Here is a 144,179-nt window from a genome sequence, read left to right on the forward strand (position 1 = left end):
AGAACAACCTCCATATCCTATTCCAAATTTGAGGATTCCAGCTATATCCTTTCACCGAATACCCAATATAGTAACACTTCGCACTTTTCGAATAATGGGTACTATACCCATTTCCAAAACCACATCCATATCTCAATTTCAGATACCAGCAGAGACCCCAATATCAAAATTTGAGGATTACAGCCCTATTCCTTTACCCAATACAAGATTTAATACTTCTTATTACTTTTCGTTAAATTAAAGTGTATATTTTCAAAAACAAATCAATATCTAAATCCTAATTACCAACAGAGACGTCACATTTCAAGATGTCGGTTCCATTCCGTCAGTACTCAACTTATAATCATTTAGTACGTTTCGTACAATTATAATCCATATTTCCAAAAACACCTCCATATCTCAATTCCGGATACTAACGGAAATCGAAACATTAAATTTAAATATTCTAGGGCTTCACCCAATATCATATTTAGTACCATTTAGGACTTTTCGAACACTTATAGAACACATTTGCGAAACCACTTACATATGTCTAGGCTACACATGAACAGCAACCCTTATACTAAATTTCGCAATTAAGACACAATTTTTTCACTCAATACCAAATAGTACCAAATACAGTACTTTTTAGTACTTTTCATGTGCATGTAGTAAGCCACCTACCACCGACAGGGAACTCAATACAGAATTTCCACATTTCAGCTCCATCCGTTCCCCTTAAACCAAACTGTTCCACATTTAGTACCATGCAGTACTTTTCGTACAATGATGGTACACATTTCCGGAAACACCTCCATATGCCCAGGTTATACATGAACAGAATAGCAACCCTAATATCAAATTTAAGATTTCATGCACTATTTGTTCACTCAATACCTAATAGTTCCAAATAGAGTACTATTTAGTACTTTTCGTGCACTTGTGGAACACATTATCACAAAACTACCTCCATCGGGGAGGCTACATCCTAAGCAAACTGTTTCAAATTTGGTACTTTTCGTACAATGGTACATCATTCCGAAACCACCTCCATATGTCCTGGCTACACATAAACAGCGAACCTAATATCAAGTTCAGATTTTAAGATTTAATTTGTTTACCCAATACCAAATTGTACCAAATATAGTCCAAACCACCTCTTTATCACAAACCTGCCACCATCGATGACCCAAACATAAATTTTCCAAATTCCAGCTTCATCCGTTTACCCTTTTCCAAAATTTTGCAAATATAGTACATTAAGTACTTTTCGTACAATAATGGTACATATTTTCGCACCCAACTTCACATATCAATCTAACTTTCGTACCTTGATCCTCATACCAAATTTCGTTCACGTAATACCAAATGGTAAAATTTAGTACATTTTTGAAACTTTTCGAAACCTTTAAGTTCGAATTTCCAAAAATCCTTTGGTACATCTATTCCGCACTCCCTCATTATTGACAGTCCCCTTGAAATGTTCTAGCTCTAGCCGTTTTGTTTGGGTGTTGATTCTCCGTCTATCAGTCATTTATTTCAGTTCTCTTTTATAATCCTCCAACAGCCGGACACCTCCTTACAACAAACAAAAGAAAATCGGTCGACTGTCGCTGTCTACTGTTTTGAAGTTTCATTGTATTCCCTTTAGATTTGTAACTTTAAAAAGGAGGGGACCAATGATGCCCATATTTTATTCCAACCTAGGACTGTTAAAAATATATAGATGTGCCACAGTAGAAATGAAGTACCCAATTCGCTAAATCCTTTTATTTTTTTTATTATTTTACCATTGGAGTGAGGAGTGAGTTGATAATTCCTCCCATTCAAAATTGGTCTATGTTTCAAAAAACTGCTAGAATATACGCAGTTTGGACCAAATGGGATGTTCCCTTCGAGACTAAGAAAAATTTTATAGTCCCTCTGTAGGGTAATTTGGCTGGGGCTATACAAAATATTATCATCGAGCTTTTTTATACCCTCCACCATAGTATGGAGGGTATATTGAGTTTGTCATTTCGTTTGTAGCACCTCGACACCCCATAAGTATATATATTCCTGATCAGCATAAAATTCTATGTCGACTTAACGATGTCCGTCCGTCTGTCCGTCTGTGGAAAACACTCTAGCTTCCGAAAGAACTGAAGTAGATTAATAAAATTTTACTCAAATGTATGTTATGTCTGCAGGACTTTTGGTATTGAAAATGGGCCATGTGGGTCCACGTTTCGTTATAGCCCCCCTACCTCCCTATATTCGATATTTTGATGATTTTAGCGACACTATTTACCGGAATTTTTTTAAAATTAATATTTGAAGTTCGTAGTGAATACTACAGCCTAAGATAGAAAATTGTCTGTGCAGGTCCACGTCTTCGTATAGCCCCAGTATAACGGTACCCCCCGATATTCGGTATTTTGATAATTTTAGTGACATTATTTACCGTAATTGTTTTAAAATTGGTATTTAAAGTTCATAATAGATACTACAGCATAAGACGTGGTGGGTCCACGTTTTGGTATAGCCCCCATATAAAGGTACCTCTCGATATTCGATATTTTGATGATTTTAGCGACACTATTCACCGGAATTGTTTCAAAATTGGTACTTAAAGTTCGTAGTGGATACTACAGCCTAAGAGAGAACATGGGACATGTAGGCCCACGTCTTTGTATAGCCCCCATATAACGGTACCCCCGATATTCGGTATTTGGATGATTTAAGCGACATTGTTTAGCGGAATTATTCCAAACTTTGTATTTGAAGTTTGTAATGGATACTACAGCCTTGGCAGAAAATTGTCTGAGCAGGTCCACGTTTTATAACCCCCATGGTACTTCCCTATATTCAGTAATTTGATGATTTTAGCTACATTATAAACAGATTTTTTTCAAGTTTCGCATTTCAACATTATACTTGCTTATGACAAAAGTTGCCTATGCAGGTCCACGTCGTCGTATAGACCGTAATATAACGGGTACAGTCGGTATTTTTAAGATTTAAACAGAATTTTTAACGGATTTTACTTTTTTGAAAATTGCAAAATTTGTACCAAGTGGTATTTGTACCAAGTGGTATTCAAAGTTCTGCCCGGCCGAACTTACAGCTTTTTTACTTGTTATTTTATTTTTTTTTAGTTATTTTCAATTAACACAGTAACCTAGCCCATAGGGACATGAAAATTAAAATTTTAAAATTAAAAAAAAAAAATTAAAAATTAATATATTAACATTAAAACAAAGAAGAAAATTAAAATTTGACAGAATATTGAAATTAATTGGACTCCAGATAACAAAAACTCTCCTTCTAAAAATTTTCATTATAGCCTCTTTTAATGTTCTTGTTTAAAGAACATTTTCTGACTCTAATCCAAATTCTAATAAGTAGCGGCAACAATCATACGCCCAGGTGTTTCAATTAATATTTGAAAAAAATATATATTCCCCTTTCTATCACACCAAAACCCCTGTCCCATATTGCCTTCATATATAACTGGTGTGTAGGTGTTGGTGGCATTGGTGAAATTATATCACGACATAATGATGCACTTCCTCTAAGATTATTAAGCTACTCAGTTTCTCATTCCGACAGATTGGACCGCTATCAAGTTATTTTTCCCGCCTCACGCCTTACGATATTAGTATGCAATACGCCCTCAACAATGCCATGTAAAGCTGAGAAGCATTATTTGAACATCTATCTTTCGTTGTTTACTTTTTCTTGGAAACAAAGAGAAAAAAAAAAGGGGCTCTCTTCCAACGAAGTTATGTTTATTAATGTCAGTTAACGAAAGAATATTATATCATAGCACACGCAGTATACTTATCAGCAAGTTTTTGCATTAAGTTTTAGGAATTTTACGATTCTGTATTTCTGCAGTGACATCAATGTTTTCTATTTAGATATGGAAATAATTTGTTTTTAACTTTTTTAAAGGGAATTTATTTGCACACGATATTTACATTTCGAATTCCCCAATGATTACGAACCCTCTGTTTATTTAGAAGTAGTATTACTTCCCAGCATCTGACATAGTTGTAACCAAAGTTGTGTTTCCTTTTATTGTGTTGATGCTCTTGTTTGTTTTTTTTTTTTTCGTGTTATTTCAAAATTATTTGTAAAACTTTACGAATGACGTTATTTAGAGAGCGTCTAGTTGTCTGTGTAGCCAAACCCGTTAATCTGTCTGTTACAGTTGTTTTCAACATTCGCAATTGTTACAATAACAACATAGTTGTTGATGTGGTTGTGGTAAATTTGTGCAACATTGTTTAATATATATTTTTTCAAAGCCAATTCTACAACAAATAAATTGATTTCTGTTGATTTCTGTTTGGAGTTTTGGGAATGTGCGTAGATAGAGGTTCCCACGACAATTGATGTTCCTATGCTGAAGTAGGCGTGTTACAATCAGGATGGCGTGGTATTATTTTCATACCCTCCACCATACTTTGGAGGATATATTAGCTTTCTCATTCCGTTTGTAACACCTCGAAATATACATTTTAGACCCCACAAAGTATATATATTCTTGATCAGCATAAAATAATATATCGAATTAGCACTCTCCGTCTGTGGAAATCACTCTAGCTTCCGAACGAAATGAAGTAGGTTAATAAAATTTTATTCAAATATGTATTTTGTCTGCAGGACTTTTGGTATTGAAAATGGGCCATATAGGTCCGCGTCTTCGTAAATACCCCATATAACGGTACCTCCCGATATACGGTATATTGATGATTTTGACGACATTATTTACCGGAATTGTTTCAAAATTGGTATTTAAAATTCGTAACGGATACTAAGGCTTAAGACAGAAAATGGGCCATGTAGGTCCACGTCTTCGTATAGCCCACATATAACGGTATTTTAGCGACATTATTTACCGGAACTATTTCAAATTTGGTATTTCAAGTTCGTAATGGATACTACAGTCTAAGACAGAAAATTGTCTGTGCAGGTCCACGTCTTCGTATAGCCCCCATATAACGGTACCTCCAGTTATTCGGTATTTTAATGATTTTAGTGACATTATTAACCTGAATTGTTTCAAATTTTGTATTTGAAGTTCGTAATGGATACTACAGCCCAAGACAGAAAATTGTCTATGCAGGTTCACGTCTCCGTATAGCCAACATATAACGGTACCTCCATATATTCGGTACTATGATGATTTTAGCTACATTATTCACCGGTTTTTTCTAAGTTTCGCTTTTGAATGTTGTGATGGTTTATGACAAAATTTCCCAATGCAGGTCCATGTCGTCGTATAGACCCTAATATAAAAGGTACATTCGGTATTTTTAAGATTTTAACAGAATTTCTAACGGATTTTATTTATTTTGAGAATGGCCGAATTCGTTCCAAATGATCGAGGGTATTCGGCTGGGCCGAACTTACAGTTTTTTTTTACTTGTTCAATATAAAATTAAAATGTGTAAAATACTCCAATCAGAAGTGGAAGACGAAAAACCCTGTATACTCTTTAATGTATAATGGGAAATATTTCTGTTAAGTATCATGTGTTTACTACTAAAACGTGGAACGATTTCCAATTTTTTGTGAAGTGTTGCCTCTCTAGAGAACACAAACTAATGCCGTTAGAAAATGTTTTCAGCACTTTCAAAATATCTGAAGTTCGGCGGTGCAGTGGGGCAATACCAAAATGTGGACCGATTTCGATTTTTTTTTTTGCCCACGAGGTACATGACTATTTTTATACCCTACATCACATAGTGGCAAGGATATTATGTCTTTCTGCATTTGTTTGAGATATGGAGAAGGAAGTGATATAGGTTCATAGTTACGTTTGAGTATCTTCATGTAATTACTTTCTGATTCGATTTATGCATGTCAGTCCGTCTGTCCCTCTGTCCATGTATTTTTGTGAACAAAAGGCAGGTCGCATTTATTATCCGACTGAGATGAAATTTTCGAAACAATTTTTTTGTCGCAAGGGCGAACCCTATTGAATTTGATGAGAATCGGTTCAATTTTAAATATAGCTCCCATACACATCTTCTACCGATTTCGGGGCGAAATCGAATACGGATCTTCGAGCAAGATAGACATACGGACAAACACACCTACATCGACCCTAAAGGTCGTGAAATGGATTTGATCCGTAAATTTTGGATGCCGCTGTAGCTTTTGAAATGTATCTGGAGATCTTTACTCCAAAATCTATTAATTATACCCTCAGCCATATAACTAGAGAGGGTATATCTCATTTGATACGACTAGAGCATGCCTAATCCAATTAATGGGTTAAGGCCCTAGGTCTCCTTGGACAAAATCCGTTTCAGGATATTTAAAGTCGATCTAGCGAAGTCCGTCTGTCTCTTTGGCTGGCTGGTGCGCACGATAATATTATTATCAAACTTAAATCAAGTTTAGAGATGAGCAATATCTGCACACTCTTTTGGTACCTTCCCAGAAAAGGTCGACATTTTCAAAAAAAAAAAAACAAAAAAAAGAAAAAAGAAAGAACACCCTCCACCATTTGGAACGAATTTGGCAATTTTCAAAAAAATAAAATCCGTTAAAAATTCTCTTACAATTTTAAAAATATCGAATGTAGCCGTCATATTATGGTCCACACGACGACGTGGACCTGCAATTTTTGTCATAAGCCATTAAAATATTCAAATGCGAAACTTGAAAAAAGTCGGTGAATAATGTAGCTAAAATCAATACTTATTGATGATTTTTTTATATTATATGGGGGCTCTACCAAAATATGGAGCTGCACAGACAATTTTCTGCCTTAGGCTGCAGTATCCATTACGAACTTCAAATACCAAATTTCAATCAATTCCAATGAAAAATGTCGCTAAAATCACGAAAATACCGATTATCGGGAGGTACCGAGGCTGTAGTAGTCTGTTACGAACTTCAAGTACCAAATTTGAAACAGTTCTGGTGAAAAATGTCGCTAAAATCACAAAAATACCGAATATCGGAAGGTATCGTTATATGGGGGCTATACGAAAAAGTGGACCTACATAGACCTACATTTACAAACTTAACCTTCCTACTGAAAAAATAAACATGTGTGCAAAATTTTAGCCTTCTTTCTCAATTCATTCGAAGATAGCGTAATTACAACAGACGGACAGACAGTAAGACGGACATCGCTAAATCGACTTAGAATTTTACGCTGATCAAGAATATATATACTTCGTTGGGTCTGACATGAGTATTTTGAAGAGTTACAAACGGAATGACAAAGCTAATATACCCTCCATAGTATGGTGGAGGGTATAAAAATTAATATAGAAATGTGGTATTTTTTGTTGTTGCAAAATAGTCAGGCTTAATCCCATTATTGTTGTTTTCATAATGGGCAAGGCACGTTCGACGTTTTGAATTTCGCTGAGATGTGGCAATATCGAAAATATCATAAAACGGAAATTGTTTCCTCGGGTTTCGCACCATGCAAACATTCGATCTACATACTATTAAGATGGAGTAGGTACGTCTACTCTTTCTGGTACCTCGCTCATAAGAGTGTATAGTTACATACTAATATGCTGAAGGTATATATCTGTCGGCAAACCGATTTATACTATCTAACATATTATCTTTCTATTTTTTTGTATGTGACACTTGTGTAACCTACTTCGTTTTTATAGGTAATCACACTCGTGCAACCCGATAAAAGGAAACCGGATATGTATACCAGTCATATAAACAAGGAGTAACAAGTAAGTTGTTTTTCAAATGTAATTTCTTTAAAGTTTTGCCATACATGGAATCTGGGAGGAGGGAGAATTTTTTTTGTTGTAAATATATTAGGTTGTATATTGCCGATACTATTCTAATGTTGGAGTCATTCATTAATTCGTTTGAAGTATCAAAGCTACATTATAAAATAGTAATAGGTCACCTGAGTCCAAGTTTTTTCCTTTTTTGTGAAAAAAATATAAATACATATAAGTCCTGTAAAATAATGAGACTTGAGTCCATTATTTAACTACTCTTTTAAAAAATTGTCATCTTCATGGGTTCCTAAATTTTATAGTCCATATAATCACCCTACTGAAATATTCACCTACCTTTAAATTCCTTTAATAACAAACACCCATTTTACTGACATCTCAACCTAATGTCACTTTTAGGTCGCACTGATACCCATATCATACCACCAATACTTCTTTTTTCTGATATTTGTTCAACTGCAAAGGCAAATAAAATTTTATGACTTTGACCGTTTTCTAAGTTACCTTTCACTCGGACTGGTGTGTTCGACGAAAAACAGATTCAAGTGTCCCTTAGTTCTAACATTTTAAAAGTGAATTTCTTTTTACGTTCATTTGGCTAATGGTTGGAAAAAGGTTTTCTTTTTCACTTGATGACTGGTGGAGGAGCAGGTGGGTAAAGGAAAGGGGTCACCCGGGCATGATATTGATATGACCCCATAGTCCGTTAAATGACAACTGCATTGCGTACATAGCCGAGTTGGAAGGTACAGAAATGAATAAGAAATTTGCATTATTTTTTATTAAAGGATATCATAAATTGTCATTTTTTGAGGTGTATTTGAGGTGTTTAAAGATAAAAGTTGTGTTAGGACCTTGAACAAAGAAAAATATGCTTTGATCCATTTGATTTTGAGGTTTAGAATATATTGAGATATAATAAAATAATTGTCTTATATTAGATATACTGTAAATAGCTGTAATATTTTGAACAAGACAAATCGCTCAGAAAAACTATATGGATATCTAACTAAAATAAATCAAACGGTATCAAGATGCGAAACACGGGTGAAAGTGTGATAAAAACTCCAAAAATTTCGCCATAGGGGAATTTTAATCAAAACTTTGAAAATTGTTTATAGAGAACTTTATTTTTTAATAGTGTAAAGACATTAGGTCAGGCCGAGTATGGAATACCCTACAGCACTATATTTTTACAGTAAAGTTTCTTTAGATCTTAAACCATTTGGACTGGAATGAACGATTCCCTTAAAATTATCGGATACATTATTGGACTCCTTAAAACATTAGGGCTTCTTAAAGCATGCAAAATTTTGTGAGAACAGGACCTTTTTACAACCTGTAGCGTGATTCCAAATGAAGTTTAATTTTAACCTATCATTGTTCAAATTTTGTGGAATATACCCGAGAAGAAGTTAAAGTGGATTTTACCATTTTTTCAACGATTTTTATATTCTGCCTCCAAATGAGGCTTCCTTCAAGAGTTGCCTTAAATACATTTCTTCTATGTAAATGGTGAGATATCCCATGATCTGACCTGATTTTTATACCCTCAGCCATATGGCTGTCTGTCTGGCTGGTGCGCCCGATTACACTCGAAGGGAGTATCCGATTTAGTCCAAACTTGGTTCATCGTAATATTATTGTCAAACTTAAATTTAGTTCGGAGACGGACAATATCGGTCCACTCCATCTGGTATCTCCCACACAAAATGTCAAAATTTTTATAGAAAATTATTGTTTGCACAGAAAGAGAAAGGATAATTCGATTTTGCTCCAACTTTGCAAATACTAATCTTTTCATCAGTGCTAGGTCTTGTGGGAAAATGGACAATATCGGTCCATTCCTTCTGGTACCTTTACCCCACAAAGGGAAAAACTTTAAATATTTACAACTCTCTTAAAATGTGATGTAAGAGTCCGATTGTCTCTTCCTAATATTTATATAAACCCAAAGTCTGGTGTTAAGATGGAATATATCGGTCTGCTTTTTCTGGTACCTCCCTCACAAATGATCGAAATTTTCAAAAATATATATTTTTTGCACAGATAGAAAAACGATAATCTGATTTTGCTCCAAGTTTGCAACTCCCCACAAAGGCTCAAAATTTAGAATATCCATGAAGCTCATAAAAAGCGAAATTGACATCCGATTCTATTCAAAACCTGGCACATCCCAAAATTTCCATAAACTTAACAAAGTCCAAACCTAGCACATCGCAAGATTTATATCATATCTATTTAGATCCGATACGAAATGACCAATAGTGGCCCATTATTTCGGAGCCTACTGCATACGGGGTTAAACATTTGAATAATCATAACAGAAGTCAAAATATTTTTAAGTAATCGAACATTAGCTGAGGGTACACATCTGTCGGCAAAACCGACAGTTACTTTTTTACTTATTTTAACCCGTAAGACAATTGCAGTTATAAGTCTGAATGTCTTGGTATACTAGAGAGGTATTATATCGATGTTGTCTATTTTCGACATAAGTGCGGTTCATGGACGATAACTCGCAAAGGGTACAACCGAAAACTCAAATAATGGTTATCGAAAAACTTTTTTCGGGATCTACGACTAACTTTCCGAGTATATTTAAATTAAAGTTTTTAATGAACGTTTTGCAGATCTTCTTGACTGAAAGTCCCTCAAAAAACTCATAATTTTTCATGAAAAAATGTCAAGGTTTTTGATTTTTAAGACCATTTTATGATTTTCTGGTTTCAATGACATCTTAGCAAGAAAAAGAATATTCATCTTGGTTTCTAAAAACTGTTAAAGATTCCTGAAAAAATTGGAATAGTGAATTTTATAAATTAAAAATTTGACTTCCTGGTAAATAAATAAATGTATGGCAAAAGGCCGGGTATACGTATAAACAGGGTGAGATGAAAAAAACAGCAACAAAGTCAAACGCCATAAGTTTTGCATTTTTTTAAATTTTATTGAATGACAGCAAACATGTCGGAAATAGCATTAAAATTTAGAATAAGTTTTGATTTGTGCGAATTGGTCACCTTTGGCGCGAATTATGTCCTTCAAACGGCCAATGAAACCGTCACACACTGCCCGAATGTTGCTCTGCGGTATTTCGGCCCATTCCCGGCGAAGCGCTTGCTTGAGGTGATCGACACTTTGGCATTTTTTAGCGCCAAAATTGCTATCCAAAATAATCCAGACACAATAGTCCAACGGATTGGTGTCCGAAGATTTTGTTGACCATTGTGCGCTGGAAATGAAGCGAGGACTTCACCACTTGGGTGGCGCGCGCTGATTGCGATGGTGACATAATGTTTACTTGCCCAAGGCTTTAATACACAATCCATAATATTCGGCATTTATTCTAATGCCATGGTTGATTAATACGAGCGGAGAGCGACCATCGGTTGTTATGGCGGCCCACACCATCACCATGGCCAGCGCTTGAGTTCTGGTAAAAAAAACGAAGGTGCACATTGTCAGCAAACCTTGATTTTCAAAATACTCCAGACACAATAGTCCAACGGATTGGTATCCGGAGATTTTGGTGGCCATTGTTCGTTGGAAATGAAGCGATGAACCTCATTTTGTAACCATTCTTGTGTGGTGCGTGCTGAGTGCGATGGTGCTGAGTCCTGTTGGAATGTCCAAGGTCTGCGGCGAAAATGTTTGCATGCCCAAGGCTTTAATACACCCTCCAGAATATTTTTGCGATAATATTCGGCATTTATTCCGATGCCACGATTAAAACGACCAGAGAGCGACCATCGGCCGGCGCTTCAGATCTGGTGGCCAACCGAAGGTGCACATATTCAGCTGACTTCTTTGGCAAGTAAACACGATCATTTTGTTTTTTTACAAACTGCTGGACAACGAATGTTTCCTCATCGGAGAAAACCAAAATGGGCAGTTAACCACTTTCGGTCAAGCGAAGCAACTCTCTCTTAACTCTTTTGAGTCTATTTTCTTTCTGTTGCGGTGTAAGTTTTTGCACTTTTTGGAATATCAATGGCTTTACCCCGCCTGAACTCATTTTTCAATATTTGCCGAATGGAATATTGCGATATGTTCAGCTCACGAGCCATTTTTCGGCCACTGCGTCGCGGGTTTCGATCAAATCGCTCCCTTACTTTTCGAACCATTTCTGTTGATGTTTTATTCTGTCCACTTCCAGTATCACGGTAACTAGCGATGGTACAAAAGATTTATTCACATTGAAATACTGGATTGCTCTAAAGATAGCCACTTGTGGTTTTCCGGCCAAATATAAAGAAATCACACTATCACGCTTGAATTCCATAACGAATAACTATTTTTCTGGAAAATTCTCACCAAAATGCTTTTACATGCTTGTAAACAGTGTAGTGAGCTGTCACTGGAATAATTTAAACAGCTGTCTAACGAGTGGCTTAGAAATGAAAGCAGTCGGAAGTTGGTTGCAGTTTTTTTCATTTCAACCTGTATGTAATATGTTCCGCCACCGGATCTAGAACCCACTATGACTTACAAATGTCAATTTTTAGAAAAATCTGTGGAAAAATATTGCGAAAATCCTCAAATATCGAATCGAAAATTTGGATGTTCTGTTATATGGGAGCTATATCAAAACGTGGACCGATACATCTCATTTTCAAAACCAATTGTCCTTAATACAATTAAAATTTTTCTGCCAAATTTTGAAGCTGTACGTCAAATAATGTGGGCTGTATCAATGGACAGACGGACATCGTTAAATCAACATAGAATTTTTAGCTGATTATGAATATATATTTTTATGTGGTCTGCTACAAATACTTAGAGATGTCACGAACTTAATATACCCTCCTTTTCAAGGTGGAGAGTATAATTAAATATCTCAAGAAATTTTCATATTCTTAGGATAGCTTTTTATTCAATTCCCTAGATAAAACTGAATATTACATACTACCCTTACCGACCACCCCCAACAATCTTCATATCATTTCTTATGTAAATTCCTAATTCCAAAAAGATTAAAACATTTATTAAATTAAACATTGAAATATTTTTGATATATCGTTATGCCAAAGAAATATAAATATAACATTTAATTTAATTCTGAAATCGAACACCCCTCACATTCGTGGGTCTATCATAAATTTAATGTTTAGCTATGCCACACTCAATTTGCCTCAATCAACACTTATCATGAAATGGCTACAAGCTCATATCAATTAAAATTCGCCAACCAACATGCTCACACACACACAATCAAATGCACACACACACACGCACTCGTTTTTCATTACCCTTAACGCCATAATTCCTTTTCGCAATGCCGCCAAGTGAAATATGAATCATTGCGTTTCTGTTGCCAAAAGGCCAAAAAGGTATCGATAAACCTAAGCGTTTCATTTAACAGTCATTTCCGTTAGATCGACATTCAGTTAACGGCAGATTGTGGAACATTCCTAGGCGCCAATACCCAGGAAGGGAAGAAGAAGTAGTCTTGTTAAGTCGTTATTAGGTTACAACTCTCAGGAAACCATAACGATGAACCCGAACAGGATATACCCAGGCTGATTCGCACATACATACATACATTCACACTCATACTACACACACACACACTCACACCCATAGAAACATTCACTTAAATATCTCACCAAGTTACAGCTGTTCAATGCGAAAGCTGATGATGGCCAGCCAACTTGATGACGATTTCTGTTTCGAAAATTTCCATCATGGCAATAAACTGAAGAAGAATTATTAAAAGTATATATTTGGATGAGTGAATGGGTGTTAAACAATCTGAAAACATGAATCATCTTCTTTCGCCGTACAAAGTTGCCCAAGTCGTTAAAGGATAATTCTATAGAAGCCCGTCAATACCATTATCTGTTCACCACTTCCGTAACTGCTTTAGGCCGTTTTGTCAGTGGAAGTGGTGACGTTTTTTTATTCGTTTCTTGTTGTTGTTGCTGTTGTTGTCGTTATTGGTGTAGGGAAATGTCTTGCCAGAGTATCGCAGATGCCAGAGTCAGTGCAAATATGCTTTAAGGCTTAAATGTTATTATATTACTTTTTTTTGTGTGTGTGTGTGCGTGTGTGTGTGCGTCTGTGTTTGTTTCCTTGAGTTTGTATGTCTCCTTTTCGAGTTCAACTGACAATGTATTGGTGGTTGTGTGTGTGTGCGTCGGTGTGTTTTGTGTGAACTTTTTCAGTTTAGGTAATTGTCTTTGCCTTTTATATCCGCCTTTTGTTGAGATTATTATTGTTCTTATTATTAAATTTAACATCGCCGGAGATACAGTGGTTCCCACGGAGATGCTGAAGATGTTAGAAAATTTTAATGGTGAAAGTTCCCGAGGATGTTTTGTGTTGAATTTTAAGACTCATTGTATGGCTTTTTACAACACAACAACCACCAAATTTTTGTTTTTTGTTTTTTGGAAGATTCTGCCACGACCAAAACCATTGGGTCTCTTTGGACCAAATCCGTTTTAGGAAATTTGGAGCCGATCTAGAGGTGTGCCTCTGGCTGTCTGTCTGGCTGGTTCGCACAATAACTCGCGAATGGAGTATCAAATTGGATCCAAATTGGAACACCGTAATATTATTGTGAAACTTAGATCGAGTTCGGAGATGGGCAACATCGGACCCCAAAAAAGGTCAACATTTTCAAATGAAAAATCTTGCTTCTTAAAAAAAGAAAAGATCATCTGATTTAGCTCCAACCAAGCAAATCCTAGTACATTTCTAAGGGCTAGGTCAGCTCCATTCCATTGGAAAATGTGTCTAAAATCATCAAAATACCGAATAACGGTGCTACCATTATATGGGGGATATACGATATTGTGGACCTTTACCTCTTTAGGAGGTAAAGTACTCACAATGAACTCCTTGTGTGGAATTTCAGATAATTCCATTGAAAAGTTAGGCTAAAATCTTCAAACCCCCGAATATCGGGGGTATCGTTATGTGGGGGATATACGTTATCGTGGACCTATGTAGAGAATTCTCTGTCGGGGAGTAAAGTGCTCACAAAGATCCCCTTGTGTGGAATTCCAAAACAATTCCATTGAAAAATGTGGCTAAAATCATCAAAATACCGAATATTGGGGGTTTCGTTATATGGGAGTTATACTATATCGTGGACCGATATAACCCATCTTCGAACTTGACCTGCCTGCAGACAAAAGAGAGATTTGTGCAAAAATTTACCTTCCTATCTTAGTTCGTTTTGACTGTAGCGTGATTACAACAGACGGACTGACGGACAGTGCTAAATCGTCTTAGTATTTTACGCTGATCAGGAATATATATACTATGTTGGGTCTAAAATGATTATTTCGATGAGTTACGTAATGACGAACTTAATATACCCTGGTGGAGGGTATAAAAATGGACAATATCGTCCCACTCCATCAAGTACGTCCCCACAAGGGTCAAAATTTGGAAAAATTATAAGAGTGTGGAAGAGTATGACTGTAGAGAAAGTCCTAAAGTCGGGCGGGCCGACTACACCACTTTGCTAATTTTGTAGAGCTCCACATAACAATTAAAAGTTCTTATGGGAAAATTCAATCATACGCGCTATGATTATAATTATAATTTAAAGTTATGCCGAAGTATTTGTATCTTTTAAATTCGGACTTGTATTGCCCATTTGAAATCAGACAAAGATATATTTGGGAGCTATATCCAAATCTGAACCGATCTCGATAAAATTTGGCAAAGATATTTCTGAGCTGTATATATATGGAAGCTATAGCTATATCTGAACCGATCGGCTGTCGGTAACAAATACAACAAATCGGATGAATAATTTATATGGGAGCTATATCTATATTTGAACCGATCTTCACCAAATTTGACATACTACCTTCTAGACTAAATTCGGTCGTATGTGTCAAATTCCATCATATTTGGGCAAATATTAGACGTTTGGTGCACAATAAAAGGTAAAACGGACGAAGTTATATATGGGAGCTATATCCAAATCTGAACCGATTTCGATAAAACTTAGCAAATGTATTTCTGAGCTGCATTTCATATATTTGCCCACATATTTTTGTTACAGAGTGCATTTTACGGCTGAGAAGGACAAAAATAACAAATCGGATGAACAATATATATGGGAGCTTTATCTGAACCGATTTCGATCAAATTTGGCATACTTATTTTTTTGCCTAATTTGTAAATTCCATACTATTCGGGCTGATATTACACGTTTGGTGTACAACAAAAGGCAAATCGGACGAACATATATATGGGAGCTATATTTAAATTTTTACCGATTATCTCCAATTTTAATAGAGTTCGTCCTTGGCCCAAACGAATGATTTGTGCAAAATTTCATCTCAATCGGGCAATAAATGCGACCTGCATTTTGTTCACAAAAATACATGGACAGACAGACGGACAGACGGACTGACATGCATAAATCGACTCAGAATGTGATTCTATGCAGATCATCAAAAGGAACTATGGGTCTATCTCGTTTTCTTTTACCTGTTACAAACAAATGCACAAAGACATAATACCATGAGGGCCTAAGAACCCTTTGTTAAAAGTGTCATAGTCTGGGAATTAAAACAGCCTCGCCGCCAAAATAAATTTAGTTAAAGCCAAATCGATTAAAAACTATGGCCAAGACATTCAAAATAATGTAAATTTTTAGGGGTATCTTTATATGTACCATAACATAGGACATCTGGGCTCGGGGCAGCCCACCTTCCAGCGGTATAGTCATCTATAGCGATAGTTCTAAAATGGAGAGTGGAACGAGTACGTGGGGTCTTTGGCGAAAGTTTGAGTTTCAGAAACTCCATCAAGCTAAGCAATGATGGCAGTTTATTCCACGCAGACGTCTTTGCTATCGATACAGTCATAGCTCTACTGGAAAACAGTGAATTAAACGAACTTGTGTCTACATGTCGATAGTCAAGCAGCCTCGAAAACATTAAATTCATGTACCATTAAATCTATGGCAGTTTTGAATTGCAGCTGGCAATCTACCTTGTGATCGAAACCCTTGTGACACCTCTTTGAGAGGTACATAAACATTACCCCAGAAGATTTCAACAAAACTTGCTAAATGGAAGGAGTTGTAATGTCTCCAGGATAATTTGGCCGGTGTTCTCTAGAAATTTCATTCATATCAGAAAGCAGACCTAAAACTTGCGTTTGGATTAATCACATCTCAATATAATATAAGGGCCATGACTTCTAAATGGGGTGACGACGACACTGAATACGAACAGGAAACTGAAACGGTGTTCGATATAGGCTCAGGTTTGTCAGATATGGCGATTTTTCATTGCGTTTGGCAACATAATTTTTGATTTTGAGATATGGCGATTTTTTAGCGGATTATAGAATAGTTGCGATTTCATTGACGAAATTTAGACAATTACGCATTTCTTCTATTTTGACAGTAAATACTTGGATCAATTTGTAGTTGATATAGACAAAACTTAAAATGTTGAAGACGTTTTGGATGAACTTAACACTGCCCTTGACAAATCCAAAAAGATTATCACAAAATTGTGAACTCAAGCATTTAATAAAATAATAATATATAAAATTATTAGTTTTGTACATATTTTTACTACCTTTCCTCTGACACAGGATTTGGCGATGGCAGTAGGAAAAAATCTGACAACCCTGTGCTTATGGGTAAGCAAATTCTGTACAACTCTCTTTCTCAATAAGCCAGCAGGTCTCCGAGTGGAGTGGTTGTTATAGGGCAACTGCGCATCCTTTAACCTAATCCAACCTACCGATCGCTCTACAATAATGTTGGAAATAATTAAAAACAAGTAAAAAATCAGCTAAGTTCGGCCGGGCCGAACTTTTAATACCCTCCACCATTTGGTACAAATTTGACAATTTCCAAAAAAAAAAAAAAAAAAATAAATAAAATAAAATAAAATCCGTTAAAAATTCTGTTAAAATCTTAAAAATACCGAATGCCTATATGACGACGTGGACCTGCATAGGCAACTTTTGTCATAAGTTATTACAATATTTAAATGCGAAACTTGAAGAAAAATCTGTTTATAATGTAGCTACAATCATCAAAACACCGAATATAGGGGGTACCGTTATATGGGGGCTATACGAAGACGTGGACATGCACAGACAATTTTCTGACATCGGCTGAAGTATCTATTACGAACTTCACATGCGAAATTTGAAACAATCCCGGTAAATAATGTCGCTAAAATCATCAAAATACCGAATATCGGGGGGTACGGTATATGGGGGCTATACGAAGACGTGCACCTACATGGCCCATTTTCCGTTTTATGCTGCAGCATCTATTACGAACTTCAAATGCCAACTCTGAAACGATTCCGGTAAATAATGTCGCTAAAATTATCAAAATACCGAATATCGGGGGGTGCGGTATATAGGGAATATACGAAGACGTGGACCTACATGGCCCATTTTCTGTTTTATGCTGCAGCATCTATTACGAACTTCAAATACCAAATTTGGAACGATTCCGTTAAATAATGTCGATAAAATCATCAAAAATACCGAATGTCGGGGGGTACCGTTATATAGGGGCTATACGAAGACGTGGACCTACACAGATTATTTTCTGTCTTGGGCTGTAGTATCCATTACGAACTTCACATGCCAAATTTGAAACAATTCCGAATAATGTCGCTAAAATCATCAAAATACCGAATATCGGGAGATACAGTTATATAGGGGCTATATGATAACTTGGGCCTACATGGCCCATTTACGAACTTAACCTGCCTACTGGCAAAATATACATGTGTGCAAAATTTTAGCCTTCTATCTCAATTTGTTCGAAAGATAGCGTGATTAAAACAGACAGACAGACGGAAATGGCTAAATCGTCTTAGAATTTTACGCTGATCAAGAATATATATACTTTGTTGGGTCTGACATGAGTATTTCGAGGAGTTACAAACGGAATGACAAAATTAATATACCCTCCATAGTATGGTGGAGGGTATAAAAAAAATCTCAAGTCTTGATAATATTTTCTTTGAACCACTGTTAACATCATACTTTGCATAGCCATCATCACATCTTCCTTCATCACTTCTGTACATTCCATTGTCTTTGTTCGTTAAACCACCTCCAACGTTAAAAGAATAATGTGTCGTTTTCTTTTTTGTTCGCAACAGCCTACCTACCTCCCAAACAGCTTGAAAAACGTTTTGGCGGGCGTTGAAAAAGGCGTTTTAATGAATGCTTTATTCTCGACGGCCTACCAGATTTGCTACAAACTTTTTAGAGATTTTTGCTCCTCGTTTTTTTTTTTTTTTTTTTTTTGTTAGCTTTTGTATTGGTAGTTGTTATTTAATAAACATTAAAATATTGTCAAATTGTCTTTGTGTGTGTAAGTGTGCAAGAATGAGGATGTCTCTAAAGAATATCTTAAAGTGTTTGCTTTTTACTGTTTATCGTTTTTTTCCTTTGTTGAGGAAGAGATAATTGTGTCATAAATTAATGACTGGGAAAATTGTCAGATTTTTCTTTCGTTTTTTTTACCAAGGGGGGGAATTTTGAAGATAATGAATGAAGAGGAGGAATAGAGTTAAGAGATATAGTGAAAGAGTTGAAGGATGGTGATGTGAAAATTGAATAGAATTTATGTCGAAATTTCAATAGAAATCTCTATCCAAATCCAGTAAAACTTGGAATCTGTACGAACCGATTAACCCATTTCATCATAATGTAAAAAGGACTGTTTTTACATTAACGGAAGTATTTTTTATCAACAAATAACTAAGCAACAAATCGTACATTTCTCATTGCCAAATAATAAGTTATGTCGGCACAGATTGTGGGCGTCCGACTATAAAACCCAAAGCTCTATCGCTTAATCCAATAACAAATTTAGTTACACTTTTAATACGGATATCCAAAACTATCTACATCTCTCCATCCTATTCAGCGATTCAAAATTAGTAAAATTTTGCACTCCTCGAACGCATTTCAAAAACCAACTCCTGTTCTCAACCATAGACACTAAAGGTGAAATCCACAAAAAATTTCCGAATTTCAGCCCTATTCCTTTACCCAGTACCAAATTTAGTGACATTTAGCTCTTTTCGTACAGTTAAAGTACGCATTTTCAAAACAATCTCCATATCACAATTTCAAATACCAACAGTGACTTTAATATCAAATTTCAGGATTTCAGCTCTTTAATTTCATCCATTAGCAAATTTAGTATTAAATGGTTTAATAAAACTCCACACGTCCACTCCATCAAGTACCTTCCCCACAAAGGGTCAAAATTTGGAATAATTGTAACTCATGTAAATTGGGAAATGAGAGTCCGATTGTCTTCGATGTTCACACAATTCTTTTTAAATTTCATACATCAAAATATTTCTACCAACTCAAGACCTGATACGAAGATGGTAAATATCGACCACCCTGGTACCTCTCCCACAAAGGGATCAACATTTTGAATAAATAAACTCAAACTTAGCACATCTCAATATTTCTATCAATACAAGACCAGGGGTGGGTAGACGGAATATGTCGGACCACTCCTTCTGATACCTCCCACACAAAGGGTCAAAAAATTGGAATATTTATAACTCTTGTAAAATGCGAAATAAGAGTTCGAATAACTTCATATTTCGTACATTTCAATATTTCTTCCAACACAAAATCTCGTATGAAGAGTGGATAGAACGAAGCACTAATTATAGTACCTTCTCCAAAGCCACCTCCATGTCTCACTCCTTCAGAGACCTCAATATTAAATTTCGTGATTTCATCACTACATACCATTTAGTACGATTTTAGCACGCACATCCTAAACCAGTCCCTTCTATCAACTACAGACATCCACATCAAATTTCGGGATTCCACATCTATTTCTTCACCCAATACTGAATTTAATAACAGTTTGTACTTTTCGTACAAATATAGTACACATTTCCGAGACCACCTAGATATCTCAATCCCAGATGTCAACAAAAACCTCAATACCAAATTTATGGATTTCTGTCCTATCTTTTCACCCAAAATTAGTACCATTTAGTACTTTCCGTACAAATATAGGACATTTTTTAAAGCCACCGCCAATTCTCAAACACGGATATTATCAATAACCCAAATATCAAATTTCCGTATTTTATCGTTATCCCTTCACCTAATACCAAATATACTACCATTCAGTACTTTTCGTACAATTATAGCACACATTTTCGAAACCGCCTCCATATGTCAATGCTTCTAATGAACCCAATACCAAATTGTATCAAATATTGTACCATTTAGTACCTTTCGTACAATTATAATACGCATATCCAAGAGGGACCCCAATACAACATTTTAACACTTCAGCTTCATACGTTCGCCCTACACCAAACAGTTTCAAATTTAGTACTATTTACAAAAGTTTGGACACTTACTACAAACTTACTTTCCAACGTTGATTCGCATACCAAATTTTAATTTTTTTACATATTTACCAAATAGTACCAATTTAGATCTTTCCGTAAACTTAAAGTTCAAATTTCCAAAAATCCTGCACTCCATCAGTGACTCCATTCCAAAATTTTCTAACTCATTCCGTTTGCCCAATAGACAGTATTGAATTTTTAGCACTTTTCGTACCCTTTTAGAACGAATATCAAAAAACCCAGCATTATTACACGCCCACGCACTGGTGCAAAATTACAATTCGGGGTCATTCGACAGTTCCCTGGCCTCAGATAGAGTTCGTGCTACACGTTGGCTCTATTCTGTTATGTTGTTAAATAAGTATCAGTTCGGGACCATCCAACAGCTCTCTAGGCTCATGTAGAGCCTAAGACTCTTAATTTCAGGATCCAGGAGTAGTGCCCTTTGGGCGCCAATTCTGTTATGTTCCTTGGTGTTCAGAACCACACTCGCCCTCACTTTTTATCCCCTCCATCATAGTATAGAGGGTATATTACTCAAATGTGTATTTTGTCTGCAGGACTTTTGGTATTGAAAATGGGTCCTGTAGGTCCACGTTTTGGTATAGCTCCCATATAATCGTACCTCCTTTTTTTCGGTAATTTGGTGATTTTAGGTACATTATGTACCAATTTTTATACCCTACACCGCTAGGTGGTCAGGGTATTATGTCTTTGTGCATTTGTTTGTAACAGGCAAAAGGAAACGAGATAGACCCATAGTTCCTTTTAATGATCTGCATAGAATCACATTCTGAGTCGATTTATGCATGTCCGTCCGTCCGTCTGTTCATGTATTTTTGTAAACAAAGTACAGTTCGCATTTATTACCCTATCCAGATGAAGTTTTGCACAAATCATTTGTTTGGCCCATGGACGAACCCTATTGAAATTGGAGATAATCGGTCAGAATTTAGATATAGCTCCCATATATATATTCGTCCGATTTTCCTATTATTGTGCACCAAACGTGTAATATCGGTTCAAATGGTATGGAATTTTGCACTTACGACCGAATTGAGTCTAAAAGATAGTATGCCAAATTTGGTGAAGATCGGTTCAGATATAGCTATAGCTCCCATATATGCTTTTCATCCGATTTGTTATTTTTGTCCTCCGCAGCCGTTATATGCACTCCGTAACAACGATATTCAGGGAAATATATCAAATACAGCTCAGAAATATCTTTGCCAAATTTTACCGAGATCGGTTCAGATTTGGATATAGCTCCCATATATATCATTATCTGATTTCAAATTAATTTTGCACCAAATGGCATACTTAGTCCTTTGAACTTTAAATTATAATTATAATCATAGCTTGTATGATTGAATTCTCGCATAAAAACTTTTAATTTTTATGTGGAGCTCTACTAAATTAGCAAAGTGGTGTAGGGTATTATAAAGTCGGCCCGCCCGACTTTGGGACTTTCTTTACTGGTTTCGAGTTAACGATGTCCGTCCCTTCGTTGAAATCAATATAGAGGTTATAACATTTAAGATATATTATTGAAAATTGGTTCAAACGTTTTCAGTACTCTGAAGAGGTTGGGCTTCATCAGTCAATGTTTAGAAACCTTTTAACGATAACTCCTGTTTTTCAGTATTTTGATGATTTTAACCAGCTTTTTGCATGGAATTGCTTCAAACTTGATAGTTAGGGGCCGTAGTGGGTTCTACTTCCTGTAATGGTCCACTTTTTTATAGCTACCATGACGATATTAACCATATTTCACGATATTATTTTTAATTTTATATCTGAAACTCACAACAGATAACAACCTTTGTAGATAAAAAGGCTTAAGTTTTGGTATAGCGCCCATATAATGGTACCGCCCAATTTATGGTATTTAGAATAACTTAACTGTCTTTCGGTCTTGTAACTCATCTAAATATTCATCCCCAACCCCCAAAAAAAAAACACATATTTTTGATCATCATACACAATTTTTTTACATTTCTGTAATGTTTTCATATAAGTACCAGTTCGGCGTCATCCGACAGCTCTCTGTTCTCAGATAGAGCATTTGACTCTTATTTTCAGTGTCAAAGGTTCGTGTCCCATGTTGGGCGCCATTTCTGTTGTGTTGTTAAAGAAGTATCAGCTCGGCACCATCAAATAGCTCTCTAGCCTCATGTAGAACATCACACTCTTAATCACAGGATCCAGGAGTAGTGCCCCACGTTGGACGCCATTTTTTTTGGGTTCACATATGAATGTCAGTTCGAGGTCATCGAACAGCCTTTTCCTTTTGTCTAAAAATGCCGATTCCTTGGTGTTCAGAACCCCACTCGCCCTCCATTTTATACACTTCACCATAGTATAGGGGGTTTATTAAGTTTGTCATTCCTTTCAACTCGAAATATACCATATACAATATATCGATTCAACAATGACTGTTCATCTGTCTGCCTGTCCGTCTGTGGAAATCACTCTAGCTTTCAAACGAATAGAAGTAGGTTGAAACAATGTTACTCAAATGTAGGTCCACATTTTGGTATAGCCCGTTTTGCTACAGCCGTAATGGTACCTCCCTTTTTCCGGTATTTTGGTAATTTAAGTGACATTGTTTTGTTTCAAATTTGGTATTTAAAGTTCGAAATGGGTACTACAACCTATGACAGAAAATTGTCTGTGCAGGTCCACGTCTTCATATAGCCCTCATATAACGGTACCTCCCTTTTTCGGTATTTTGGTGATGTAAGCGACATTATTCACAAGAATTGTTTAAAATTTCGTATTTGAAATTCCCTATGGGTACTTTAGTTAATAGGTACTTCAGTCTCCGTATAGACCCCACAACTCTCTATAATTGGTAACTCTCTATATTAGGTATTATTAAGATTTAAACAAAATATTTTAACGGATTCTATTTTTTTCTTTTTAAAATTTGAACCTCCTGCTTTTGAACTAGTTTTCTGATCAACAAGGAAGCTGCTTGTTTTAGAAATATTTATAGTGTATTTCCTGATAGGCAATGTGTTCTTTTTATACCCTACACCACAGGGTGGTCAGGGTATTATATATTTGTGCATTTATTTGTAACAGGCAAAAGTATGCCAAATTTGGTTCAGATATAGCTATAGCTCCCATATATATTGTTCATCCGATTTGCTATTTTTGTCCTCCGCAGCCGTAATATGCACCCTGTAACAACAATATTTGGGGAAATATATCAAATACAGCTCAGAAATACATTTATCTAATATTTGCCCAAATTGAATGAAATTTACGACCGAATTGAGTCTAGAAACTAGTATGTCAAATTTGGTGAAGATCGGTTCAGATATAGATATAGCTCCCATATATACTGTTCATCCTATTTGTCATATTTGTTACCCACAGCCGTAATATGCACTCCGTAACAACGATATTCAGGGAAATATATCAAATACAGCTCAGAAATATCTTTGCCAAATTTTATCGAGATTGGTTCCGATTTGCATATAGCTCCCATAAAAATTTTTATCCGATTTCAAATTATATGTGCACCAAATGGGCAATACAAGTCCGAATTTAAAAGATACAAATGCTTCGGCATATTTAGTCCTTTGAACTTTAAATTATAATTATAATCATGGCGTGTATGATTGAATTCCCCCATAAAAACGTTTAATTTTTATGCGCAGCTCTACTAAATTAGCAAAGTGGTGTAGGGTATCATAAAGTCGGCCCGCCCGACTTTAAGACTTTCTTTACTGGGTTTTATTCAAGTTGCACATTTGAGTACTGTAATGATTTATGACAAAAGTTGCCTATGCAGGTCCATGTCGTCGTATGGACCCCAATAAAACGGCTATATTCGGTATTTTTAAGATTTTAACAGAATTTTTAACGGATTCTATTTTTTTGAAAATTGTCAAAATGGTTTTAAATGGTGGAGGGTATTAAAAGTTCGGCAAGGCCGAACTTACCACTTTCTTACTTGTTTCTGAATAATAAGGAAGATGTTTGTTCCAGAAATGTTGGCAATTCTGAGGATTCAAACGTATAAAACGAATTCGTGTTCATAGTAATCAGGAAATATCCGTGAATATAACTGTCCACAGGTTAAAGTAAGTATTGAATTCTCTACAACCCAGACTGGATGGGGCTTAAGAAACTTTGAAGCAAATTCGGAAAAAAAATCTGAATTCCAAACTTAATGATATACTTTCTATGATACCTACACGATTCTTTCAAATTGCTTAAATTTCTTAAATAAAATATGTACATTTTAAAAACGTTTGCATTTATATTTTATAATTATTCTTCACTCCACAATAAAGGATATCCTCTCAGCTTCTTCGATTTGAAGACGAAAACGACCCTTTAACGGCAAAACAAAAGAATGACAAAATGAAATTTGACAGCCCCTCAAGGTAACTCGTGTTTCCTTAAACAATCACCTCTCCGCACCAATTATAGACAAGTACTTCAATACAAAAAACAATATTCACAAAAATGAAGCGCCCGTTTTGGAGGAAAGTGAATGAGTTGAAAGCAATTTGATGTGGCAAAATGTCACTGACGACACAAGGTATGTAATTCCTTGGTAAAGAGTGGAAGAAGAGGCAAACAACACAATAATGGTATGTCCTTGCATTGATGATGTGACAGTTTGTAGTCATCTTGGGATGAACAACATCACCATGAACAGGAGTGGAACAATAAATAAAAGAACACCGTTAGTGCTATACCACCAAAAAACAAGCATCGTGTTGAGAGTGTAAAATTATTGTCACGATTTTTTAATGTTCAAGTGATGTTTCGTTTTTTTTCCGGTACGCTGAAGTGTCTGCTTTGGGGCCCAACCTTTACAGTTTCTTCGATTTCTTTACAAGTACTCGTGTGCAACAGCAAACCATGTAATCCATGAAATTTTACCACCCTTTTCATGGTTAAATTTTCTTCCTTTAACTTCAACGCCAAAAAATCATTGCTCGGCTTGTTTTATTTTAAGAAACTCACTTGTCTATTTTCCTGTCTTAGCTGTCATCCTGTGGATGGAGGATGCCATCAATGCTGCCATGGGACTTCAATTTGATGACGTCAAGGTAAAACATAGAACAACTGAATATTCACGTTGATCAACAAGGATATAAATGTGTCAGTCTATTTTTTAAAATCAACAAAAATTGTGGCATATGACACTCGAGGAACACACTTCACCAGGGACGCACATCGAAAACATTCGGAAAAGCTCAAAAAGCCAATTTTCGATTATTTAAATATATTTTGACTTGTGTTATGATTATTCAAATTGTTGACCATCTATGGAGTAGGTTCCGACGGAATGGACCAATGTTATCTATTTCGTATAGGTCCTAAATAAATATGATATAAATATTGCACTTTATATGAGATATGTGATAATTTGTAAAAAGTTTTAAAATGTGCGTGAGGTACCAGAAAGAGTCGACCGAAGTATTCCATTTTCATACTTCATCTAATATAGAAAAAACAAGTAAGCAGAGGCTATAGTCGTTCGGGGCCGACCATGTGATACCCTACAACACTACAATATGTTCGAAGCCTCCTTATATCCACATCCATTTTGAAAGATTTCGTTTTTGAAATAATGTCAAAGAGCCCCGCCCAGAGGTTGCCCTTAGTTTTTTGATCCGGAGAATTTGGACAATATTTACGCACTCTGTAGTGATGAGAAATTCCGTGTCGATTAGTTTTCAATTGTGGCCCATACAGCGACTAAAAAATTAGAAAAAAATAAATTTTTTAGTCCATTTGCACCTCTAAATGTACATCTTAAGAACAATAGGCTTTAATTCTGACCCTAACCTTACACCCATGCAAAATTCCGTGAGGATCGGACGATAATTGCGATATACATATAATACCCCCAAAACGTAGTGTAGGAGGGTATACAAATTTAGAAAATTTACAATTCAAAATTGTAAGTCAAATTGAAAAAATCGCATGCGATAAAAAATATGACAAAAATTGAAAAAAATGGAACAAAAAATATTCACTTTTTTATTGGTATATTTTCCCGCGATTTTCTTAGATTTTCTGCTTTTCTGGCCAGAGATCATTCAGAATTGAGGGGAATTGTGAAAATCGGCTCAGCGGTTTTTGATTTATAAGCAGAATAAATAAGATCAATTCTTTTACATATATATTGCACCCATTTTGCTATATATCCGATTTCTTGGCTATTAGCATCACTGTAATGGTCAGAAGTGATCTATTAATGAATTTGTGATATGGCTGGGGTTGAAAATATTCGCGGTTTAGTGGAAATTGTCCTGTTATCGTACATAAAACTTAGGGTCTATTTTACCCGCTAATTATTGTCCTATGGGCGCCTAATTTGGTAGGTTTCTGCCCACTCGTAAACTCTAACTCCATGTAAATTTTCGATTGGTTCATAATTGTGGCCTATAGAGCAACTGTAAAATCAGGAAATTTTTCTGTTTTTGGTCTATTTCAACGTGCGATCACTTCCATTTTTAATTTCGTGAGGATCGGTTCATAATTGCGACCTGTAGCTTGATTATAAATTAACATGGAGAGACGGACAGACGGACATACATAGCTAGATCGACTCAGCTAGGCGAGCTAGGAAGATCCATATATACTTTCCTATGTGGGAAACCATTATTTCGAGGTGTTACATAATTTTTAGCCCAATCAAACTTATAATACCCCCAACACATAGTGTTGTAGGGTATAAATATTGGCATGGGAAAATCGAACATTTATATCCGATTTTTTCGAAATCATAAATTTCATATTCATCTCAGGTTTCTGGTTGAGAGAAATATTGCGATACGAAGATTCACTGAGTTGTTTCGCAAGTTATGATAGATAAAAGTATTGAAAATTGTGACCCTTTGTGGGTGAGATATAGGTAGGGGTTCGCAGATATATATCATCTTCACAACAGACTTTTTGTTAGCAAAAATATTTGCATGTGTGAAATTTGAAGAGAGTTGGATGCTTAATTCGCTTTCTGTGACAGGTTTGATTTTCAAAATCTTGAACCCAATGTGGGGGAGATACCAGAAGCAGTGGACCGATATATTCCATCTTCACAGCAGATCTTGTGATAGTGTGAAGTATGGAGAGAACCGGATGCTTATTTCAAATTTCATAATCGTTGTGCTTATTCAAAACTTTGACCCTTTGTGGGGGAGGTACCAGTAGGAATGGTCCGATCACTACCATCTTCATAACAGGTCTGGCGTTGATAGAAATATTCAGATGTGACAAGCCTGAATGGAATTAGATGTTAATTTCGCGTTTTATGAGTTTCATGGTTATTCGAAATGTTTACCCTTTGTGCGGGAGGTACCAGTAGGAATGGTCCGATCACTACCATTTTCACAGCAGATTTTGTGTTAGTAGAAATAATGGCATGTGTGAAATATGAAGGAAACCGGATGCTTAGTTAGGATTTTATAATCGTTTTGATTATTCAAAACTTTGACCTTTTAACACCTTTAACACAGATCTTGTGTTTATGGAAATATTGAGATGTGCCAACTCTGTTATTTAGCGTTTTATGAGCTTCATGGATATTCAACATTGTTACCCTTTGTGGGGGAGGTACCAGAAGGAGTGGATCGATATATTCCATCTTCATACCAGACTTTATGTTAATAAAAGTATTGTGGTGTGTGTAATGTGAAGAGAACTTGATGTTTATTTCGTATTTTATAACGTTTTGGTTATTGAAAACCTCGACCCTTTATGGGGGGAAGTACCAGAAGGAATAGTTCGATCTCTACCGTATTTATAACTGATCTTGTGTTGATAGAAATACTGAGATGTACAAAGTACACGCAGAAAAATACACGCTCGAAATATGTTTGGATCCAAGTATGTATATATTTGGGGCTGCTTGCAAACAAATATATATTTAAGCAAACATATTATGCTTGGGTCGAAGTATATATGTGTTTTCAACATTTTGTAACATATTTAATTTTTAATTGTTTGGGTTCAAACATTTTTTTTATGTTAGAACATATATTTTAACGGGTGAGAGGGAAAATTTTTGTGATACAGAGCGTAACTCTCACACATTTTATAACAAAGTCCTGTTTGTATAGTGCATCAGAAGACGCAAGTGGGTGAAAACTTTGTTTTTGCTGCAAGGCTAAACACTTGTCTTTTGTTATTTGTTGATGCTGTTGCGTTGAGAATGTTGAAAATGTTTATAAGTGCGGTTGTAAGAATTAGAAGATTTTCTAAAAGAATTTTAGTTTTCTTTAATTCTTTGGTTCCTCTTCTATTGAGCTTACGATCTCGTCACTTGGGTAAAAAAGTTTTTTGTCATAGAAGTTATTTTTAAAATAACTTCTGGGGAGAATATCCCAGACAAAAGACAAGGAAACTAATGAGGATTGAAGGCTCTTTCCGAAATCTAGGTATTCCCTGCCTTACCCCCGATAAACATTATCATCGTTCTCCACTAATAAACAAGCGTTATTTTTCATAAAAAACAACAATAAAGGGATTAAGCCTGAATCATATATTTACTTGCTTTCAAGCTTATTTTTACTAACATTTAAGCATATACATGCTGGGATCAATCATATATGTGTTTGTATTGTAGTATCCAAAAATAAAAATATATACTAGTATCCACGCATAACATTACCTGCATGCAAGCATATACATAAACTTGCATCTAAGCATATATTTACTTGTAGTACCAAAACATATTATATGTTTGAGACTGTAGCAAACATATATATGTTTGCTGCAAAATATGTTTGGAGACATGTGTTATAGAGGCAATTTTTTTCCTCCGTGTATGAATGAAATCGGATGTGTATTTCGCGTTTTATGCGCATCATGACTATTCAAAATTTTGACTCATTGTGGGGAGGAGTAGACCAATATATTCCATCTTCCCACCCGACCCTGGGTTAAAAATATTACGATTTAACAAGTTTGGGCCAAATCGGATACTCCCTTCGAGAGTTATCCTGCGCACCAGTCAGCAAACAGACGGACGGGTATCGCTAGAACGACTCCAAATATACTGGAACGAATTAGGACCCAAGAGATCTAGGGTCTAAAACCGTTATTTAGATGAGGCACTTTTAGCCATATGGCTGAGGGTATAAATAACTTTAAAATATAAACCAGTAAAGAAAGTTAAAAGTTTTTATGGGAGAATTCAATCATACACCCTATTATTATAATTATAATTTAAATATGCCGAAGCATTTGTATCTTTTAAATTCGGACTTGTATTGCCCATTTGGAGCAAAATTAATTTGAAATCAGATAAAGATATATATAGGAGCTATATCCAAATCTGAACCGATCTCGATAAAAGATGGCAAAGATATTTCTGACCTGAATTTGATATATTTCCCTGAATATCGTTGTTACGGAGTGCATATTACGGCTGTGGGTAACAAATACAACAAATCGGATGAACAATATATTTGGGAGCTATAGCTATATCTAAACCGATCTTCACCAAATTTGACATACTACCTTCTAGGCTCAAATCGGTCTTATGTGCCAAAATCCATCCCATTTGGGCAAATATTAGACGTTTGGTGCACAATAAAAAGTAAATCGGACGAAGTTATATATGGGAGCTATATCCAAAATCTGAACCGATCTCGATAAAATTTAGCAAAGGTATTTTTGAGCTGCATTCGATATATTTCCCCAGATATTGTTGTTACGGAGTGCATATTACGGCTGCGGAGGACAAAAATAAAAAACCGGATGAACAATATATATGGGAGCTATAGCTATATCTGGACCTATTTCGATCAAATTTGGCATACTTATTTTCAGGCCTAATTTGGTCGTATTCGGGCTGATATTACACGTTTGCTGCGCAATAAAAGACAAATCGGACGAAGATATATATGTGAGCTATATCTAAATTTTGACCGATTATCTGCAATAGGGTTCGTCCTTGGGCCAAAAAAATGTTGTTTGGAAAATTTCATCTCAATCGGATAAAAAATGCGACCTGCATTTTGTTCACAAGAATACATGAACAGACGGATGGACGGACAGATAGACGGACTGACATACATAAATCAACTCAAAAGGTGATTCTATGCAGACCATCAAAATGAACTATGGGTCTATCTCGTTTCCTTTTGCCTGTTACAAACAAATGCACAAAGTCATAATACCCTGACCACCTTGTGGTGTAGGGTATAAAAATAAACATTTTGTATGTATGTTCTCTACCCAGTTATTCACATAGTCAATCAGAAAATGTTAATTAATGTTTTTTTGTTCCAAATCAGAAAGCCATTTTACATTATGCATCTATATATTATATGAAATCTATGCGCTAGAGTGCTATTCAAAAAATTTCATATTCGAGTCAAAATAATTGACAGGAATTATATATTCTTCTCCCTTGCTTATTTAGGGTACTTCACAATTCTTCAACAACATCTGATATCTTAATCCCATGCATTATTGTTTTCCAAGCAAGCAAAACGTTTATACATTCGTTTGTATATCTTTCAGCAACATCCGTTATACTTCCGTTTTTCGTTAAGAGTTAAAATTGTATTAACAGTGATATTTTATATTTTTACTGTTGTTTCTTGTCGGCTGCTGGTGACTGACTGTATGTCGTCTGTTTGTCTGCCAACCCAACTCATACTTTTGAATGGCTTTTTCTTGCTTTCCTCTGCTACTCTTCTTTCATTTGTCATTTTCTTTTTTGTCGCAATGATGAAACAACGCTGACACAATATTTCGAGGATTAAAGTCCAACTGGAGAGGGAACGTCAAAAATAAAAATAATTGCATAATATTTAAAAATAAACGGAAAAGTGAGACTTCGTGGATTTTAAAATTTTTATTGAATTATTTGTGTGATAAATTTTTGTGTGTTATTTTATAATTATATTTTTTGGCAAACCTTTTTTATTACTATTATTTTGTTTCTGAAAAGGCTATGTCCGTCTGTTTTTCTGCCCGTCTGCGTGGGAGTATGTTTTTCCAGGAAGTAGGAAACATCCTTGCAGATAATATAACATATTGGTCCAGGATTTGGTATAGACCCCATTTATCTTGGTAACTCCAAAAATTCAAGATTTTGATGATTTCTGTCCCCCGAATTGTTTTAAATTTAGTATTTTGAGTCAATGGTCACTACTTCCTATGACAGAAAGATTCTTGTACAAGTCCACACATTCGTATTTGAAGGCTTTAAGAACAGTACTTCCCAACATTTGGTATTTGAATGATATTATCCATATTTTTCAACAGACTTATCTTAAACTTGATATTTGGAGTTCGTAACATGCACTCAATTCTCTGGCTGATAGTTGACTGTAGAAGTCCTTCGTTTAGAGTAGCCCCCATATACCTGAACAGTAAAGTATTCGGTATTTTGACGATTTGTGTAAACACTTTTCACCGGAATTGTTTCAAATTTGTTATTTGGAGTTTGTAATGAATACTACCGCCCATACATGTTCGTATAATTCATATATAACTGTACTTTCCAATATTCGGTATTTTGACGATTTTGGGTACATTTTTTGGCATATCCTTCTCTTAATGATAATTGGTCTTTTGACTGTAACACCTGATGTTTGAATTTTTTAAAATTATAGCTGTATTTAAAAAAGTTTTTTTTTTGCATTTTGCAAGTTTATCCCAAATCATAAAATTTGTTAAAAGTTCGGCCTTAGCTACATTTTCAGATATGGGAGGTATATGGAGGGTATATTTTGTTCGCCATTCCCTTTGTAACTCATCGAAATAATAAATTAAGAACAAATTATTTGTATTTTTGATCATGTCTTCGTATACCCCCCTTTTTAGCGATATTATTCAGCGGAATGGTTTCACATTTCGTATTTGATGTTCATAATAGATACTATAACCCAACACAGAAAATTGTAAATACACGTCCACGACTTCGTGTAGACCACATATAATTTTACCTCGGTTCGGTATTTTTATGACATTATTTACGGGAATGGTTTGAAATTTCGTATTTGAAGTTCGAAATCGGTACTGTAGCGTATGACAAAAAAAAAACAGTAAAAAAGTCTTAAAGTCGGGCGGGGCCGACTTTATGATACCCTACACCACTTTGCTAATTAGGTAGAGCTCCACATAACAATTAAAAGTTTTTATGGGAGAATTCAATCATACACGCTATGATTATAATTATAATTTAAAGTTCAAAGGACTAAATATGGCGAAGCATTTGTATCTTTAAATTCGGAATTGTATTGCCCATTTGGTGCACAATTAATTTGAAATCGGATAAAGATATATATGGGAGCTACATCCAAATCTGAACCGATCTCGATAAAATTTCTGAGCTGTATTTGATATATTTTCCTGAATATCGTTGTTACGGAGAGCATATTATGGCAGTGGGTAACAAATACAACAAATAGGATGAAAAGTATATATGGGAGCTATATCTATATCTGAACCGATCTTCACAAAATTTGACATACTAGCTTCTAGACTCTCGGTCATAAGTGCCAAATTCCATCCCATTTGGACAAACATTAGACGTTTGGTGCACAATAAAAGTAAATCGGACGAAGTTAAATATGGGAGCTATATCCAAATCTGAACCGATCCCGATAAAATTTAGCAAATGTATTTCTGAGCAGTATTTGGTATATTTCCCCAAATATTGTTGTTGCATAGTGCATATTACGGCTGCGGTGGACAAAAATAACAAAACGGATGAACAATATATATGGGAGCTATAGCTATATCTGAACCGATTTCGATCAAATTTGGCATACATATTTTCAGGTCTAATTTGGGTGTATGTTTAAGGGGTCATCGATATCCATTCTTTCCGTCTGATATTTCTCTTCATAATTTATATTCTCAGAATACATTAAGTTTAATACCCACCACCATTGGGCAAGGAAAATATTTTTATATAAAAGTATCCGAATTTAAACTCATTTCACTATAAACTACAAATACCACTAAGACCGTTTGGATAATACTGTTAAACTTTTCAAAAAAACAAAAAGTATGTGAGGCCGTTATATGGGTGCCAAACCAAAACGGGAACCTCTATAGACAATTATATTCTTCAAGGATTTTAATATACCAAATATTCTTAAATACCAAATTTGAAATAATTTAGTGGGTAAATGCTACTAGGATTGTCAGGACACCGTCTATCTTTCGGCTATCGTTATATATGCGCTGTAGGAAAACGTGGACCTAAACATTCAATGTTCGGCCACCGGAGCTAGAATCCATTACGAACTACAAATACCTCTTTTTAGACAAATCCGTTGAAAAATGTGGCGAAATCATCAAAACACTGAATATCGGGAGGTACCGTTATATGGGAGCTATACAAAATCGTGGACCTGTACATACAATATTTCACCACCGGAGCCAACTATCCTAGGCACAATACAAATTCTACTGCCAAATTTTGAAGCTCTACGCCAAATAATGAGGGCTGTATCGTAATTTCAACAGACAGACAGGCGCACAGACGGACATCGCTAAATCGACTCAGAACTTTACACTGATCAAGAATATATATACTTTATGGACTCTACGACGAATATTTAGGGATGTTGCAAGCGGAATGACAAAGTTAATATACCCTCATTTTCGAGGTGGAGGGTATAAAAATGTAATTTATTGAAGATTTTATATTCTTCATTTTTGGATGAAATCCATTTCAGAACAAAACCTGTTGACAAAAAGCTTAGTCCTTCTTTTGAAGGGAAATCGATGCCATTTAAGTTTCTGTATCTTAGCCTTCAAATAGGACTTATATCTGGCTTTGCTAAATTTGAAGGTGACTATTTACTCCAAGTAAGTTCCATATCATAAAAGTTTGTAATGAGTGTTCGTTCATAAGTTGCGCTGTACTGCTAATGGGCTTGGGTTCCTTTTAGAAGGCAGCAAATATAAAAGTACCCAGACTATTTTTATAATTATCCCATCCGTTTGAATCTTCCCTTCTTTCAATCCTATATTAATTTAATTCATCAAATATTTTCATTACAATTCGACAGGATAGATTTCCATATCAATTTCTCTCTTTCTCAATTAAGGATTTCCCCGAAATCCAATGTAAATATTTTGATTGTTTTTCAGATTGTCTTTCTTGTTGTTGTTGTTGTTGTTCGTAACTTCTAATTAGTCATTATCAGTTTCAGTGTCAAAACTTGTATTTTAATTAACAGAAATTGTTGTCATTGTTTACCAAAGTTTTTCATCCACAAGGGCTGAGATGCAGACTACGACCTAATTTTGATTAGCACTCGTCGTCGAACAAAAACCAAAAAAAAGGAAAAAAATAAATAAATAAATGAGCAAAAGACAGTAGACAATTAATTACCTACCCCCGCTTCAAGGGTGAATGCGACAACAATGCTGGCTTGCTATTGGAAAATAACCACAAAATAACTGCCGGCCATTTGCTGAGCCTGGCAAAAGGATAGCAATAACAACAAGGTTAAGGATTAAAGTGAAACTGAAAAATATCAACACTTAGATGACAATTTAAAACAAATTTTGCCTAATTTCACATTCTTTGCTGTTTTGGCAGCAACAAATGTCTAATATTTTATCACTTCACTGTCTCGCTCCCACTCTGTTCTCTGGGCGTACGGCGAGGTCACCCGGGAGACCAAGATGGCCAAGATAAACACAAATAATGATGACAATGCGAACTGTTTAAATCCCACAGTAAATGAACCCTTCTTCTTTTTCGTCCTTCTATGGCCAGAACTTTTGAGAAGAGACTTATCTATCTTAAATCATGGACAAAGTAACATTAATGGGTTTCCATATCAGGCAATTTTACGAAGCGACCAAAAGAAGATTGAAAGCCGACAGACGCTGTAATAACAACAATAACAATAAGAACAACAACAAGGAGAGTAATCATAAAGGAAACCAAGCCAACCCACAAAATCCCTTTCACCCAGCCAATAACCAACCAAGCAACCAACTGTCAATGGGCAAAGTGACGCTTGTGGCAATGGCAACGACAGCATGCTGGCTGAGGATGTGGCGGCAATAGCCGAATGAGTTCAAGCCAAAGGAAGCACTTGTTGTATGGTTTGAATTAAATTAGTTAATTATTGTTTTATTTACTTACTTCAGCGACCCAACAACGAACGACAGGGGACGGAAGAAAAAAACACAACAGCGAAAATGAAGAAAAAAAAATGAGAGAAAAAATGAAAATATCAACAGCAATACCACCAACGCCATTTCACACCCTCCCCTTCCCCTCATCATCGCAAGTGCCCTGGAAGAATATTCCGTTGGCTGCTGACATCCTTGCCGTAGCAATAACATTAACTGACATTGGCCATAGAGCTATGTCACGAATTCAGTTCAAAACCAACTGCACAAAAACCAACATCCGTTTCCGTTTTCTTATAGCTCAAGGGTTGTTGTTGCTGCTGTTGCTGTTGTCGTGAGAGTTAACGCCACAGCCACCGCCACTGAGCCTCTCCAACACCACCACCACCACCCGTGAAATTCTGCAAGAATTGTAAGTCGAGCAAAAAATTAGTACGCCAAAGCTGGAAACACTCTCGCTGGGCATCAAAAAGATGCTGCTGGGTGGTAAGGTGGGGGGTTGCTGCACGGAAGCTGTAAAACAATTTCTGTTTAAATTTTCTATGGGCCAAAACAAGCGTTTTGTTTGCTTAAGCGAAGCTGCATTACTTTTTTCCCTGGATTTTATATTTTCTTTGGTTTTATATTCGTTATCCGCGATAATGTCATATTTGTATATTTACTTTTAGGCCATTGCCGGGGACAGTGGTTGTAGTTGGGCAGATGGCAAGGGATATAGGAATATTTACTAACAGTCATTCTAGGGAAGGGTGGGGTGGTTCGGTCAACTTCGCCAATGGAGGAGAATTTGCTGGAGTGTGAGTGAGTGAGCTATAGCAAGATTCAAATTCGTTAAATTCGAATTTGTACTATAAGTGTACCAAAAGTTCTAAAAAGTACTAAATTTTGTACCATTGTGTGTTATGTGAACGGATTGAGCTAAAATCTTGACATTTAGAATAGGAATTTATTTGGGGAAGTTGGCTTGATATAAGGAGGTAGTTCTGAAAATGTGCGTTAAGTGTATTAAAGGGTACTTAGTGGTACTTAATTTAGGTACAATTTGGGTTTTCGGATAAACGAATGTTGCTAGAATTTTGAAATGTTGACATTGGAATCATTGTTAGTGTGCAGTGAAAATATTTGAACGCGGTTTTGAAAACATGTACTAAAAATGTACTAAATGGTACTTAACTTGGAGTATGAATAGGGAATATAGTTGAAAATTTTGGTATTAGGGTCACCTTTTGTGAGGTATGGCTCAAATTTTGAGGTGGTTTTGGAAATATGTGTTGAAAAGCACTAAATTGTTCTACATTTTGCACTGGGGGAATAAATAGTGTTTGAAATCTGAAATTTGTGAAGAGGGGGTTCTTTAGCTTTAATAGGCCAAACTTTGAATACCCTATACACCATTTGGAACGAATTTGGTAATTTTCAAAAAAATAAAATCCGTTAAAAATTCAATGAAGATCTTAAAAAACCGAATATAGCCGTTATACGATGGTCTATACGACGACGTAGATTTGCAAAAATCGGTGAATAATGTAGTTAAAATCATCAAAATACCAAATATAAGGAAATACCATTATATGGGGGTATACCAAAACCTGCACATACAATTTTTTGTCATAGGTTGTATTATCCATTACGTACTTTAAGTACCAAACTTGAAACAATTCCGGTGAATAATGTCGCAAATATAATCAAAATACCGATCATCGGGAGGTACCGTTATATGGGAGCTATACGTCATAGCCCCCATAGGTTGTAGTATCAATACTACCAAATTTTAAACGATTCCGGTGAATAATGTCGCTAAAATCATCAAAATGCCGAATATCGGGAGTTATCGTTATATGAGAGGTTATATAGAAAAGGAAGCGAGATAGACCCATTGTTACTTTTGAGGATCTTCATAGAATCACTTTCTGAGTCGATTTATGCATGTCAGTCCATCTGTCCGTCTGTCCATGTATTTTTGTGAACAAAATGACGGACGCATTTATTATCCGATTGCGATAAAATTTTCCAAGCAATATTTGTTTGGCCCAAGGTAGAACCCCATTCAATTCGGTGAGAATCGGTTCAAATTTAGATATAGCGTTTTTGGTTAATTGTAAACCAAATGGCTAATGGCAAATGACCTGAATTTTGGCACATCCGATCGAATTCGGTTTAGAAGCAACTACATCAAATTTGGAGAAATCGGTTCAGATATAGCTATAGATCCCTTATATATGCTTCATCCGGATTTGAGGTTTTACGATCCTCACATATGTGATATGCACTTCGAACAATTATTTATGGTACCAGATATCAGATACAGCCCAGAAATGCCTTTGTCAAATTTTATCGATAACGTGTCAGATTTGGACATAGCTTTTCTATATATCCTTAATCCGATTTCAGGTTGATTGCATACCAAATGGCTTATATCAGCCCAAATGACTTGAATTTTGGCAAATCCAACAAAATGGCCAATATAATTTTAAATGACCTGAATTTTGGCACACCTGGCCGAATTCAGTCCAGAAGCAAGTACGTCAAATTTGGAGAAAAACTGTTCAGATGTAGCTACAGCCCCCATATATATGTTTTATCCGATTTGGGGTTTTAAGTCCCTCACATGCGTAATTTGCATTCGACAACAATGATATTTGGTACCAGACATCAGATACAACTCAGAAATATGTGTTAAAAATTTTGTCGAAATCGGTTCAGATTTGAATATATATCTTTGTCCGATATCAGGTTTTTTGTGCACTTAATGGCTAATATCAGCCAAAATATACTGAATTTTGACATTTACGACTGAATTCATAGTATAAACCAGTACTTCACATTTGGTGAAAATCGGTTCAGATATATGTTTTATGCGATTTGGGGTTTTAAGTCCCTCACATTCGTAATATGCACTCCACAACAACGATCTTTGGTACCACATATCAAATACGACTCTGAAATAAGTGTATTAAATTTTATCGAAATCGGTTCAAATTGGAATATAGCTCCCATATATATCTTTATCCAATGTCAGGTTTTTGTGTACCAAATTACTAATATCAGCCCAAATGGACTGAATTATGGGACATCCGATGGAATTCAGCCTAGAAGCAAGTGCTTCAAAGTTTTGTACAAATCGGTTCAGATATAGCTATAACTCCCCAATAAATATGTTTTATCTGATTTGGAGGAGTGGATATTATGCATGTGAGGGACTCACATCACATGCATTATATCCACTCCACGGCAATGATATTTGACACCGGGCATCAGATACTGCTCAAAAATACTGCTCGAGAATACCTGTGCCAAATTTGGTCGAGATCGATTCAGATTTTGATATAGCTTCCATATACATCTTCAGCCGATTTTAAGGTTATTGCTCATCATATGTGTAATATCAGCCCAAATTGAATAGATTTTTATACCCTATACTATGGAGGTATATTAACTTTGTCATTCCGTTTGTAACTCCTCGAAATACTCATGTCAGACCCAACAAAGTATATATATTCTTCATCAGCGTAAAATTCTTAGTCGATTTAGCGATGTCCGTCTGTCTGTCCGTCTGTCTGTTGTAATCACGCTATCTTTCGAAGGAATTGAGATACAAGGCTAAAATTTTGCACACAGGTTTATTTTTACAGTAGGCAGGTTCTTAAATGGGCCATGTAGGTCCACGTTTTCATATAGCCCCCATATAACGGCACCTCCCGATATTCGGTATTTTGATGATTTTAGCGACATTATTCACCGGAATTGTTTCAAATTTGGTATTTGAAGTTCGAAATGGATACTACAGCCTAAGACAGAAAATTGCCTGTGCAGGTCCACGTCTTCGTATAGCCCCATATAACGGTACCTCCCTATATTCGGTATTTTGGTGATTTTAGCGTCTTTATTCACCAAATTTTTTTCAAATTACGCATTTAGAGTTCGTAATGGAAACTCCAGCCTGTGACAGAAAATTGTCTATGCAGGTCCAGGACTTCGTATAGGCCTCATATACCAGTACCTCCCTATATTCGGTATTTTGACAAGTTTAGGTACAATACTGACCGAAATTGTTTGAAATGTCGTATTTGAAGTTCGTAATGGATGCTACAGAATATGACAAAAAATTGTCTACGCAGGTTCAGGTCTTCGCACAGCTCCGATATAACGGTACCTCCCTATGTTCTATATTTTGATGATTTTAGCTACATTATTCACCGTTTATTTCAAGTTCCGAATTTGAATTTGGTAATGACTTATGAAAAATAATGCCTGTGTGGGTCCACGTCGTATAGGCACCAATATAACGGCAATATTCGGTATTTTTAAAATTTTACCAAAGTTTTTTCAGGATTTTATTTCCAAATTCGTTCCAAATGGTGGAGGGTATTCAAAGTTCGGCCCGGCCGAACTAACTGCTTTTTAACTTGTTTCATATTCATATTTTCAATATAATCTTTATCGAAGTCATATCGTGCAGAGCTATTTTATTTGGTTCATACTAGCTCTGATCTACTTCACATAAATTACCAATTTAAGATTTTTTGATACGGGAGCTCTACTAAATACGCATGGTGGTGTAGGGTGTCATATAGTTGGCTTCATCTGACTTTTGAACGTTGCTTACTGATCTAATTTTGAGCCATGAAAACAAAGATTGTTCTAAGTAATGCGTTCAGAGATATGAGCCCTAGAAAAATTTCCTATTTCCACACAACCCATATCCGCCCCCCCCTCAAAAAAAATTGTTTTTTATATTTTTCACTTTTTTGTTTGTAATTAATATTTTCAGAGAAGTTGTAGCCCGAGACAACAGCTACAACTCTTCTTTTGAATACTTGTCAAAGTTTCCAACAGTTTACGAAATATATGCCAAACAAAATTTGTACGTTTTACAAAAAAATATGTAGTCTAAAAAAACTTCAAGTCAAAATGGGCCGGATCGATTTTCATCCCAGAAATGTGGACTTGGTTTTTTTTGCTCAGTACAACCACAGAAATAATAAAGGTTTTCAAATCGCTTTATCCTAATATCAATGTTAAATATGTTTTGAGAAGGTTAATTTTTGTACAATATCTACCCCGATATATCATATTATATGAATTGGATTGAAATCCTTACATTTCCCTCAACAAATTGAAATCCGGAGTTAGATTGGAAATTGGTTACAAACTTCCATCTGCCGATATTGAACTCCAACCCCAAATTGTTGATCCAAAAAATCCCTTTCGAACCACTGTTCCTTGAAAAAAGGAAACTTTTAAATAAATCCCAAACACTTATGAACAGCAACCTATTTGCCTGAGCTAACACCACAACAACAGAAAAGGGGTTGAGCAACGGGTTGTGGTGTGTGTGTGTGAGTGTGTTTTAATGCCCATAGATGTGTGTGTTTGTCTGGGTCCGGGGTATAGATGAATGAATGTTTATTTGGCCATTTGTTGTCGTGTTGTTCCTATGGCGTTTTGTTTAATCAAGTGACAATTGACACAAGTGCCCTAAGGTCTGTATTTCTCTAGCTCTCGCTCGCTCTCTCCCTAGACGGATAAATGTATCGTTTGGTTTGTTTGGTGGTGTTTGCCACGGCATATTTATCAGAAGGCACAAACACACACACACACACACACACACGCAAGCGGCCAAATAACTGAAGATAAAAGCATTTGGAAAAGGAATGACTTTAAAGTCGATTGTTTGTGTGGTTGCAAATAGCTAAAGTTCAAACATACATTCATGGAGATTTTGGGAGGTTTTGGGAGTACAGCTTATCGTATTTTAATGAACACCATTAAGTGGAGGAATATCAGTAAGGGTAAATGAGAGTTTAAACTACATTCGAAATGGACCTTAAAAAAGTATTAATTCCGATGGGCCAAACTTTTGATACCCTCCAATATGGGGAAATGGAAACATGGAAAAAATATCAGAATACACCCCTTCCAATTTTTTTTAAAACCTTTATAGACTGGCCGCGGTCCTAAATGCTAATACGATATTAAAATAACATGGTTTTTAAACCTTCTAAGACCGGAATACCTTATTGTACCGGATTATGACAGCCCGTAACGGGTTATGATAGAACATAGACCACTACCGAACATTTTGTGTCAAATACCCATTTGAAGTTAAATTAGTAAATTGAAAGTAATACAAATTTGAAAAAAGGTATTTGAAGTACCTAAAATCCGGCGTAACCTAATATCGGGAGGTAGGTTTTATAACAAAAGGAGATCCGATATATGTAATTTTTAATCTTATAAAAATTATCAGCCATAATATAGTTATGTGCCAAATATCTTCTTCCAAGTGTCTATCTATAGAAGACCTATAGGAAATTACTCTTTCCACAGAAGCGCTTTTGACGATGCTCTTGCCGCATAATGTCCAGTGAATAAGTAGAAGTTCCAGTAGACGTGTAGAATTTCATGTAAAAGGATTTATATTCATAGATGAGTTGTAATAACTCTTCTGTCCACAAAAGACTGTAAGGGTCTGTGAAAGCCCTCCTATGACTGAAAGACATGTTAAAGGTTACGTTTGTATAGAATAGTTTTAAACGCTTTTCAACCCATAAAAGTCACGTAAAAGCTCTTCTATCAATAGAAGGCTAATAAAAGATCCGTTATCCATAGTTGACAAAGCTCTTGTTTCCATGGAAGAATTGTAAAAACTCTTTTATACCTTGAATACTTATGCTATTCATTGAAAAAAAATATACATAGAAGCATTTTTGGGTACAGTAGATATGCGAAATATCTCCTATTCTTTAAAGACTTTTTAAATGGCTTGTACATATAGAAAAGTTTGTGAAAGCTTTACTATCCATAGAAGGCATGTAAGAGTTCTTCTATCAATAGAAGAATAATAAAAGATTCTTCACCTACAGTTGACTTATAAAATCTTTTTTTATACCCTCCACCATGCATAGTATGGAGGGTATATTAAGTTCGTCATTCCGTTTGTAACTCATCGAAATAATCATTTTAGACGCAACAAAGTATATACATTCTTGATCAGCGTAAAATTCTAAGACGATTTAGCCCTGTCCGTCCGTCCGTCTGTTGTAATCGCTCTACAGTCTAAACGAATTAAGATTGGAAGCAAAATTTTTGCACAGATCTTTTATCTGCAGGTTGGTCAAGTTCGAAGATGAGCTATATCGGTCCACGATATCGTATAGCCCCCATATAACGGTACCCCCGGATATTCGGTATTTTGATCATTTTACCCACATTTTTCAACGGATTTGTCTGAAAATTCACACAAGGAGTTCCTTGTGAGTACTTTACCCCCCAGAAATAGATTTGTCTACAATATCCACAATATCGTATATCCCCCCATATATCGTCACCTTCCGATATTAGGTATTTTAAAGATTTTAACAGAATTTTCAATGGATTTTATTTTTTTGAAAATTTTCTAATTCGTTCTAAATGGTGGAGGGTATTTAAAGTTCGGCCCGGCCGAACTTACTCTTGTTACTTGTTTTTCTTCAGAAGTCTTGCAAAAGCCCTACTAACCATAGAAGTCTTTTCATTAAGAAATATATTAAAGTACTTTTATGCATAGTAGGTTTGCAAAAGCTCTCCTATTCTTGGAAGACTTATTAAAAGTCCGTTTTATGAAGAAAAGTTTGTGGAAGTTTTTCTATCCATAGAAGAAATGTAAAAGATCTTCCATCAATAGGAGACTAATAAAAGATTCTATATCCAAAGTTGGCTTATTAACGCTCAGGTTTCCATGGAAGACTTGTAACACCTTTTCTTACCAAAGAAGATGTGTAAATGGTATTATTCCTTAGAAAGCATGTAAAAGATTTTATATTAATAGAAACGCTGTAAAAGGCCTACTAATCAAAGACGATTTGCAAAAGCTTTCCTTTTCCAAAAGTCAGGTAAAAGGTCTTCTATCCACAGAAGACTTGTAAAAGGTCTTCTACCCTTGAAAATAGAAGGCTTGTAAAGCTCTTCCATCTTTTGAAGACTTGTAAAAGATCTTCTAAAGAAGTCTTATAAAAACTCTTCTAACCATAGAAGACAATTAAAATGCATTAATTCCTTGTAAAAGCTTATACATAGACAGAAACACTCTTAAAGGTCTTATAATCATAGAGGACTTGCAATAGCTTCCTTGTCCCTACAAGGCATGTCCTATCCATAAAAGACTTGTAAAGTATTTCTTTAGAAAAGTTCTAAAAGCTTTTATATCCATATATGCACTGTAAAAGATATGCATGGACTTGCAAAAGCTCTTCTATACCTATAAAAGACGTGTAAAAACACTATTCTACGAGAAGACTTGTGAAAGATTTTCTGTCCATGGAAAACTTGCAAAAGCTTTTCTGCTACAGAAGACATTTTAAAAGATATGTAAAATGTCGTCTACCCATAAGAGGCTTGAACATTTTCTTCAATCCCTAGAAAAAATGGAAAAAGATTTTTTTTTAATAGAAGACAAGTAAAATGTCTCCTTCCCCTAGAACCTCTAAAAAGTCTTTTTATAATTGAAGATCTGTAAAGGTGTTATTTCAGTCAAAGAACTGAAAATATTCTCCCATTGATAGAAGACCTAAAAACGCTCCAGATAAGATTTGTAAAAGATCTTCCAATTTTTTAAAGGCTATAAAATGTCCACTACCTATTAAAAGCTTGTAAGTATGTATCTATAGACGTTATGTAATGTTTTTCTAATTACGAGATCAACTCGATCTAAATGGTCTACCCGATAAATAATTTATGAAGAGTTTCTCCCTATAGAAGGGCTAACAACTTCTTCTCACTGTTAAAGAGTTTTTATGGTCTCCATAAAAGGTCTCTTAGAGACTCACTCTATGTAGAAGACTCTTAGAACTTCTTCCTATATAATACCTGTAAGAAGTTTTGTTCCCTCAGAGAACGGGTTTTAAGAGGCCTTTGAAGAGGCCTTCTTCCCATAGAAAAACGTTAAGAGACCTTCTACCTATAACATTCCTTTTTGAGGTCTTCTCCCTATAAATACATTTAAATAGTATTCATTCTGTACAGGACCTCTAAATTTCTATATCGTTAAAACTGTTTGGTATAGACCCCAATTCTACTGCCCCACTTCAGATCAGGTTTTTACCACATTTTTAAATGAAATAAGCTACAGTTTGGTTTTTGGGCTCTCAGCAATGCCCGAATTTAGATATTTTAGAGACTCTTCCCGGTTTTATTAATTTGTAGGTTACCTATTTTAAGCCACTTCTATTTAGAATTTGATATTTCAACTTGTCAAAGGTCATTAGAAATTGTACTATAGTTTTCTAATAATCTATTGTTTTCATTTCCACATTTTGGAAGGTATGCATTCAGTCCTATTACAATTAAGCTATGGCACATTATTTAGGACCACTTACATCTTTCCTACATTTCTTGTACCAATTTTCGGTCCTCATAAATTTTTTGTTTTGGTGATGACAATAATAAAATTAAATAAAAATTAAACTAACCTCTTCATTTTCAAACTCTACATTTATTAGAGTTTAATAATTGTCATTATTTAAATCCATTCTAAGTGGGAGGTCCCAAAGTCCATTAGAAAATGTAAACACTTTTCTATTTACATACAATTTACTTATTATCTATGAATACTTAAATTACTTGTCACTCTGCTAATTTTCAACCTGCCAACGTAGTCCGTCTCTTCCGTCTGGAAGTCAACCTAAAAATACATTCCGTTTTGTCAACTTCATTTAGACCTGATGAGTTGATTAACATTTTGGCCTTTCGCTGGGGGTTTCTCTGCTCGAAGTGAGAACAACTCTGTTAACAACTTCAACCCCAAAACATGGGGGGCCAAGGGGGGAAATAAATGTCTCGCGAAGTAGTAGTCACTTGTTGTGGTGCAGAGCTGCTGCTGCTGCCACAGCTAACCACAAAGCGCTTGACGGCCAACTTTTTGGCAATGTTTTCACATGGTCGCCATATATAATTAATCAAAGACAAAAAGGTGTCACCGAACATTAATATTAACTGGAAAAGAATTCTGGGGAGGGGTGGTGTGGGGAATGCGACCAAGAGAAAAATTGTGCTCACGTTTTCTTTGCCAAACATTTGATACTTTTGGACGGCCAAGACTACTAGCTGGATGTTTGGCTGACTGACTGGCTAGGTGTTGAAGACATCCTACCAGCTAACCGGTTTTAAATGCATACATGTGGCAAAGGAATTTTTCATTGCAAACAGGGGTAAAGGGAAAAGTCTACAGAAAAAAAGTAAAAAGCCCATAACATAAAATAGAAAAGTTTTACAAATTAACATTCTGTGGGGTGACAAATGTCAGCAGCCAACATTAATGCCATTTCTGTTTGGGTTCCGACTGTGGTGGGTGGCCCAACAGTTTTTGACCTTTTACTCCGACTCGCATTATTACACAAGACAATAGAGTCGGAATGTTTATCGTGGAGTGTTTAAATTTGACCGCATGATATAACCAAGCAAACACGGAATTGACCTTTGACGTGTGAGATGTAATGAACACTAAATCGTTTGAATTTAAAATGATGTAAAGTAACTAAGTAGAGGGTGGGGGTCCCCTAAATAGATATTAAGAAATCTCTTTAATATGACTTCTAAAGGTATAATTATTTAAGCTGGCTTTCTATGGAACGATTTTAAAAATCTTTCTGCAAAGATAAGAATAATCATCTTATTTAGAGAGGAGGTATGATAAACATTTTCTGAAGATATATAAATATTCTACAGGTCTTTTATGGAGGGAATAATTGTCATTTTATTCACTTAGAAAGACATTCTTAGAATCTTTTTTTTTAAAAAGTTGTATACGATGTAGAAATTTATAAGTCCTGTACAGAGGGAAGACTATTAGGGATTTTTATAGGGAGAAAACCCAAAAAGGTATATATGATAGGTGGAAGGTCTCATAAAGTTTTTCTATGGAAGGAAGATGGCTTTAACTCTTCTAAAAGGAGAAAACTTCTTATATAGGAGGAAGACCTATAAGACGTCTTATACATAAAGTAGGCATCTAAGATACTTTTTATATAGAGAAGAACCTTCACAGATCATCCATCAAGAAGACCTTTCTGTAATGAGGAGTACGCTGTTTCTTAGAGACTTCTAAGAGGACTTATACAGGGGAAGAAGGCACTTTTCAGGCCTTCTATAGGAAGAAGCCCCTTCATAGATCGTTTATCATTTAGACCATTTAGATCAATTAAATATTCTTTGGAAAAACACTATATCGCTTCTATAAATATATAACTACTTACAGGCCTTCAATAGATAGATTGCATTTCATAGACCTTCACAAATTAAAGACCTTGACTAATTGTTGGTCTTAATACCAACATTGAAGAAAAATTTCCGGTGAATAATGTCACTTAAATCACCAAAATACCGAAAAAGGTACCTCCCATTATATGACCCATTTTCAATACCAAAAGTCAACCTACTTCATTTCGTTCGGAAGCTAGAGTGGTTTCCACAGACGGACGGACATCGCTAAATCGACATAGAATTTTATGCTGATCAAAAACATATATACCTTGTGGGGTCTAAAATGTATATTTCGAGGTGTTACAAACGGAATGACAAACTTAATATACCCTCCATACTATGGTGCAGGGTATAAAAAGAAGTACCCAAAAGGCGTGATACTCACACATACACCGACTTCTTTTTTTAGAAGCGAACCTTTATAAACCTTTGTATTAGGCCAGGATCCATGTTTTCGAACTTTGTAGGAATTATATTCGAAAATGTGGTGAAATTCTGGAAAATACCAGGATTCATACGGAAAGTTCTGTTTTTTTTTTTTTTTTTAATATGAATCGATGTCGATTTTTCTCAATGAAAGTGTCAAAAATCAAATTATCGAAAAGTGTTTCAAACATTAAGTTTACCTGAATTCAGGCAGTACTGTTACATGAGGGCTATACAAAAATGAGTTAAATAATTACCATTTACACTGAAAACCAAGGTCAACATCGTTAAAATATTTAAATCGGACGAAACCAAAACGTGGAAGAAATTATTGCTAATTCAATAGCTCCCATATATATGTTTCACCCGATTTGGGGTTTTAAGTCACTCACATGTTTAGTATGCACTCCACAACAATTATATTTGGTAACGGATATCAGATACAGTTTAGAAAAACCTCTGCCAATTTTCGAGATCGGTTCACATTGCTTCCATATGTATCTCTATCCGATTTTTACACCCTACACCACTAGGTGGTCAGGGTATTATGTCTTTGTGCATTTGTTTGTAACAGGCAAAAGGAGACGAGATAGACCCATAGTTCCTTTTGATGATCTGCATAGAATCATATTCTGAGTCGATTTATGCATGTCCGTCCGTCTGTACAGTACAGTTCGCATTTATTGCCCTATCCAGATGAAATTTTGCACAAATCATTTTTTTGGTCCAAGGACGAACCCTATTGGAGATAATCGCTCAATATTTAGATATAGCTCCCATATATATCTTCGTCCGATTTGCCTTTTATTGTGCACCAAACGTGTAATATCAGCCCGAATAGTATGGAATTTTGCACGTACGATCAGATTGGACCTGAAAATAAGTATGCCAAATTCGATCGAAATCGGTTCAGATATAGCTATAGCTCCCATATATATTGTCCATCCGATTTGTTACTTTTGTCCTCCGCAGCCGTAAAATGCACTCTGTAACAACAATACTTGGGGAAATATATCAACTACAGCTCAGAAATACATTTGCTAAATTTTATAGAGATCGGTTCAGATTTGGATATAGCTCCCATATATATCTTAAGCTGATTTAAAATTAATTTTGCACCATATGGGCAATATTTAAATTTAAAAGATACAAAAGCTTCGGCATATTTAGTCCTTTGAGCTTTAAATTATAATTATAATCATAGGGTGTATGATTGAATTCTCCCATAAAAACTTTTAATTGTTATGTGGAGCTCAACTAAATTAGCAAAGTGTGTAGGGTATCATAAAATCGGCCCCGCCCGACTTAAGGACTTTCTTTAATGTTTTTTTAATATAATCTTTGCCATATCATGCACTATACGCAATGTTATTTGGTTCATAGTTGATCTATCTCACATAAATTCCCAAAATGAACGTTTTTGTTACGGGAGTTCAACTAAATAGGCATAGTGGTGTGACCCTAAAACTTTAATTACTGGCTTTAACAAATGTTTAAGTCTCATTTCCCAGTCGATTTTATTGCTGGGGTAAGAAATATTCTCAGAAAAAAAGGATAATGAAGCCACTCGTGACGGATGCCCCCAATTATGATTATTTTGAAAGTTATAGCCACATTTTTATAACTGAAAGAAAGCGCCGAATTCGGTGCGATATAAATAATTCGGTCTGGTCTATTACTTCCTTTTTTTATGATTATGTAGAATCATTGAATGATATGCATGTTGCATAACACATTAATATATAGTTATTTTTCTTTATTGCAGATATTGCTGGTGATGTAATGCTTAACAAATCAACAATTCCAGGTGAGATTGATAAAAAAAACATTCGCGTATTCTATTTAAGTTACCAATAATTTAAAAATTATTAAGTATATTTAATAAATCCATATGCTTAACGTCGTTTAAATTTAACGCATTCACAACATGCACATGTCACACTTTCAACATGCAACAGCAACATAATTTACCTATTTCCTCAACAAATGTCTATTGCCAACTGTTAAATCAAATGAGGTGTAGTTTCAAACATGTATAACTTAAAACCTTTGGCAGTGCAAAATAATGGGATTAGTTTAAAATTACACCAGACTAGACTCTTTACTAAACGTGAGGTGAATTCGCCCATTAAAGAGTATTGAAGTTAAGGAGAAATGTTGACGATAGTTTTATGGAATGAGTTACACTGCAACTTATAGTTTACTACATAACAACAACCAACGAGTCAAGCAAAGCTTTAAAATCTGAGCCTTGCAACAGAGATTGTGTTGGACATATGGCTTTTGTCTATGAAGTAATAACAAAATCCCAGATGAAAGTGGTTTGTCCGGAATAGGTAAAAGTTCTATAAACTTCATGGCACATGGACGTTTGTTATGCGTATGAATGAATCTTCAAGCGACGTAGACGTAATATTTAGTAGTAAAATGTTAGCAAAAATGGCGAAAGTTTGAAATAAACCAAATTTGTAAAATGTGAATTCTGTTCATAATTATACAAAGTGGGATAAATTTATTAATAGACCTAATCCCAGCATTTGAAGTATGGGAAATCAGTCCCAAATTTCCCTGATTTTATCAAATTACACTTTCATTAAGTACGACATTGCAATATCCAGACTTGAAAATTCTGACCAAAAAAAAAAAAATCTGAAACTCCGATTACTGTAACATTTTTATTAAATCTTCGTCAAGATTTAAATATTGAAAAAATAAAAGTCTTTTTCGCCTTCATGTGCGAGAAAAGGTAAGATTTTTGAAAATCAATGAATTTTGTATTATGGGTACGAGGTCCCTAATTTGGTCCATTGTCGGGTCTTAATATATTTATCAACTTTGAATTATACCCTTAGCCATATAGCTAGAGAGGGTGTATGTCATTTGATACGGCCAAAACGTGCCTCATCGAAAAAACGTTTTTAGACCCTAGGTCTCTTTGGAAAAAATCCGTTTCAGGACATTTGGAGTCGATCTAGTTATGTCCGTCCGTCGGTCTATTAATCTGGCTGGTGCGCACGATAACTCTCGAAGGGAGTATCTAATTTGATCCAAACTTGGTACATCGTAATATTATTATCAAACTTAGATCGAGTTCGGAGATGGGCAATATCGGCCCACTCCTTCTGGTACCTCGCCCACAAAATGTCAAAATTTTCAAAAAATAGTTTACTGCACAGAAGGAGAAAGGATAATCGGTTTTTTCTCCATCTCGCAAATCCTAATATTTGCGTTAGTATCTGTCCACTCCATCAAGGACCTCTCCCACAAAGGGTCAACATGTTTAAAAATTCCTAAAAATGTGATGTATAAGTCCGATGTCTTCAAATTACACACATCACCATATTTTTATTAACCCAAGGTCTGGTGTGAAGATGGAATATATCGCTCCCTCTGGTACCTCCCCCACAAAAGGTCAACATTTTGAATATCCATGAAGCTCATAAAAAGCGATATTAACATCCTATTCAATTCAAACTTGGCACATCTGAATATTTCTAGCAACACAAGATATGTTTTAAAGATGGTAGAGATCGGTCCATTCCTTCTGGTACCTTCCACACAAAGGGTAAAAGTTTTGAATAACCAAACCGATTTAAAAATCCGAAATAAGCATACGGCACTCATCATATTTCACACATACAAACATTTTTGCTAACACAAGATCTGTTGTGAAGATGATATTTATCTGCGAACCCCTTCTGGAGCCTCACCAACAAAAGGGTGACAATTTTCAATACTTTTAACTGTCATAACATGAGGAACAAGTCAGCGATTCGGTACCACTTAATATGTCTAAATATTTTTCTCAATCAGAAACCTGAGATGAATATAGAATTTATGATTTCGTATAAAATTGGATATAAATGTTCGATTTTCTTGTAATTTTGCCAATATCAATATTTTTATCTGTGTTAAATGATGTGTGACAATGGAATACTTCGGCCGACTGTATCTGATACCTCACGAACATTTTAACTTTTTCTATGAAGTGACGGAAATTTTAATACCATATATATTAAGGTCCGATACGAAATTGACTCATTCCTTTGAAACGTACTCTATAGAGGGTCAACAGTTTAAATAATCATAACAGATGGTAAAATATATTTAAATAATCGAATATTGTCAGAGGGTATACATCTGTTTAAAAAAAAAAAAATGAAACTTAACTGCCAATTATTCTCAGATATTATTCGAGATCTGGAATTACAAAAGTTATTTTGTTAAAAATTCGACCACATCCCTCTTTTTGAAATATATCATAAAAAAAGCTAAGTTCGACTGGCCCAAACTTTTAATATACTCTACCGTTTGGAAGGTACCAAACACCAAATTCCGCATTTAAATAATTCTGATAAAAATATGTATATAAAGTCTGAAAAATACCCAATAAATTAAGATGTGGATGTACCAATTTTCTGTCATAGGAGGTAGTACCCATTAATACTCCAAATATAAAATTAGAAATGGTTCAGTAATTATTGGGGCCTATACAGCCCATTTTCAATACCTGAAGACATCTGAGTAAAATCTTATCAACCTACTTCATTTCGTTCGGAATCTGGAGTGATTTCCACAGACAGACTGAGAGGGATGGCTACTGTGTACGTAAACTTTGTAAGAAACGACTATTGTGGAATCTGTCCACGTTTTGGTTTAGCTTAATGGCTGATTTCAGACATTTTGAATCGTTCACCCCTATATCAATTTGTCTTTGCCTTAAAGGAAATAAATTTGAACGCACCCATTTAACAGCATATATATTTTAAACGTGGGTGTTTTTTACCAACCTGACAAGCATATAATTTTACTATTCTTATTTTACGTTAAAAAATCTTTCTAAAACATTAGCTACGCGTAGTCAGTGTCTTGTACTACCCACTGCCAATATATAAACCTCATCAAGCCAAAACTTGTGCTGTTAATTGCATTACTCTCCACAGACGATGAAAATAATTCTCCGCATTTAATTTGTTCAAAATAGCTGTGTGTCTCTTTTTTTAAAAGGAAAGAACATCCTTCCTTCCGCATTAGGCATTATTTCCTGTATCACCGACCATAAACACAATCTCAGTGTTAACCAACAGAATCGACATTTGGAGTAATTGTCAACAGACAATTTCCAGCAATATTCTGCTGCTTCAAATACAACACGACTCTTAAATTTTCACATTTTGTTGGCAAGAAATTGGAGTTTGTTGAGATAATTGTTTAACAGTGGGCAAAGTAAATACATTTGAAGATATGTCTAAAAAGAGTTTCTAGATAAATTTTGAGCTCCGCCTCTCTTTACTGCAAATGCAATTGCAGCTCTCTGCAATTATAACAGAAGTTGTGCAGTCACCACACTGTTGCGGAGTTTGAGGTACTGACGTCTGTGTGATTACTCTTTTTTGCAGTGCATCTCTTTGATTTTGTCCAAGCACTTCAACTTGAAGAAATTCACCAGAGTTTAGAGTTGTAATGTAAAATACTCTTAAAATTGCACTGTTTTTACATTCAATGATATATACCCTCTGTAGCCATATTGTTGAGGGCATAAAAATATACCTGTTTTTCCGTTAAACTGATATAGTTTCCATATGATTGTTCCATCCGATTTCAAATTTAAAACACAACCAACATAGATTAAGTTGGTATGATCTACTTCACATATATTCTCAGTATAGGGTGAGATTAAAATACTGCAATCAATTGCAGACATTTCCAAGCCACTCGTCCGACAGCTGTTAAAATTATTTCAGTGACAGCTCTTTATATTGTTGCATTTTGGTGAGAATTTTCCAGAAAAAAATTATTCGTGATGGAATGCAAGCGTGATAGTGTGATTTCTTTATATTTGGCAGGAAAACCACAAGTGGCTATCGTTAGAGCACTCCAGTATTTAAATGTGAATAAATCTTTTGTATCTCGTACCATCGCTCGTTGCCATGATACTGGTAGCGTAGCCCCAAGTCAAGAAAGTGGAAAAGTAAAGAAGCGACTTGATCGAAACCCGCGTCGTAGTGGCCGAAAAATGGCTAGTGAGCTGAACATATCGCAATATTCCATTCGGAAAATATTGAAAAATGAGCTCGGAGTAAAGCCATTGAAATTCCAAAAAGTTCAAGAGCTTACACCGCAACAGAAAGAAAATAGACTCAAAAGAGCTAAAGAGTTGCTTCGCTTAACTGAATGTGGTGAACTGCCGAATTTGATTTTCTCCGATGAGAAAACATTCGTTGTCCAATAGTTTATAAACAAACAAAATTATAGTGTTTACTTGCCAAAGAGGTCAGCTGAAAATGTGCACATCGGTTGGCCACCAGAACTCAAGCGCCGGCCATGGTGATGGTGTGGGCCACCATAACAGCCGATGTTTGGCATCAGAATAAACGCCGAATATTATCGCCAAAAAATTCTGGAGGGCGTATTAAAGCCTTGGGCACGCAAACATTTTGACCGCAGACCTTGTATATTCCAATAGGCCTCAGCACGCGCCACCCAAGAATGGTTACAAAATGAGGTTTCTCGCTGCATTTCAAGTGCACAATGGCCACCAAAATTTCCGGATACCAATCCTTGTTAGCACCAACATTTAAAAGAAGACTCGCAATCCCTCCACCTTGTCTAGGGAAACTTTCTAGCGCTCGTCTACAGATATACTATTTTCAACACCTCTACATGGAAACTCCTTAGTCCGTAGTTCGTCGGTGTTAAAAATTCCTGGCCCTCTAATCCGCCGTGTATGGGGCTATCGGCTCTTCAACAATTCTCTGGATAGAGAGGAACTCCCTGCACCTAAAGCTCCTTTATATAAAGAGATCCGCATCCACTTCATCCATATATTACTTCTCTGACTTTCCCTAAAACCCTTGCTTCTCTATAAATACTTCGTAGCCTTCCTGCACATTTTCAAGGGTTCACTGGCTTCACAGCAGCAAAAACACTGTGATTATTCAGATCTTCCATTAAGACTACTTGTCCTCTCCCGCTAGTCTATATAGAGAGTATTATCGGTCCCTTCGGCTCGTCTGTACAGAGACACTCTCATCGGCATGTAGATATGGAGACTCTGACACTCCATTTCGTCTATAATTACTTGCTAATACGGCCCAAATGTGCCTCATTGAAATGACGGTTTTAGATCCCAGCTCTTTTGGACAAAATATATTCCAGAGAATTTGAAGACGATTTGGCCATGTCCAGCGGAAACATTAAATATCGTAATATATAGATAAGTCTTAGGTTGGGACAAGTCTTAGGAAGCTTCCGAAGGATTGTGCCAAAATTATCCATATTGTATCTGTCCTAATGTTGATATAAATTTTGCAGTGTTTCAGATTTGGACTATATCGACTACTTCCTTCTATGTTAAAGTATATAGTGGACCAAGATATTCCATTGAATATAATACTGATACAAATATTGACGGGTACAAAATTGATTTTTTTACAATTTTCGGGTTCTCACCCGATCTTGTGTTAGTAGAAAAATTGGAAAGTGTTAAGTTTAGCAAGAATCAGATGCTTATTTCGCATTTTATGAGAGATATAATTATTCAATATTTTAACCCGTTGTGGGAGAGGTACCAGAAGTAGAGTTCCGAAATATTTCATCTTCATACCAGATCTTGTGTTGGTAAAAATATAGAGGCGCCCGAAACTCGAAGAATATCGGACTATTTTTTCACATTCTATGAGAGTTATAATTATTCAAAATTTTAACCTCTGTATGGGAAGTACTAGATTAATTGCCTCTTACCTAGCAAATACGAATATTGGAATTAGCAAAGTTTGAACAAAAATTGATGATTATTTCTTGTTTTATGGGCTAATTATTTTCTACGAAACTTTGGACTTTTGTGGGAGAGGTACCAAAAGAGTGGACCAATATTGTCCATCTCCGAATTCGATCTGAGTTTGATTATAATATAACGGTGTGCGTAATTTGGACCAAATAAGATAAGAGTTATTGTGAGCACCAGCTAGACAGATCGACTCCAAATATCCTGAAACGGATTTGGTCCAAAGAGACCTAGGGTCTTAAACTCTTTGGGCCCACACTTCCTAGTAACACTTCTTCAAAAATTTTAAATTATTGATCATATCTAGCATAAAATTCGAAAATATTCCATGGTTCTTTTCAAAATTCCCACATTGTAGCTTTTGTACCAAAACTAAGGATATGTTAGTCCAATCTTTATGATATGTCCCCCAGAAAAGGTATACATAAATTTATGATTAAATATTGGGGTATATATATCGGAATGCCGACTGAAATTTCCTTACTTCTTTCTATGAGTTTCGTCTGGAAACTATTATGACTTTTGAATTTTTTTAATAACCCCAACTCTGACTATCTCTGTAACATGCTCTATCCTTCTAATACCACACATTTTGAAACACAACATAATCCCACTAAAGGATTCACTTCCTTTTATGCATTTGGTCTCTTTCTCTCTTGTCTACAGGAAAACCCCCCAAAGAGTTCTAATGCAAGAGAGTGCACCAAAGGATTCCAAAAGAGTGCATTAAAGAGAAATGTTTGTTTTTTTTTGGGGGAAATGCAAGAGAGAAGAGTTTGCATCAAATCGATTTACAAGGATTAAAAGTTTAAGTACTGCTAAAGAGAATTAACATTCCAGGAGATGTTGAGGACATTCCTTATGTGAAATTAATATTTCCTTTCAATTTTCATTGCCTTAGGGCTGTTTCACCGTTGGCTGTTCACATCTCCTTTCCTTGAGTCGGTTTTGTTGAAGTAGTTAACTCACATATCAGATTTTGTTATTTGCTCCACCATAATCGCAAATAGCTTGCAGTTTGCAGGCTGCAATGTTGCTGATGCCACCACAACAACAGTAAGTGTATGGCTATGGGAGCGTGTGGGCATGTGTGTGTGAGTGTGACTCCTGCTATCGCTGCTTTGCAACATTAGCAGCAATTGTTGTTACTATCATGCGATTGCATTCATTGTTGTGCTGTGGCTAGTGTTGTTATTTCTACTGCTATTATTTGGCTCTTGTTCTTCTTCTTCGTTTTCGGGCTTCTGCTGCTGTTGATGTTGTTGTTGTTGTTGGTGTTCTTGTTGTTGCTTTTGTTATCATCATCGTCATTCCTGTATTCTCTGTGTGCAGCAGTAGTAGTAGTTCTATTCTGTTCTGTAGACTTCGTCGTTGTCGTCGTCAGTTCGTTTGGTATGTGTTTTTGTTTTCCCTTTGTTGTTGTTGTTGTTGCTGGCGATGATGTTGTTGCATTTTCCTTTTTCGAATTGTATGTACGATTGAACGGTGTCTCTGTGTGTGTTTTGTTTTTTGGCCAACGACTGTGTGATGGTTACAAACATTAGTCTAAAAGCGACAATCTATATGAACGGTCGCGCTTTTACGCTAATTTTTGTGAAAAAATAGTAAAATCCAAGCCAAGCCAGCAAGCATCCAACCGAACCAACCAATCTAGCTAGATAGCCTTTCAGCAAAATCAAAACACAACCGATTTTCCCGCTACCTTTTTTCATCGAGAAAAAAAGGGAAATTTCATTTAACCAAAGAAGCTAATGAAAGAAAAACGCATCTAATTAAAATCTGCTTAAAATTACGTTAAACCAAAACGAAAGCATAGTTTTCGTTTAACCGGACGAAGAAGAAGAACCGTGGAAGAATAACGCTTTTGAGAATTACTTACGCCAAGTTAAATGCTTTAGCAGCTTTACGCTTCGTACAACCAGCAAGGATAGCTAGAAAAGTAACCGCTAATTCAGTTAAAAGTTTGAATTTTTTGTTTCGAAAAAATATATCTCACGGTACCGCCAAAGTTAGCCTCCAAAGAGAACCCCAAAAAAAGTGTTGAAATATGTTAAGCAATTTTTGCCCTCAACCTAGGAAATAACTAAAACAAATTTAAATTGAATTTTCTGCAACGGTTCGTTCAGATTCAACGCGTCTTTGCCTTAGCCGTCGCTCGCCCTCGCCTACCCTCCCTTACGCTCGATTAGCATAGCTAAGTTGGCAACTTAAAAACCATTCATCTTTAAAATCCCCAAAGTCATTGTGTGTAAAGTTTACGTTTTTTTCCTCTTCTAGTCGTTGTCGTCTTCGGCATCTTAAAAATCAAGCAGACAGCAAGAAACCACAGTGAAAAAGAGAAAAACCCGTCAAGAAAGACTCAGCACAAGAAAGAAAATAAAAAAACAGCAACGTTTCTAACCAAAACTTTTAACAGTAATTTCCTCATTAAAATTTGTTTATGCCACTCGCAACGGTTTTTTTTTAGGATATTCGCCCGCCATTGTCTCTTTCCCCCTCCTTCCAAAAGTGAGCAATAATAAATTAATGCACTAAACACAAAGAAGCAGAAAATTAAACAGATAATTTCCAAAAATAAAATAAAATAAAGTTCTAAAATTGTTGCCATAAAAACCCAACCAAGATTTACTAATAAAATTTAAAATTGTGTGAAAAAGTTTTGTGAAAATATTTCATAATAAGTCCTTTGAAAGCAGTAGTATCTCCTCTCTCTTAAATGATAACATCGTTTTTTGTCTAAGTGTGAGTATATTGTGCGCGTTAGTGTGATCGTTAATTTTTTAGTAGTGATAATTCAAGTGCAACAAATCTCAAATTAACAACAACTCAAAGTGAGCTGAATTGTTTGCAGCAAATTTTAGAAAAGGTTAGTGATGTAGTTAATAATTTTGAAATAGTTGTAGTTTAAGTTAGTTTAAGACATGTGGTAATTATATCAACACAATTAAAATTATTACAACAAGGGTTTTGTCCAAACTGTGCTTTTGTAGATTTATTCTAGAAAGTATTGTCCTCTATATTTGGGTTTTTATACCCTACTAAGTTTTACATAATTCTGAAAGATCAGCATGGAGATCCAATAAATGTACAAATGTCATCTGAAACTTACATTTTGAAAATGTTTATTAAATTTCTATGTGTCTATGGACTATGTGATTTATAACAAAATCAGTAAAACATATATTTTGTGGCTATAGGCGTCAATATAAATCGGTTGACAAATCAGTGATACATGTATATATAGAAGCTATATCTACTCTTAACCGATATTTTCCAAACTTTATATTTTGTTTTTATACCCTACATCACATAGTGGTAAGGGTATTATGTCTTTGTACATTTGTTTACTTTTGAGGATCTCCATAGAATCACTTTCTTTCTTGTGAACAAAATGCAGGTCGCATTTATTATCCGATTGAGATGAAATCTTCGTCCGATTTGCCTTTTATTGTGCACCAAACGTGTAATATCCGGCCGAATAGTATGGAATTTTGCACATACAACCAAATTAGACCTGAAAATAAGAATGCCATATTTGATGAAGATCGGTTCAGATATAGCTAGAGCTCCCATATATATTGTTCATCCGATTTGTTGTATTTGTTACCCACAGCCATAATATGCACTCCACAAAATGGTGTAGTGTATCATAAAGTCGGCCCCGTCCGACTTAAGGACTTTCTTTACGGGTTTTAATTGAAATATTCAGGGTTTTATGTCCAAACAAATTGTAGCCTATTCTGTTGAAAAATGTAACTAGGAACTTGAAAATACCATTAGTTAGCGGATACCGTTTAATGGAAGCAATCCCAAATTCTGGATCAGCATTGAATAATATTTTTCGAGGATGTGTTTTACCTATTAAGATGTCAAAATACTAAATTACCTCAATTTGAGGCTTATGTTACAAAGAAAACCGGCTCTGCAAAATTCGAATTTTAATTAAAACAAGTAAAAAAGAAGCTAAGTTTGGCCGGGCCGAACTTTAATACCCTCCACCATTTCGAAGGAAATTGAAATTTTAAAAAAAATCCGAAAACTACCATTTAAATTAAAACCATTTTATGGGGAAAATACGAAGACGTGGACATGTATACGAATTTTTTTTTGTCATAGGCTGTAGTGCCCATTTTGAACTTCAAATACGAAATTTGCTACAATTACGGTGAATAATGTCGCAAAAACCATGAAAATATGGCGTATCAGGAGGTGCCGAAGACGTGGACCTGCACAGACAATTTTATGTCTTAGGTTGTAGTACCAATTAGGATCTCCCTTTAGGAAATTTGAAACAATTCCGGTGAATAATGCTGCTGAAATCATCAAAATACCGAATATCGGAAGGTATCGTTATATAAGGGCTAAACGAAGACGTGGACCTACATACAAAAATTATTGTCATACGCTATAGTACCATTAGGAATTTCCAGAATGAAATTTGAAACGATTCCGGGGAATGATGTTGCTGAAATCCTCAAAATACCGGCTATCGGGAGGTACCGTTATATGGGGGCTATACTGCATATAATTTGTCATAGGCTGTACTACTCATAACGAACTTCAACTACCGTCAAAATACCGAATATCGGAAGGTACCGTTATATGGGGGCTATAGGAAGACTTGGACTTGTATAAAAACATTTTTGGCATAGGCTGTAGTACTCATTAGGATCTTCCAGTACGAAATTTGAAACGATTCCGGTGAATAATGCTGCTGAAATCATCAAAATACCGATTATCGAGAGGTACCGTTATAATGGGGATATGCGGGGACTTGGACCTGCATACAAAAATTTCTGTCATAGGCTGAAGTATCCATTACGAACTTCAAATACGAAATTTTAAATAATTCCGGTAAATAATGTCGCTAAAATCGTGAAAATACCGAACTTAGGGAGGTACCGTTATATGTACGAAAACGTGGACCGACATGGCCCATTTACGAACTTAATCTGCCTACTGGTAAGCTATCCATGTATGCAAAATTTTAGCTTTCTATCTCATTTCGTTCGAAAGATAGCGTGATTACAACAGACAAACGGACATCGCTAGATCGTCTTAGAATTTTACGCTGATCCAGGTATATATTTTGTAGGGTTTATTATGAATATTTCGAGGATTACAAACGGAATGACAAAGCTAATACCCTCCATAGAATGGTGAAGGGTATAAAAATTAAGAGCTTATCTTAAAAAGACAAAGAATTTCTTGTTAGTGGTAACTGTACCATTTCGGTTAAAGAAATGAAGCACAAAACACATAGAAACAACCGATTTAGATAGAGGATAAATGTCCTCCATTAAAAATGCTTCCTCTTTTATATTGAAGATGTAGTTTTCTTTCTATAAATTTTTCACGTTGATATTTATAGAACTCAAGCTACTGGTTTTCTCCTTTGAGTTTGGCATAACTCAATAAAATAGCCAGATTTTAGGTCTTTTGAAGTTTTGGACTCGGTTTTCCACGGAATTGACTAAGATTTGATTAAGATTTCCACCGATCATAAGAATTTTTAAGGGTAAGCCCTTTAATGACAAATTTGCATTTCGACTTCTGGATAGATACTTAACATTGTATCACAATGTTTTCCATACGGCTCAATATTACCATATATTAATTATATTTCTCTATAAAGAAATATTCGAGTATCGTAAAAGCCTTTGGGAACATTTAGTCCTTGCATATCAACAATTTTCCATATAAATGTACAGATTTTAAAAGCATTTAGCATTTATTGATATAATGCCATAGTTTAACGGTTAGGAAAACTTCAAAGTTATCAGTTGTATTTTGAAAAGTTACAAAAAATAAAAAACAATTTTCGAATTAAAATCTATTACTGCTATCGGAGTTATACAGTTGTTTAGTATTTATTAATTTGTTTTTCATATAAATTCGTATTTTTTTTTTTAAATTATGCGATTAAAATAAAAAACACTTCACATTATTTGTCCTCATGTGAAATGTGATCTTATGTATGCACACATATGGTTAGATATCCATAATAGTCTCATATTTCAATATTATTTCAATAGTTATTTGTTGAACAACAACTTAGAAAAGAAACTGAATCTAAAAATTTGCATAAGAGACAGCCATTATGTCGCAATGGGTCAATAAATCAATCAATCAATGGATACACCTCGCATATGTGTGTGCGAATGTGTGCAACAATAGCGCACGATGCAGAATGTCTAAATAGATCATCAGTTGGTTTTTTTTGTTTCGTCCTTGTTTGTTTGCTTTGAAACAACAATAGCAACAGCAGAAGCAGCAGCAGCAACAATTCAATTCATTTTGTGCATAATAAAAGTTAATCATTATCATAAATAATGCATAAAACAATTTAGTTTCCAACACACACACACACTCAGCCACATGAAAAAATAAACTATATACAGTAGCAACAAATGATGAAGCCTATTAGCATTGTATGTGTGAACTGAAATGAATAGACAAACGGATGATGACGTTGATACACAGGCAAATATATTTACATAAATAACATTGTATTTATTTGAAACAAAAGAGGTAATAGGTTAGTAGACAGATATGGGGGAAAATTCGGTGGCTTATTGGTGTTTTCTATTTAAAAATGCTTTAGAAAATAGTAGTTATAATATTTAAATAAAAAATAAACACAATTGATGACGACCTTAATTAAAATGAATCGTCTAATTTTATGAAATTATAACAGGCAGTATATTTATTATCAAGTGAAGCAGTTTTCAATCCTACGCGAAAATTTTCGAAATAATTGTTTTAGAACCTATTATATGTATACAGATATGGTTTATAAGCGTAAAATAAGTAATCGATATAGCAATGGGAATTTTTTGTCTCCTATAATCGAGCTACCTTCAAGGCGAAATAATTTTACAAAAGTAAATTTTGTCTGTATCCAGGCCAAGCCCCAAGAAGGGAAATTGCGGTCTGCCGAACCACATTCACAAATCTTTATGTAAGGGATTGGATATAACATTCATATACCGTCCAAATCTTCCTATTTTTTTCAAAATCACTTTTCCACCGAATTGACTGTCATTTCAGTTTTGGTATTTTAAATTAAGTCATTTTATGATAACTGGGCAACCCTGCAATTCGGTTATTATTAATAATTTACCAAAATTTTCCAACCGATATAATTATATTATACTATCTGCAATCTTTAGCCAATAAAATTCCTCAATTTATTTCATATTTGTCGTTGTCAATATGTTGGCCTCATCCTATTTTTTGTATTTTGCAGTTTTTATATTCTCCACCATTCTATGGAGGGTATATTAGCTCTGTCATTCCGTTTGTAACTCTTCGAAATATTCAGAATACAAAGTATATTCTGGATCAGCGTAAAATTCTAAGACGATCTAGCGATGCCCAACTGTCTGTCTGCCCGACTTTCCGACTGTATTTCTGTCTGTTGTAATCACGCTATCTTTCGAACGAATTGAGGTAGAAGGCTATAATTTTATATATGCATAGTTTATCAGTAGGCAGGTTAAGTTCGTAAATGGGCCATGTAAGTCCACGTTTTCATATAACCCCCATATAACGATACCTCCTGATATTTGGTATTTTGATGATTTTAGCAATATAATTCAACGGAATTGTTCAAATTTAGTAGTTCAAGTTCGAAATGGGTACTACAGCCTTAGACAGAAATTTGTCTGTGCAGGTCCACGTCTTCGTATAGCCCCCATATAACGGTACTTCCCTATAGTCGATATTTCGATGATTTTAGCGTCAGTATTCACCGGAATTGTTTCAAATTACATATTTAGAGTTCGTTATGGGAACTACAGTCTGTGACAGACAATTGTCTATGCAGGTCCAGGTCATCATATAGGCCCCATATATCAGTACCTCCCAATATTCGGTATTTTGACGATTTTTGGTACAATACTCATCGAAATTGTTTGAGTTGTCGTATTTGAAGTTCGCAATTGATGCTACAGCCTATGACAGAAAATTGTATATGCTGGTCCAGGTCTTCGAACAGCTCCGATATAACGGTACCTCCCTATATACGATATTTTGATGATTTTACCTACATTATTCACCGTTTATTTTAAGTTTCGAATTTGAATATGGTAATGGCTTATGACGTCGTATAGACTCCAATGTAACGGCTATATTCGGTATTTTTAAATTTTTAACAGAATTTTTTAAGGATTTTATTTTTTAAAAATTTCCAAATTCGTTCCAAATGATGGAGGGTATTCAAAGTTCGACCCGGCCGAACTCACTGCTTTTTCTCTCGTTATTAATTGCTCTTTAGATTTTTTGTGGATACTTTAACACATATTTATGCCCTACGACACTATATGTTGGGGGTATTATAAGTTTGGTTGGGCAAAAAAGTTTGCAACACATATATCTTGCTATCTCGCCTAGCTGAATCCGACCTATCCGTGTTCATATTAATTTTTAATTACGCTACAGTCCGCAATTATCGCAACATCTACACAAAATTTGGCATTGAGTTGGTGTTAGGGTCAGAATATAAGCATATTGTTTTTGGAGATGATCGTAAATGTTTAGAGGGTGAAATGGGCAAACAACTGAAAAATGTACTGATGCCCTACAGGTAACAATTAAAAACCAATTGGCGCTAAATTTCGCATGTGGTTAGAGTTTAGCACAGGGCAGGAATCTAGTATTTTGGATGTATATCGGATAATAAAATAGCGGATAAAATGGACCAAATCTTTTGTATGCAATTTTTTGGAATACCTATAAATACGACAGAGGGCGTAAATATAGGCCAAGTGCCGAAAGCCTAACGCCAAAGGCAATATTTTTTCAGGACCGTATGACATTTTTTAAAAACGACATTATTTGGACCTTATTATATCGTCGGCCCCGCACGACTACAACTTTTGCTTACTTTTTATACCCTTAGCCATATGGGTAGATATACCTTATCGTTTGATTTATAACCTATCATTTAATACGGTCAAGACGTGCCTGGTCGAAATGACGGTTTCAGACCCTTGGTCTCTTTAGACCAAAACCGTTTCACACCATTTAGAGTCGATCTAGCGATGTCCGTCCGTCCGTCTGTCTTAATGGCTGGCTGATAACTCTCGAAGGGGTATCTGATTTTATCCAAACTTGGTACATCTTAATATTATTGTCAAACTTAGATCGTGTTTGGAAATGGATAATATCGGTCCACCACCACAGAAGGTCGAAATTTTGGAAGAAATATTTTACTGCACAAAAAGAGAAAGGATAATCCGATTTTGCTCCATCTTTGCATCAGTGATAGTTCAGGTCCGAAAATGTACAATATCGGTGCACACCGTCAAGTTCCTCTCCCACAAAGGCTAAAAATTTTGAATAATTATAACTCTTATAAAATGTAAAATAAGAGTCCGATTCTCTTCATATTTGACGCATGATACTGAAAAATTTTATTAATAAAATATCTGGTAGGAATATGGATTAATCGGTACTCTCTTTCTGGTGCCTCCCCACGACAGATCAACATTTTGAATAGCAATGTAGTTCATAAAACTCGGAGCAATATCGTAATACCCCAATATTTCTATCAACACAAGATGTGTTGTGAATATGGTAGATATCGGCTCACTCCTTCTGGTATCTCCCCTACAAAGGGTCAAAATTTTGAATAACCAAAACGATTATAAAATGCGAACTGAACATCAAATTCTCTTTTAAATTTGAGAGTATTTTTATCAACACAAGATCTGGTATGAAGATGGAGCATATGGTACCACTCCATCTTGTACTTATCCCACAAAGGGTACACATTTTTAATAATTATATCTCTTATAAAATGCGAAAAAATTATCCGATTGTCTTCAGATTGCGCACATTCCAATATTTTAATTAACACAAGATCTAGTGTGACGATGGTAGATGTCGGCTTACTCCTTTTGGAACCTTCCCATACAAAAGGGTAACATTTTGAATAATAAGCCCAACACTTCAGCAATTCTTGGTTTATCTTAATTTTTCTTTCTTTTCTTTTTCTCTGTAACAACAATATTTGGGAAATATATCAAATACAGCTCAGAAATACCTTTGCTAAATTTTATCGAGATCGGTTCGGATTTATATATAGCTCCCATATATAACTTCGTCCAATTTGCCTTTTATTGTGCACCAAACTTCTAATATTTGCCCAAATGGGATGAAATTTGGCAATTACGACCGAATTGAGTCTAGAAGCTAGTATGTCAAATTTGGTGAAGACCGGTTCAGATATAGCTATAGCTCCCATATATATATTGTTCGTCCGATTTGTTATATTTGTTACCCACACGCGTAATATGCACCCCGTAACAAGGTCATTCAGGGAAATATATGAAATACAGCTCAGAAATATCTTTGCCAAATTTTATCGAGATCGGCTCAGATTTGGATATAGATCCCATATATATAAAATGGACAATACAAGTACGAATTTAAAAGATACAAATGCTTTGGCATATTTAGTCTTTTGAACTTTAAATTATAATTATAATCATAGCGTGTTTGATTGAATTCTCCTTTAAAAACTTTTAATTGTTATGTGAAGCTCTATTAAATTAGCAAAGTGGTGTAGGGTGTCATAAAGTCAGCCCCGCCCAACTTTAAGACTTTCTTTACTGCCTTTATCAATATAATATATTTTATGAAGTGGAATACTTTGGTCCACTGTATCCGGTACATTGCGCACATATGAACACTTTCCAAAAATTATCACATATCTCATATAAAGTACCGGAAATTGTCGATATTGGTGGATTAGCCAACTCTTTCGGAATCCATAAAGCGTTAACACCTTGAATACTCACAACGGAAGTCAATAACAGGATGGGAAAAAAACTGTAAAAAAGTCAAACGCCACAATTTTTACATTTTTTTAATTTAATTGAATGAAAGCAAAAAATGTCGGAAATCAAATTTTAGAATAAGTTTAGATTTGTTCGAATTGGTCAACTTTGGCACGAATTATGGGCAGTTCACCACTTTTGGCCAAGCGAAGCAACTGTTTAGCTCCTTTGAGTCTATTTTCTTTCTGTTGCGGTGTAAGTTCTTGCACTTTTTGGAACTTCAACGGCTTTACCCCGAGCTCATTTTTCAATATATGTCGAATGGAATATTGCGATATGTTTAGGTTCGGTGCTCTAACGATAGCCACTTGTGGTTTTCCAGCAAAAAATAAAGAATTCACACTATCACATTTGAATTTCATCACGAATAACTTTTGTCCTGGAACAGTCTCACCAGAATGCTTCTGTACTCTTGTAAACAAGAAAATGTGCTGTCACTGGAATAATTTTAACAGCTGTCAGACGAGTAGCTTAGAAATGACAGCAGACTGAAGTTGCTTGCAGTTTTTTCATCTCACCCTGTAGACCTACAATTTTAGAAATTTATTTTCAAATCTCCTGGATGGAAATTAATAATCATGCAACGTTAGCTAAAATTTTACAAAATCTTTCCAATTCTCTTGAAATATTACTGCAATAATTAGTATAGCGTTTTTCTCATACCCATATTAATAGTCATACATCAATATTTGCCACAACCGCACAAAATTTCGAAAGAAATGTAAATAACTAAGTTCCATAGCTACCCAATTACCTATGAAATATAAAGTCATTTTTATTAGCTCATTTTATGTTTCCATTTCATTAGCTCTCCACATTTTATGAGAAACCTTTTCACCCTGGTTGTAATTTCTTTCATTATTTTCTATTACTAACCACCTGAGGCAATTCGCACTGATTAGTTAGCCGCTTTTTTTATCGAATATTGTGTAATTTCCTTAAACATTTGAAAAATTACAATAAACTGTGTTTGGCAGCTATACACACACCCCGCAATCAAATAGGTTTTACGCTTTATCAAGTTATGAGTAACAACGTTATTTTGCATTTTTCAAAAAAAAAAAAAAATCCAATTTTCCCATATATATTCAATGAAGTTGTTGTAATCGAAGAGACTTGTAATAGAAAGAGGTTTCAAGTGACTAGTCGGGGAGGGATTTTGTTTTTCAAATAGGGTTTGTTTCTACATTTCGATGCTAAAGTATCTATAACTTCTGGGTGAGATAAAGAAAACTGCAACAAAGTCAAACGTCATAATTTTTATTTTTTATACCCTCCACCTTGGAAAGGAGGGTATATTAACTTTGTCATTCCGTTTGTAACATCCTTAAATATTCGTCGTAGACCCCATAAAGTATATATATTCATAATCAGCATAAAATTCTAAGTCGATTTAACCGTCTGTCTGTCTGTTAAAATCACGATACAGCCCACATTATTTGACGTAGAGCACCAACATTTAGCAGAGCAATTTTTATTGCGTCTAGGATGGTTGGTATTGAAAATGATATTTGGTATTTTGATGATTTATGCCACGTTTTTTTACGGATTTGTCTGAAAATTGGTATTTGTAGGGCATAACAAGTCCCTGTGCGTGTGGCAAAACATTGCATGTATAGGTCCACGTTTTGGTAAAGCCCCTATATAAAGGTACCTCCCGATATTCGGTATTTTGATTATTTTTGCCACATTTTTTTCACGGATTTGTCTAAAAATTGGTATTTTTTGGTCAAAATGGGTTCCAGCTCCGGTGGCGAAACATTGCATGTATTCGGCATTTTAATGGTTTTTGCCACATTTCTTCTAATGTTTCCTTTACCCTAAGGTGGAGGATATTAAAAGTTTGGCCTGGCCGAACTTAATGTTTTTTTACTTGTTTTTTTTTTTAATTTTGTTGAATGAAAGCAAACAATGTCGGATAAAGCATCAAATTTTAACATAAGTTTCGATTTTTTCGAATTGGTCACCTTTGGCACGAATTATGGCCTTCAAACGTCCAATGAAAACGTCACACGCTGCCCGAATATTGCTCTGCGATATTTTGGCCCATTCCCGGCGAAGCGTTTGCTTGAGGTGATCGACACTTTGGTATTTTTTAGAGCCAGCCTTGCTTTCCAAAATACTCTAGGATCGATAATCCAACGGATTGGTATCCGGAGATTTTGGTGGCCATTGTGCACTGGAAATGAAGCGAGGAACCTCATTTTTAAACATTCTGGGGTGACGCGAGATGAGCGCAATGATGCTGAGTCCTGTTCGAATGTCCAAGGTCTGCGGCCAAAATGTTTGCGTACCCAAGGCTTTAATACACCCTCCGGAATATTTTCGCGATAATATTTGGCATTTATTCTGATGCCACGGCCGATTAATACGTGCCGAGAGCGACCATCGGCTGTTATAGCGGTCCGCACCATCACCATAGCCCGCGCTTGAGTTCTGGTGGCCAACCGAAGGTGCACATTTTCAGCTGACCTCTTTGGCATGTAAATACGATCTTTTTATACCCTACACCACAAGGTGGTCAGGGTATTATGTCTTTGTGCATTTGTTTGTAACAGGCAAAAGGAAACAAGATAGACCCATAGTTCCTTTTGATGATCTGCATAGAATCACATTCTGAGTCGATTTATGCATGTCTGTCCGTCTGTCCATGTATTTTTGTAAACAAAGTACAGATCGCATTTATTGCCCTATCCAGATGAAATTTGGCACAAATCATTTGTTTGGCCCAAGGACGAACCCTATTGAAAAGGGAGATAATCGGTCAAAATTTGGATATAGCTCCCATATATAACTTCGTCCGATTTACCTTTGATTGTGCACCAAACGTCTAATATTTGTCCAAATTGGATGAAATTTGGCACTTACGACCGAACTGAGTCTTTGGTGAAGATCGGTTCAGATATAGCTATAGCTCCCATATATACTGTTCATCCTCCGTAACAACGATATTCAGGGAAATATATGAAATACAGCTCAGAAATATATTTGCCAAATTTTATGGAGATAAGTTTCGATTTGGATATAGCTCCCATATATATATTTTTATCCGATTTCAAATTAATTGTGCACCAATTGGGCAAAACTAGCAACTCTTTACCTCTTTTGAGTCTATTTTCTTTCTATTGCGGTGTAAGTTCTTGCACTTTTTGGAATTTCAATGGCTTTACCCCGAGCCTATTTTTTAATATTGCGATATGTTCAGCTCACAAGCCATTTTTCGGCCACTGCGACGCGGATTTCGATCAAGTCGCTTCGTTACTTTTCGAACCATTTTTGCTGATGTTGCTGTTTTCTTCCGTTCACTTCCTTGACGTCGAGCTACGCTATCAGTAAAGCGGTAACGAGCGATGGTACTAGACACGAAAGTGTTATTCACATTTAAATTCTGGAGGTGTCTAGCGATAGCCACTTGTGGTTTTCCAGCCTAATATAAAGAAATGACACTATCACGCTTTAATTCTATCACGAATAACTTTTTTTTCTGGAAAATTCTCACCAAAATGCTTTTGTACGCTTGTAAACAATATAATGAGCTGTCACTGGAATAATTTTAGCAGCTGTCGGAAGAGTGGCTTAGAAGTGACAGCAGTCTGAAATTGGTTGCAGTTTTTTCATCTCACACTTTATACACGAATTATAGAAAACTCAGTCGGTTTATGTTGTCAGTTCCTTTTTGTGTACCTCAAATAAATCTTTATAACAAAGGTTAACCCTGACTAAAGCTCTAACGAAAACATGTCTTAATTTAAAAAAAAATATTTAGTTTTTGTTATTTGAAAAAATCCAGAAATACCTTTTGAAATTAAGTAGTTCTTCCGCATTCACTTTCGAATCAATATGGAGAACTGGCCCCTAGTTTTTCTGAAAATCAAGAGGAAATTTTATGTTTAATTTTTTTCGTATTCCCTAAGAAAATTAATCCGTTGGCTTTGTGAATAAATTTTTCGAATTTCACTTTCTCTTTTCTTCATTTCGACAAGGAATATTTAATTGGAGCACCCTCTTTCCACTGCAAGTCTCCATTTCATTTCTTTTTTCCCCAAAAAGACTTCCTTAAAAGTAAGTTTCTGGTTATATTATGGGCATAAGCCTAAACAAATTAGCAAAATAGATCGCAACAACAGCAATCTCAAATCCAATTAATAACACCAATAATAATAACAATAATAACGGCTGGCGCAGCTACAACAGGACCACAAAACTGAATTATGTTGTCGGTCGGTAAGGTTGTTCTCTTACTACGACTACGCCGCTTATGACGACAATAACAAATGCTGCATTATGACGGCTGTCTATAGCCTACAGAAATTATGACCGCTTGCTTATACAATCGTCTCTACTCGCCAGTATCCGCAGTTGTAGGCAAACACATTAGCGTTGTGTTGTTTGCTACCTCAAAGCCAAGCCACATAGACTGAGAGATAAGCCAGTGGAAATGCTAATGGAAGTATTTACTGGAGTTGTTCATACATAAGTATATGGCACATGAATCAAGCATTTTAAAATGCAATTCTGAAAAAAGTTTATGAAATTAAGAGAATGAAATGAAAAATAGACCAATATCCTTAGTTGTAAGGGAAATTGGTGCAATTTGTCAAAATCAGTTCTGGTGAAAACGAGATGAGTTTGGTCAAGCCAAGAGTGTTTGATCAACGCTTCGCAAATTATGTAAAAATTTATAAAACAAATATACAGGCAAAAAGGAAAATATTTATGGCCAACATAAGTGAAGGATCAGGGCCTCAATTCTCGTTCTATGCAAATGTGAAATGTAAACTTTTCTAAACAAAAGAAATGTCGAATAATTTTTTTTTAAGAAATTCTTTTCATTTCATATTAGGTGTGTCTGGTTACTTTCCCTGCAGGAATTGTCCAGCAACATCTTTCTGAGAGAGTAAGGTAGTTTTATTCTGTTTTGCAAGGAAATTGCGAAAAGTAAACAGACGGTATTCCTGCACAAGCTTGCAACTAATCAGCTGATTTGTCAAAACAAACCAATTTGTCCCCCTTTAAAAGAATTAAACGAAAGGAACCACCACCAATTTCACAAGTTTTATAAATAAAAAGGAAATTGGCAATAAAATAAAAATATGAGCAATAAAAGGAAGATAGATTTGATGTGTTCCGCGGAATCCTTTAAACCTGTTGCTAATGGCATTTGTCTAAAAATGTTGGAAATGGTCTTTTATTTTCTTATTACATATTAATATTTATGTTTTTCACATTTTGTAAAGTTGTTCTCCAAAAAATATTAGTCTTGTTAATTCCAAAACAATATTTTCAAATTAAAAGCACAAAAAGAAATAAGTAAACAATAGAAAACATCTGATTGAATGTCGATGAATGAGAAGAAGGAAAGTTGCAAGAGATTGCAGGAAGAAATTTGTCCAGCAAGAATTTGCAAACTCTCACTGAAAGAACTGTCAAAATTTCTCTCTCCAACCGCTCTCTTTTGCAGAACTTTTGGGTTAACAGACGACTTCCAGTAACAATTTGTAACAATTGTTACAAACTTTAGGGTAACCAGACACACCTATTGCCAAAAACCATTCCCAGCTGTTTAGAGCTTGGATACCCTTTTGGCTAAGTATTAAACAACAAATTTAAATTAGACAGTACGGGATTCAAATTAAGTAAAACCAGTAAAAAAAGCCAAAGTCGGAATGGACCGACTTTGCGATACCCTACACCATCAAGCAGATATAGAAGAGCTACATATAACAGTTAAACTTTTTTTTATGGGAAATTTATGAGAATTAAAACTAAAGCCCAAAGGTACTAAAAACTTCTATCGTATTCTACTTAATTTGCCGAAGGCATTTGTGTGTTGTGCGCTGTGCACAATAAACGTTAAATCGAATGAAGATATATATATATTGTAATGTTGGCCTGCAACCTGTTGATGTTTTTGTGTAGACATGTATGTGTGTGTGAAACATTGGGCCCTGCCTCAATTTGTTTGCCGGCGCTTACAAACGCCAGTTGGCAGAAAAAGATGTTTTTAAATTTTTCGAAGGCACAACTAGTTGCCAGCGATTTCCAGCTCAAGAAAAAGAGCTTTTTGATTTTTTAATTTTACTAAAGTTTTAAAGCCGGTTTAGGCTCTTTCTAACTTCTGAACTTTATTTTCAATTTCATCGTCCTTATATATAAAACATAACGGTACTTAATCCTAGATTTTGTTTTCTTAATATATCCTTAAAAATAACAATAACAATCCTTAAAACTACAGCTGTTAATCAGTTGATCTACTTAGCCTAGTTACAGGTGATCAATACAAGGGTAGTTCACATGCATTAATTTATCGTAACATTACACCCTTACCCTAAAAAAAAATAATTTTTGCTTTAGTAAAAATTATTTTGCATTATTCTTTTTAATATAAATTAATTAACTATAACTCCATTTTTTTAAAACATTATTGTGGTATTTCTTGAATTTACCATTTATATCTATTACAGTATTGACTCCATCAGTACTAATGACTTTATATGGGCCTAAATACGGTGATTGATTTTTTTTTTCTATTCATTAATCTTAATAAAACTAAATCATCCTTATTTACTTTTAGTGGATTAGAAGTTTCGGTTTTAGTAATTCTTTTAATTTTAGATTTTTCCAAATATTCCTTAGATTTACAGAGAGAAAATCTAAGTCTTTGCTTAATTTCATTTGAATATTCTTCAATATTGTAAAATTTCGATTCTTTTATAATTTCATCATTGGGTAAATATGGCAGTTTTCCAAAAACTAACTCATAAGGAGAATAGTTAGTATCAACATGTGGTGTGGTATTGTATGCAAAGGCAAAATATGGAATCCAAATGTCCCAGTCTGCACTATTTGAAAAATTTAGTAGAAATTCATTAAGAACCCTATGAGTTCTCTCTACCGAACCCAATGTTTCATGGTGATAAGGAGTGCTAAATATTTGTTTTATTTCCAATAAACGACATACCTCAGACATTAACTGATTAGAGAACTCTGTACCATTATCAGACTTTAGTATTTTAAAATTTCCATATATCAAAATAAACCTCTCTACAAGAGTCTTTGCTACAGTTCTTGCATCTTTTGTTTCCATAGAACATGCTACTATGTATTTGGTTAAATCACATTGTATTGTTAGAATGTATCTGTAACCATTTGATATTCTCAGTGGACCTACTGTATCTATTGATACTACCTCAAAACTAGTTCCTGGTGTATCTGTTAATGTCATTGTTTCTTTTGTGTGTGTAGTTTGTTTATTGATTCTACACTGTGGACAGTTTAAAACATATCCTTTTATCATTTTCGACATATTTTTCCAAATGTAACGCTTTTTGAGTTTTAAAGTTGTCTTTCTGACACCAAAATGTCCTCCATGTGTTGAATCATGATACTCTGATATTAATTTTAATTGTGTATTTTTGCAGTTAATCCTTTGAAGATCTCGGTATATAATTATTTGTAAATTTGTGTTTCGTTCTTTCTGTAATTTGTTCAGTAATGTTTTGAATTCTTCCATGGCCATGGATTTGAATATTTCATCATTTTTGTTCATTGCTAGCTCTTCTATTCCTTTTTTATTGGTTTTTGTTAACAGTTTCTCCAAAGACAAATCTATGTTCATTGGATTATCGCTGTAACTCACAGTTATTATGTCTTTTCCAATCTCAATTGCTGGTTTCTTCTTTTCTTTGAGTAGTGCAAACTAAAGTTTTCTTATATTTTTTATATCTGTGAGTGCTGTACATTTCCAAATCAAAAGTTAATCAGGCTTTGGATGAGGGCTGTCATCATCTATAATTTTATTATTTGAGTTTTTGTTGCTTAAAAGTTTTTGTTTGCTCCTGGTAATAGCAAGAATTTTATGGTCTCGTTCGGGTGTCGTGGGAATTAAAGCGTTTAAAGAATCGCTGTTAAGTTTTATTCTGGACAATGCGTCAGCATTTGTGTTCATCTTCCCTTTTTTATAAGCGATCTCAAAATCGTAATCACTGAGATCCATGCGAATCCTTGTCATCTTTGAGGATGGATTCCGATGTGAAAAAAGTGATACTAATGGTCTGTGGTCAGTAACAACAATAAACTTTCTTCCATATAAATATGGTCTAAAGAAATTAATTCCCCAGTGTATAGCAAGTAATTCTTTTTCGATAACTGGTTTCTTCAAATCGTGTGTCGAGAGTGTAGCGCTGGCGTAGGATATAGGCAAGTCGTTTCCTATTTCTCCTTGGGATAACACTGCTCCCAACGCATAATTAGATGCGTCCGTTGTTAGCACGAAAGGCTTTGAAAAATCTGGATATTGTAATATTGGTGGTTTCAGTAAACAATTTTTTAAAGTTTCAAAAGCTTTTTGGCACTCAGGTCTCCATTCAAATTTGTTGTTCTTTTTCAGAAGTGCATTCAAACTCCTTGCTTTTTCTGCAAAATTAGGTATAAATCGACGATAATAATTGCAAAATTCTACATATCTCCTCACTTCATCTGCGTTTGTAGGTACGGGATAGCTTTTTATCGCACTATCCTTGGCTGGATCAGTTCTTACACCTTTATCGGTTATGAGATGTCCCAGGTAAACCACTTCAGGTTGTAGAAAACTGCACTTCATAGCATTTAACTTTAAGTTAAATTTTCGTAATCTTCTAAAAACGTTGCACAAATTGTCGTTGTGATCTCTCAGTCCAGAGCCAAAAACGATTATGTCGTCCACATATAAAAATGCAGATGCTTCCAATCCACTGAGAGCTATTGTAAGCATTCTCTGAAAACTGTTTGACGATATCTTCAAACCAAAAGGCAAACGTTTAAATTGATAGTGACCATTCGTTGTTGAAAATGCCGTCACCGGGCGCGAATCCGTGTGTAAATTAATCTGATGGAAAGAACTCGTTATATCCAATGTGGAAAAATACTTTGCTCTTCCTAGTCGATCTAATATATCTTCAATTCTAGTTAACGGAAACTTATCATTCACAATTTTGTTATTCAGCTTACGGAAATCCACTACTAATCGTCATTTGTTCTTATCATCCTTTGACTTTTTTGGTACTATTAGAAGTGGTGAATTATATGGACTAACCGATGGTTCGATTACATCATCTCGTAGTAACTGATCGACTTGTTTATTTATTTCTTCCAACTGTGTCTGCGGTAGTCTATAATTTTTTATGTATACTGGTAAGGAATCTGTTATTTGTATTTTTTGAGTGTAAAAATTGTTTACACTTAACGGCTCCCCAGGCAAATGAAAAATATCTTGAAATTCTTCAAGAATTGTACGAATTGATTGTATAGCGTATGGATCATTTGTGCCGATGTCTAATCCATCAAGTAATGTCGAAAGCCTTTTATAATTTTTTTCTTTTGTAGCTTTAGAGTAATATATATGGTAATTTTTTAATGAGTTAAATTGACAATTCAGTTCTTTTAACTTTACGTCTTCTTCAGTAGTATTTAACACCTCAGTAGTATTTAACTTTACCATTAGCAGGAACTAAACAATTTGCTAGAAAGACTCCTTCAGATATTTCCTTATTGAGTATTATGCTATCCTCATCTACTTTCATATCAAGTGGTAATATCGTTTCCGATCTTACAGGTATTAACAACTGTTTTTGCTGAACCGGCCTTGCATTCATTGGCACTACAATCTCTCTATTATTAATATTAAATGCTATGGTGTGTGTTTCAAAGTCTATTTTGCAGTAATATTTTGCTAAAATATCTCGACCAATAATTCCATCTGTATGTATGGGAAAATCATCTGCGACTACGTAAAAATCATGACACAATGTCTCTCCTTCAATTTCTAGCATAAGTTCTGAAGTCCCAATACATTGAATAGCTTCTTTAGTTATGCCAGTTAATCTTGCAGTATTTGTTTTGTTCACGTATGAAAATGTGTGTTTGCATATGGAGATATCAGCTCCGGTATCTATTAAGAACGTTAAACGCTTTTCCTTAGAATTCAACGAAATAAAAGCGTTTGTCATCAAAGTTACATTGAATATCCTTAATTTTGGGTCTCCTGGATGAATTCTTCCATCATCCGGCCGTCTGAGTTTCCCTGTTGACATATACATGGAAAAGCCTTATAATTTCTGACTTCCGTATGCTTGATTCTGTCATTTTTACCATTATTGTATTTCACATTGCCCTGTATATTTTTATATTTTGCATTCTTATTGTTGTTTCCTTGATAGTTATTGCGATTATTGCTGTGACCATTGTTGAATTTTTTTCGGTCACCTGGATTTCCATAATTATCACTGCATCGATTACCGATATTGTATCGTGTATTGTAATTGTTTCTGTACGAGTTATTGTAATCGTTATAATTGTATCTATAACTTTTTCTATAAGGTTTACTTTGTTCATTTGATCTATTTGTTCTATTTACAAAGAATACATCCTTCGTATCCAGACCTAAACTTCTCTCAGCTGTAATACATCTTTGGGTCGCCTCATTTAAGCTTGAAGGCATATTAGCCAATAAAATTGGCTGATATTCGGCGTTAACCCCTTTCATAAAAACATTTAATGCCATACTCTCATTAACTTTGTATATCGCATCCTTGGTTTCTTGAGACGGGTTCTTTAAATTTCCTATTTCAAAACGATTCAACTCATCACAAAGTTCAGATATCTTTTCCCTAAATGAAGTCATTGTTAAATGTCCTTGCTTAGTTGTTCCTAATTCAGTTAATAGCTGTTGTAGCGTTCTTGGGTTTGGATAAGTGCCTTTTTTAATTGTACAAATGTCGTTGGCTTGTTTGAATGACCTAAAATACTCCTTACTTGAGCTGATAACTTGAAATTATAGATGTACTTAATGAATAATTCTTTATCTTGCTCTTGTAGCAAATCATGCAGCAATTCTGCTTGAGATATAAAGTCTTCTAAATATTTGAATTCGCCTTTAAATACATGCAAATTTTTGCTAACCATTGACATGTCGAATTGTGCCATATTTACGTTATTATTTACTATTTCTTCTTTTATATTTAATTCATTAATTAAAACCGAAATTTCTATTTTCAATTCATTAAATCTCGCTTTTAAAAGATAATCATTCTCATCTTCACATTGGTAATCATTCACCGCATTGACCAATTCTTCTAATCTTCCTAATTTTTCTTCAACGTATTTTTTTGTAAAAATCTTATTTTTACTTTTCTTTAAATTCAATTTTAATTTTTCTAATTCACTAATGCATGCTTCTATCTCCATTTATATTATTTTGCAACTAATATTAATACTTAAAATAAATTGAACAGTGTAAACGATCCTTAATAAAAATTTCAAATTTAACGGTCGCTTAATATTGAACTAATGAGTACAGGGTTGCAAAAGTAGTATTTTTACAATGAAGGTTACCAATTACTTTTAAACTAATTATCTATCAATCGGTTAACAATAATCATCATTTCATTTTGTTTTGATCGACATTTTGTAAATTCGTGGTGTAATCTTGTGTTTTTTTTTTTTTTTTTTTTTGAAAATTAATAAAAATGTGAAATTTAAATATTTTATTGTGCTTTGTGTGTGAAATAAATTTCTAATTTATATTTTTATGATAAAATTTTACATTAATCGCATTTATTGTGTAAATTCTATGTTTTGCTTTTTTGTAATTATTCCTGTGATGTTTCATCTGTTGTATTCTTCATCTTCTTAAAAAGGAATAATGTTTGCATACCAAATAAAATAAAAAGAAATTTGGAAACATTTTTATTTATGTAATTTTATTTTTCAATGTGGGTGTTTTGTGAACTTTTAGATCTCATTTGAGCTTCCACAGCATCTATTTGTAGCCAAATTTGTGTGGCTTTTTGCCAAGATGGTGGAGGATCTGCATTCACAGCTTCTTTGAGGGCTGCCAATTGTCGGCGCAGGCGTACAATTCTGCCTCCTCTGCGGTGTTTAGGCTTTTCAGTAGGGGGAATCCGCGTCAGCTTTTCTTCTTTAATTTGCTGTTGGCGTTTGAAATATTCCTCCAGTGTCAACCTCTTAGGACCTTGGGGTAATGTGTCATGACAGGATTTGCCGCTCGATGCCGTGTTTGGCAGGATCGCCATGTAATGCTGGCCTGCAACCTGTTGATGTTTTTGTGTAGACATGTATGTGTGTGTGAAACATTGGGCCCTGCCTCAATTTGTTTGCCGGCGCTTACAAACGCCAGTTGGCAGAAAAAGATGTTTTTAAATTTTTCGAAGGCACAACTAGTTGCCAGCGATTTCCAGCTCAAGAAAAAGAGCTTTTTGATTTTTTAATTTTACTAAAGTTTTAAAGCCGGTTTAGGCTCTTTCTAACTTCTGAACTTTATTTTCAATTTCATCGTCCTTATATATAAAACATAACGGTACTTAATCCTAGATTTTGTTTTCTTAATATATCCTTAAAAATAACAACAACAATCCTTAAAACTACAGCTGTTAATCAGTTGATCTACTTAGCCTAGTTACAGGTGATCAATACAAGGGTAGTTCACATGCATTAATTTATTGTAACATTACAATATATATGGGAGCTTTATCCAAATCTGAACAAATCTCTATAAAATTTAGCAGAGGTATTTCTAGCCGTATTTGATAGTTGGCACCAAATATCATTGGGATGAAACATATATATTAATATTTGCCAGATTAAATTCGTTCGTATGTGCCAAAATTCATTCAATTCGGATTTATATTAACCATTTGGTGCACAATATAATTGAAATCGAGTAAACATATGTGTGGGATCTATATCCAAATCTGAACCGATCTAGATAGAAATTGCCAAAAGCATTTCCGCATGTAATATATTTTTCCGAGTATCGTTGTGACGAAGTGAATATTACGACGGTGGAGAAGAAATTAAACAAATTTGACACCCTTGTTTCCAGGCTCAACTCGGTTATATGTGCCAAATTGCATCCCAATTGGAGGCAAGGCAAATCGGGCGAAGATATATATTTAATTTTTTGACCGTGGGTGTAGAGTATAAATATATGGTGTAAGGTCTAAATATCGGTAAATTCCACCAGTCCGAGTGTTCGCGTGCTAAAAAATAAGTTACTGTGAAAACAGTGGTTTTAGTATCTCGAAATATTAGGATTTGATTCAATGTTTAAAAACTCTTTAAAAAACCCACGATCGTTGTATTCGTCCTACTCACATTGAACATTTTACTAGATAGTTTTCTTTTAAGGTTACGACACATCAGATTTATGAAGCTTATGCCTAAACATTACCCAAAGGACCTTATACACCAAATTCCACATTGGTTTACATTTTCCTGCTGAAACTATCGTAACTTCGATTGTCATGAAGTGCAGCAACATGAGAACCTGAAACTCAAAATTATAACTAGTTACTTTGGAAAATACACCTGAACAATAAACAAAGTAAAAAGGCCGTAAGTTCGGTGGGACCGATCTTTGAATTCGGAACGATTTTGGCAATTTTCAAAAAAAAAAAAAAAAAAACAGTAAAGGAAGTCCTAAAGTCGGGCGGGCCGACTTTTTGATACCTTATAACACTTTGCTAATTTAGCTAATTTAACAATTAAAAGTTTTCATAGGAGAATTCAATCATACACGCTATGATTATAATTATAATTAAAAGTTCAAAGGACTAAATATGCCAAAGCATTTGTATCTTTTAAATTCGGACTGTATTGCCCATTTGGTGCAAAATTAATTTGAATCAATCTCAACCGATCTCTATAAAATTTGGCAAAGATATTTCTGAGCTGCATTTGATATACTTCCCCAAATATTGTTGTTACAGAGTTCATATTACGGCTGCGGAGGATAAAAATAACAAATCGGATGAAAAATATATATGAGAGCTATAGCTATATTTGAATCGATTTCGATCAAATTTGGCATACTTATTTTCAGGCCTAATTTGATATATATTTCCATGAATATCGTTGTTACGGAGTGCATATTACGGCTGTGGCTAACAAATACTACAAATCTTCACCAAATTTGTGCAAAATTCCATACTATTCGGGCTGATATTACACGTTTGGTGCACAACCGGACGAACATATATATGGGAGGTATATCTAAATTTTGACCGATTATCTCCAATTTCAATAGGGGTCTTCCTTGGGCAAAACAAATGATATGTGCAAAATTTCATCTCAATCTTATAATAAATGCGACCTGCATTTTGTTCACAAGAATACATGGACAGACGGACGAACGGACGGACAGACGGACTGACATGCATAAACCAACTCAGAAAGTGATTCTATGGAGATCCTCAAAAGTAACTATGGGTCTATCTCGCTTCCTTCTCCATGTTACAAACAAATGCACAAAGACATAATACCCTTACCACTATGTGGTGTAGGGTATAAAAAATCTGTTAAAATCTTAAAAGTACCGAATGTAGCCGTTATATTAGGATATATACGACGACGTGGACCTGCATAGCCAACTTTTATCATTCATAAAAATTCGGTGAATAATTTAGCTAAAATCATCAAAATACAGAATATCGGGAGGTACCGTTATATGGGGGCTATACCAAGATGTGGACCTGCACAGAAAATTTTCTGTCATAGGCTTTAGCATCTGTTACAAACTTCAAATACCAAATTTGAAATAATTCTGGTAAATAATGTCGCTCAAATCACTAAAATACCGAATATCGGGGCTATACCAAAACGTGGACCTACATGACCCATTTGAGTAAATTTTTATCAATCTACTTCAATTCGTTCGGAAGCTAGAGTGATTTCCACAGACGGAGAGACGGAAGGAAGGGCGCTAAATCGACATAGAATTTTATGCTGATCAAGAATATATATATGCTTTGTGAGGTCTAAAATGTATATTTCGAGATGTTACAAACGGAATGACAAACTTAATATGCCCTCCATACTATTGTGGAGGATATAAAAACTAGTTCAAATCGAGTTTATATTAAACAGCTTTTTGCAAGGAAGTTCAATAACTCTAAATGTCGAATTGCAGCTAATAGTATAGATCTTATGTAATCTCCAACGAATACTTCGACAACGTTTATAAATGGTGGATAATATAAAAACCGTAATTGTCTCTAATGTCTGGTTATGCCCTCCGACATAAGGTCAGAGAATATTATATTTGTCACTCCCCAAAAAATAGTCTGTGGAATCGTAGAGAATATTGATCAGCATAATATACTGAGTCGAAGAAGCTTTGTCCGTCTCTATGTCTATTGAACTTGTTTTTTTACCCTGCAGCTACAGATTATATATCACTTTATATGGCAAAACGTGGCCTTTATATGGGGGCAATACCAAAACGGGAACCTATATAGACAACTTTATTCTACTTCGTCGGTACGTGCGACTAGGATTATCAAAATACCGAATATCGAATGAGCCGATGGAGTAATAACACACAAATACCAAATTTTAGACAAATTCGTGGAAAAGTGTGTACCGCTGGGGGCTATACGAAAACGTTGACCGATATATCTCATTTTCAATACCAACCATTAATAGGAGAGGACCGATATTGCCTATCTCGTAACTCGATCTATATTTGATAATAATCATACGATGTACCAAGTTATGATGAAATCGAACCAACCAGATATATGGAAAGTCGGACAACTCTAGGTCGACTCCACCATTAAATAAAATATGACTCAAATGTATGTTAGGTCCGTAGATTTTTTGGCAGTTTTTGGGTGGATGCCTGATTTGATACATATAATAATACGTATGGAGTTCAGATATTTTTGTTTTTTAGAAAGCCGAATTTGCTCTAAATCGGCAGTTTGAGTTTCAGGGGAAAGAAAACATACTGGCAAAGAACTATTAATATAGATCCAAGTATTAGGCATTTTTTTTTTGATTTTTTAAAACAGGCAACTTTCTGTTGGTCCAAGTTTTTGAATATAACGGTATATGTTAAAAATGTGGCGAAATTATCTTAAACTATATATGTAGAGTTCACAATCTGGCATCTGCTGGTCTACGATTTCGTATAGCATCCATAGAACGGTATCTCCTGATACTAAGTAGTTGTACGATTTCAGTCGCATTTTTGAATAGAATTGTTTAAAATTTGGTATTTGGAGTTCTTATATGGTCCCAGGTTTTTGTGTGGACTTGCATAAAACGATACCTTCCTGTTAAATGTTGTAGATCTTTGCAAGACCAACCTTACAGATGCCGAGAATACGCTTTGGCCGAATTTAAGGCTCGATACCTTGCAGAGGCTCAGAAAATGATTTACATCCTCATTATTACCATAATCATTATTATTTCCATTCAATTTTAAAACTGCAACTTATTTAAGCAGCAACACATTCCCATCACGCTTTCCCATAACTCTCACGTGATTCGATGCGTAACCATTGCAAGTTCATTCGTGGAAAGTGTTAATGCAACCGAGCATTAAATTTGCTGCATAACTTATCTGCACACCTTCAAACTGATATAATTTGATGGATATTTATTTATGGTTTGATCTGAAAACATTCATGTTGAAACATGAACAAAAAGAAAGAAAACAATGAATTGTAATGCCATGTTATTGTACCGGGAAATTGGTGTAACAAGAGCCCAACCCTCCTCTGATATGTGAACTGATATGTTCGGATACAAAATGAAACAAAAACAAAACTCACAAAAAAAATTTGTAACGGATACGATCAGTAATTGAAAACCAATTTTGATTTTCATCTATGGCCACACTTCGTAGCCAAGTTTACTCAAACTGGGGGGCTATTATTTGTATTTCATAATATTTCGCCAAAGGCACAATGCCGAGAGAAAGATGGTTTCGAAAGATTAGTTAAAACAAAATAATTTGAGCCGCCATGCAATACAGCTACTGAACAGTGGTTCAAGTGATAAAATGTAAAATAGAATACCAAAAGAGACTTGTATGCCATTCCAAAAAGAAACAGTCACATAGATCATACGGACTTGTTTTCCTTTTCCAACCTCTCCTCATTTATGTCACATTACTACAAGGAAATGTCCAAAGAAATTCGCTCATATTTCAGCACCTTTCATTGTGAAAAAATCCGGTTTTTCTTTTTTTTCGCTTTTAAAATTTCTTCATTTGTTGCCACACCGTGCTGCAGCAACACCGACAAAAAAAAAAAACATTTGCTTTTGCTAAATTGTGATATTCATTACATGAACGGCATAACTTGAAATAGTAACTGAACGGAGGAACGAATGACTGACTCAATGAATGAATGAGTTTTGTAGCTGTCTGTTTGTCGATCTATCTGTCAGTTGTTTGTAATTGCATGAGTGACTTAAGGCAATAACATTTCAATCCATTGCTTTATGCTAACGTAAAGTTGTTGTCGATTAGCTTCTTCACATGCCTACAAGCCAGCCAGCCAGCAAACCGACATTGTTCAGCGATCATGCACACCACGCAAACTTAAATCGTACAGCCTGTGTTGCAATATGTTATTTCCTCTTCTTTTTCTTAAGAGTTGGTAATTAGAAACACTGAAAAAAATATAATTTTTGGGATGCAAAATAAAAAATATATAATTTTTTTTAAAATTTCGAACAAAAAATCAGTTGAAATCAGTATGCGATACACAAAAAAAAGGAAAGACTCTTTACATATATCGCCGAGCTTCCTTTAACAAAAAAAAAACTGTATATTGGAAATACTCCCACAAAAATAATATAAAGACGTAAAATCGGAGGATCTTGGAGGCTAAATGACCGGTCCCGAACGTGAAACAAGATATTCACCGAACTTCTCCTTCAATCTTTGAAGAAACATCGATTGAGATGCAAATACATGTGGCCATTTGGGTCTCAGGTAAACGATTTTGAAAAGCATTTCTGACCACCTCGCACATTGAGGTGAGGTCATCAAAAACAGAGATTATGTCAGCGATGGATTCTGTGGCTTTTAAATTTTGCAGACTTTTATGTTATCTCTAGTGTGTTTGGTATTGGCCATCACAAGGTGGTCAGGGTATTATGTCTTTGTTCATTTGTTTGTAACAGGCAAAAGGAAACGAGATAGACCCAAAGTTCCTTTTGATGATCTGCATAGAATCACATTCTGAGTCGATTTATGCATGTCCGTCCGTCCGTCTGTCGATGTATTTTTGTAAACAAAGTACAGTTCGCATTTATTGCCCTATCCAGATGAAAGATATAGCTATAGCTCCCATATACATTGTTCATCCGATTTGTTATTTTTGTCCTCCGCAGCCGTAATATGCACTCTGTAACAATAATATTTGGGGAAATATATCAAATACAGCTCAAAAATACATTTGCTAATTTTTATCGAGATCGGTTCAGATTTGGATATAGCTCCCATATATAACTTCGTCCGATTTACCTTTTATTGTGCACCAAACGTCTAATATTTGTATAAATGGGATGGAATTTACGACCGAATTGAGTCTAGAAGCTAGTATGTCAAATTTGGTTCAGATCGGTTCAGATATAGCTATAGCTCCCATATATACTGTTCATCCGATTTGTTACCCACAGCCGTAATATGCACTCCGTAACAACGATATTCAGGTAAATATATCAAATACAGCTCAGAAATATCTACACCAAATTTTATCGAGATTGGTTCCGATTTTGATATATCTCCCATATATATCTTTATCCGATTTCAAATTATTTGTGCACCAAATGGGCAATATTATTCTGAATTTAAAAGATACAAATGCTTCGGCATATTTCGTCCTTTTATAATCAAGCGTGAATGATTTAATTCTCCCATTAAAACTTTGTTATGCGGAGCTCTACTAAATTAGCAAAGTGGTGTAGGGTATCATGAAGTCGGCCCCGCCCGACTTTAAGACTTTCTTTACTGTTTTTTTTTTATTTTCGGTATTTTCATTATTCTGACCAAATGTTTAATCCAAATCATGTGTATCTTGATATTTCGAGTTCTGAGAACAAATAATCTCTCCATGCTGAAATGGATGGATTTTGAAGATTGCTTTGGAGTATATTGGTATAGACCCCAAAATTTGTGAAGATGGGTCTACTATAATGTATAGATCCTATATAAAGGTACTTCCTAATTAAAGGTATTTTGAGGGTTCTAGACAGTTTTTTTTACCAACAAACTTATTGTTTGGTATTTTGCTTCTCAGTGGATAAAACCTCCAGATACTGACAATATACGACCACCCTTTAACGTAGAACTTTGTAGACCACAGAGGTGTTAGACCCCCAATGGGAGCAGCATATCCCATTTGTTTTTAACATGGAGAAGGAAACGAGATAGACTCATATTTATTTTTGTCGATTGCTTGAGTCCGTCTGTCTGTTCATCTATCCATGCAGTTTTGTGAGCAAAATGCAGGTTGCATTTATTATCCGATTGATATGAATTTTTCCAAACAATATTTGATTGACCCAAGGACGAACCCTATTGAAATTGATGAGAATCGCTTCAAATTTAGGTTTAGACCGCATATCTATCTTCAACCGATTTCGGTTTAATTGTGCACCAAATGGCCAATATCAGTCCAAATGACCTGAATTTTGGCACATCCGACAAAATTCGGTCTAGAAGCAATTACATGAAATTTTGGGATTTGTACATTAAATTCCTCAAATTCACAATATGCTCTCCACAAGAATAATATTTGGTACCAAATATCAGATACAGCCCAGAAATACATCTTTAATCGAGAGCGGATCAGATATAGCTCCCATATATGTCGTTATATGATTTATTGTTACCGAATGAACTGAATCTTGGCAATTCCGACTGAATTCATCCTAGAAACAAGTACTTCAAATTTGGTGAAAATCAAAAATGATCTATGGTACCAGATATCAGATACAGCCCTGAAATAAGTATTTTAAATTTTGTAAAGATATGATGAAAAAGCTATTTATGGGAACTATATCCAAATCTAAAAGCTCCCATAAATAGCTTTTTCATCCGATTTGGTGTTAAAGTCCCTTACATGCGTAATATGCTTTCCACAAGAATGATATTTGATTCGGGACATCGGATACAGCTCGAAAATACCTATGCCAAATTTTATCGAGATCAGTTCAGATTTTTATATACCTTCGATACACATCTGCATCCGATTTTATGGTTGTTGTCGACCATATAGGTAATATCAGCCCAATTTGGAAACATTTTTTTAAATTCAATCGAATTCTTGCATTTAGTTAAACTCGGTCTAGTATACCTATTGCTTCAATAAATGTTTAATAATATAATCATGCACTATACAGTAATTTTATTTGGTACTAAAGCCCCCGTCAAATTTGTTGAAAATCAATTCAGAGTTAGATATAGTTCAAGTACGGTGTAGGGTATCATATTGGACTTTCGACCTTTTTTTACTGGATTTTTGTGAAACTTCTAAAAATAGATAAAAACATTTTAAAAAGTATTAATCGGTTATGCCTACAGATGTATGCCCTCAGCCTTGCTTTATAATTGTTCGAAATGATTGTTCACATGTTCAAACTGTTGCAGAGATTCCAAAGGAGTGGGGCAATAGTTTCCATTTCGTATCTGACCTAAGTCTGATATAAATATTACAAGTGCCAGATTTGGACTAAATCGACTAATCCTTTCACATTTTTTGAGATATGTGATCATTTTTGTAAAATGTTGAAATATACGTTAGGTACCATATATAGCAGACCGAAGCATTTCACTTCGTCAAATTCTGATAAAAAATATTAATATGTGCACTATTCACAAACAATCTCGGTTGAGAGATATATTTAGATCTGCCAATTTTGAAAAACATCGACGACTTGCTTCGGAAGTATTGGAATTATATTGGAAGTATTGGAATGTATGAAGTTTAGGAGGAAGCCGATGCTTATTTTGAATTTTATCAGCACTTTGGTTATTACAAATTTTAACCCCTTTGTGGGGGAGGTAGTAGAAGGAGTGGAGCGATACATTCCCTCTTCACATTGGTATGTGTGAAATTTGAAGAGAATCGGATGCTAATTTCGCTTCAAAATGTTGACCTTTGTGGGGTGGTACCAGAAGGAGTGGGCTGATTCGAGTTTTATTAGCCATATAAAATAATAATATGTTTTAGGGGAGGTACTTATTAAGAGTGAATCGATATTATCCATTTGCAAACCTGGCCTATAACTGATAAAAATATTTGAATTTGCAAAGTTTACATAAAACTGGATTATTATTTCATTTTTATGTTAGGTAAATTATTTTTAATAAAAACATTTTTACCTATTAGAGCCAGAAGGAGTGGGCCGCCCAAATTCTTTCCATTCATCAAAATTCCCTCCCAATATTTCCTTCAGTGTACTTCCACTTTATGATTTATTTTGTATATCATATTCATCAGCTTTCATCATTTGTGTTGCTTGGACGGTGGTGCTATTTGCTTGGCTATGTTCCGTTTGTTGGATGCGTTTTTTCTGCTTATCTTTTGACGTTTATGTTTTCTTTTTTTCATATTGTTCTTCCTTCTTCTACAATTTCACTTTCATTTGCCGTAAGGCGTGCAAACACCTCTGCGGTGGCTTAAAGATATTTTCTGGTTTCATTTTGTTGTTGTCGTCGTCGTTTTTGTTATTGTTTTCCTTTCGTTTTTTATTGAGTTATTTTCTTTCTTATTTGAATGACTGAGTGACGGACAGGCTTCTTGTTTTTTTGCTGCGGCTGCTGCTGCATAAAAAGCCAATGAACAGATTATGTGGTTCAGTGCGACGAGGGGAGGGGTATGAACAAATATTAAATAAGTGATGCTGTAACATTGAATTATTATTTAACAAAAAATATTTGTTATTGTATTTATTTTGTGAATGAAGTTATTCTTATGCGGGAGTTGCTGAGGATATTCAGAATTGGGGTTCAAGAGTTTTAAAAGTTGAATAAATTTTTTAAAACCCCGAAATAATGTTTGCTGATATGTAGAGTAGCATTTTTACTTTTTATAGCATACTTTTAGGCACTCCCCTAAAAATGGTTAAATGAAACGAAAATCAATATAACCATAGTAAAAATTTGGATATGTTACGATTCATCAACGCCCAGACGAATCAGCTGAAGCTAGAAATATTGGATGAGGGTCACGAAAGTATCAGATAAGGCTGGGTTTTTTGGAATTACGCACAAGAATGGTGCGAAAAGTACTAAAAGCTACCAAATCATCAAATAAAGTACCCAATTTTATTTGACGAACCAATAGAGAAAGAACTCTTAAATTTGGAATGAGGGTCACTGGTGGACGCACTCATGGGTTTTTGGAATTTCCCACTATAAATCTACGAAAAGCGCTAAAATGTACTACATTTGGTACCATTTCGTATTATGTGAAAGGTTAGAGCTAAAAACTTGAAATTTGAAATGAGAATCAAGGTTGAGGAGTAGGATATAGTTTTGGTAGGAGAAGGAGTTAGTTTTGAAAGTGGGTACTCATGCATACGAAAAGTACTAAATTGTACTAATTTTTGGTACAATTTTATTTTGAAGGAACCGGTGGAGCTGGAATCCTTAAATTTGAAACTAATATTACTGGAGGAGTACAGGATTGGGATATGGTAGTAGTTTTAGAAATTTGTACTTATGTGCATGAAAAGTACTAAATCATACCAAATTTTTTACAATTTGGATTTGGGTCAGGATAGGGCTGGGATCCTGAAATTGAGCAATAAGATTTCTTTTGTATTGTATGATGCAGTTTCATATGGATATTTGTATTTATGTGTACTGAATTGTACCAAATTTTGGTACAAATTGGAATTGTGGTGAACTGATAGAGCTGAAATTCTGAAATTTGGAATGCGACTCACTGATGGTGTGCAGGTTAGCTGTACCATAGGGTTTTTGGAAATTCGAACTTTTAGGTAACGAAAAGTTCTAAAATGGTACTAAGCTTCTAAAATGATACCATTGGGTATTATGTGAATGGATAGATCTAAAAACTTGAAATTCGGTATGAAAATCAAGGTTGGAAAATATGTTTTATATATGAAAGTGATTTTGAAAATGTGTACTATGTGTGCGAACTGTACTAAGTGGTACCAAATTTGGAACAGTTTTTTTTAGGGTGAACGGGATTAAACCTGACGATTTTGCAACAACAAAATACTGTGGTATCCCGAACAAACAAGCCAACACTGTTCTGTTAACGGATGTAGCTAGAATTTGGAAATTGATTTTTTAATGGGGTCCCTGGAGGAGCTGGAATCCCGATATTTGATATTGAGGTCTCTGTTGGAATAGAGTTATGGAGGTGGTTTTGGAAGTGTGTACTTTAGTTGTGCTAAAAGTACTAAATAGTACATATGTACTATAATTGTACGAAAAGTACTAATTTGGTATTGGGTGAAGAAATAGACCTAAAATCCTGAAAATTTGTACGGATGGCACTCTTAGTGTCTGTGGTTACGATTTGGTGGTGATTTGGAAATGCAATCAATATTTCTACGAAAAGTGCGGTATGGTACTATATTCAGTTTTGGGTGAAGAAATACAGCTGAAATTCCGAAATTGGATACTGATGGTATCCGTGTTGGGCAGTTTTGAAAATGTGTACTATAATTGTACGAAAAGTACTAATGTGTACTAAATTTGGTACTGGGTAAAGGGATAGAGCTTAAATCCTGAAATTTGATTTGGAGGTAACTGTTGGTGTCGGTGGTTGAGAGAAGGAACTGGTTTTGGAAGATGGTGTCCAAGAATCGATGAAAAAATTGTGCGCTTTGAGTACAAAAATGAACTGGTGGAATCATAAATTTTAAGTTGGGCTGTAGCGGGCACTTGCTAGTATAGTATAAATGTGGTATATATTCGTATATTGTGATATATATTATTTTTATTCTTTTAAACTGTAAAATTTTTGGGAGACGCCTTAAAGTATGCTTTGAAAATAATATATATGAATGTGAAAAATTCACATTACATATGACTCTAACATGATATGTAAATTAGCAATTATGGCTACAACCGGCCCTTTGCAGGGTTGGTCAAAATTGTAACTCTTTAGGATAAGGTATGTCATGTCAGTTCGTCTCTCTCTCCGCCCATGTATTCTTATGAACAAAATGCAGGACGCATTTATTATCCGATTGAAATGAAATTTTCCAAACAATATTTGTTTGGCCCAAGGATAACCTTATTGAATATAAGTACAAATGGCCTGAATTTTGGTACATCCCACCGAATTCAATCTAGAAGCAAGTTTATTGAATTTGGAGAAGTTCGGTTCTGATATAGCTATAGCTCCCATATATATGATTCCATCGATTTGGGACTTTAAGTCCCTCACATTCGTAATATACATTCGACAACCATGATATTTGGTACCAGATATCGTATAGAGACGGAAATACCTCTGGCCAATTTTATTAAGATTGGTTCAGATTTGGATATAGCTCATATACACATCTTCGACCGTTTTAGGGTAAATTGTGTACCATATGTCCAATATCTGCCTAAAAGTCCTAAATTTTGATACATCCGACCGAATTCAGTCTAGACGCAAGTACATCAAATTTGGCGAAAATTGGTTCAGACATAGCTCCCAAAATATGTTCCATCCTATTTGGTGTTTAAGTCCCTCACATTCGTAATATGCATTCGCCAACAATGATATTTGGTACCAGATAACTTATAGAGCTCAAAAATACTTTAGCCAAATTTTGTCGGGAACGACTAAGATTTAGATGTAGCTCCCATACATATCCTTAATCCGATTTCAGGTTTATTGTGCAAATAATTGCTAATATCAGTCCAAGGGAGTGAATTTCGGGACGTACGTTTCCATTTTGTGGAACTCGGCTTCGATATATATTTTTTAATATAATCCTTGTCATTTATTTGTTATTTGTATAAAATATTAAAATGTCTCTGTCACATTTAGTAAAAAATCGATTCAGAATTGGATATGCCTCCCATATATTTTCCCTCTGTAACCAAACTATAACTACTCTTAAGCCAAAAGTTGATAGGTGGTATGATCTACTTCAAATAAATTCTTTTTTACGAGATCTCTGATAAATATGCATAGTGGTGTAGGGTATCATATAGTCGGGCCCGTCCGACTTATGACTTTTCCTTACTTGACCTTAAATGTGCCTCCTCGAAATAGAAACAATGATCGGTTCACTTCTTCTTGAACCTTCCCCCAAAAGAGTTACAGTGTTGACTAACCACTGGAAAGGTTTGGGTGCAATTTGTCCTAATTTGTATGTGTACGAAATAACTACCCTAAAATGAAGGAGCTTGCAATTCCCTATTTATAACACATACATCTATGTAAACGATCTCATTATAAGCAATTTCTTCTACACTGCTCTTCAAATTTTTTACTAATGAAAATTAAAATTCTACAGCATTCCATAATTTATTAACTTGATAGCATTTCTAATTCATTTACATAGCTGGGCGATAAAGTAAATGTGTTATTAAATTTTACACTAATTGCAATTTAAGTTAGTTATTTAAAAGTTCATTTAAAATAGTTATTACCAACACACACACATGCACACACACACAATCACACAGTACTTAAATGCCATTAATAGACTCAATAATGAATATGATATTTTAACAATTTACATTTCACATAAAATTTATACAATATCAATTTCCTCTTCAGTTTTATGGCCTTTTATTATTTCACACCCACACACGAAGGCACACCCACACATACCAAACATACCAACACACCCACACAAAACCGACCAACCAACCAACCAAATTGAGTGATTTAATTCTCTTCTCCCTTCTAATGGCTGTATAAAACCAAAATTATTTATAAAACCAAATAACATTTAAAATATGTTGCCGCTTTCAAATAATTTCTACCTGAAAATATTTCCCATTATCAATACATATGTGTCGCTCAGGCTTTGTGGAATTTTTTTTTGCACTTTTTGTACGATTCTCTTTTGTTTTAGTTCGTTCATTGGTAATTTTGCCATACATATTTCATAATTTTTTCTTTTTTTGCAATTTTTTTCCTTTTGCATTCATCAATTCGTTAATAATTTATTAAATATGAATATACATCTGTATAAGTGAGTGAATGCCAATACATATGTAAATGTGTATGAGTATGTGTTTGGATAAAGTAAGCATCAGAAAATTTGAAAACATTCACACATTCAATATTACTGATACACATTACCACAAGAACAAAGATTTTTACAGGAAAAAATCGAAATGGGAGACAGTGGGGGAGTTTTTTATGGACTGCACTTAGTAAATTTCGATAAACTTTAATAACCATTCTCGTTTCCAGGCTATATTCCCACAATATCACAGGCCAGAGGCTGAATTAAATTTTTTTTGGGAAATTTTAAAAATTTCCAAATATTTTACAGCAGATATTAGCCTGAAAATGTGGATTATGGAAATAATAGAATTCTTCCTTTTCATGAGGGTTCAAATCGAACGCTTTATTGATTTGAATGCTAATATACAGTCAATTAGTCTCTAAATACGATAATTTATATGTTGGCGAATTGACTCTATATATATTTAGAATTCCGAATATACCTTTGCCACCTGAAATTGAAGCTGAGGAATATGATTATTTGACAATTTGGAACAAGTTGTGTTCAGAAAAAATTATTCGATTTTTAAGATTTTTTCCAGAGGTATATATTTTTACCCTCATTACAGGGAAAAAGGACTCTGTCACCCGAAAGTTCAGATTCCAGATCTAGGTGAGACCCAGATCTACCATACCCATAGAGACAACATATGTATCATTTAAAGGTAGAATTCAAGAAAGTTATGACATTATTTTGAAACGATTTGATTGTCAGCTATAATTTGGTACATATTTTGTGGATCCCTATAGGCGACCCTTTTCGAGGTTTCAGGAATAATATAAAAAACTCGGGTCAAAAATCGATGACATTGGCTTACTTCCGAACTGGTTTCAATTCTTAGATAAGTTTTTTTTATAAACTTTCAAATATTGTCTATATCAGTGAGATAGTTCCGGAATCTGAAACTAAGCCTTCCGATAAAATATGCGGGCCTGTCCCAACAAAACATCTTTTACTGAAAAAAAAAACCAAAAAAGGATGGGTTTTACGAAACTTGTGTTATTTCATAATCTATATCAATAAAAGAGTAAAGTACTCCTAATTCACTGACTGACTGACTTAACAATTCATCAACGCATAGACGAAACGGTTGAAGCTAGAATCTTGAAACTTTGGGTTTTTGGAATTTCGTGCTAGAATGTTACTAAATAAAGCACACTTTGCATTTGACGAAGCAGTATAGCTAGAACTCTTAAATTTGATATAAGGGTCACTAATGGAGTATATGATAGATGTGCCAAAGGGGTTTTGGAAATTCGCTCTGTAAGTGTACGAAAAGTACTAAAATGCACTACAATAGGTACAATTTCGTATAATGTGAACGGTTAGAGCTAAAAAAATTAAAATTTGGAATGGGAGAAAATGTTGATTTAAGGAGGTAGTTTTGGAAGTGTGTACTCATGTATACGAAATGTATTAAATGGTACTAATTTTTGGTAACCTTTTAATTTGGAGAAGCGGATGAAGCTAGATTCCTTAAATTGGCGGAGTGTAGGATTGGGATATGGTGATAGTTTTCGAAATTTGTACTTTTGTGCATGAAAAGTACTTAATTGCACAGAATTTGGTACAATTTCGATTTGGGTGCATCAATAGCGCTGGAGTTCTGAAATTTAAAAAAAATCCAGTAAGAAAAGGTCAAAAGTCGGTCGGGTCGACTATATGATACCCTACACCATGTTTATTTAGTAGAGCTCGCGTAAGAAAAAAATGTTGCGAATTTATTAGAAGCAGATCATACCAACTATGAACCAAATAACATTGCTGTATAGAGCATGGCATGACTTGATAAGAATTATATTAAAAAATGTTTATTGGTGCAATAGATATAGAAATAATCTATTCAATTTGGGCTGATATTACATATATGGTGAGCGATAAACGTAAAATCGGATGAAGATGTATTTCGAAGCTATATAAAAATCTGAACCGATCTCTATAAAATTTGGCAGAGATATTTTAGAACAGTTTCTGATGTTCGCTATCAAATATTATTGTTGTGGAGTGCATATTACGCATTTGAGGGGCTTAAATACCAAATCGGAAGAGATTTGGTACTTTGGTACTTTGGCCCATTCCCGGCGAATCGCTTGCCCGAGGTGATCGACACTTTGGTATTTTTTAGTGCCAACCCTGCTTTCCAAAATGCTCCAGACACAATAGTCCAACGGATTGGTATCCGGAGATATTGGTGGCCCTATGCGCTGGAAATGAAGCAAGGAACCTCATTTTGTAACCATTATTGGGTGGCACTTGCTGAGTGCGATAGTGCTGAGTCCTGTTGGAATATCCAAGGTCTGCGACCAAAATGTTTGGATGCCCAAGGCTTTAATACACCCTCCAGAATATTTTTGCGATAATATTCGGCAATTATTCTGATGCCACGGTCAATTAATACGGAGATTTGGTGGCCCTATGCGCTGGAAATGAAGCAAGGAACCTCATTTTGTAACCATTCTTGGTTGGCACTTGCTGAGTGCGATAGTGCTGAGTCCTGTTAGAATATCCAAGGTCTGCGACCAAAATGTTTGGATGCCCAAGGCTTTAATACACCCTCCAGAATATTTTTGCGATAATATTCGGCATTTATTCTGATGCCAAGGTCGATTAATACGAGCTGAGAGCGACCATCGGCTGTTATGGCGGCCAACACCATCACCATGGCAGGCGCTTGAGTTCTGGTAGCCAACCGAAGTTGCGCATTTTCAGCTGACCTCTTTGGCAAGTAATCAAGATCATTTTGTTTGTTTACAAACTGCTTGGCAACGAATGTTTTCTCATCGGAGAAAACCAAATTCGGCAGTCACCACTTTCGGCCAAGCGAAGCAACTCTTTGGCTCTGTTGTGTCTATGTTCTTTCTGTTGCGGTGTAAGTTTTTGCACTTTTTGGAATTTCAGTGGCTTTACCCCGAGCTCAGTTTTCAATATGTGCCGAATGGAATATTGCGATATGTTCAGCTACGAGTCATTTTTCGGCAACTGCGACGCGGGTTTCAATCAAGTCGCTTCTTTGCTTTTCGAACTATTTCTGCTGATGGTGCTGTTTTCTTCCGTTCACTTCTTCGACGTCGGGCTACGCTACCAGTATCACGGTAACGAACGATGGTACGAGACACAAAAGATTTATTCACATTTGAATGCTGGAATGCTCTAATGATATCCAAAAATAAAGAAATCACACTATCACGCTTGAGTTCCGTCACGAATAACTGTTTTTCTGAAAAATTCTCACCGAAATATAATAGCTATTGGGCGAGTGGCTTAGAAATGAAAGTAGGCTGAACTTGGTTACAGTTTTTTCATCTCACCCTGCATATATGGGAGCTATAGCTATATCAGAAAGGATTTTCGCCAAATTTGATGTACTTGCTTTTTAACTGAATTCCGTCAGAAGTGCCAAAATTTAGTTAATTTGGGCTGATACTAGTTATTTTGTGCACAATAAACATGAAATATATTGAGAGCTATATCCAAATCTGAACCAACAAAATTTAAGGCACTTATTTCTGAGCTGCATCTGATATCTGGTACCAAAAATCATTGTTGTGGAGTGCATATTAATCATGTGATGAAACATATATATGGGAGCTGTAGCTATATCCGACCGATTTTCACCAAATTTATGGACTTTCTTCTATTTGGTCAGTTGGTCGAAAAGTACTAAATTTTAATATTGAGTGAAGGGATAGAGCTGGAATCCTGAAATTTAATATTAAGATCACTGTTAGTATTTGGTGCTGAGATATTGTGGTGGTTTGTGGAAATATGTGAAATAATTTACGAAAAGTTCTAAATAGTGGATCACGATTGGTGTCTGGGATGGAGAGATGTAGATTGTTCTCGATATGAGTATTAAATGTTAGAAAATTTGGCATTGGGTGAAGGGATAGAACTGAAATTCTGGTATTTGATATTGAGGTCGCTGTTGGTTTCTAGGGTTTACATATGGAGACTTTGAAATAGTGTTGGACATAAAAATATTAATATGGGTAGACTTTCAAATGTCCTTCTCGGTAAACTTCAAAATGAAAAATTTGGAAGATATTTTGGTATAAAAGGATAATAATTTTCCTTTATTCTTTCCGAAAAAGTAAGAAGGTATAAGGTTTTGGTTAAAAAACCTTTTGCCTTTTGAGTACTACAAAGGCCTTACACGAATTGTGGGAATGAATCGTAATATTGTTAACCAAAAGATATATTTTTGGTGGAAGATCGGGATAGATTTAGCAGATGCGCCAATATATAGGCCTCAACCATTAAACCTTAAAGTAAAAATACGCATTCGATTTCATTGATATTTGGTATGAGTAATTGTACAAAATATAGAACGGCTTCTATTAAAACTTGTCCCATGACTCTCTAAGTTACCAGAACAACCAAGTATATGAGAATTATTTCTCATAAGAAGTAATTGAAGGCATATTTAATATAGTCATATTTAAAGTGTATTATTCTGATTTGATTAAATTCGTAGTAGCTCTGGCAATATAAGGATAATTTTAGCACAATCTCCCACAGTTTGCATTTCCATCCAAAAAAAAGAACCCTTCGCAAATAAAAACAATATAAAAAAGATTATTAAAATAGAGTACATTTTACGGAGGACAAAAAGCCATAAATTTTGCAAAATAAAAATTACAACGTAATGTTTAAATTTATGTGAAAATATTTCGAAATGTATGTTTGTTCGATTGTATGAATGCATTTGCTTCCGTGTGAGTGCAATGAAGTATTTAAATGTATTTTATTTTATTCGCCGCCACCAAGGCACAATACAGCAAACACTCACGCAATTCACATGTGTATTGACGCGCACACACAAACACACATTTCACGTATGTATGTATGTGTGTCGGTTTGAATGTGTCGGAATTGTTAAAACATTTAGATGAAAATTGCAATTTTATATTTCAATTCACTCAGCTAGGCGGCAATCGACAAAGCTCGTGTTGGAATGTGTGTGTGCTGCTGTTGTTATCTAGAATTCCCAACAGACTGACAGCCGAGTGGACTGACAGCCGGACAGAGAGACTAAATACCAGTAGCAGCAACATCGAGTCTATTTTGTGGCCCATAAATCTGTTAAATTTTTAATTGCAGTTAATTGTTACTTTAATTTTAGATGCATCCTCCCATTTCGAGCGTCTGATGTTCACTCGTTTGCCAATTATTATGGCGAACAACAGCAACAACAATTGCTGGGTTGTGAGTTTTTATTGCTAGCTAAAGTGCTATAACTTTGTCGGTAAAATGTTATACTTAATTTGTGGAAAATTGGTAATTAATTGGCGTTAAATGAGATTTTTGTTTTTTTCTCCAAAAATTGTGGATACAAAAAAAATTGGATGTTCAAAGGATTTTTAGGTTTTTTTTCTTATGTAATGTAAGGAAAATTTTGTGTATGTGTGAGCATAATTTATTGTTTTTATAAATGTGATCGATAATGGCAGTGACTACTGAATTAAAAACTCAGATCTAACACCATTGGTTTACCCGAGAATAAATAGTGCAACCGGGAATCTAATTATACCTTGGGAGTACACATTCTAAGGAGAAAAAGGTAACATAAAATTTAACTAATACCTAAAAAACTACGGGTAATTCAGTATTACCAAAAACTTAATGGGAAAAACTATTAATATCCTCCATTAAGGGAAAACTTAATTTGTCTTAAGGTCTCTAAAGTGCGGGCTGAGTAAAATTTCAAAACCTGTACAAATACTGAACTGTTGACAATTCAGTTGATAAATGTGGAAAATTGGTGCTGTAGAAATAGCTAACACCAGTTGATGCCAGTATTATGGCAAAAAATCTCAAAATAACGAAAATCAGTAGGATTTTCGGAGCTATACCAAATGGTGGGAGTCTGTAGCAAATACTGAAACTATATAAATAAAAAGTTCGACTATTTAAATATATTTTGACTTCTGTTGTAATTATTCAAAATGTTGACCCTCTATGGAGTAGGGAGTGTCGGCTATATGATACCCTACACCACTATGCGTATTTAGTAGAGCCCCCGTAATAAAAAAGTTAATATTGGGAATTTATGTAAAGTGGATCATATCAACTATAACCTTATTTGAATGCGTATCATAGTTTGGATTGGTCATAATTTGGAACCTACATCCAACTCTGAATCAATATTCAACAAATTTGGCAGAGGCTTTTGTACCTCTAGTACCAAATAACATAGTACATGATATGACTTCAATGAGGATTAAATTAAAAATTATTTATTAAAGAAATAGATATGCCGGACCGAGTTTCACCAAATCGTAAAATTCGGTTGAATATGAAAAAATCTATAAAATTTGGGCTGATATTATACATATAAAATTTAGCAGAGGTATTTTCGAGCAGTATCTGATGCCCGGTATTTAACATCATTATTGGGAGTGCATATTTCGCATGTGAGGGACCTAAAACCCAAATTGGATGAATCATATATAGAGTGAGATAAAAAACTGCAAAAAAGTTAAACGCCATAATTTTTTACATTTTTTTTTTTGATTTTATTGAATAAAAGCAAAAAATTCGGAAATAGCATCAAATTTTAGAATAAGTTTAGATTTGTTCAAATTGGTCACCTTTGGCAAAAATTATGGCCTTCAAACGGCCAATGAAACTAACACACGCTGCCCGAATGTTGCTCTGCGGTATTTTGGCCCATTCCCTGTGTAGCACTTGCTTGAGGTGATCGACACTTTGGTATTTTTTAGTGCCAAACCTGATTTCCAAAATGCTCCAGACACAATAGTCCAACAGATTGGTATCCGGAGATTTTGGTGGACATTGTGCGCTGGAAAAAAAGCGAGGAACCTAATTTTGTAACCATTCTTAGGTGGCGCCTGCTGAGTACGATGGTGCTGAGTCCATTTGGAATGTCCAAGGTCTGCGGCCAAAATGTTTGCGTGCCCAAGTCTTTAATACACCCTCCAGAGTATTTTCGCGATAATATTTGGCATTTATTTATCCATGGTCGTGTTATACGAGCGGAGTGCGACCATCGGCTGTTATGGTGGCCCACACCATCACCAGGGTCGGCGCATAAGTTTTGGTGGCCAACCGAAGGTTCACATTTTCAGCTGACCTCTATGGCAAGTAAACACGATCAGTTTGTTTGTTTACAAACTGCTGGACAACAAATGTTTTCTCATCTGAGAAAACTAAGTTCGGTAGTTCACCACTTTCAGCCAAGTGAAGCAACTCTTTAGCTCTTTTGAGTCAATTTTCTTTCTGTTGTGGTGTAAGTTCTTGCATTTTTTGGAATTTCAATGGCTTTACCCCAAGCTCATTTTTCAGTATTTGCCGAATGGAATATTGCGCTATTTTCAGCTCACGACCAATTCGCTTCTTTACTTTTCGAACCATTTCTGCTGATGTTGGTGCTTTCTTCCGTTCACTTCTTTGACGTCGGGCTACGCTACAAGTATCACGGTAACAAGCGACGGTACGAGACACAATAGATTTATTCATATTTAAATGCTGGAGTGCTCTAACCATAGCCACTTGTTGTTTTCCAGCCAAATATAAAGAGATCACACTATCAGGCTTAAATTCCATCACAAGTAACTTTTTTTCTGGAACAGTATGATAAGTTGTAACTGCACAATATGATAAGTTGTAACTGGAATAATTTAAACAGCTGTCGGACGAGTGGCTTAGGTGGACATAAACACCATATCAGATGAAAAATCTATGGGAGCTATAGCTATATCTGAACCGATTTTCACCAAATTTTATGTACATGCTGCTAAATTGAATTCGATCGGATGTACCAAACTTCAAAATTCTCACGAATTTTTTCACATATATTCATGGATAAACGGACTTAAACGGACTGACATACAGAAATCGACTCAGAAAGTGATTCTACGAAGATCCTCAAAAGTAACTTTGGGTCTATCTCCCTTCCTTCTCCATGTTACAAACTAATGCACAATGTAAAGACAAATGACCCTTACCACCCTTATGGTGTAGGGTATAAAAAGGTACAAGTTTTTGAATTATTTAAACTTTCGACAAATGCGTAATCACTCTCTGATATCCTGTGAACTTTACACATTTAAATTTTTCTCCACTAGATCGATTGAAGGGAAAATGTAATTCTTGTACCCCAATCCTATAAAATATGGACCCGATGTTGTCCAAAGTTTGCACATCTCAATATAGCTACTATAATCAGATCTCTAAAAATTGCGATTTTTTCAGAAATTTTATATGCGAAATTATCTGCAGTTTTTTTTTTTTTTTTTTTTTTGAAATATGTGAAATTTTGATCACTAACACCATATATCTGCCCTCAAGATCTTCCCCAAAATGTTTTAATATGAATCGAATTTAGAATAGCCTTAATATTTGCATGTTAAAAAAATATCTAAAGGGTTTTGGTTTTTCAGACCTATTTTAAAGCTCGCTGTGGTTTACAGGAAAGATTTCTTTTAGAACATTGATATATATTTTTTACTCATAAAAGTTAAATATTTTGCTATAAAATGCATATATTGATCTATTTTTTTTTTTTTTTTTTTTGCTTTTTCAGGTACGTACTATTTTCTAAGACTCATGTAAGTAATAATCATTAAGAATATCACTCAGTTTTGTCGACAGATATATACCCTCAGCTTATGACTGATAATAAAATATATTTTGACTTCATTATTCAATATTTTTATTCTTTATTGGGATAGTACCGACGGACTCGACCAATATTTTCTATTTTTTGTGGATCAGGTAGGAGAAATATCGGACCGATGTATTAATACAGATAATACTAATAAAATATTGAGATGTGCAATAATTATTAATTTCCAGTTTTGTGAGATTAAATCAACCTTTCTTATATGTGTGGGGGAGTAGATCGACATATTCCATATTTACATTACATCTATGGCTTATAGAAATATTTTTAGTGGAGGAGGTACCTGGAGGAATGGGCCATTGCGTTGCATAATCTCACTAGAACTAATAAAGAGGCGGGTATTGCATTGTGCAAAGTAGAAGAAGCAATTTTTTAATTATTTTTAATATTATAACACTTGACTTGTTTCAAATTTTTGACCCCTTTTGGGACAGGTATCAAAAAGAGAGGGTTGAAAACTCCATATTCACATCAGATATTGAGTTAAGTTTAACATTGACATAGCTGAGTTTAAGGAGAAACGCAGCATTTTTTTTTTTCATGTTATGATTTGTACAATGTTGGATATTTTCGCTCTTGCCTTAAGTCTGATATAAACATTACGATGTGCAAAGTATAAAATGTATCGGACACTCTCTTAGCTTATAAGAGATTTTTTTTGATCATCATTTTCGAACCTGACTGTCAGACGAATAGATAGTCCGTCCGTCATACACAGACATAGCTCCATCGACTGAGGCGAATGTCGTCAAAACAGACTTAGGACCTAAGCCCGTTATTTCAATGAAGCAATTTTTTGCGACAAAAGCTAAGGGTATAACAAGTAAAAAAGCTGTAAGTTTGACCGAACTTCGTATACCCTCCACTATTTGGAACGAATTTGGCAATTTTCAAAAAAATAAAATCCAATAAAAATTCTGTAAAAATCCTAAAAATACCGAATGTAGCCGTTATATTAGGGTCTATACGACGACATGGACCTGCATAGGTAACATTTGTCATATAAATGCGAAACTTGGAAAAACTTGGGGAATAATGTAGCTAAAATCAACAAAATGTCGAATATAGGAAATATCGTTGTAAAGGAGCTATACGAAGACGTAGACATGCACATACAATTTTCTGCCATAGGCTGTAGAACCAAATTTAAAATATTAAATCACAAAAATACCGAAAATAGGGAGGTACCATTATATGAAGGCTATACCAGAACGTGGACCTACATGACTCAGTTTCAATACCATACATTTGAGTAAAATGTTAACAATCTACGTCGTTTTTTTCAGAAGCTAGAGTGATTGCCACAGACGGACGGACATCACTAAATCGACATAGAAAATTGTGGGGTCTAAAATATTTTAACTTCCCATTCACTGTCTCCAACATGAAACCTCCATTTTAATTAGAGTCTCCTGAAAGTGGTTCAAATGTTTTTGTTTGTAAAAACATTGAAAGCAAAACAAGAAAAAAGCAGTGAGTTCGGCCGGGCCGAACTTTGAATACCCTCCACCATTTGAAACGAATTACGAAATTTTCAAAAAAAATAGTAATAAAATTTTTGTTAAAATCTTAAAAATAATTAATATCGGAAGGTGACGATACCTGGGGGATATACGATATTGTGGACATATATAGACAATTCTCTTTCCGGGCGTAAAGTGCTCTCAAAGAATTCCTTGTGTAGAATTTGAGACAATTCCGTTGAAAAATGTGGCAAACATCATCAAAATACCGAATATCGGGGGCTACTGTTATATGGGGGCTATACGATATCGTGTACCTATATAGATAATTCTTATCAAGGGGATAAAGTACTTGCAACGAACTCCTTTTGTGAATTTTCAGACAACTCCATTGGGAAATGGGACTTAAATCATTAAAATACCGAATATCGAAAGGTGCCGCTGTATGGGGATATACGATATTGTGGACTTATATAGACAATTTTTTTCAGGGAGTAAAGTGCTCACAAAGAACTTTTTGTGTAGAATTTCATACAACTCCATTGAAAATGTGGCTAAAATCATCAAAATACGGAATATCGGGGGTACTGTTATATGGGGGCTATACGATATCGTGAAGCTACATAGGTAATTCTCTTTCAGGGAACAAATAACCTACAAGGAACTCCTTGTGCGCATTTTCAGACAATTTCATAGAAAAATGTGGCTAAAATCATCAAAATACGGAATTTTCGAACTTGACCTGCCTGCAGACAAAAGACAGATCTGTGCAAAATTTAACTTCCTATCTTAAGTTGTTTTGACTATAGCGTGATTACAACAGACGGACGCTGGTCAGACATCATTTTACGTTGGTCAAGAATATATATACTTGGGTGCCTGGGTTACGGACTGTCTCCGAAATATTTAATTCTTTGACAGTTTTACATGAAGGAGTAAATTGGTTAGCAGTTGTTACTATGAAGGATTTTAGTCATATTGTCTTCACGACCCGAGTTCAGTCCCTCAGAATCATTTGGACAAGTTCTCTACTCAGTAGGATCAAATAATATAAACGTTTTTCAGTGAGTTTTCAATACGAAAGAATCATTACCTCTAATAAAATATTTGACGCACAGAAAAACAATTAGTTGGGCGCCATAATAAATTCACTCACACAACTTAAACCTGTAATAAGGATTCTATTGTTATACAAATTGTGTCAAAGTAGTAAAAATATTTTTATACACCAAACGAACCTTTATTTTCGCAACTTATGCCAATAAATAACAATCAAATCTTGGTAAATTATTCGATTTATGGCTAAAAATATCCATATTTCAATCATAAAATTACATTTTATACCAAAACATCCATTCGCATTATCATAAAAAGATCCTCATGTTATGAACTCTGTGTGTGTGTGTGTGTGTGAAAATAATAAAAACAAAATCGAATAAATAAAAATCATTTTATTTTGCTGTATCAGAAGGATGTTAAATACGCTTGTGAATCAAGGCGTCAATCATCATTGACATGGCCATGGACACGAACATGGTGGATTGGTTCGGTGTTTGGTTGGAATGTAACGAATATTTACGAGCAATTTTTAGAGCTGTTAATTAATGAGAACTTATGTAAATGGTTTATCGTGTGATGTCCTTCTCGTCTCATTCGTCCGTTTGAGCGATTGGAACTTGTGCGCCACTTTGGCTAGGGGTCATAAATGTTATTGGCATGTGGTGTGGTTTGATGTGGAGTGCCCTGTGATGGCCAAAACCGAATCATTTACATCCTATTTGCGTTTCATCAGATTTTCTACTGCATTGAAATTATTTACATTATTTGTTGTTTCGTTGAGGATGATGATGATGTCATAAATGCTTGGCCAGGATGGATAGATGGACGGGTGGATGAGTGAAATGCCTGATGGCATTTGTATTTCGATTTCACTGCTTTTCGCTATTTTACGGATTAACAGCGCCCAGATCCACTTATGAACGAAACGAACCTCAAACACACAAATGTGTGCTTTCAAAATGTTTTCATTTAATTAACTGATTTCCATAATACGATGATGGTCTTGGCCTGCTGCCGCCACAAGTTTTTTCCGCATTTGGGGCCAAATTGGCCCAGTTCGCTTTTAGTTTTATGACTTACTCATGTCATCGGTTCGTTCTATTATTTTGTTGATATTTTCCTTGTTTTTTTTTTGTTTTTTTTTGTTTTTTTTTTTTCGGTTGTTTTGCTGGCCTGATTGTTTGTTCGTTTGTGGCCTAGCCTCAACCCAATAAAAACAACATCAAAACAACAAGAACAACAACAACGACGACCAGAATAACAGAGAAACAACTAATAAACCTTGAAACCTTGCATAGATATTCGGCAAAAACTAACCGGAAAAAAGTTTCTATATGATTAAAGGAAACAAACAAGTGTACACCAATATGACATACTTGTATGGGTGTTGGGAGCACTCTGAGGTCTGTGGTTAACAGTGTGCGACCAGGAAATTGTGGAGGTGCAAAAATCGAATTTTAGATGGAATTCACTGCATATTATTAGGGTCTTTGGAGGAAAACACACATAGATATGAACTTGAAAAATTAAAACGTAAGAAATGCCGATGTCTTGTATCTATTCTTTGGGAAAATGTAGGTGAAATTAAAAAATACGCCATAATTCTAGCGTAATGCTTGAACAACGACTTAATGTGTTTTCGAAGTCTAGTGGGTCGAATAACTCAATCAGAATATTGACTCTGTGAAAACTTGCTGACAGCCCCGGATAAAAATAGAAATCCTACAATCCGTTGTCTACATATTCATTAGACTTTGGCACGCCTTGGCCTATTAAGGTCAGCCTGCTAATTTCACTGTCAGAAGTCATAATTGTTATTTGAAAGTCGAAGAGACTAAAATTAAAATATTCAAAAACTTCTAAGTTCATTGTAGAACTTTTGTCAAATGAAGTTTTCTTGGGCAACCTTATATAGGCATTGGCTCAAGATTTATCTGTAGGGTATTCTCAGTCTATATTTTCACTCAAAAGTATGACGAATTACTGTCACGTAAATCAGGAGGTACTGTTGAATGGAACTAACTCTCTATTTTCAATATTCTGAAAATCTATTATCCTCAAATTAGCTGTGGTTTTGCATTTTGTAAGTTTATTCGACAAAACTTCCATTGGCAGATTGCGAGAATGGTGCCCGTGCTCCCTCCGAATTTGGGATTTTTTTAATATCTTTTGGGCATGTACCAAAGCATTTTGGTGAGAATTTTCCAGAAAAAAAGATATTCGTCATGGAATTCGAGCGTATAAGTGCGATTTCTTTATATTAGGCTGGAAAACCACAAGTGGCTATCGTTAGAGCCCTCCAATATTTAAATGTGAATAAATCTTTTGTGTCTCGTACCATTGCTCGTTCCCGTCATACTGGTAGCGTAGCCCGACGTCAAGGAAGTGGATGGAAGAAAACAGCACATCAGCAGGATTAGTTCGATAAGTAATGAAGCGACTTGATCGAAACCCGCGTCGCAGTGGCCGTGGCATCAGAATAAATGCCGAATATTATCGCTTAAATATTCTGGAGGGTGTATTAAAGCCTTGGGCACACAAACATTTTGGCCGCAGAACATTGAACATTCCAACAGGACTCAGCACCATCGCACTCAGCACGCGCCACCCAAGAATGGTTACAAAATGAGGTTCCTCGCTTAATTTCCAGCGCACAATGGCCACCAAAAATCTTCGGATACCAATACGTTGGACTATTGTGTCTGTAGTATTTTGGAAAGCAAGGTTGGCACTACAAAATTCCAAAGTGTCGATCACCTCAAGCAAGCGCTTCGCCGAGAATGGTCCAAAATACCGCAGAGCAACATTCTGGAAGCTTGTGGCGGTTTCATTGGGCGTTTGAAGTCCATAATTCGTGCCAAAGGTGACCAATTCGAACAAATCTAAACTTATTCTAAGATTTGATGCTATTTCCGACATTTTTTGCTTTCATTCAATAAAATTTAAAAAAAAAAAATGTAAAAATTATGGAGTTTGACTTTGTTGCATTTTTTTTATCTCACCCTGATTAGATCCTTTCGATTCCAAATTATAATCACTCTAATTCAGCGTAAAATTCTAAGACGATTTATCCCTGTCCGTCTGTCCGTTTGTTGTAATCACGCTAAAGTCAAAACGAATAAAGATAGAAAGCTAAAATTTTACACAGATAAGTCTTTTTTCTGCAGGCAGGTCAAGTTCGAAGATGGGCTATATTGGTCCACGATATCGTATAGCCCCCATATTTAATGATTGGAGCAAAAATTATCAATGGAATTATCTGAAAATCCACACAATAGGAGTTCCTTCTGAATATTTTACCCCCTGGAAGAGTATTGTCTATATAGGTCCAATATATCGTATATCCTCCATATAACGGTGGCTCCCTATATTCGATATTTGGACGATTTTAGCTTCATTTTTTGTCTAAAAATTTATACTATGATTTCTTTTTAAGCTCTCTATCACCTGGAAGGGAAATGTCTATATAGGCCCACGATATCGAATAGCCCAGATACAACCCTCGATATACGATATCTTGACGATTTTAGAGACATTATTCACCAGAGTTGTTTCAAAATTCGTATTTGGAATTCTTAATAGGAACTGAGTTTATGGCGGAAAATTTTCTATGCAGGTCCAGATCTTCGTATAGCCCCCATATATCAGTAACTACCTATATTCGGTATTTTAATTTTAGGCATAATATTCACCGAAATTGTTTGAAATTTGTATTTCCTAATATGAACTACAGCCTGTGACAGAAAATTGTCTATGCAGGTCCAGGTCTTCGTATAGCCCCGGTCCCTCCCTTTGTTTGGCATTTTGATGATTTTAGCTACTTATTCACCGGATTCCTTTTTTAATGTTTAGTATTTGAATATTGTAATGGCTTATGACAAAAGTTGCCTATGCTGGTCCAGGTCTTCGTATAGACCCGAATATAAAGGCTATATTTGGTATTTTTTAAGATTTTGACAGAATTTTTAATGGATTTATTTATTTATTTTATTTATTTATTTTTTTGAAAATTCTCAAATTCGATCCAAATGGTGGATTCAACTTTCTATTTTTTTACATTGTAACACCTCGAAATATAATTTTTAAGCCTCACAACGTATTCTTGATCAGCATAAAATGCTATGTTGATTTAGCGATGTCCGTCGGTCTGTCTGTGGAAATCGCGTAAGATTCCAAACAAAATTAAGTAGGTTGATAACATTTTACTCTGTTGTATTGTAGGTTCACAGGAAATGGAACGTAATGGTTCACGTTTTGCTTTTGACCCCACATATCTTTCTGGGAGGTTTAAGGTATTTTTGGTGTTTTAATTACAATTTTAGGCCAAATTCACTTTCGATAGCTTGTTTTCCTAGTGTGTGGGAAATATTCATGCAGAAAACTGTTCATATAGCTCCAAGTTTTGGTATAGACCCCATTTATCTGAACTTGCAGACATTCGGCGTTTTAACGATTAGTTAAATTTTTCAATAAAATTTGGTGTTCGTGTAGGCCCCATATAAAAATACCTCCAGATATTCGGCATTTTGATTTTAATTTTCACCGGAATTGTTTCCAATTTGAAATTTGGAATTCTCCTATGACAGAAAATGTCCTGTTGAGATCCACGACTTCGCATAGTATCTATATTACGGTATCTCCCAAAATTCGGTATTTTGATGTTTTTAGCTACATGTTTTCAACAGAATTTTCTCAAACTTGGTATTTGGCGCAAGGCACATCCTCCTCAGGCAGATAATTGGGTGTGGAGGTGTACGGTTTCTTATAGCACGCTATTTTGACGATAGTATGCCACACTTTTCACCAGAATTATGTCAAATTGGAATTTGGAGTTCGCAGTGGATACAGCTTCCAATAACAGAAAATTCTCCGAAAAAATTAACGTCTTCGTGTGGCCCCCATGTAACGGTCCCTCCCAATATTCGGTGTTTTGCTTATTTTACTTATATTTTTTAAGAAAATTATCCTAAATTTTGGAAGGCATTAAAAGTTCGAACATTATGGGTTGTTTCATATTCTAACAAGTACATCACCTACGCCGCATACCTTACTCATTACTTGGCAATGAGAAATGTAAGATCATTTGATTAGCATTTTTTAAGGAATAACTCATTATTTCCAATCTACTGGTAAAATGTAAGTAGTTTGTTCACAATTTAGTGGGTTATTCGGTTCATACATCTTCCAAGTTTTTGCTGGGAATGTATCCTTCCAGTGCCCTTTTTAAATAACCCATGTGGTGTAGCCCTGCTACAATGGATTTTGTATAAGTCTGATGACATTTGATTGTGGGAGGTTCCAGATCTCGAAATACAATTATTTTGAAATCCACAGGACCTTCAAATTTAAATAATCATCCCAAATCAACTTAAACTTCCTGATTTTTTCACCTCGTACTGTTCCCAAACTAATCAGCCAACCGCAGTGGAGCATATGTTAAATTATGTTCATACAGCCAGTCAGCCAGCCAGCCAGCTGGTAACAGCTTATTTGGTCTAACAAATCAGGTTAAATGCCGAACTTTTATTTGTTTACCCAACATCATCCTTCAGCGAATGAATACAGGCAACAACAACAACAGCAGAAACAGGCCAAAATCGCAAAAATACATGGATCAACAACTACGACGATGATGATGATGACTCTGGCGACGACGATGACGATGATGAAAGCTCCAAGAGAATGGAAATTTTTTGGGCAAGGCCATGAAAGGCATTGCAGGCATACATGGGTGTGAGTGTTGTTTGATGACTAAAGTTAATAGACCTCCGAAAAAAAAAACAACAAGACGGAAGAAAACAAAGATATGATTTTCCTTTTAGTTGAATTTCTTGTTGTTGTTGTTGCTGTTTTTCTTTTGGCTGACGCCAATTTTATGAACTGATTTTACGATGCATTGGCGCCAAACAGAAATCATTTCATTTCAGTTGGCTTTCGTTTTTTCGCCGTAACATTTATCTGTTGTTGGAGTTTTTGCTGTTGTTTTTACAGTTGTAAATCCTTGTGTCTTTCCCTGAGAACTTCCAAGTGTTTGGCTGTGTAAAATCTGTTTGTGTTTGAGACAAACATAAAGCCGAATGGCAAACAGCACTTAGAATTACATTGGCATCGGCATTTCCCTTCAATGCCACTGCTGTTTGTCCTTTGACTGCCTCTCTCTCTATCCCTCTCCCTCTCTTGTATTTTTTACTCTCACAAAAGTTATTATCAAAATGAGTTTTTCAAAAAGAAAAACCAAAAATTTATATTTAACGGAAATCTTGATTTGTTTGTTGGTGCCAGTCGAAACATAAGGCGGAAATAAAAAGAACAGCATCAGCAGTGTCAGCATCTTCGTCGCTATGCGGCATATCTCCAAATTGATGGCCCTGATGATGGACTGAGTTATTTGTTGTTGCTCTTTGAGATATATATGTATCTGATTGTTGTGCTCTAGCCAGTTTAATATTTAAAATAAACAATCATGCTAAACAAAAAGCGTGTAATAATTTCTGGTGGGTATAGCGGAACAGAAGCTTGCCATGTTTTATGGCTTAAATTAATATGTTTCATTATTTAACTTTCTCTGAATATGAAATAAACTTTTTAAAGGGTAAACAAATTGTAAAAATTCAAAAAAGTAAGCAAAGACTACAGGCTGGAATGCAAACAGGGAGAGACTTTGTGAAAGAACCCTTCAATATATTCCCAGCAAATATTCGGAAGTTTAATGAGCGGCATCAATCATTACAAGGTAATGCAAACAAGCTGTATTCCACATTAACAATTAGATTGAAAATAATGGATTATACCTTAAAGAATTAGAAAGCAAAATAACATATTTACTAATTACCAAGTAATGACGAACATCGACTGACCAGGCGCGTCCAACTGGAAATAATGGATTGTCAAAATCTTGCTAGGAAACTTATTACTTGGTAATGGTCGTTTTTGCTGAGGTATCTTTAACACCCCTCAAAATAATATTGGTGTTCGCAACCAATAGTTTACTGCTTGCCGATAAGCATTTTTACCACCACCCCAGTATGGAGGGTATATTAAGTTAGTCATTCCGTTAGTTACACCTCGAAATATACATTTTAGACCCCACAAAGTATATATATTCGTGATCAGCATAGAATTCTATGTACGTCCGTCTGTGGAAATAACTCTAGCTTCCGAACGAAATGAAGTATGTTCAGTAAAATTATACTCAAATGTATATTATGTTTGCAGGACTTTTGCTATTGGAAATGGGCTACGTAGGTCCATGTTTTGATATAGCCCCCATACAGGTGAGATGAAAAAACTGCTACCAATTTCAGACTGCTTTCATTTCTAAGCCACTCGTCCAACAGCTGTTAAAACTATTTCAGCTCATTATATTGTTTACAAGCGTAAAAAAGCATTTTGGTACACATTTTCCAGGAAAAAAGTTATTCGTGATAGTGCGATTTCTTTATATTTGGCTGGAAAGTCACAAGTGGTTATAGTTAGAGCACTTCAGCATTTAAATGTGAATAAATCTTTTGTGTCTCGTACCATCGCTCGTTACCGTGATACTGGTAGCGTAGCCCGACGTCAAGGAAGTGGACGGAAGAAAACAGAAGATCAGCAGAAATGTTTCGAAAAGTAAAGAAGCGACTTGATCGAAACCCGCGTCGCAGTGGTCGAAAAATTGCTCGTGAGCTGAACACATTGCACTATTCCATTCGGCAAATATTGAAAAATGAGTTGAAATTCCAAAAAGTGCAAGAACTTATACGGCAACCGAAAGAAGATAGACTCAAAAGAGCTAAAGAGTTGCTTTGCTCTGTCAAAAGTGGTCAACTGCCGAATTTGGTTTTCTCCGATGAGAAAACATTCGTTGTCCAGCAGTTTTTAAACAAACAAAATGATCGTGTTTACTTACCAAAGAGGTCAGCGGAAAATATGCGACTTCGGTTGGCCACCAGAACTCAAGCGCCGGCCATGGGATGGTGGTTGGCGTCCATAACAGCCGATGGTCGCTCTCCGCTCGTATTAATCAACCGTGGCATCAGAATAAATGCCGAATATTATCGAGAAAATATTCAGGAGGGTGTATTAAAGCCTTGGGCACGCAAACATTTTGGCCGCAGACCTTGGACATTTCAACAGGACTCAGCACCATCGCACTCCGACAGTTTTTGCTTTCATTCAATAAAATTAAAAAAAAAATGTAAAAATTATGGCGTTTGATTTTGTTTCAGTTTTTTTACTTATACAGGGTGAATAGGTTCACGATATCTTATAGCCCCCATATAACTGTACCTCCCGACATTCGATATTTTTATGAATTTAGTCATATTTTTCAATGGCATTGTCTGAAATTCTACATAAGGAGTCCCTGGAAGAGAAGGAGAGCTCTAAGTTCAAGTATAGCACTCATATAACACTACCCCGATATATTCGGTATTTCCAGGATTCTCGCGACATTATTCACCGAAATTGCGTCAATTTTCTTACTTGAAATTCGAAATGGGTACTACAACCTATGACGGGAAATTGTCTTCGCGGCTGCCTGTCTTAATGTAGCCCCCATATAAGGTAGAATTTCGTATTGTGAAGTTCGGAATCGTTAGCACAGTCTATGACAGAAAATTACTTGTCCAGCAACACGTCTTCGTAAAGCCTCAATATAACAGTTTTTATATGAGCGGTATTCTTCGACGGATTCTTTTTTTGAAATTTTTAAGGCCCTTCCGAATGGTGGATGGTATAAAAAGTTCGGCCCGGTCGAATTTAGCTGCTTTTTTACTTGTATTTTTGTTGGCTTTTCGTTATTTACCGACGCATTAGTAATGGGACCGCTAGAACTATTTAGGTCGACTTATGTCAACCCTTGATTAAAGGTCTAGTCTTGGACTACCGTGGTACCGCGGTCTTCTAGTACTCGTCATACAGAAGTCTTTACCAGAAGTCTACAGGGATACTGTCCTGGCTCAACCTTAACGTTCCTATCGGTAATGATCTAGAGGATTGCTATGCGTTTTCTTTTAACGCTGTCGTTCACAAGATCAAGAGTCAGATCATTGTCTGCTTCAGCTAGCAGACGAACCTAAATCGCGGTCCGAATTCGATCTTAAGATCATTTTTGTTTAGGTGGAGGATAAACTTCGCATTGGAAGCTTTGTAGACTGAGGGTGCCAAGGCCTATGTTTTAAAATTACATCTTCCATGCGTCATTGCCTTGTAAGGGGACTGAGGTCGGCCAAGACATAGCCTTCTCACCATGGTAAGGACTCGGTAACCAAACCTAATATTCGTTGTGGCGACCAGGTATCAACCAAACTCCGTTAGAATACAGTCGGTAACCAGACTGCAAATCCATAACTGATGGGCACGTTATCGCATAGTACCCCAGTGTTAGAGGAATTCTCTTTATTTCTTCCATGCGTCATTACCTTGTAAAGGGATTTAGGTCGACCATGACATAGCCTCCGTATTATGGTAAGAACTCGTTAACTGAACTTAATATCCAATGAGGCGCCCAAGAACCTATGAAACTCCATTGGAACACTGTTGGCGGATGCTAACAACCCCCTGCTAGGGGTCCTCTTTACAGAAACAGAAATTTGGCTATTTTATTGGAGCCGAAACATGTCTTCGTCAGCCTAAGGATCATTGACCCTGGGGTATTTAAGCCAAGACCGATTGACTGTCCACGTCTGTTTATTCAACTTTCCGCAATCTGTGGACGAGACCGATAGTAATCAACTATGCTTTCCGAAGGCGGAAAGAGTCAAAATATGACTGAGAAGCGGTGAAGTGGGTGAGATGAAGAGGTGAGGTCCGTATTGCTACAGAGGGTATATATCAATTGTTACGCAAAAATGTCCGTCTGTCTGACTGATGCGTTCGATAACATCATCCTAATATTTTTGTTAAATTTACGTTACAGTCGTAGATGGGTAATATCGACCCACTCCATCTCCTTTTATGGTACCTAAAAGGGCAAAATTGACAAATAGAATAAAACATCTTACACACTTAGATATTCCTTCATCGTAAGCTTAAGTATTTGTCCACCGTCTACTCGAAGTCGTTTCTGTCCCGATTTTCTATGACGGCTTTCACTCATATTGTTCTTGTATTCAGAATCCGAGTTAATGTCACTGAAGACTGAAGATAAAATGTTAAATATCCCGTGGGGTTTCCAGCCATCAAAAATCATGATTACCGGGAGTCCAGCAGGCCAAACTAAAATCGGCACCTCTTTCAAGAACTATATAATAAACATATAAGAATTAAAGAATGATCCCAAATACGAAATCTATTTTTTTTTAATATCGCGAAATACCACAACATTTTCTTAACCCTTTAACGCCGGCATAAAAAACCAAGCCGTACATAATTGTTTATTTCAAATCCCAACATTATTTGCGCCACATCAATCTTGGCTTGTTTTAATTTCTGTTTGCCACTCGCTTGTTTTATTGGTGTTGTGTTTTAATATTCGCTATTAAGAAATTCATTTAAACGCTCATTTGTTATTTAAGAGACCAGACGTATGCAATTGGTTTTTCTTTGCTTTTTCTCCCCGCCGCTCAACTCGTCTCGTCTATTTTTTCAATAACACTTGACTGTGTAAGTGTGCGATGTTGATTGCATCAGTGGTAGTGGTGCGGTAGTGGCAATAGTCGTCGGTTTTGTCGTCGTTATTATTGTGCTGATATTTTATGGCTTTTTTCTCGTCTTGTTGTGTGTGGCTCAAGATGGCTGCACTCATAAATCTATTATGCCGGGCATAAAAGTTCAAATCCATAGTGATTCCGCTTACGCTTACAAAGCTGTTGAATGCTGGGCCATTGTTGTGTGTTGTTGTTGCTGTATGGGAAATATAATAAATATTGTAAATGTGTGTGTGAGTGCATAAAGAACATCTATATGAACTTCCGGTGGTATTGAATGTGTATTTGTATATGTGTTGAATGAAAATGCATGTGTGTGTGCGTGAATTTATATGTGATGCTATGGTACAGGCAACTCATGGACTTACTGCAACAATTAATAGTTGTCACTTTGACTAAATGGCAACAATTAACATGGCATGCAATAATAAATGACGCGGCATCAGATATGGATGAAATGAAAAATTTAAAAGAAAACCATTAAATTTTTAAGGTTTTTGTAAAATGCATCATCGGTAGTTTTCATGACATGGAGGACCAGGAAGTCCTTTGTAGAGGAGCTGGATAGCTAGCCAGATTGATCTTAAAAAACAATCTGAGTGCCAACGAAGCCCATCTTTATAGACGAATTAGAAGGCCAATCAGTTCCTTCTTCATAGGCCAGCTGGATTGGCAAGTATTCCCCACTTCATAGACGAGCTGGAGGGACCAGTGAGTCAGTCTTCTTTATAGACGATCTGGAGAATCCAGACGAGCTGGATGGGAGCTCATATGAGATCTAGAATACCAAGGAGTTACTTCTTCGTAGGCGAGTTGGATGGCCAGCCAGTACCTGCTTCGAAGACGAGCTGGAGGGGCTAGGAAGTCCGTCTTTTATATAAATGTGATGGAGACCCTAAGAGTCTCCTACATAGACGAGAAGGAAGTTCCAGGAAATCTTCTTTAGGGACGTGCTGAAGCACCAGTCAATCAGTGGAAGTCAATCTTATTCAACAACAAGCTAGAGGCGCCCCCTCTTCAAAAAGGGGCTGGAGAGCCAGGGTGTCCCCTCTTCAAAAAGGAGCTTGAATATATGTCATTTCCTCATTCGCCAGCTGGACGGCCAGGGAGTCCCCAGTTAATTGACGAGCTGGCTGGCTGGGGAGTTTTTTAATAGACGGATAGCCATGGAGTCTCATCACGGACTAATGAGATGGCCAGGGAGTTCTGTCTTCATAAACAATCTGGAACGGAAAAGAAGTACCTCTTCATAGACGAGCTGGAACACTTTTGTACGAAGAAGTGGAATTTCGTATTTTATCCAAAGAGGTCTAACTTCGTCTTCTATCCGAAAAAAGTCGAACTTCGTCTTCTATCCGAAAAAGTCGAAATTCCTCTTCTGTTCGAAGAAGTCGAACTTCGTCTACTATCCGAAGAAGTCGAACTTCGTCTTCTATCCGAAGAAGTCGAAATTCGTCTACTATTCGAAGAAGTCGAACTTCGTCTTCTATTCGAAGAAGTCGAACTTTGTCTACTATCCGAAGAAGTCGAACTTCGTCTACTATCCGAAGAAGTCGAACTTCGTCTACTATCCGAAGAAGTTGAAAATCGTTATCTATCTATAGAAGTCTTACTCGGATTATATATGAAGAACTCGTACTCGTCATCTATTCGAAGAAGTCGAACTCGTCTTCTATTCGAAGAAGTTGAAATCGTCATCTATTCGAAGAAGTTGAAATCGTCATCTATTCGAAGAAGTCGAACTCGTCTTCTATACGAAGAAGTCGAACTCATCTTCCATATGAAGAAGTCGAACTCATCTTCTATACGAAGAAGTCGAACTCGTCTTCTAAACGAAGAAGTCAAACTCGTCTTCTATACGAAGAAGAAGAGAAGACCATCGGCTGCTCTTCTATGGGAGAAGACCATCGGCTGCTCTTCTATGGGAGAAGACCATCAGCTGCTCTTCTATGGGAGAAGACCATCAGCTGCTCTTCTATGAGAGAAGACCATCAGTTGCTCTTCTATATAGGAGAAGACCATCAGCTGCTCTTCTATATAGGAGAAGACCATCAGCTGCTCTTCTATATAGGAGAAGACCATCAGCTGCTCTTCTATATAGGAGAAGACCATCTGCTCTGCTACGAGAAAACCATCTGCTCTTCTAATGGAAGACCAATTGCTCTTCTATGAAAAGACCAATTGCTCTTCTATGAGAAGATCAATTGCTCTTCTATGAGAAGACCAACTGCTCTGCTATAAGAAGACTATCTGCTCTGCTATGAGAAAACCATTTGCTCTTCTAATGGAAGACCAATCGCTCTTCTGTGAGAAAACCATCTGCTTTTATAATTGAAGACCAATTTCTCTTCTGTGAGAAGACCAACTGCTCTTCTATGACCAATTGCTAGTTTGTGACCAATTGCTCGTCTCTGAGATGATCAACTGTTCTTCTATGAGAAGACCATCTGCTCCTCTATGAGAATACTATCTGCTCTTCTATGAGAAGAGCAACTGCTCTTCTGTGACCAATTGCTAGTTTGTGACCAATTGCTCGTCTGTGAGAAGACCGAATGTTCTTCTCTGAGAAAACCAAATGGTATTCCATTGAACACCCTGTTTTACCCCAATTTTTAACCTTTCTTCTGAAGTATTTTTATGAACAATTTGTTGTAGTTTTTTATTTATTTTTTTTTTTTTATTGTCATTTCCCTTTAAAAATGCCATTCATGTCACTCCATTGATTTGTAACACGTTTCATTACTACCTCTCAATAATAAATTTACAGATGGTTTTCCATTACCTGATGTCACACATTGGCGCTGAACATAAATTTGCAGTTAAATAATCATGACTGTCATTTCGAAATTATATTTACTTGCAAATGTACTACTTTACTTCGTCTTCGTTTCCATCCCATCTTCTCCTGTCCATTTTCTGTTTTGGGCCACAAGTTGTATAATTACTGCGGTTTTTACCATTTATATACAGTTTTCGGTTTCTCTCCGGGGACCAACAGGCATTTTATATGTCATTTCTTTCTTCATTGTCATCATCAGCATCTTCGTCATTGTCAACAGCGTCGTCGCCGTCGTCATCATCACGTCACCGTTTTTCCACAACCATCTCTTGAGTGTGTCGCAACCATCCAACTACTCTCACTTTTGCCCATCATTGTCGTCATATTTTTGTGTACATATTTGCAACGCAGAGCAGCGAAGCAAAAAAACAAAACACCAACAACAACAGCGCCTTTTTATTAATTTAAAAATAAAATCTTTTAATGAAAAAACTTTGTGCACATCACCATCCCAGCCATTTCCATCAGCATCGCCACCACCATCATCGTTATGTTAACACAAAAATACACGAAGAGCAAACATAAAAAACACATAAAAACATCAGTTCCAAAATGAAAGAAAGATGACAACTTGTACTCCACAAGTCGCACTAGAGGTGAGGTAGTGGCGCAGTCAGTCAAAAGTTGGTAGTTGCTAGCCAGGCCCAAGCACAGGCGTATGTACATATCCATCTCGTAGTCGTAGTCGTCTTGTAATGTGTCATGTAATCTTAACACTTTTAACATCATTATGCGTCTGTTTGTTGGTTTTGTTTGCCGGTATATATCTGTGCGTTTGTATGTAGTTTTGTCTATGTTGTTGTTTGTTTATTTGTTGTATTTCATTTTAGCAAAAAATCTCCTTGTTGTCTTTTATTGCTGCTCCATGGCAAAATTGGTGATAAGTGGACTATTAAGGTAACCCTACGTTCATACGAAATTAAGTGGGATTTCATGGTTTTCAGAACTACAATGAGAAGGAAGACATGTGAGAGGTCCTACAACTTGAGAAGAAAATCGTCTGCAGATTCAAGATCCAGAAAAGTGACAATTTGCAGGCCTTCTACACGTTCGAGATTTGAAAATGGGTTAATTTACACTCCTTCTGCTCCTAGAATACCTGTAAACTTTCCCATCAATAAAAGTGCTTTAAAACTTCAAACCAATAATTTTTTTAATACTTTCTATTAGAGAAGGTTTTAAAAAGGCATTTTGGCATTTAATGAAAATTGGTAAAAGCTTTTTTTGTCAATAGAAGATCTATTAACAGTCTTTCATATTTCAACACGGTATATTTAACATACTAAACGAAAAATTAAGAGTTTCACCCCAAGAAGATATATCACTTTTTAAATACAAAACAAGAATTCGGCCGTGCTAAACTTTGAATACCCTACACAACTTGGAAAGAATTTGGAAATTTTCTAATAAATAGAAAATAGAATCCGATTAAAATTCTGTTAAAATCTTAAAATACTGAGTAGACCATAGACCATTACAAAGTGCAAATACGAATTTTGATTCGCTAATGGCGCTAATATCATCAAAATACCGAAAATAGTCACAGTAATAAGGGGGCTATACCAAAACGTTACTCATAGCTCACATATAGCTCATTTTCAATACCAAAAGATCATCTAATTAAAAGAAAATCTTTTAAAGATTGTCTATCCATATACGATCTATAAATGTTCTTCTATTAACTAAAGAGCTTTTAAAGATGTTCCATACTTATACGATCTTATTTTAGTAGACTGATTTAAAACCAGTAAAGAAAGTCTTATTTGTATCTTTTAAATTCGGACTTATAATATTTGATATATATGGGAGCTATATCCAAATCTGAACCGATCTCGATAAAATTAAGCAAATGTATTTCTGAGCTGTATTTCATATATTTCCCTGAATATCGTTGGTACGGAGTGCATATTACGGCTGTGGGTAACAAATATAACAAATCGGATGAATAATATATATGGGAGCTATAGCTATATCTGAACCGATCTTCACCAAATTTGACATACTAGCTTCTAGACTCAATTCGGTCATTAGTGCCAAATTTCATCCCATTTGGATAAATATTAGACGTTTGGTGCACAATAATAGGTAAATCGGACGAAGTAATATATGGGAGATATATCCAAATCCGAACCGACCTCGATAAGATTTAGCAAATGTATTTCTGAGCTGTATTTGATATATTTCCTCAAATATTGTTGTTACAGAGTGCATATTACGGCTGCGGAGGACAAAAAAAAAAAAAAAACAAATCGGATTAACAATATATATGGGAGCTATAGCTATATCTGAACCGATTTTTATCAAGTTTGGCATACTTATTTTCAGGCCTGATTTGGTTGTATGTGCAAATTTCCATACTTTTCGAGCTGATATTACACGTTTGGTGCACAATAAAAGGCAAATCGGACGAAGATATATATGGAAGCTATATCCAAATCTGAACCGATTTCGATCAATTTTGGCATACTTATTTCCAGGCCTAATTTGGTTGTATGGGCAAAATTCCATACTATTCGGGCTTACATTACACGTTTGGTGCACAATAAAAAGCAAATCGGACGAAGATATATATGGGAGCTATATCTAATTTTGTGCGATTTCATCGGGATAGGGCAATAAATGCGAACTGTACTTTGTTTACAAAAATACATGGACAGACGGACGGACGGACGGACATGCATAAATCGACTCAGAATGTGATTCTATGCAGATCATCAAAAGGAACTATGGGTCTATCTCGTTTCCTTTTGCCAGTTACAAGCAAATGCACAAAGGCATAATACCCTGACCACCTTGTGGTGTAGGGTATAAAAAACAACAAAACGCAAAAGTAGTTTTAATAATACCTTTTAAAGGTCATGAATCATATTCGCCGTTTAAAAGTTATTCTATGAACGGAAGAGCTTTTAAAACTTTAAATATTTTTCTTTTTATTAGTGGAACACCTTGAACTAAACAACTTTAAAAGATTTTCCATCAATATAAAGCTTTAAATGGTACTCTATGAGTAGACTAATTAGAAAAGAAGGAAGAACATTTATCTGCCCTTTACCAAACAATTTAAAAAAAAGCCCTAAATTTTTCCCTATTAATATAAGAGCTTCTCTCCATAGGAGAACTTTGAAATGTATTGCATCAATAAAAGATATTTAAAGTTTATTCAATCATCTATAGAAGTGCTTTAAAATGTCTTCTATCATTAGAGTAACTTCAAATTGCCACTTCAACAGATGAGCTTTAAAAGGTCTCACAAACAAGAGGAGCTTTTGACGATTGTCTATCAATAGAAGAGGCTTAAAATGAAATACACCAATATAAACTCTTGGAAAAGCTTTTTATCAATAGAAGAAACTCAAATGTATTTCTATAAAAAAGAGCCCTAAACTTCTATAAGTAAAAGAGCTTTCAAAGGTTGTCTATTAAGACAAAGATCATAGACACCAAAATGTAAAGACTAGAAAAAATGTATTTTGAAACCCATGAAGAAATGACAAAAGTCGGGTGGAGCCGACACAATAGACCTGAAATCGAACAAATCTAACGACAATATGTTGATTCCATGGTGTCCTGTCTTTATACTTCTATGACTTTGGAAAGAGCTTTCAAAGGTCTTGAATTAATAGAAAACGTTTTGTAGACCCTCAATCGATAGTAGAGCTTATAAAAGTTCTCATATCAATGGAAGAGAATTCAAAGGTGTTATGTATACACGAGCTTTTTAACTTTTCTATCGATATTAAAGCTTTAAAGAATATTTTATTAAGAGAAGAGCTTTTAAAGGTCATGTAGCAGTAGAAAGGCTTTTAAGACCTACGATCAGTAGTAGAGCTTTAGAGTCATCTGATTAATAGTAGAGCTTTAAAAGGATCGACATAAGAGTATGAAACAATATATCTTAATAGATGGCCTTAAAGTACTTTTAAGGAGAGTTTGAATAGCATTCAAGGTCATCTCTTGATAGATATTGTTTAAGACTTTTATATTGAATATTTTAGAGAACTCTAATATTGATAGAAGATTTTTAAAGCTCATCTTTTACTAGATGAACTTTAAAAGATCCCCTGATAATAAAATACTTTTTAAAGCTCTTATATTGAATGAAGAGTCTTAAAAGCTTTTGTACCCATGTAACCTCATCTATTGATGTAAAAACTTTTTAAAGCTATTCTATATTTTCTCTATATGGATCAAAGAACTTTAAAGCTCTACTTATAATAAAGGATTTTATATTGCTAAATGAACTTTAAAAGTTCTCCTTTTAATATAATATTTTTAAAGCACTCATATTGAATGAATACCCTTAAAAGCTTTTATATTTATAGAACACCTTTGAAACCTCTACTATAGATGTAGGAACTTTTAAATGCTTTTATATCTCTTTTCTATCAATAGAGGATATCATAGAGATAGTCTGTTTTAAGAGGGGTTCTAAAATATATTCTATGAGTGTATTTGTGTGTTTGTTTGTAACATGGAAAAAGAAGCGAGATAGACCCAGAGTTACTTTTGAGGAACGTCATAGAATCACTTTCTGAGTCGATTTATGCATGTCAGTCCGTTCGTCCATGTATACTTGTGACCAAAATGCAGGTCGCATTTATTATCCAATTGAGATGAAATTTTCCAACAACTTTTGTTTGGCCCAAGGACGAACCCTATTGAAATTGGTGATAATCGGATCAGATTTAGATATAGTTCCCATATATTTTGAACCGATTTCAGGTTAATTGTGCAACAAATGGCCAATATCAGTCCAAAAGTCCTGAATTTCGGCACATCCAACCGAATTCAGTCTGGAAGAAAGTACATCGAATTTGGTGAAAATCGGTTCAAATATAGCTGTAGCTCCCATAAATAAGTTGCATCCGATTTGGTGTTTAAGTCCCTCATGTGCGTAATATGCACTCCACAACAATGATATTTGATACCAGCTCGAAAATACCTCTACCAAATTTTTATATAGCTTCGATATACATTTTTATCCGATTTTACGAATATTGCTCCCCATATATGTAATATCAGCTCAACTTGATTAGATTTTTTTCATATTCAACCGAATTTTACCATTTGATGAAACTCGGACCGATATATCTATTTCTGCAATAACTTTTTTTTGATATATTCCTTATCGAAGTCATATCATGCTCTATAGCAATGTAATTTGATTTATAGTTGGTATGATCTACCTCACATGAATTCCCAATATAAATTTTTTTCTTACGGGAGCCTTACTAAATACGCATAGTGGTGTAGGGTATCATATAGTCGGCCCCGCCCGTCTTATAACCTTTCCTTACTATTTATATCTTCTGGTAGCACAAATAGTGGTAGCTGACGCTGATGAGGTTTATTTGTAACCTTGAATTTTAAAAGATTCGGTGTTTACAGACTTCAATTACGGGAGAGCGCTAATAACGCGATTGTTAGATTCGTTTACAATTATTACCTTGAAGATGAATCTTGTTTATTTAAAAGGTTAAACATTTTTATTCCATACGACAAAAGTTATACCCTACACTCAGAGATTAAAAAATTCCACAAGGTTGGAAGTTATGGACCTAAAAATCATTATATTTTCAAAAATCACACCAAGGATCTTATTGTAATTTTAAATATTTTTAGGCTTGGGTAGTTTATATATTCCGTTTTGCACTCTATCATATGTACTTTCATGATAATGTTACAAAACTTACGCTCGGTCATAATGCCCAAAAACAGCAACGTTGAGTGTAGCAAACAAAACGTAACCCCCTCTCTAACGTAAAGTCAAAAGAATTTGTGTAACATTAAAAAGGCATAATTCTTCTTCTTTTTCTACTGCTTCTGTATTTCAGCAGCTCCATTAACATGAGATAACGTAATAAAAAAAGAAAAGCAAACACTGTTGCCACTATTTATAATAGAATAAATATCTCAAAGGAGGCATCAGTCAGGAAGTGAAGGATTACATCTTCAAAGTACAAAATACGAATACAAACAAATTTACAAATGTAAAATTTACATTTACGCTCTCGTGTAACTTGGATATAAAACAAATGGGAAAATGAAATACTATTCATAAAGACTCCATGTGTATGTGTTGTTATGCTGAGTTTTTCCACACACGCACACCACCACACATGTGTATATATAGCATTTTCAGATTAAATGAAACCTTTTGCAATTCAAATGAATCTTTTTGCAGCGGGAATGAAACCTTTTGCAGTGGAATTGAAACCTTTTGCAGTGGAAATGAAACCTTTTGCAGCGGGAATGAAACCTTTTGCAACCGAAATGAAACCCTTTGCAATCGAAATGAAACCATTTGCAACCGAAATGAAACTTTTTGCAAATCAAATGAAACTTTTAAATTTATAGAAGGAAAAATAACAAAACATTTTTATTTTTAGTAGGTTCAAAATTAATTAAACTAATTATAACTAATATATAGTTAAAGAGGAATTTTTATTGATTATTAATAACTATGTTTTTATAAATTTTTTTCTTAAGCTTCCATAACACACAAGTGTAGATGCAGAAAGATTGAAAAAAGTTTTTCAAGGTATTTTTTTCAAAGGACCCGAATTAGGTACCTTTTTATAATCCCCTCCATGGAAAGGAGGATATATTAAATTTGCCATTCGGTTTGTAACACCTCTAAATATTCGTCGTAGACCCCATAAAGTATATACAATCATGATCATAGTTGATTTAATGATTTCCACTTATCTGTCTATTGAAATCACGACTGCTTTATCTCCATAATCAATAAAGCTGCGAAGCGGGAATCCTTTATTAGGAAAGATTAATAGTATACTATAACTATAAAAAATTGTGGTAAAGCTTAATTTCACATTTCAGTCCTGGCCATACCTATAAAGGCCAAAATTTGTTTAAATTTCTCTTTTTAGCGTTAAGCATTTGGAATTTAATAATATGGAAGCATTTTATATCAAATCAATAAAGAACCATTTTTTAATACAATAATTGAAAATTTAAGAAATAATATAAATAAATGTAGATATTTATAGTCAATAAAAAATCCTCTTTGTCAATATATTAGTTATAATTAATTGATTTAATTTAAAAACTACTAAAAATATAAATGTTTTGTTATTTTTCCTTCTATAAATTTAAAAGTTTCATTTGATTTGCAAAAAGTTTCATTTCGGTTGCAAATGGTTTCATTTCGGTTGCAAAGGGTTTCATTTCGGTTGCAAAAGGTTTCATTCCCGCTGCAAAAGGTTTCATTTCCACTGCAAAAGGTTTCAATTCCACTGCAAAAGGTTTAATTCCCGCTGCAAAAAGATTCATTTGAATTGCAAAAGGTTTCATTTAATCTGAAAATGCTATATGTATCCATATCCTTTTTATTTTTTTTTTAATGCCAAAGTGATAATATGTATGTTTAAAAAACAAATAAGAACAAAAAAACACAAACACACACAACAACAACTACTAGAATGCAGTAAAATGAACAATAACTACAGCAACAACAACAACAATAATTGCAAAGCAACATCAGCAGATATGCAAGTCAAATAAAAAGCTCCTAACAAAAGAAATCAACTCATTTTGACGTCATGCAAAGGAGTCTGTGTGTTATGCATGCATGTCCCTGTGTGTATGTGTATGCATGTGAGTTCATGTGTTTGTGTTCATGTTGCTCTTTTTTATTTTTTATTTCAATTTTTTTTCTTTTTTGCTACAAAAGACAAATATTTGTGTAGATATTTCATGTGGATAAGCAAATATGGAATGCCTATTGCCTTTTTTCCGGACACAGAAATGTTAACTTAAATTCCTATTCTGTCATTCTAAACTCTCTACTCTACTCCGGGTACCCCCACTTCTTCTTCGGTTCGTTTGGTGTCCACATTGCCGTTTTTATGTGTCTCTCACTCTCTCTCTCTCTTTGGCTGTCTGTATATCTGTCTATATGGTTAAGCGTTAAAAATGTGAATTTGAATGACTATGCAAATGCGAGGTTATTCACTTATACATATTTATATATGGAGATGCAAACGTTTGGATGTCCGCGAATGTCTGTATGTAATTTTGAAAGATGTATATTAGAGTTCTCGAAATAGTTTTAATTGAGGATTTCAATCATTTTGGCTGAGTAAGAATTGCATTTATTCGCGAGAGGGGAATGAAGAAAATTCCTTAAAGTCAGGATTCAAATTTGGACCACAACCACATGGATTTTATTTTTATTATGGCTTTATAAATGGTTTAAGGTAGTATCTTGAAATAATGGAGAAGGGTACTCTGGGTCCGATCAGATTATGCTGGGTTATTGGAAATTCATACTCGAACGATACGAAAAGTATTAAAAGGAACTAAATATTGTACCCTTTGTATTTGAGGAAGCAGCGGAGCTATAACTCTTAAATTGTGAATGAGGGACACTGATGGAGTGTATGATAGATGTACAAAAGGGTCTTTGGAAATTCGCAATATAAGTGTACGAAAAGTACTAAAATGTACTACATTTGAAACATAAACGGTTAGTGCTAAAAATTTTGACATTTGGAATGGGAATCAATTTTAAGGAGTAAAGTCGATGTAAGTAAGAAGTTTTGGAAGTGTATACTCATGTATAATAAAAGTACTAAACGGTACTAAATTTAGTACAATTCGAATTTGGAGGAACGAATGGAGCTGGAATCCTGAAATTTGAAATTAACATTATTGGCGGAGTGTAGGATTGGAGTATGAAGAAAGTTTTCGAAATTTGTACTTATGTGCACGAAAAGTACTAATTGGTATTAAATTTGGAATATTTTAAATTTCGCTATAATCAATAGGGTTGGAACCCGGAAATTTAAAAATAAAATTCCTATTGCATTCTAGTACTGAGGATTGTAGGTAGTTTTGAAAATTGATACTTGTGTGAAATTTGGTACAATTTAAATCTTAGGAGAACAAATTGAGTTGGAATTCTGAAATTTAGAAATAAGATTACTTTTGAATTCGAAGACTGGGGACTGCAGGTAGTTTTGGAAATTTGTACTTGTGGGTGCTAAATGGTACTAAATTTCCTACAATTTAAATTCCAGGAGAACCAGTAGAGCTGAAATTTAGAAATAAGATTTCTATTGGACTATAGTTAGTTATGAAAATTCGTAGTATTGCGTATCAAATGGTACTACATTTGGTACAAATAAAATTTTGGGAAAACAAATAGAGTTGGAATTCTGAAATTTAGAAATAAGATTACTAGGATTGAGAATGTAGGTAGTTTTGGAAATTTGTACTTATGTGTTCTAAATGGTACTTTATTTGGTACAATCTCGATTTAGGCGAACGGAGAGAACTGGAATTCCGAAATTTGGAAATAAGAATACTATTGCATTGTAGGACTGAGGAGTGTAGGTAGTTTTGGAAATTCGTACTTATATGTACTAAATGGTACTAAATTTGGTACAATTTAAATTTTGTGTGAACCGGAACAGTTGGAATACTGAATTAAAAAAATTGGAATTGGTGTTTGTGGGAAGCTTTGAAAATTCGTACTTATGTGCACTACATTGTACTAAAAGTGGTACAAATAGGAATTGTGATGAACCGATGAAGTTTGCATTCTGAAATTTGCAATGAGATTTATTGATGGAGTACAGAATAGATGCACCAAGGGTTATTGGCAATGAAAACTTATTTTTTAAGAGAATTAAGACTGGAAAGTAAGTTTGATATGTGAAGGTGGTTTTGGAAATGTGTACTAAGTGTGTGAACTGTGCTATGTGGTTTGGTGTGAACGTATGATGCTGGAATTTTGAAATTTTATATTGGGGGTCCCTGTTGGTGGCAGGTTTGTGATAAACAGGCGGCTTTGGAAATGTGTACTAGAAAGGTACGAAAAGGACTAAATAGTGCTATATTCGGCGCAATTTGATACTGGGTGAACAGATAAGGCTTGAAATCTGAAGCTTGGGAAGGAAGTATTCATATATAGCCTGGATAAGTACTAAATGGTACAAAATTTAATATTGGGTAAATGAAAAGAGCTGAAATCCTGAAATTTTGATAAAGTCACTGATGGTGTCCGTGGTTAACATAAGTACAATATTTGATATTGGGTAAATGAATTGAGCTTCAATTTGATATAGATGTGGATTTGGAAATGTGTACCATAAGTGCACGGAAAGTACTAAATAGTACTATATTCGTTACAATTTGGTATTGGGTGAACAGCAACAGCAAATCTGAAATTTGGTAATAAAGTGCTGTTCATGTGGATATGGATATTTGTACTGTGATTGTACGAAAAATACTAAATGATACAAAATTTGAAATTGTGTAAATTAATAGAGCTGAAATCCTAAAGTTTGATAGATGTCACTGTTGGTGTTTGTGGTTAAAATTTTTTGAAATTTTTATATTAGTCGAAAAGTACTAAATTTTTGTATTGGCTGAAAGAATAGAGCTGGAATCCCGAATTTTGTTATTAGGGTCTGTCTTGTTATCTGAGATTGAAATATAGTGGTTGTTGGGAAAATTCATAATATAATTGTACGAAAATTACTAAATTTGGTATTGGGTGAAGGAATAGAGCTTAAATCCTGAAACTTAATACTAAGAGAACAGAGACTGTACGAAAATTACTAAATTTAGTATTGGGTGAAGGAATAGAGCTTAAATCCTGAAACTTAATACTAAGAGAACAGAGACTGTTGGTGCTTTTTCGAATTGGCGGCTAGGATGGAGTGATGTAGATTATTTTGGATATGTGCAATAAATGCTACTATATTCTATATTATGTTAAGGAATACGGCTGGAATCCTCAAATTTGATATTGAGGTCTCTGTTGGTATCTGTTATTGAGATATGAAGGTTGTTAAGGAAATGCGTGCTACAATTGTACGAAGAGTACAAAATAGTACTAAATTTGCTATTGGGTAAATGAATAGGGTTGGAATCCTCAAAATTTTATATTGAGGTCTCTTTTGGTATCTGAAATTGAGATAGGGAACGATTTTGCAAATTACTACTAAAGTCATACGAAAAGTTCTAAATGTTTCTAAATTTGCCTCTGAGTGAATGTATAGAGCTGGAGTCCCGAAATTTTATATTAAGGTCTCTGTTGGTATCTGATGGTGGTTTTGCAAATCCGTCCTAAAATTTTTCGAAAAGTGCTAAACGGTTATAATTTTAGGTCACAATTGGTGTCTAGAATGTAGAGATGTAGATATTTTGGATATGCGTACTAAATGCTACTTAATTTCGTATTTTGTGAAGGGATTGAGCTGAAATTATGAAGTTTGATATTGAGGTCACTGGAAAAGTGTTCAACACTTGTGTTTTAGACAGAAGAATTGGGTTTAAGTCAATTGTGAAATGATTCTACTAATATCCTGCTCCGTAAACTTTAAATTACAAACTTTAAATACCAAATTTGAAACAATTTCGGTGGATAGTGTCGCTAAAATCATCAAAATACCAAATATCGGGAGGTACCGTTATATGGGGGCTATACGAAGTCGTGGACCTGCACAGACAATTGCCTGTCTTAGGCTATAGTATCCATTACGAACTTTAAATAACAAATTTGAAATAAATCCGGTGAATACTGTCGTTAAGATCACTAAAATACCGAATATCGGGAGGTCCCGTTAAATGTGGGCTATATGAAAACGTGGACCTACATGGCCCATTTTCAATACCAAAAGTCCAGCAGCATAGAATTTTATGCTGATCAAGAATATATATACTTTGTAGGGTCTAACATGTATATTTCGAGGTGCTACAAACGAAATGACAAACTTAATATACCCTCCATACTATGGTGGAGGGTATAAAAAGGTCTAACACGAACTGTTGGAACGAATCCAAAATTTTAAGGTGGACTTTTCATTAGCGAATATGCTAGTGCTTGCTAGTAAACTTATAAAATGTTCTGTCTTCTATGGGAATCTCTCATTTCTCCTTTCAGATGAAGGCTTCAAACTGAACTTGTAGTTCTTTTCTATCAAAAGAAGGCCATTTATTTGTTTTTAATATAGGAACTCCAGGAATTTTTTACAAAAATTAGAAGCCGTTAGGTTGTTAGTCTTATAGAAGTATTCAAAGTTTTCCAGAGGCCTTCTTATTTCATTTCCCATATTTTTGCCACCTTGTTGCTACAAATTATTTTGTGTCTTATTTCCTTATTTTCATACATATGCACCTAATAGTTTGTGTCAATTGTATTTACATTTTAGTTAAACCCACAAATATACACATACATGGTTAAATATCAATTACCAAAAACCATTTGCCATATTTGAATTTTTAAACATTCACACACACACCCACAATATTACCCCCTGTAATTAACACCGACATCAAAGTGCCTCAATGGCAAAAACCTCAAATCATTGGTGATTGCTACAAATTTACAGTTACAGCAAACAACAATAATAATCAACCAATAACGCCAACCCAAATTGCCTCAAGATCACTTTCGAAAATTACTCTGGAAAAATTATAAATTTTCCTATAATCATCTATGCAGAGCGAGATAGCGAGCGAACGAGATCTGAGTAATGTTGTTATGCGGAAAATCTTAATTATTTATTTTAAAGCTGTATGCAATGCAGTTAAATAGTTCACCAAAAAATGCAAACATCCGTACATACGTACGTACATTATTATCTACATCGCTAACATTGGGCCGTTGTTGAATCAGATGCCACTGCTGCCGTGGCTGCTACTGATTATCGAAGCAAATGAACATTGCTTTGGCGTTTAGCAAAACTTTTCCATCATCAGAGACCGCAATTTTCATTTAACACCAACTCTAATGCTCTCTGGAGGGAATAGCGCCACTGACAGTCTGAGGGGGCCATGCACAGCACCAGGCAAATGCTACACATTCACTGGGCCGACTGCCTTCTAGGCGTGCAACATCGAGGCTTGCACATCCCCACACCACTCCAACAGCAACAGCAACACAGCATTTGTGTTGCATCTACATTTACGACGAACTCAAACAAAAATGTCTGCGGAGTATTTGCACCAGAGAAAAAAATTGCAAGAACGAACTGATTGCAGAGTATGAAGTGGTGATGGAAAAGCGGGTTATGAAATAAGGTCGGATCAACGTGAATGATAAAAATGAATTGGATTTATGGAATGGAAAATTGGTATTTTATTGATAAAAAAAACAATATTATATTTTTTTTTGCAGATATTCATTAAATGTTTTTTTTAATATTACCAATTTTATAACCCTTTGAACACATTTCTAACACGTATCAAATCGCTCGCGTAACTCATGCAAATAATTTGTAGATTTAAGAAAATACAAATTATATTTCGAAATTGTTTTTCGTTAAAATTTCGAAAGTGATTTTTTCTACGGTACTTTGCTGTAACAATGCTAAGAGTGTTTCTTAAGCAGCCAAGGTTTATGCCCTGGCTTCATAAAGCGTTGCCCAAATCTTTAATGCTGAGTTAACCTATTTTGTTAAAAACAACTAAGTTTATTAGGTTTATTTCAGTAGTTATGTTTTTGTACTTATCTTATATCTTATCTTAGAGGGTGAAAAAAAACTGCAACAAAGTCTAACGCAATAATTTTTACATTTTTTATACCCTCCACCATAGTATGGAGAGTATATTAAGTTTGTCATTCCGTTTGTAACACCTCGAAATATACCTTTTAGACCCCACAAAGTATATATATTCTTGATCAGCATAAAATTCTTCGATTTAGCCATTTCCGTCTGAAAAAAATCACTCTAGCTTCCGAACGAAATGAAGTAGTTTGATAAAATTTTACTCAAATCTTTATTATGTCTGCAGGACTTTTGGTATTGAGTGGGCCATGTAGGGTCCACGTCCTCGCATAGCCCCCCATGTAACTGTACCTCCCGATATTCGGTATTTTGATGATTTTAGCGACATTATTCACCGAAATTTTTTCAAATGTTGTACTTAAAGTTCGTAATAGATATCTACAGCATAGAACGGAAAATGGGTCATGTAGGTCCACGTCTTCGTATAGCCCCCATATAACGTTACCCCCCTGTATTTGGTATTTTGCTGATTTTAGCGACATTATTTACCGGAATTGTTTCAAATTTTGTATTTGAAGTTTGTAATGTATACTACAGCCTAAGACAGAAAATTGTCTGTGCAGGTCCACGTTTTATAACCCCCATGGTACCTACCTATATTCGGTATTTTGATGATATTAGCTACGTTTTAAACAGATTTTTTTTGTTGCAAAAATCGTCAGGCAAAATCCCATTATTGTTGTTTTTATAAAAACAACGTTTGTTTATTAGTGGAGAACGATGGTAATGTTTACCAGGGGGTAAGGCAGGGAATACCTAGGTTTCGGAAAGAGCCACCAATCCTCATCAGTTCCCTTGTTTCTTGTCTGGGATATTCTCCCCAGAAGTTATTTAAAAAATAACTTCTATGACAAAAAACATTTTTTACCCAAGTGACGAGATCGTAAGCTCAATAGAAGAGGAACAAAAGAATTACATAAAACTAAAATTCTTTTGGAAAATCTTCTAAATCTTACAACCGCACTTATAAACATTTACATCTTTCTCCACTTGTTATGTTTTCGTTCAACCTGAACGAAGTAACATAACCATGTAAGTTTGTTTTGTCTGTTACAACAAAAACCCCTTCGTCGACCGTGCCTGTGTCTATTAATAGAACAGTGTTTGGCTTGCTTGTTTGGGATACCATAGTATTTTGTTGTTGCAAAAATCGTCAGGCAAAATCCCATTATTGTTGTTTTTATAAAAACAACGTTTGTTTATTAGTGGAGAACGATGGTAATGTTTACCAGGGGGTAAGGCAGGGAATACCTAGGTTTCGGAAAGAGCCACCAATCCTCATCAGTTCCCTTGTTTCTTGTCTGGGATATTCTCCCCAGAAGTTATTTAAAAAATAACTTCTATGACAAAAAACATTTTTTACCCAAGTGACGAGATCGTAAGCTCAATAGAAGAGGAACAAAAGAATTACATAAAACTAAAATTCTTTTGGAAAATCTTCTAAATCTTACAACCGCACTTATAAACATTTACATCTTTCTCCACTTGTTATGTTTTCGTTCAACCTGAACGAAGTAACATAACCATGTAAGTTTGTTTTGTCTGTTACAACAAAAACCCCTTCGTCGACCGTGCCTGTGTCTATTAATAGAACAGTGTTTGGCTTGCTTGTTTGGGATACCATAGTATTTTGTTGTTGCAAAAATCGTCAGGCAAAATCCCATTATTGTTGTTTTTATAAAAACAACGTTTGTTTATTAGTGGAGAACGATGGTAATGTTTACCAGGGGGTAAGGCAGGGAATACCTAGGTTTCGGAAAGAGCCACCAATCCTCATCAGTTCCCTTGTTTCTTGTCTGGGATATTCTCCCCAGAAGTTATTTAAAAAATAACTTCTATGACAAAAAACATTTTTTACCCAAGTGACGAGATCGTAAGCTCAATAGAAGAGGAACAAAAGAATTACATAAAACTAAAATTCTTTTGGAAAATCTTCTAAATCTTACAACCGCACTTATAAACATTTTCATCTTTCTCCACTTGTTATGTTTTCGTTCAACCTGAACGAAGTAACATAACCATGTAAGTTTGTTTTGTCTGTTACAACAAAAACCCCTTCGTCGACCGTGCCTGTGTCTATTAATAGAACAGTGTTTGGCTTGCTTGTTTGGGATAGAAAGATGTAAATGTTTATAAGTGCGGTTGTAAGATTTAGAAGATTTTCCAAAAGAATTTTAGTTTTATGTAATTCTTTTGTTCCTCTTCTATTGAGCTTACGATCTCGTCACTTGGGTAAAAAATGTTTTTTGTCATAGAAGTTATTTTTTAAATAACTTCTGGGGAGAATATCCCAGACAAGAAACAAGGGAACTGATGAGGATTGGTGGCTCTTTCCGAAACCTAGGTATTCCCTGCCTTACCCCCTGGTAAACATTACCATCGTTCTCCACTAATAAACAAACGTTGTTTTTATAAAAACAACAATAATGGGATTTTGCCTGAAGATTTTTTTTTTCAAGTTTCGCATTTGAATATTGTAATAACTTGTGAAACTGATGCTTTTGCAGGTCCACGTCATCGTACAGACCCTAATATACGGCTACATTTGGTATTTTTAAGATTTTAATAGAATTTTTAATGGATTTTATTTTTTTGAAAATTGCCAAATTTGTACCAAATGGTGGAGGGTATTCAAAGTTCGGCCCGGCCGAACTTACAACTTTTTACTTGTTTTTTTTTTTTTTTTTTTTTTTTTAATTTTATTGAATAAAAGCAAAAAATGTCGGAAATAGCATCAATTTCTAGAATAAGTTTAGATTTTTTCGAATTGGTCACGAATTATGGCCTTCAAACGGCCAATGAAACAGTCACACGCTGCCCCAATGTTGCTCATGGTATTTTGACCAATTCCCGGCGAAGCGCTTGCTTGACGTGATCGACACTTTGGAATTTCTTAGTGCTAAGCTTGCTTTCCAAAATACTCCAGACACAATAGTCTAACGGATTGGTATCCAGAGATTTTGGTAGCCATTCTGCGCTGGGAATGAAGCGAGGAACCATTCCTGGGTGGCGGGTGCTGAGTGCAATGGTGCTGTGTCCTGTTGGAATGTCCAAGGTCTGCGGCCAAAATATTGGCATGCCCAAGTCTTTAATACACCCTCCAGAATACATTCGCGATAATACGAGCGGAGAGCGACCATCGGCTTTTATGGCGGCCCACACTGTCACCATGGCCGGCGCTTGAGTTCTGGTGGCCAACACGATCGTTTTGATTGTTTACAAACTGCTGGACAACGAATGTATTCTCATCGGAGGAACCCAAATTCGGCAGTTCACCACTTTCGGCCAAGCGAAGCAACTCTTTAGCTCTTTTGAGTCTATTTTCTATCTGTTGCGGTGTAAGATCTTGCCCTTTTTTGGAATTTCCACGAGCTCATTTTCCAATATTTGCGGAATGGAATATTGCTATATGTTCAGCTCACGAGCCATTTTTCGGCCACTGGTTTTGGATCAAGTCACTTTTTTACTTTTCGAACCATTTCTGCTCATGTTGGTGTTTTCTTTAGTCCACTTCCTTGACGTCGGGTTACGCTACCAGTATCACGGTAATGAGCGATGGTACGAGACACAAAAGACTTATCCTCATTTAAATGCTGGAGTGTTTTTACGATAGCCACTTGTGGTTTTCCAGCCAAATATAAAGAAATCACACTATCACGCTTGAATTCCATCACGAATAATTTTTTTGTAAATAATATAATGAGCTATCACTCGAATAATTTTAACAGCTGTCGGACGAGTGGCTAAGAAATGACAGCAGTCTGAAGTTGGTTTCAGTTTTTTCATCTGATCCTGTATATGGGAGTTATATCCAAATCTAAACCGATCTTGATAAAATTTGGCAAATGTATTTCCGAGCTCTATGAGATATCTGGTATCAAATACCATTGTTGTGGAATGGATATTACGAATTTTTGGAACTCTAACACCATATCGGATGTACTTGCTTCTAGATTGAATTTGGATGGATTTGATAAAGTACAGGTCATTTGGACTTATATTGACCATTTTGTGCACAAAGCGGTTGAAGATATATATGGGGGCTATATCCAAATCGGAACCGATCTTGATACAGAGGTATTTCTGGGCTGTATCTGGTATCTGATACCATACATCATTCTTGTGGGCTGCATCTTACGAATGTGGGGGACTTAAACACTAATAGCTATATCTGAACCGATTTTCTTGCACTTCGGTGCACTTGCTTCTGGACTGAATTTGGTCAGATGTACCGAAATTCAGGATTTTTGGACTGAAGTTATATGTGGGTGCTATACCCAAATCTGTACCGATGTTGATACAATTTGGCAGAGGTATTTCTGGGTTGTATCTGAATCTGGTACTAAATATCATTGTTGTGACGTACTTATTATGCATGTGAGGGACTTAAACATCAAATTTTACATTATGTACATGCTTCTAGCCTGAATTCGGTTGGATGTGCCAAAATGTAGGTCATTTGAACTTATGTTGGCCATTTGGTGCACTATTAACCCGAAATCGGTTGAAGATATATATGGGATCTATATCCAAATCTGAAGCGATCTTGATAAAATTTGGCAGAGGTATTTCTGGGTTGTATCTGATATCTGGTACCAAATTTCATTGTTGTGGAATGAATATTACGAATGTGACGGACTTAAGCACCAAATCGTATGATACAAATGTGTGGGAGCTATAGCTATATCTGAACCGTTTTTCACTAAATTTGATATACTCGCTTCTAGATTGAATTCGGTTGGATGTGCCAAAATTCAGGTCATTTGAACTTATATTGGTCATTTTGTGCACACTTAACCCGAAAGCAGTTGAAGATATATATCTAAATCGGATCTGATCTTGATACAATTTGACAGAGGTATTTCTGGGCTGTATCTAATATCTGGTACCAAACATCATTCTTGTGGGGCGCATCTTACCACAAACACCAAATCGGATGAAAATTATATATGGAAGCTATAGCTATATATATCTGAACCGCTTTCTCTGAATACGATGTACTTGCTTCTAGACTGAATTTGGTCGGATGTACCGAAATTCAGAACTTTTGGAATGATATTGGTCATTTCGTGCACTATTAACCCGAAATCGGTTGACGATATATGTGGGTGCTGTATCTAAATCTGAAGCGATCTTGATAAAATTTGTCAGAGGTGTTTCTGGGCTGTATCTAATATGTGGTACCAAATTTAATTTTTGTCGAATACATATTACGAATATGACAGACTTATACACACAATCGGATGAAACTTATATATGGGAGCTACAGCTATATCTCAACCGATTTTCACTAAATTTGATGTACCTGCTTCTACACTGAATTGTATGGAATATGCCAAAATTCAGGTCATTTGGACTTTTATTGGCTATTTGGTGACAATTAACCCGAAATCGGCTGATGATATATGGGAGCTATATGTAAATCTAATCCGATTATCACCAATTTCAATAGGGTTCGTCCTTGGGCCAAACAAATATCGTTTGGAAAATTTCATCTCAATCCGATAATAAATGTGACCTGCATTTTTTTCACAAGAATACATGGACAGACGGACGGACGGACGGACAGACGGACTGACATGCATAAATCGACTCAGAAAGTGATTCTATGAAGGTTCTCAAAAGTAACTATGGGTCTATCTCGTTTCCTTCTCCATGTTACAAACAAATGCACAAAGACATAATACCCTTACCACTATGTTGTTTAGGGTATAAAAAGGCGTAACACGGACTCTTGGAAGAAGTCTATAGTTTAAGGTAGAGTTTTCGCTGACGAAGTAGCGGGCACTTGCTAGTTACAAATAAAAGATTTCGAATTACATCTGAAAAAGTTGTGGTTAGCAGTAGAGCTTTAATTTGCCTCCTGAACATTCCTCATACTGATACAAGGTACAAATTCTTGTGAGCGATTTATTTAGCCATCAATTAAATTTATGTATTGCCTACCAAAGATCAAGTTTTTTTGGTAGTTTACAAAATACCGCTAATTGGATTATCGTAGACATCCTTTAGACAAGATAAAACCAGATCACTTTGACAAATATATCCCATGACATGTAAACAATTTTCCACATCATTTCCATTATTATTATTATTTATGGCCAGCTCTCCACAGACATTACGTAAACCGAATCCACGAATCAACAAACAAACGAAATGATTCGTTTGAACAAAACGGCTGATTAGAGATTAGCAGGAAGTCTGGTGGTTGCTGCAGCGACGACTGTCAGTTTTAACTTGATTTGCCATATTTTTGCCAATTTTCACTGACTTGCCTTGCGGGAAAATTTATTGCTGTGTAAAGCTGTCGATTGCACCCAGGAAAGCCTTCCCAGCACTTGACGGCTATCTGCCACATTTGAGCATAATTTAAACGGGAGCAAACACGTAACTGGCAGTCGGTGTGCATGTTCGTCATAATTTTCTCGCTCGTGATCCATTGACCGTCATTACGCTAAATGGCTTTAACAACACGATTAAGCTATCATTAAGTTTTCTTGCGTTTTACAAAACGGCCGATCAAGTAAGGCCAGTAGTCGGTCACAGTGATCCAGTGGCGATCGGAACGGATGTTATACAATCATACGAGAAAAATCCACAAAAAGGAGGTGCAACATGAAAATAATTAAAAAATATGTGTGTGATCGAGTAAGCCATAAGCGCCTGTACCCACCGCTATCGCAATGATGTAATCACAAAACAATGCCGCCAAACAGCTTACCACATTTTTATACCCTCCATCATGGTATGGAGGGTAGATATTGAGTTTGTCATTCCGTTTGAAACATCTCAAAATATACATTTTAGAGCCCACAAAGTATATATATTCTTGATGAGCGTAAAATTTTAAGACTATTTAGCGATGTCCGCCCGCCTATCCGTTTATCCGTCTGCCCATCTGTCCGTCTGTGGAAATCACTCTAGCTTCCGAACGAAATCAAGCAGGTTAATAAGATTATACTCAAATGTATATTATGTCTGAAGGACTATTGGCATTGAAAATGGGCCTTGTAGGTCCACGTTTTGGTATAGCCCCCATATGATGGTACCTCCCGATTTCGATATTTTGATGCTTTCAGCGACATCATTCATCGGAAATGTCTCAAATTTGGTATTTGAAGTTCATAATGGATATAACAGGAAATTATCTGTGCAGGTCCACGTCTTCGTATAGACCCCATAAAACGGTACCTCTCGATATTCGCTATGTTGATGATTTCAGCGACATTATTCATCGGAAATGTTTCAAATTTGGTATTTAAAGTTCGTAATAGATACTACAGCCTATGACGGCAAATTGTCCGTGCAGGTCAACGCCTTCGTATAGCCACCATATAACGGCACCTTCCGATATTCGATATTTTGATGATTTTAGCGACATTATTCATCGGAATTGTTTTTAATTTGGTATTGGAAGTTCGTAATGGATACTACAGCCTATGACAAAAAATTGTTTATGCAGGTCCACATTTTGGTATAGCCCAAATATAATGGTACCACCCTATATAGTCGGTATTTTGATGATTTAAGCTACATTGTTCACCGATATTTTTCAAGTTTTGCATTTGAAGGGCGTATGACAAAAGTTGCCAATGCAGGTCCATGTCATCGTATAGACCCTACTATAACGGCTTCATTCGGTATTTTTACGATTTTTACAGAATTTTTATTTATTATTATTATTACTTTTTTTTTTGGAAAATTGCCAACTTCGTTCCATGTGGTGAAGGGTATTCAAAGTTCGGCCCCGGCCGAAATTATAGCTTTTTTACTTGTTTTTTCTCTAGTTTTGCTACGTTATCAATTGATCTTATTGATGTTTTTGAAATGCCCCTTGTCCAATTTGTGTTTGTATATGTCCCATATATATGTATGTTTGTATGCCACCTATTTAATGTCGTATTCCATGTTTGGATTATTGCAATTGAAAGCTGGTGGGTAATTAAAATTATGGCAGTTCAACAAGAAAACAAAACGGGTTACATTTCCACAGACGTACACAACCAAAGACATGTTTGAGGAATATGTTTGCAGGAACATTCCATCCACTATTCGATGGCATGGATGGTGGACATATGAAAGCAGTAAAATTACATTTTTCAAAAAAAATATAAAAAATGAAACTATAAATTCCGTCTGTCAAAGTCGGTATTTAATTTTAATTGGGTTATTTAAATGTTAATTAAAAACATAAAGTTGCGCATAAAGTTGATTGGCAGGAAAACAAATTATATTGAGAGAAATATTTTTAATAAATATATTAAAAAAAAATGAAATCATGTTTTCTAATTATGGTAATTGAAAAAATTGAGCCGCTTCAAATTAAGATCGAAATAAATTCAATGAACATACATTTGTCCCAAAATCATACTGTGTAAAAAATTCAATTTTTTCAATAAACTATAAGGAGAACACTAAATATAATGAAAATATAACTCAAAAATAGAAGACTCGCTTTCAATTGAAAAATATGGGCAAGACCTTCTAAATAACCTAAATCTATTGCTACCTATACATGGGGAGGTTTGTCCGAAATATGGACATACACTCACAATTTACTGCGGGAAGTCGTTTTACGCCCTAAAGTATAAACGCCAATGGGGCAAAGACACTCGAAATAATTAAATCAAAAGTTAACTTTATATAATAGCCATAAAAAACTTGGACCTACCTTGAAAACACAAAAAAAACAATTGGAAACTAACTCTGCAGTTTATGGAAAGTTTACATCGCAAAACGACTTAAATAGATGCGGCATGTGCCATCGGATGTTACATCGGCCCACACCCTCACCATGGCCGACGCTTGAGTTCTGGTGGCCAACCGAGGGTGCACATTTCAGCTGACCTGTTTACAAACTGCTGGATAACGAATAATCGAAGAAAAGAAAAAATTCGGCAGTTCACCACATTCGGCCAAGCGAAGCAACTCTTTAGCTCTTTTGAGTCTATTTTCTTTCTGTTGTGGAATTTCAATGGCTTTACCCTGACCTCATTTTTTAATATTTGCCGAATGGAATATTGCTGGAGTGCTCTAACTATAGCCACTTGTGGTTCTCCAGCCAAATATGAGAAATCACACTATCACGCTTGAATTCCATCACGAATAACTCTTTTCTGGAAAATTCTCACCAAAATGCTCTTGTACGCTTGTAAACAATATAGTGAGCTGTCACTGGAATAATTTTATCAACTGTCGGACGAGTGGCTTAGAAATGACAGCAGTCTAAAGTTGGTTGCTTTTTATACCCTCCACCATACTATGGAGTGTATATTAACTTTGGCATTCCGTTTATAACTCCTCGAAATACTCATGTCAGACCCAAACAAGGAATATATCGATTTAGCGATCTCCGTCTGTCTGTCTGTTGTAATCACGCTATCTTTCGAACGAATTGAGGTAGAAGGCTAAAATTTTGCACACATGTTTATTTTGGCAGTTTTCATATAGCCCCATATAACGGTACCTCCCTATGTTCGGTATTTTGATGAGTTTAGCGACATTATTCACCAGAATTGTTTCAAATTTGGTATTTCAAGTTCGTAGTGGATACTACAGCCTATGACAGAAATTTGTGTGTGCCGGTCCACGGCACGGTAAGGCTAGCTCTCTCCCTAACCCTCGCAAAATTACCTGCCGAATCTCTATAATTGTAACCCGTAAAGCGACTGCAAAATTACGAAAAAATCTAGTTTGTCCATTTCATCCCCAAAATATTTTGAAAACTGATTCTAATATTTTGCAAAATTTCGTGAGGATCGAACAATAACTGCGATTTGTAGAATGATTTCAAGTTATTATGGACACACGAACAGGCGAACACATATACCTAGATACATTCAGCTCGTCCACTAGACGACCACTGCTTCGAGGAGGCAAAAACTTTGTCCCCATCAAACTTAACAAGATTATATTAAGTTTTATGTTTCGATTTGTCCATGGGCTATAACTCTCGGCAAAAATCCAATCTACATCAAATTTTTGGCAAAGACAGCTCCTGATTTCGGTATTTGGAAAATTTCGGCGCCAAATTTCCAACCTAATGGCTAAAGGTTTCCTCAAAGGAAATTTGTTTCAGTTGTCTGAGAGTCGATGTAATCCTGTCCGTCCGTGAATATCCAATAAACCCAATTTGGTCCAAAAAAGGGCACATAGTCATCGCCATAATAGCTTTGGAACCTAGGTCTCTTGGGGGACATATGTTTTAGGATTCGATCTAGTCAGGTTTGCTTTAGGACATCTGGAGTCGATTTAGACATGTCCATCTGTCCATCCGAATTTGGTACATCGCAATATTTTGACTAAACTTTAATTGAGTTCCACGTGTTTCCTACATCGGTCCACTCGTTCTGTTACCTTCCCCAAAGTTCAAAATTTTGAGGAAAATACAAATCTTATATTTAGCGATTAGATGAGACATAGGTCAGATACGAATATGGACAGAATTGGCTCATTGGTAACTATACAACCCACCCATCCCCCCTCAATTCTTAAATTTTTGATAAAACAAACATTGTCACAAACTTAGCACATCTTAATGTATCTTCCCCCTTTAGAGCAATGTGAAAATGAAATACATCGGTCGATTCTTTCTGGTACATCACCCACACAAAAAATATTAAAAAAAAAAAACAGTAAAGAAAGTCAAAAGTCGGGCGGGGCCGACTTTATGATAACCTTCACCACTTTGCTAATTTAGTGGAGCTCCACATAACAATTAAAACATTTTATGGGGAATTTAATCATACACGCTATGATTATAATTGTAATTTAAAGTTCAAAGGACTAAATATGCCGAAGCATTTGTATCTTTTAAATTCGGAGTTGTATTGCCCATTTGGTTCAAAATTAATTTGAAAGCAGATAAAGATATATATGGGAGCTATATCCAAATCTGAACCGATCTCGATAAAATTTGGCAAATATATTTCTGAGCTGTACTTGATATATTTCCCTGAATATCATTGTTACGGAGTGCATATTACGGCTGTGGGTAGCAAATATAACAAATCGGATGAACAATATATATGGGAGTTATAGCTATATCTGAACCGATTCCGATCAAATTTGGCATACTTATTTTCAGGCCTAATTTGGTTGTATGTGCAAAATTCCATACTATTCGGGCTGATATTATACGTTTGATGCACAATAAAAAGCAAATCGGACGAAGATATATATGGGAGCTATATCTAAATTTTGACAGATTATCTTCAATTTCAATAGGGTTCGCCCTTGGGCCAAATAAATGTTGTTTGGAAAATTTCATCTCAATCGGATAATAAATGCGACCTGCATTTTGTTCACAAGAATACATGGACAGACCGACGGACGGACAGACGGACTGACATGCACAAATCAACTCAGAAAGTGATTCTATGGAGATCTTCAGAAGTTACTATGGGTCTATCTCGTTTCCTTCTTTATGTTACAAACAAATGCACAAAGACAAAATACCCTCAGCTCTATGTGGTGTAGGGTATAATAAAATTTTATATTCAGCGAAGGGAGTATCCGAAGAAGTCAAAACATAATAGTAGGATAAGATATATAAATAAATTTGAATATGTAAATTTTAACCCGATTTAATTGAAAATTTAAGTTAAGATTCAGCTACATGGTTGCCCATATCCGACGGACCTTTGGGCCCTTTGGGCCCATTCCAATCGACGAGGCTTGTCCGCAGGCAACATTGTTTGCGTCAATTGAATTTTGTACGGAAACATATGCAAATCAATGCGAATAACCCGTTGTAAAGTGGACCGAGCCATGCCCAACTGCTGAGAACGGCGTTTTTGGGGACTTCTCAACACTGGCTCGTATGGCAGCGATATTCTCGGCCGATCGCCTTGGTCGACTTTTATATGGCCTCTTCGGATTAGAAAGAGCCTTAATGGTGTTCTTAGAAGGCTCACTTCCCACATTTTTTAATGTTTTAAAAGCACGTTGAGTTTTCACAATTGACTTCTTCTGTTGAATGTAAATTTCAACTATTTCGCGTGGCGTGTATTGGTTCATGGTAAAAATCTGTTTGGAATGACGCTTCAAACGCGGTATGTCATTAAGCGATGTGACATCTCCGTCAAAAGTTATGGTCAGATGGGTCCGTCGAATATGGGCAACCCTGTATTTCTATCAAAAATATAATTTTCATCGATCTAAAATGCGAAGACACAACTTTCAAAAACAATATTCATTCCTGTGCCTCCCTATTAAAGTGTCAACATTGTGAATAATGAAACGGGAAATAGATGTCCATTTTCTTTAGATTTCTCAGTTCTTAGTGGTAAGAACTCAGAAAAACATTCTTGGAAAGTTGTAAAAAAATCTGTTTTGCATGTTTTGGATTTTTTTTTTAGTTTCTGAATAGTTTCGGAACTTTTCTGTGAATAATTTTGGACTTTTTTACTGAAATCCATTAACTCATACGAAAATTCCTTTTAGAAATTTTTCTTTCAATATAAATTCTTGCATTTTGATAATGCCACTTGAAAAATATTTTTTTTTTTGCTTTTTTCTTTGCAGGTGAGTACAGATTGCAGTATACAACATTTTACAAATATCACTGTAAGTAATAATTTGCAAGAAATTTAATATTTTACAAATATTCCATCTAGTAGGTACTACTATGCGTATAAGTAGTAACATAATGTATACGTCACCGTGGTCCGTCCTCCCATTGCATTGAATCGTTAGTTTATGTTAATTATTTTCCCAATCTTTTTTTATGACGGCTCCACAAGAATAATTTTAAAACGGCATGCCTCAACATTAATTTTTTATAACCCATAAATAATATGTTTCAGCCGATATTGTAAACAAACCACACCATGCCGCACAAAAAAGAAGGTTAAAAAAGAGAATATACAAAAAACGATGACAACAACTTGACATTATCATAAAAGGACAAACTTTGTCACCCAAACCTCTCGCTTGCATCGAATCGTTTCCTATCGCAAAGAATATCATCTTTGTCTTCACAGTTATTGACCTCTCAATGTTGAAAATTTATTTGGTTATAAATATTATTTTTGTTCTTCATAAATCACATAAAAATCCATCAACCATAATAACAATACCGTTATATAAATCAAGCATAGCTTCGTTCGCATTTTATTACTGTTCGGCGCTCCTTTTTTTGTGAGTTTCCTTTGGCGCAAAAAGTTTTTCGGTGATTCGACTGGCTGCCAGGATGGATGGCTAGCTGGATGACTGGCTGGGTAGATGGCGTCTGTCAGCCATAAACAAGAGATAAAAATTGAGAGAGCGAGCAAGCGAAAAAAAAACAACATCAACAATCTTAAAGGCGCCACATCCGTATTTTACACTTCCGCTATAAACGCATATCCGGTAGACGTATAACACGTAGAGGAAGGAACCTAACGAGCACCAACACACACACATATATATATATATATACATATCAACATTGTATATGTAGTAGATGTATATATGTATGTATGTCAACATTGTATATGTAGTAGATGTAAATATGAATGTATATGGTGATGTGATCTGCCATTCAGCCATAAAGATTG

The sequence above is a fragment of the Musca domestica genome, unplaced genomic scaffold (genome assembly GCF_030504385.1).
Source record: "Musca domestica strain aabys unplaced genomic scaffold, Musca_domestica.polishedcontigs.V.1.1 305, whole genome shotgun sequence".
Taxonomy (NCBI): domain Eukaryota; kingdom Metazoa; phylum Arthropoda; class Insecta; order Diptera; family Muscidae; genus Musca; species Musca domestica.